The 121,896-nt window shown below is 46.8% G+C and overlaps 2 protein-coding genes across 2 annotated transcripts in view; both read left to right on the top strand.

Moving 5' to 3' along the window:
- The first annotated feature begins 1,188 nt into the window (after positions 1 to 1,188).
- Positions 1,189 to 59,972, top strand: TMEM38A (transmembrane protein 38A). Its single transcript, XM_078671306.1, has 6 exons — positions 1,189 to 1,383; positions 49,314 to 49,470; positions 51,266 to 51,450; positions 54,140 to 54,227; positions 55,323 to 55,440; positions 59,377 to 59,972. The coding sequence occupies exons 1-6, from the start codon at positions 1,257 to 1,259 to the stop codon at positions 59,611 to 59,613; spliced, it is 912 nt and encodes a 303-aa protein (XP_078527432.1). The 5' UTR covers positions 1,189 to 1,256; the 3' UTR covers positions 59,614 to 59,972.
- A 6,580-nt stretch (positions 59,973 to 66,552) lies between these two features.
- Positions 66,553 to 121,896, top strand: part of LOC144798187 (tetraspanin-33-like) — a 62,405-nt gene continuing 7,061 nt past the window's right edge. The window contains exons 1-5 of the mRNA XM_078668934.1: positions 66,553 to 67,074; positions 71,396 to 71,453; positions 75,522 to 75,646; positions 80,257 to 80,331; positions 82,528 to 82,623. Of these exons, the coding sequence (XP_078525060.1) occupies positions 67,018 to 67,074; positions 71,396 to 71,453; positions 75,522 to 75,646; positions 80,257 to 80,331; positions 82,528 to 82,623 (411 nt within the window). The 5' untranslated portion in view covers positions 66,553 to 67,017. The remainder of the gene's footprint in view (positions 67,075 to 71,395; positions 71,454 to 75,521; positions 75,647 to 80,256; positions 80,332 to 82,527; positions 82,624 to 121,896) is intronic.

The following is a 121,896-nucleotide window of genomic DNA, read 5'->3' as shown; positions in this document are numbered from 1 at the left end:
TATGCTTTCACTAGACACGTGGCTGGAGCCTCTGAGGGCGTGTCAAGGTCCGGTGGCTAAGCAGGGGTCCCCCGGGCCACAAGGCAAGGATGAACCCTGAGTCTGGGACCCCACTGTCCGGGCCCCTCACTGCAAGGGTGGGGGGTCAGTTGCCCTGTCGTCTCGGGGCAGAGAAAGGAACGGGTGGGCAGTGGGGCCGTCCTCCCAGAGGGTGGTGGGTGGAGAGGCCCTCGTGCTCTCTGTGTGTGAGGGTGTCCTAATGCAACGCATCTGGCGCTCGTGTAAAGCGCTCTGATAACTTCTCGTCAAGTTAGCGCTATATTAAAAAAAATAAAAAAAATCTGGTGGGGGGCACCTGCCCTGTCCGCTCTCGGTGCAGGAAGGGGGCAGAGTGGACAGTGGGGCGCCTGTCCCGACCTCCTGCTGCGGGGGGGGGGGCAGGAGAGGCACCTGCCCCGTCCCCTCAACCTCCAGCGCAGCGCACTGAACCCGGCTATAAATAGTCGCAGCGCTCGGCTTTATTTAGTCAGGGAAAGGACTGAGGGCTGCGGGTGAGATCGGGGGCGAGGCAGGGGTGCGTCTTGGAGAAGTTTTGACACGCCCCCAGTTTACAAAGCACACCCCCCGCCCATAGGACGCAGCCCAGGGACACAGAGTGGCGGGGGGTGGGCATAGAAGGCCGGTGGTACCGAGGGGTGGTCTCTGACAGGACAGGGACGGTGGCCCTAAGAGGACTGACTCTATTGTACAGCGCTCTGGTAATGTCGGCGCTTTATAAAAATGCACTAAATAAAATTAATTAAAATGAGAGGACGGTGTTGTGGGACCGGGCTGAGAGCGGGGGGGGGGGGGGGTACACGCTGTCCAAGGGGCGACGTGATAACTGTGCGGGGACAGGACCAGTAGGCCAGTTACGACTGGGAGCGGCACGGGGGCAGACTGATAGTGGTCTAGGGGTGGCTGGGTAGACTGGGGGCGGGTTCACTGCGGTCCAGGGCCCTCCCCCTGACCAGGGGCAGAGGCTGGCATGAGGGTAGGGGTGGGAGCAGCTCTGGGGTCTGCCCAGCTGGTCAGGGGCGGGCAGAGGGGAGGGCTGATGCCAGCTGGGGGCGGGCAGGGTGGGCCGTGCCCAGCTGCTGGGGGGCGGGCCACACTGCGGGTGCCCCGCTCCCTGGCAGGGCCGCCCCCTCCGCCCTCTCACTCGGCCGCCACTCGGGCTCAGGGGCACACGGAGCGTCAGCGGGGACAGCGGAGCCATGGAAGACGTGCTGTCCGCCCTCAGCCTGGGGGACCTGGTGGCCTCCTTCGCCAAGCTGCCCATGTTCCCCGTCTTCGATGTGGCCTATTACATCGTCTCCATCCTCTACCTCAAGTATGAGCCAGGTGAGTGCATCCCCCTCGGGGACCCCCTCTACCTCAAGTACCCCTCGGGGACCCCCTTCTACCCCAAGTACCCCCTCGGGGACCCCTCTACCTCAATTATGAGCCAGGCCAGTGCCCCCTTGGGGACCCCCCTCTACCTCAAGTATGAGCCAGGCCAGTGCCCCCCCCCTCGGGGACCCCTCTACCTCAAGTATGAGCAAGGCCAGTGCCCCCCCCCCCCTCGGGGACCCCTCTACCTAGAGTATGAGCCAGGTCAGTGCCCCCCTCGGGAACCCCTTGACCTCAAGTATAATACAGACCAGTGCCCCCTCTGGGACCCCACTACCTCATGTACCCCCCTCGGGGACCCCTCTACCCCAAGTATGAGCCAGGTCAGTGCCCCCCTTGGGGACCCCCCTCTACCTCAAGTATGAGCCAGGTCAGTGCCCCCCTTGGGGACCCCCCTCTACCTCAAGTATGAGCCAGGTCAGTGCCCCCCTTGGGGACCCCCGTACCATAAGTATGAGGTCAGTGCCCCCCTCGGGGACCCCTCTACCTCATGTACCCCCCTCGGTGGACCCCTCTACCTCAAGTATGACCAAGCTCACCGGCCCCCTCACCACCCCCTCAGGGGACCCCTTTCTCTGAAGTATGAGCCAGGTCTACACGGAGGGCACCGCAATGCCCGTCTGTGCACACTAGCACAGGAGCAGCGCCAACCCACCCAAGGAGCATGCTCGCAATGCCAGTGTATGAAGGAGTGTGCCACCCATGCCACCCTGAGCAAATCACCACAGTAACAAAGCCGCACGAGCAGTGCCAACGTATGTAAAGGACGATCATGGCACTGCCAACCTCTGTAAACAAGAACAGGGTAACAGCGCTGCCAGGCCGTGTGCGTAGACCCAACAGAGCCATGCCACCCCAGCCCAGGAGGGAAGCAGTTCCAACCCCAGGGGGCACCGGAAAGGAACTGGCCGGCCTTACCAATGGAGCCCTGTGCGTGCCCTCCAGACACCGCGTGTCTGACGACAGGTGGTTCCTGCTGTGCCAGCCCGAGGGCCTCTCCTTGGAACCTTGTCCTGGGTGGTCGCCGCTGGCATTTCATGCTAAGCCACCCTGTTCAAGAATACGGTGCACCAATGGGGCACTTTTGGAACAACAAACTATCGTGTGAAAATCTGCACACGGTGACCCTCTCAAAAGCTGAAAGGAACGCGGGTCTATTCGAGGGCAACCCCCGCTTAAAGGATTTATTTGACTCTTTTATTCGTCTGCCAACGACCACTGTGAGTCAGGCGTAGAAACAACACAGCAGGGAAGAATCGCTGACACTGCAAAGCACTACAACAAAGCGCTTGGTTACAACAGCGCACCTGCAGCGCTATATACATCCACACAGGTTAATGTAAGTCAACGTCCGATAAACTCAGGGTTGGAAAGGAGAAATACAAGGCACTGAGAAAATATACATCTTAAAACATTTAAATACATGCTTTTCCTCAGAGCTGTTCATTGCTGAATAACCATTTAAAGTACCAAACAGAAGTGTCATGTTGGTTTCATTTTGAGTCACGCTCACCAGAGGCCCAGAGAAGCCCCTTCCAGGTTTGAGACCCCTGGCTGCATTCCAAGTTCGATCATATTCAAAATAATGGACATTTGTCTAAAACTGGCACTCCCCTTGGAGCTGAGGCTCACGCCGCATGGGCACCGACCACCCTCTGCGGCCCCCTGCAGCGAAGGGGCCCATCTGATCACATTGATTTCAATAAAACGAGGCACTTTTTAATGCAAATAATAGTTTTATGAGTAAACATGCTTTGCATGGATAATGAAAATGTTGGTAAAGCCGCGTGCTGTATTTAAACGCGCCTCAGAGAGGCCTGTGTCGGGGGGGGGGGGGGGAGGGGCTGCAAGGGGCAGACCCCCTGCCCACAGGAATGCCACCACCTGTCCTGAACTAATCACCCCTCCCGCCCCCCTCTGTAACAGGAGCCCCCCCTGCACTCGACAGGTGCCGCCTCGGGTTAGAAAGAGGAAACATCCTGCCGGGGCAGCTGCCCGGTCCTTATGTGAATGTCCTGCTGGTATAAACCTGTTATTAGTGCCTAAGTTAGTCAGCTTCTAAGCGCTACACGTTTATCTCAGCTAAAGTGGAGACGCGCGGGCTTTGCCGGAGACCACAAAGTTTTATCAAGAAGGAAGATAAGAATCCAAACAAGAGTTTGCAAGTTCCACAGTCCCCACTTTTTCCAAGCTTTGTTGCTTTCCCACCCCTCTGCCCCCATGTTGCCTTCACTTCTACTGTTGCTTCTTCCCGGCTTATTACCCCCTCCCCCGTTGCTTCCTCTAACTCATTAGCTTTTAAAAAACAAACAATGGTTTTGTGCGTTTTATTTCCCCTTTAGTTACCGATCCACCTCGGATTGGAAAATATAAAGGCTTTTTTCTCGGGATGCTGAGCTGCCCGGCTGAGAACCATTGGTATAGCCAGTAGGTCCCATAAGCAAGAGCTATTGGCTTTGCCAATGCTTGTTTTTCAGGGAAGGGCTAGCCACCAAGGGTTGAGATGCGGGAGGAGTAGCAGACTTGTAGTGTTGGCCTTCCCACCTTGTGTAGACACAAGCTGCTTTTCCAACAGAGCGCTGATACTTTTAAAGAGTTGCCATAAGTTGGCAGGGTATGCCCAGACGTGGGTCCCTTGCTCACTTTGCCACTGGATTCAAGAAAGCCTGGCTGATGAGGGGTGATTAGCCAGAAACCGGTCCCAGGATGCTTGCTTCTGGTCCAGGGAAGACATGTCTTATCAGTTCGGGCTGGACTGTTCCCATGAGGCAGAGGGTCAGACTGATTTGCATATGGCCATGTCTGAACTGGGATGGCGGAGTGAGCTAAAGAATGATGATGGATTAAACCCAGATCAGTTGACTTGGGGTGAGTGCTTGCACTGTTCAACACTCCGTCCACTATTCCCTTTAGTTTTACTTTTAAAGAGGCATCCCTTGTTCTGAGCGGGATTGCTAAACTCCTAATAGAACAGAGGGGGGCTTCTGTGCTGGCCTCATGCACATTCATGGAACTGCAGTGTTTACCAATTGCTAACAATTTACCTAGGGAGGCCTTTGGGCCCGCCCCTTTCAACCATTGGCTTTCTTCCAACAGCTGTTTACAGCCATTGGTTTGAGACTTTGTCAATGACGTCTTTGCTGAAAGCAATAGAGTATTCATCTTTCCCCTAATGCTATTGGCTATAAGAATGTATCTTTCTGCCTCCTTGCATTGAACTGCAAGAGGGACGACTTCACAACTATAACCCTCTCAGCCTGTTTCTACTGGCTCCATCCTGTGCGTCTCGCTTAAGCTGCATGTGTTAGCTCATTGAGCCCAGATTGGTTGGCTTTGCTAATGCTTATCTGTAAAGTAACAGCAGTATCAGCACTTCTCTGCAGGGTGGTTACACTTTTACTAGAGCGATAGTTGCACTTCTAAGCGAGCCCGTCATGCATTTAAAGGATCAACACGTGTATTTCTTACTAGGCCTGCTTTACCTGTAAAAACCTGAGGCGGGTCGGGGACAATCGATATTTGCCCGGCGGTATTGCCTCTGTGACCCTCTAGTTATTTAATCAAATGAAGAGGCAGGCGCTGGAGACTGGAAAGCAGGAAACAAGGTTTTTTATTCTCTCCGGAGGAGAACACAACGAAACGGACAGAAGGTATCGTTCTGAGGTGCTCTAACTGCATCCCTGAGGCCTGGCCTCTTATACACAAGTTTATCTTTTTATTGCATGTAACATATTCTCGTCGACACTTTGAGGTACAGAAAGACATCCTCAGATCCCCCTTTGGGCCCGTTCCCACACACATTTACAGTTGAAGTCCCCACCCTAGTCACAACAGGTGATGAGTATCACGCAGCTGGATATTCCGCCGATTCACGGAATGTGGGGGGTTTGATCGGATCTCATGGAGTGGGGGCTTTGATCAACCCGGGGATCCTTTGATGGGGGAAGCTTTCTATTGTACGGGGAGGGGCAAGGAATGGTATCGGCAGAGCTGGGTGTCGGCCTGGGAACGGGGAAGACAAAACGGGCACACAGGGAAAAAGGGGGTTTGCATCTTAGGGCCGGAGATCATGAAAGGGAAGCAGGGAGGTGTCGCGCTGGGAACAGGATGAGGGCCTGGGGCAGAGCAGCGCCGAAGAGGGGTTTATGACTCAAGGCAGGTGCAAGCAGGGGGTGGTCAGCGTGCAGGCTTAGTGAAGGCGAAGGGCTATGTCAGGGGCCAGCAGCATGCAAAAGGGTTCGCTCTGATCGGGGCATCTTAAAAAAATGGCGGGCGCGCACGACAAAAGTGTGGCATCAGGGGAAGAGGCAAGATGGCGCAGATAATGTTCACCAAAACGTACTAATTTTCAACAGTCCTCCCTTTAACATATTCAAGACATCTTGCTGGTTCATTTTCTACTCGGTCCTATTGTGGTGGGCATGAGAAAGAAAACGGTAGGAACCCTAGAGGAAAAGAGTTGTAAACAATACATTTTAACATTTCTAGTTTTTAGGAGGTGGGCCTATTTGATAAACTTTGATCAATTTGTTTAGCAGGAAAGTCATAGGAATGCAATACAAAAACGATTCTGTAGCGAGAGCAGCAAGCATATTTCATACTGTCAGGTTATTACATATATGTCAGGTTCGGATTGGAGCATGATCAATACAATGGCGGCTGGGAGAGAAATGAGGTCTAGCAGGAACGGCGATTGGGGATGTCAAATGTTCGAAGTTTATTCTTTGTTGCCTTTCGTTGGCGCTGTTGAGCACCGGCGGTGGAGCTACAAGTCCAGCTCTGTTCTAAGTTCTGCGTTGCAGGGCACGACCCTTTCCTCGCGTTACTGGTCGGAAAGGTCCTTTTCGCCCTGTGTCCTTTGAGGTGTTTGTCAGAAAGTTCAGATGGAAGAAGAGCGTACAAAACAGTCCATAGGGTAGGTCAGAGGAAAAGGGGGATGGAGCAAGGCCAAATTAGGAACAAACTAGGGGAACGAGAGACTTCAAATAGGCGGGCGTGTGACCGAATTCAGAGAGCGGGGACTTGTCGACAGACACTGGACATCGAGCAGGGGCATCAGGTCGACCCTTTCTTCTCATGTTGTCGAAAACAGTGCCTCGTCCTGCAGCTCTTTTCTGTCGTGGTCTCGCCTTGGCTAATGTCGCAGGTGTTCCTTAGTCTGTAGTCAGGCCTCGTGCTCCCACATCCGGTCCTTCTCTCCTCCAACAGCAGTACCCTTAAACAAGTTTGAAAAGACAGTCTTTAGAGAATTTGCAGATGAAGATAATCAAAAAGTCTATTTCTCTCCCAGCTCCAGGCAAAGAATGAAAAATGCCCGTTATATTAGTGTTCACAACTGGCATATGAATGACCGGTGACGGGCCTGTTGGATTTACTATGACTTTCCTTTACAATTATTTATTACAGTCACGACAGTTCATCTGATAGTGACCCACCTTCGTGAGACGAACCTGGCAAAGATATGCCGTTCTCTAGAGTTTTACATTTACAAAGGGTACTGTGAGTCGTCAACATAGTACTACACAGGTATTTTGCTGAGAGACGAACATGGCTAAACATTTCCTTTCTATCGATGCATCCTGCCTTTCAACTACTACGGGGTTCATTTCGATGATTTCTTTACCTTGGACTAGTCTGTTAACCTTGTAAAACATCACTCTGGATCCTACGTAACCTTTTACAGCCCGATTACTTAATTAGGAGGGACAGGGGTTTTATGGGGAACAACCAGGGACATAGGAAACTTGTGGTAAGGGCATAAATCGACCCATCTCTCACAACCGGAAATGAGGGGTAGTTTCATAATTCCAGTTTTTGGGCGGCTGATACAGGGGGGGTAATAGGGGTGATCATTTTTCTGGTTTGGGTATTGCGACAATTCGGGGAGGGGAGGGTCGCGTATTCTGAGGTCCTTGTTTTATACCATAGGAGCCGTCGACATGTAGTTCCCTTATTTCGGGCCAGATTAGGGAACCTCTGTCGTCTTACCTGTCCTTTCCCTTACGGCCCAACCTCGGTTTATTGACTTCTAGCGGAAAAGGAGAGGTAATGACGCGGCCTCGGGGTGATTGTATTAAAGACAAGTTTTTGTGCAAATACTGACGGTATTTGAAGCCAATTAGGTGGTGTGCTAGGGGTGGCAATCTGCCAATTTTGGGGCTAATCACTCGGAAGAGTGGGAGTGCAAAAATAGAGGGAGAGAGAGAGAGAGAGAGAGAGAGAGAGAGAGAGAGAGAGAGAGAGAGAGAGAGAGAGTGCAACGGCAGGCTAAATAGTACACGTGCAACAGAGAGGGTGGCGGTGTATTCAAGAAAGGCTATTTAGTGCATTACACAGTAAAGGGCATTCACGGGTCTGCGTTAGAATCTTGTAATCATGCAGTTTGAGCATTAGACAGGGTAGAGGGGACGTGCCTTGAGAAAAAGGAAAGAAGTAAGGAGGTACCATTTTGTCGCACTTCTCGCATTCTCGGTCCTTCGACCAGTTGGGTCGACGCCTCAGTCACACACACACATTCCCTCACAGTTTCGCATCATACGTGACATGGGTTCATTCGTCCGGTCTGGTTTAAGGGTGATCACTTTTTATCAGGTTGTGACTAGTCTTTCGGGTTTGTTCGATACGTGAGTAGTTTGCAGGCGCGCTTAGACACCACCTTGCGGTGCTAGTCCGCTTCGTGTATTAGACATGGCAAGGCTTCAGATCTTCGCCACACCTTGGCTGTAATCTCTGATGTAACCTGCAGAGGGAGGAAAAAGGGGGTGGGGGAGACAGCATTCGCGCATATTCAAACACATGGGTTCATAAGTCCTTTACTTACCTCTTACTCGTCTTTCCTCCTCGGGGCAGGGTCCCCGGGGATATGGTTTCTGGAGTCGAGGGGGGTAGTGTGTCCATATAGGTCGTGTGCGGGGAAACGTAAAAAGGTAACCGGAGGTGCTTAGTGCGAGGTATCTAGTCAAAGGATGTATCTCACTATCGGGATCCTTAAACCTCTTTCAACGCTGTGGCGTTCTAAGGTTCTTCGGTTCTTGGGTCAGCTCCGTTCCCTGATACTTTGGAACGTTGTACTTTATCACATTTACATTATTTCATTTCACCCTCCTTTTACATTCCCTCATTTACACCGTTCGTTTTACCCATCCTTGGAAGTCAAGGTCTTCCTCTACGCGAGAGTTCATGAGTCAGTCGCGTACTTTGAAGGCGGAGTGTCGTGTTGTCAATCCGATCCGTCCTCCAGGGCTGGGCAACCATCTTCTTTTAACCTTAAAGAGAGAGCAGAGTAGGGTGCACAGAAAAGAACTTTCCCACCGATCCCACATTTTTAAAATAAAGCATGCAATACCCGTCCATAGTTTCAAAAACTTTATTTTGCAAAATTATTTCAGCATGAGGATTATGAGGGTGCGGTCGTATTTGGCCGGTCGTGGCAATGGCTAAAGTGCGTACAGTGGGGGGTGTCGTTTGCAGCAATAAAAACATCGGAAAGTTTTACTCATTCATTTGTAAGAGACTAAAACGTCTATTAATTGGCTGGGGGTTCGGGGGCATTTATTTTATACATTTCTGAAGCATAATCATAACAGTGGTAATCAGATTTCCTATATGCATACCGTACGTGTGCGTCGTAAATGAGGTTTACATCAGTTATAAAAATATAATACACTGTACATTTGGAATCAACATTTGTAACGGGGACCCTTTCATACTGTTCGTCGAGTGAGTTCTCCTTGTCTTTTCTAGCCAAGTGTACAAAGGATCATATAAAATCTTAGAACATCAAGTTTATATTAGTGCGAAGGAACACCACGAGGTGTTCGTAAGTTCCGATTGATACCAGCGCCATTTTGGGCGGGGCCGGCTCAGTCCGGAAGCAGCATCAGGGGGAAATGTTTCCCATTACTGGCAGTTTGGACCAGAGTCCTTTTCGGCAGTTCTAGAATTCATGCTAACAGAAGGAGTGGCAATGTCATGTTTGTTTCGTTGGCGATCAAGGCAGCCGTCCCTTACCGGAAGCCTGCAAAGGCCGAAGGTTCCGCCGGGGACCTTTGTAGGATCTTCAAGGCTGCGGAGATGCCGTCGGAGATGGGGGCTCGTGCTCCAGGGGGCAAATGTTCGAGTTGTATTGCTGGTCAAAGTTACTCTAGTGGCCGGGGCCCGCCTTCCAGCGGACCCAGACGCCATTTTGAGGCCCTACAGGGGCCACTCTCGTCGAGTTTGCAAGAGTGGGAGAGATCCTTCGGAGTGAAAGGAAGAGGTCCCTGTTGTGTGAAAGCGGGACGTTCAGCTGGGGTGCAGCTGTGATGCCCCCACCCGGGGGGCGAGGGAGACTCGTTCGCATCGTCTCCTTCTCCCGGTGCACTCCATGCCGCTCCTTTTCATCGCCCCACATGAAGGTCTCTCCACATCCGGTGTCTCCCAAGTCCTGTGTTCAGTGCTGTGGGAGTATGGCCACCTGTGGCGCGCATTCGGCGCTGCACGAGTATCAGTGCAGTCATGGCAGGTTCGGTGTTCCGAAAATATGGCCACCATTGCACGTTCGGTGCTGCGCAAGTACTGGGGTGCCACCATGGTGTGTTCGGTGCTGTGGAAGTATTGGCACCATCGCCTGACTGGGGGTGTTCGGCGTCGGGCCGGGGGCTGGGAAACCTCCTATCGGTGGAGGTGGGAGAGGCTCGTCCGCGTCGCCTCTCCCTCCCAGCCCAACTTGGACAAATTGTGGTGGAGGTACGTGCAGGACATCCCGCCGTCCAGAGCTGCTGCGGCTGTTACGGAAGAGAAAAGGAAAAAAGGTGCCTCGTTCTCCTCTGGACATGTGGCGGGACTACTTAAGTCTATCCAGGCCCGTTGCGGCTGGCTGAGGAGACATGTGGCGGGACTACCTACAACTGCCCGGGCTGCTGGCTCCTGCCTCTCCTCCGGCTCCCCCATACGTTAAGATTTCCTGACCAAGAGTTGGCGGCCGGGCCCGCCTTATATGGGTTGCCGTTGGTTGGGCGTAGCCGTAACCCTGCCCTACTTTGGAAGGTTCCAGAATGAGGGGGGGGGGGGGGGCGAATGTTCTGTTTGACTTTCATTTTCTACAGTTTACCGTTATTATTCCTTGTTTGTTGTGTTAAATTAAAAGTTCAAGTTCATTAATGGTCTACGGATTTTGTTTTACCATTTCTTTCTTTTCAGGTTGTTTTTATGCTAAGTTTCTGCTAACAGAGGTTGAGTAACACGGAAACACGTGTAGAGGGATGACGCAGATTTGTACATTACATACACACAAACTCAGACGGGGGGACAGTACAAGTACGACATACAAAGACCCAAGACGAATATAAAACAGTTATTGGTCATAATTATCTCTTTCCGTCTGTGAATTTGAAACGAGGCTGGGTTCCCGTCTTGACGTTGCCCGACCTAGGAAAACTTGAGCATGCCGCTGAAATTGTCCTGGCGAAATCTGTGCCATCGGGCATAATCAAACGTGGTGGTTCTGTCTGGTCTGTCTATGTAAGTCGGGTTCTTCTTTGTCTCGCGCTTTTTCTTGTACTGCCGGTCTGTCGTTCCTGTCGGCCCTTTGCCTTTACTCACGCTCAGTAGAGTCGGGCATTGGGCTTTCCAGTGTCCGACATACCTACAAAAAGCGCATTGGGCTGGCCCTAAGTCTGGTCGTCTTTTGCATAGTGTCGGGGGATAAGTTGTGGGTAGCGATGTCCTGGGGTTGTCCTGTCGGTATATTTCTCTATTTGGTTTGTCCTCGTCTTTTCTCTGTCATTGCATAGCCTCTCTGCGCCACATACCGAGACTGTCGAGCATAATTGGCGTTGTCTTATTATTTCGAAGGGCTATTTCTAACGTTTCTATTTTATCAAGGTCAAAGGATCCTGCCAGTGGCCACTGTTTGTCTTGACTATCTTCGGTATACCTGTGCCACAATTTATTATAGGCTATGGTGACTAATCCATAGTTTATGAACATGTCCTTATTAGGGGTGCCTTCTAGTGGAGCTATATGGTCCACCTCTAATACTCGGTCCGGGCTAAACAGGCTATTAATCAGTGGGGAGAAGACAGACATGACGGCTCGTAACGAGGGACTAAAAAGTCAGCACTGCCTATCTTATCACTAGGTGCAAAGACCGGACAGAATATTTCTATTCAACGTTGTTTGCAGGCAGTGAATACCTCATGGATCAAAAATAATAAAAAAGACCAATAAATAACAATGGGGAGAATGAGTAGGTCCGCAAAGATCTGCGTTACCTACCCTTTTCACTATCTGCAAAAAGGGTGGTCTCTTCCCTGTTTGCAGACAGGGAATCTCCAGGAAACAATAGTTTTGCGAACAACAGTTCAGTTTCAAGTAATTATTGAGTGGGGGAGAAAAAATAAGCACGGCTGCTGCCCTACCTATCCTCCACTGCTTGCAAAGAGAGAGCCCGTTGTTTCTCCGTTTGTAGACAGTGAATCTCCAAATAAAATAAAAAGAGCAATACTAGTATTTTTAAACAATCAAACAAACAAGCAATTATTTCGCAACTTGTCGTGATTACACGACCTTACCCGGACCATGTGGACAGTTTCTTGTCTTCCGAATCCAGCGCCCGATCGTCCTCTTTTTCTCGTATTTCTCACGGCACTCCTGATGGTCCCCAGTCAGGACCGTAGATCACTCGAGAGAGGTCTGTTCGGAACTAGTGAAGTTCGGATGATCGGCTGCCAGACGAGGGTCTATTGGGCAAGAGCTCTCCCGATCGTTGCAGTCGTTCACTCTGTCGTCGGGACCTCTCCCACTGGATCCACGAGTCGCTGATGGGCCCCACGCTTGGGACGCCAATTGTAAAAACCTGAGGCGGGTCGGGGACAATCGATATTTGCCCGGCGGTATTGCCTCTGTGACCCTCTAGTTATTTAATCAAATGAAGAGGCAGGCGCTGGAGACTGGAAAGCAGGAAACAAGGTTTTTTATTCTCTCCGGAGGAGAACACAACGAAACGGACAGGAGGTATCGTTCTGAGGTGCTCTAACTGCATCCCTGAGGCCTGGCCTCTTATACACAAGTTTATCTTTTTATTGCATGTAACATATTCTCGTCGACACTTTGAGGTACAGAAAGACATCCTCAGATCCCCCTTTGGGCCCGTTCCCACACACATTTACAGTTGAAGTCCCCACCCTAGTCACAACAGGTGATGAGTATCACGCAGCTGGATATTCCGCCGATTCACGGAATGTGGGGGGTTTGATCGGATCTCATGGAGTGGGGGCTTTGATCAACCCGGGGATCCTTTGATGGGGGAAGCTTTCTATTGTACGGGGAGGGGCAAGGAATGGTATCGGCAGAGCTGGGTGTCGGCCTGGGAACGGGGAAGACAAAACGGGCACACAGGGAAAAAGGGGGTTTGCATCTTAGGGCCGGAGATCATGAAAGGGAAGCAGGGAGGTGTCGCGCTGGGAACAGGATGAGGGCCTGGGGCAGAGCAGCGCCGAAGAGGGGTTTATGACTCAAGGCAGGTGCAAGCAGGGGGTGGTCAGCGTGCAGGCTTAGTGAAGGCGAAGGGCTATGTCAGGGGCCAGCAGCATGTAAAAGGGTTCGCTCTGATCGGGGCATCTTAAAAAAATGGCGGGCGCGCACGACAAAAGTGTGGCATCAGGGGAAGAGGCAAGATGGCGCAGATAATGTTCACCAAAACGTACTAATTTTCAACATACCTTCAATGGTCCTAATCTAATCAGAGAGCACTTCATACCCAGGCTGGTGTACTGCCAAAGCAAAAACAACAGGTGATGGACAGAATGCAGAACAATGTCATACATTCACCTCAGTACAGAGATCTGGGCCTAAATCCATCGTTTTTTTTGCACACCATGCCATTCCAGTTTGAACCCTACCATATGCAAATCAGTCTTGACCCTGTGCCCCATAGGAACAGTCCAGCCCGAACTGCCAAGCCAGGTCCTCCCTGGACTGGAAACAAGCATCCTGGGACCGGTTTCGGGCTTTCACCCCTCTTCAGCCTGGATAGCTTGACTCCAGTGGCATGGAGAGCACGGGACTCACGTCTGAGCATACCCGTCCCACTCGGGGTGACAAATGCCAAAAACAACAGGTGATGGACAGAATGCAGAACAATGTCATACCTTCACCCCAGTACAGAGATCTGGGCCTAAATCCATCGTTTTTTTGCTCCCCATGCCATTTCAGCTTGGACACAGCCATATGCAAATCAGTCTTGACCCTGCGCCCAATGGGAACAGTCCAGCCCGAACTGCCAAGCCAGGTCCTCCCTGGACTGGAAACAAGCATCCAAGGACCTGTTTTGGGGTTTCACCCCTCTTCAGCCAGGATAGCTTGAATCCAGTGGCATGGAGAGCACGGGACTCAAGTCTGAGCATACCCGCCCCACTCGGGGGTGACAAATGCAAAAACAACAGGTGATGGACAGAATGCAGAACAATGTCATACATTCACCCCAAAGGGCAGTACTGCATCTCTAGCTAGCCCAGCCCTTCTTACCTGGGCTGCAGCACTTTAATAGGACAGTACTGGTACTTTGTGGCTGAGATGCTGTACTTGAATCCGCCAGCACTGGATTGTCTCAGCGCGCCTGTTCTACGTTGAATAGGAGCCGTGCTAATGTACCCCTTTCCTTGACAGTACTGCATCCTTCTGTACTGGAACACTCCCCTTGCTGCTCGGGGGGATGCTATTCCTCTAGTGACTCAGTGCCGCTACCTCTCCGTGGGGTTTTAATACCTTTAATAAGTCAGTAGGTTTTATGTCGAAATATGGACTACAGAAACATCATCCTAGCAAACCGGTATCAGCAATGCAGTAGTTCTAGCGTTGGCTGCCAGCCTTTTTGGCTTTGTCAATGCTTGTTTTGCTTCTTCATGATATTTTGCAAAACGTTATTATTGAGAAGCTGCCGGTCCAAACCTTAACAAAAATAAAGCAACACAAACAGTTGTTTAGTCTCAGAAAGCACACATTGCCATAATAATTCCTGGCGTAAGTGAAGTGCCTTGTGATTGGTTGGGCTGCTTGTGAGAGCCATCACTCACAGTGACGTCAGCCAATGGCGATGAACGTAACATAGCGTGCTAACAGAGCGGCAAGACATAATACAACTACTTAATGTAATGTGACATAGCACGACAACATTGTATACATAACCTAACAGCATAACAACATCTCACGTGACAGCATAGCATGACATAACATTCCATAACCTAACATATCACAACCACATAACATAGCAACGTTACACTGCAATGCTGTATATAACATGCCATAACATAACATCGTGACATAAAGTAATATGCAACCATGCAGCACGACAAGTAGCATAGCATGTTAAAATACCATAACATAACAACGCAGCATAAGATAACAATCTGTAACACACTGAGGCGTAACATAACATTACAGAACGTAACACAGCATAGCAGCATGATAAAATGTGGCATGGCATACCATTTCACCATAACCGAACGTGACGTAAGGATTGAACATGACATGGCGTCACCACGTGACGTAACACAGCAGGCAACGTCACTGTTAATGTACTCTCAGTGGTGTCCCAGCATCTGCCCGCAGCAAGTGCCCAGACAAGCATCGCCAAGCTCACTTAAAGGACCTAGAAGGGAATAAATAACCTGTCTGTCTCTTCAGGACAATGTTGGGGGGGGGGGGGGGGGTACTTGAGCCCCGCCCCTCCCGTGCTTTAATGGCTTGCCATTGGCTAGTGCCTGCCTCGGAGTTTGTGTTTTTGCCTGACTTGGCCCAGAGTGCTGAGGGAACATTAAATGTCTTTATAAGGTCGGACTGCGAGGCGCTCTGCTAGAAGAGGGGGAGGGGGGGGGGGCACGGAAGATAGCGCCTTGAGGCTGGACACTTGCCCTCTGGCTGGCACGGTTGGTGAAGGCAGGGGGCTCAAAAAGCCAGCGTGCTGTATCAGGCCGCCAGTCTGCCAGACATTTCACTCTACGTGTAATTCTGGATGAACGAGGCACGTTAACTGAGGTTTTAACAGTTTGAACAGGAGGGAGGGGGCGCTAGGACCCCCCCTCCCCTGTATCCATGAACCCCACCAGCATGTGCTGAATGCCTCTTCGCACCCCTAGGAAACCTGTCAAGTTCCCCGCTCCATGCACGATTTTTATTTTATTTGTTTATAAAGTTTTATATAGAGCTAGCTAGACCCGTGGGTATCAGAGCGCTTTACATACACGAAGTAAAAGAAAATTGCATAACATCGCAGGACATGAGGCTGCATAAAGATACAAGCAAAGGCATAAATAATTATGTGTACAGTGAGGGGAGAAAGACGCAGGTGGTTGAAAGGGTCAGATACCACCATCCTTGGAGGTCCAAGTGAGGGCGGAGGCCATTAGGTTATCGGTGCCTAGGTTGGTTGGCTTGGTCGTTAAAGTAATGTTTAACCCTTTGCGTGCTGGTGACGGAACCACTCCGTCACCAGTCACGGACGCGCTGTGCTAATGACAGAGTGGTTCCGTCACGGCCCGGCTGCCGCACCTGCGCGGCATCAATTCCGCGCCTGCGCTGAGCGTTCTATTGAGCGGGCGGGGCCGTGACGGAACCACTCCGTCACAAGCACAGTGCGCCCGTGGCCCGTGAAGGAGTGGTTCCGTCATGAGCATGGCGGCTCCGCCCGGCCCGCCCCCTCCCCCCGCGGCCAAGGGGTTAAGGAGAAGGAGTTTCAGGTCCTTTTTGAAGCAAGAGAAGGAGGGGTTGCATCTGAGGTCAGTGGGGAGTGCGTTCCACCTCCTGGGTACGTTACCAGAGAAAGATCGGCATTGGGTCGTTTTCCTTTTCAGTTTCGGGGGATGAAAAGAAGTGAGCTGGTGCTTCTCAGAGTTCTGGATTTTCCTGCTTTTACCAGTTTGCTGTTTAGGTAGTTGGGGGATTGGGCATAAAGGGCCTTGTGTGTGATGCAGACCAGTTTGTAAATACATCTACCTGCAGATGAGCGATGTGCTGCTCCAATTCAGGTTTATGTTTAATGTGGGGAATTTTAGTCTTATTTATTTCACTATAAAACAGGACTAAAAGTTCCCAAAATTCAAACAAAAATCTGGACTAGACCAGCAAATCACGCATGGACCTGGGAAAGTTGTCAGCTGCGCTAACAACCCTTGCGTGTGGCAACAGGAGTCAGTTCTCACTCTGCATGCCGGGACCATGAGCCCACACGCCCAGGGCTTTAAGTGGGATGAAAAAACTAGGGGTCTCTCTAAGGGGCGTGGCCAAGGTAATTAAGAGCATGGCTTAACAATACATAAGCTAAAAATCTATGCTTAGCATAGTGTGCCACCGACTTGTATTCTGCTGTCATTGCATCTAGATATATGATACAAGAAGTAACATCATACCCACAACTAGTCAGGACTATTGGCTTTGTCAATGGTTGTTAGTTACATAAGATAAATAAGCAGCTTGTATATAATGTTGAAAAAGCTTCTACTTAAAGCCCTGGTGACACCATGACAATGTTGCTGCTCCTGAGTCTCGAGAAGGGAAATCCAGAGAGAAAATGACTCTCTTTAGTGGATTTCCCTTCCCCTACAACGCTCACCTGGCATGACGTCATGCCATAACTTCTCCACTAGTGAGAAGAGCAGTGTGAGCAAGTGCACATGATGTGCCTGCTGTCACTGCAGTCCGGGGAAAAAAACGGAGCACCTGAAAAAACTGCCAGTGCTCAGCCCCCGGTGAGACCTGGCCCACTTAAAGCCCTGCACACGTCTATAATGCTAAAAGTGAAAGTGAAACTACTATAATGCAAAGTGCAGTTGGCTAAAATGTCAGCACTGGTTGAAGGTCACAGCGGCTCGTGACCACCCATCGAAGCACAACTGAAAGCCGGACACCCCACCTAAGCGATTTCTATAATTTGAACCTCAAAACATTGCCCAAAACTTCAGAAAGAAGTTTACATCATGCATAAATAATGAAATAATATTTAATTCACAAACAAGCAATATTCAGAACTAGAAATTTTAATTTTAATGGGAAGGTTGAGCTTTTCTAAATGTAGTTTTATTTCTAAAAGACGAAGCATTACTCTAGACTCTACAATATCACTTTGTCTGTTTTCTGCTGCTAGTGCGCGCTCTCTTTTTGTTGGTGCAGCGTGTTAAAGCTAGTTTCCGTTTGCTCTACTTGCTATGTTCCCACGAATCAAGATGAGGATTACAAATACTTTTTAGTCTTCAGTTTCAAATTCCTTCACGTTTACAGAGTGTTTTAAAATTTTCAATTCTGCTTTTTTATTTATATATACTTTATTCATCTGCTAATGTTATTTCATGTTCTAAACGTGGTGGACCCCCTGAGTAGGCATTGCAAACTTCAGGTCAAGAACCATTGGCCTATCACGTGACAAGGAGTCCCTCGGCACCCCTCAGGGCCCCGCGTGGCACCGTGACAGTCTGAGCAGCAGACACATGTGTGTCTCCTGATAAAACTGTCAGTGTGTCACAGTTGGAGGTGCGGGAGGGGGAGGGGAAGTTGGCCACAGTACTGCAAGTAGTGAAGGGGGAGGGGCAAATGAGGAACACCACCCTGGCTGCCCCCGCTCCCCGCCCCACTGCTTTCACTGAAACTTGTGTCCGTCTCCTCCTGCTGCGATCACTCAGCGGCAGCACAGAAACATGCACATGTTAAGGCAGCACCAACCACCATGGGAGACAAGTGCAGCTGAGTTGAGTTTAATGGAGTCCCGTTTGCCACCAGTTAGAGCCTGGGGTATCTCCCTTGAGTTTCACAGAGTCCTGATTTCCAACAGTTAGAGACTGGACGATCTACATTGAGTTTAACAAAGTCCTGACTGCCTCCGGTTAGACCCTGGAGTATGTCTGTTGAGTTTAACAAAGTCCTGACTGCCTCTGGTTAGACCCTGGAGTATCTCCGTTGAGTTTCACAAAGTCCTGACTGCCTCCGGTTAGACCCTGGAGTATCTCCGTTGAGTTTAAGAGAGTCTTGACTGGCTCCGGTTAGACCCTGGAGCATCTCCGTTGTGTTTAACAGAGTCCTGATTTCCAACAGTTGGAGACTGGACGATCTACATTGAGTTTAACAAAGTCCTGACTGCCTCTGGTTAGACCCTGGAGTATCTCTGTTGAGTTTAACAAAGTCCTGACTGCCTCTGGTTAGACCCTGGAGTATCTCCGTTGAGTTTCACAAAGTCCTAACTGCCTCTGGTTAGACGCTGGATCATCTCCGTTGAGTTTAACAGAGTCCTGACTGCCTCCGGTTAGACCCTGAAGTATCTCCGTTGAGTTAAAAAAAGTCCTGACTGCCTCCGGTTAGACCCTGGAGTATCTCCGTTGAGTTTAACAGAGTCCTGACTGCCTCCGGTTAGACCCTGGAGTATCTACGTTGAGTTTAACAAAGTCCTAACTGCCTCCGGTTAGACGCTGGAGCATCTCCGTTGAGTTTAACAGAGTCCTGACTGCCTCCGGTTAGACCCTGGAGTATCTCCGTTGAGTTTAACAAAGTCCTGACTGCCTCTGGTTAGACCCTGGAGTATCTCCGTTGAGTTTCACAAAGTCCTAACTGCCTCCGGTTAGACGCTGGAGCATCTCCGTTGAGTTTAACAGAGTCCTGACTGCCTCCGGTTAGACCCTGGAGTATCTCCGTTGAGTTAAAAAAAGTCCTGACTGCCTCCGGTTAGACCCTGGAGTATCTCCATTGAGTTTAACAGAGTCCTGACTGCCTCCGGTTAGACCCTGGAGTATCTACGTTGAGTTTAACAAAGTCCTGACTGCCTCTGGTTAGACCCTGGAGCATCTCCGTTGAGTTTAACAGAGTCCTGACTGCCTCCGGTTAGACCCTGGAGCATCTCCGTTGAGTTTAACAGAGTCCTGACTGCCTCCGGTTAGACCCTGGAGCATCTCCGTTGAGTTTAACAGAGTCCTGACTGCCTCCGGTTAGACCCTGGAGTATCTCCATTGAGTTTAACAGAGTCCTGACTGCCTCCGGTTAGACCCTGGAGTATTTACGTTGAGTTTAACAAAGTCCTGACTGCCTCCGGTTAGACCCTGGAGTATCTCTGTTGAGTTTAACAAAGTCCTGACTGCCTCCGGTTAGACCCTGGAGCATCTCCGTTGAGTTTAACAGAGTCCTGACTGCCTCCGGTTAGACCCTGGAGCATCTCCGTTGAGTTTAACAGAGTCCTGACTGCCTCCGGTTAGAACCTGGAGCATCTCCGTTGAGTTTAACAGAGTCCTGACTGCCTCCGGTTAGACCCTGGAGTATCTCCGTTGAGTTTAAAAAACTCCTGACTGCCTCCGGTTAGACCCTGGAGTATCTCCGTTGAGTTTAACAAAGTCCTGACTGCCTCCGGTTAGACCCTGGAGTATCTCCGTTGAGTTTAACGGTGTCCTGATTTCCACCAGTTACAGCCTGGAGCAACTCCATTAATTTCAGTAGAGTGCGGACGCTACCATCAGTTAGGGGTGTTCCTTCTGAGAGCCTTGAATGGAGGATACAGGTTATACAAGTAAGAGGTAGGGTTTTGGGGTCAATGCATACATACCATACGTAAAATGTGAGAAGTGTCCAGTCTACCTAGGGTGGTGTGTAGATGCAAAAACAACAATTGATGGACGGAATGTTGCACAATGGCAAAACATTCACCCCAGTCACAGATCTGGGTTTAATCCATTGTTATTTTGCTCACCAAGCCACCCCAGTTCAGACATGGCCATATGCAAATCAGTCTTGACCCTGTGCCTCATGGGAACAGTCCAGCCCGAACTGCCCAGCCATGTCTTCCCTGGACCGGAATCAAGCATCCTAGGACCGGTTTCTTGCTATCAGCCTTCATCAGCCAGGTAGCTTGATTCCAGTGGCATGGAGAGCACGGGACACACGTCTGAGCATACCCCTCCCACTCGGAGTGACAAAAGCAAAAACAACAACTGATGGACGGAATGTTGCACAATGGCAAACCATTCACCCCCAGTCACAGATCTGGGTTTAATCCATCGTTATTTTGCTCACCAAGCCACCCCAGTTCAGACATGGCCACATGCAAATCAGTCTTGACCCTGTGCCTCAGGGGAACAGTCCAGCCCGAACTGCCAAGCCATGTCTTCCCTGGACCGGAATCAAGCATCCTAGGACCGGTTTCTGGCTATCAGCCAGGATAGCTTGATTCCAGTGGCATGGAGAGCACAGGACTCACGTCTGAGCATACCCTTTCCACTCGGGGTGACAAATGCAAAAACAACAATTGATGGACGGAATGTTGCACAATGAAAAAACATTCATCCCCCAGTCACAGATCTGGGTTTAACCGCTTCCGTGCGGCGCCGATTCCCCCCCTGTGCTGGACATTCCACAACAGGGTGCGGTCGTGACGGAACCATTCCGTCATCAGCCCAGCTCAACCGTGACTGATGACGGAAGGGTTCCGTCACAAGCATCGAAGGGGTTAATCCATCGTTATTTTTCTCACCAAGCCACCCCAGTTCAGACATGGCCATATGCAAATCAGCCTTGACCCTGTGCCTCATGGGAACAGTCCAGCCCGAACTGCCAAGCCATGTCTTCCCTGGACCGGAATCAAGCATCCTAGGACCGGTTTCTGGCTTTCAGCCCTCATCAGCCAGGATAGCTTGATTCCAGTGGCATGGAGAGCACGGACTCACATCTGAGCATACCCGTCCCACTCAGGGTGACAAATGCAAAAACAACAATTGATGGACGGAATGTTGCACAATGGGTAAACATTCACCCCCCAGTCACAGATCTGGGTTTAATCCATCATTATTTTGCTTGGGGCAATGAGCTTCTTCTAGTGGCCCATGGGTGGTTCTAAAACTTAGGGTATGAAAAGTTGGGGTTTGAGTGGAAGGGGCAACAAGCAGGTAGGAAAGCAATGAGGAAGCAAGGTCAGATATGAGGGTCAAGAATGTAACAGGGGCATGAAAGGCGGGCAAGGGCCATACTTAAAGTGCTTTGAACCACAGAAAGTGCCTGAAAATCAATGGGCCCTCCCCTCACCACAGTCTGTCCCATTCAAGCACCTTGAGTCGTCAACGACATAGAGGAAGGACTCGAAGTAGAGAATTGCCTCTGCTCAGGGAACAAGGCTCTGATTGAAATATGGACCCCCCCCGTTTCCTTAAGAGTGGATGACTGTGCCATTTCTACACCAGTGTTCATTCTGGCATGAGGCACATTACAGAGCATGAACATGAGGGAACCTCAAACCAACCCCAACAGAATATACATGCCTTCTCAATGCACATTGTTGTGAAAATCAAGAGTGTTTTCCTCACATCAATGAGCTTGGTTCACCACTTGACTCCTCCCACTCAGGAAATGCTAAGCTTCCTGTTATCACGAGCCACAGATTCAGTCTGAGCCAGTTGGTGCCTTGTTTCATTGCCCAAGTGCTTCTGTCAGTAGCGAGTAGGACCATTGGAATTATGCGGCATGGAAATGCAAATTTTGCCTCATTACGGAGTACGTCTGTAGCACTATCATCTCAGTATTTTGATATTTAGCCAATCTTGATACAAAAAAGATCTGAATTCTACAAGGAGTACAAAGGTTTCTTACAAAAGAAAACTATGAGCTTTTATCAAACCACATTCAGTGTCATTCACCAAGAATTAAAGATTTTGTCCTGCATAGAAACACAGAAACACACTTTTTATTGCCACTGTCCCATTTATCTCCCAGAGTAATATTCGTTTTTTTAATTATTCAATGTTGCATTCAGCAGAAAACAAACCTACATGTTCCCAATTCATGTTAATAAAAGGAGTGCCTCTTTTATTCTGTGCACCTCAAATATGTTTCAAAAGTGGTCTTCAGTTACGGCTTTATTCCCTGTCCACTCTGTGGGCCTGCTGAAGTACCTCTGTCTATTAAGAATCCGCTCTGTGGAATAGTATTGTGCAATTCTGGAGTATAATGAAAGCGTGGCACTAGGAGTCACTGTACAAGAGACCAGGAGTAAGAAACAGGAGTTAGGGCCATATGTATCAAAATCCTCATTTGCGATTCTCAAATAGCGATTTTTTTGCAAATCGCTATTTAATTAAGAATCGCAAAACGTTATGTATGTAGGATTTGCAATAAAATGTGTAAATCCTACATATTCCTTAATTGCGAATCTCGAATTGCGATTCACAATTAAGGAATACCTCCCCATTCATTCCTATGGGCCTAGAGGCCCATAGGAATGACTGGGGAGACATTCTCAATTTGCGATTCGCAATTAGAGAATTGCAAATTGAGAATGCAATTTCAATGGTGCCAGGGTTTAAAAAGGACAACCTGTTGCACCCCTGAAGTAAGCATGGGTGCACATGTGGTGCAAATAAATGCCCTAAGGGCATGTATGTGCTTCACATCTCACTTTGAAAAGTGCAAAAAAGTGAATTTTTTAAAGAAATAGCAGATTACCACCAACTTGAAGTTGGTGGTAATTTACGTTTTCTTAAGGCCAAATTGCACTTTTTTGGTGCTACATACATTTCATTTAAAGAATCGCAAAATTTGCGATTCGTTAAATGCAATCGCAAAATAAGGAATCGCAAATTTTGAGATTCCTTATTTTGCATGCAGCTTTGCATCATACATACCACTAAGCAAAATTGCGATCGCAAACGCCAAAATTCTGTGAATTTCGGCATTTGCGATCACAATTTTGCTTGATACATATGGCCCTTAGCTCTTTGGGATTTCTCTACATTCTGGATCCCCAGTTACAACATTTACTGCCTTGTGATGGCGTCTATGCTATGGCATTAAACTGTCCCACTAATAAAACAAACAAATAACCACTATTTCACCCTGTTGGAATGTGTTTGAATGACTGTTTAATTGGATTGACTTTTAGACAAAAGTTCTTGACCATGCCAACATTTGGGGATATTGATTCAATTTGGACACTTTCACCTCTTTTGATTTAATACATGCATGCCACAATCACCAGTTAATAGATGCTATAATAACTTGTCTGAGGTGTTTGCCCCTACGGTACATCACACGTGCACTGTTGTTTTGCTTACTTTTGACCATTTTGAGCTAAAAACATTGTTTTGCTGAAATTTGGAAATTATGCAGCAGACAGCGGATTATGTGCAAACGTGCGGCAAATTTATTACACTGAAAACGCAGCTAATTGCATAGTTTGAGCGGCCCAGCAGAGCCTTAGGACATCCCTTAATATTGTACTGTATTGTAATTGTATTTATATTGGGTTTACTACCCGTGACGAGGCATTGAAGAGCTTTTCGGTGAGTAGCAGGCTACTCCGGAACCCAAAGCATTAGTGGTGGATTAGTACAGGGAAATATAAATTGCTAATTTGAGCGGTGGACATTGAATCTGTTAGTTTCATTGAATAGGATAAAGGAGGGATAGAGGGGGGAAGAGTAGTTGTTATGCTATACCATATTTGTTGTATAGTGCATGTACACCAAAAAGGTTTCTTGGCACTAGGGTAGAGAGAAGCGAAATCTAGCCAGAATTTTAGCCATATGCTTGTCTAAATAGCCAAGTTTTCAGGAGCCTCCTGAAGCTCATATCACTTGCTGCCGATCTAATTTCAGGCGGTATTGAGTTCCAGGTATGAGGACCTACCCCTGAAGCTCTTGCCACTGCCAAACTCTTTCGCTTGAATCTCGGGACCATTAGGAGCAGGGCTTTAAGTGAGATGAAAAAAGTGAGGGGTCTCTCAAAGGGGCGTGGTCAATGTCATTAAGGGCATGGCTTACACCACGAAAGCTAAAAAATTTTACTTAGCACAGTGTAACGCTCGACCTGTATTTTGCTGTTTCTGTCATTGCATCTAGATATATGATTCAAGTAAAATTACACCTACAAGAAGTCGGGACTGTTGGCTTTGTCAATGGTTGTTAGTTGCATAGGATAAATAGGCAGCAACTATGGCTTGCATATAATATTGAAAAAGCTTCCACTTAAAGCTCTGGTGACACCACAACGATGTTGCTGCGCCTGAGTTTCAAAAAGAGAAGGGGAATCCAGAGAGAAAATGACTCTTTAAAGGATTTCCCTTCCTCTACAACACTCACCTGTCATGACGTCACGACGCAACTTCTTCACTAGTGAGAAGTGAGCAGTGTGAACAGCGCACATCAATGTGCCGCTGTCACTGCAGGACCGCCTGCGCCAGGGCGAAACACAGAGCCCGATGGAGACCCGTTTCGGTCTCAGTCCCGGCGAGACCCGGCCCACTTAAAGCCCTGATTAGGAGGTTCATGTGGGCCGATCTGAAGATCGAAGATTTAAAAATCAGGATTTTGTTATGAAGTGATAAAAAAATGATGCAGCCTGTTTTGAAGATGGTACATTGAGCTACAGGGAGAGAGTGCAGTTTCTTCATGAGAGGTTTCATATGACAGCAGTGCCTGGATTGTCTAAAAAGACCAGTCTCGCCGCTTGATTTTGCGCCATTTGAAGTCTGTGATTAAGCCCAATTGAAGTTTTGATAGTGTTAATGTCCTGTTAATAAATTCCAATATTCTAGGTGGAAAGGGCGGCAGAACCGTGCAGAGTAGAGCCCTTGCTCTCCCACAGAGGAGAGAGCAGCTGGTCTCATGGGGGGAGGGACTAGTGGGGGTGGGAGGGGCGTATGAGGTTATGCAAATCTCTGTGATGAACAGGAGGGTGCTTTGCATGACAGCTCTCTCTTGCAGCACTCCCTGCCTTGTTTACACTCACCGAGGCCCCTTCCTTCGACCCCTGTTCCCCAGATGAAGCCGTCTGTACCAGGGATGCTCTTTATTTGCAGCAACTCCAAGATGATTTAAATATGACATATTTTTTCATTTCTCTGTGCAGGAGCACACACTGTGCTGCAGGGATCTGTGTCTGAGTAAATAACAGGTTCACATTCATACGGGCATCTGATAGCGATGGTTAAAAGGGAGAGCCCAGAGTTAAAAGGATCTATATATTAAAAAAATAATGATGCCTTACCGGCATTATTGACGCATCCACTGGAATTCAGTGGCACTGAAGTTTGAAATTATGTGACATGAAAGAGTGACATGATGCACATTACGCAATAAACACAAATTAGGCGGCACATTCTGGGACATCATTACTTTGTTAATTTGTTATTTTTACTTACAGAAATATGGATCCGATGGAGAGAGGTGTGTGCTCTTTATTCTGAAGCATGTGTAATACACATAAATTTGGGTACACTGTACACTGAAATGTCCTGCACATGGCGGGTATTCGGCGGTAAGGCAGAAAGCTTAAGTTGGAGGAATCAGGAATAAAGGTGGAGGGTGCCTGGGACCAGTCGATGGGGGAGGTGCTTTTGTTTTTACATTTTTCATTCTTTTTGGGCCTGGACGGCCAAGGTGACCACAAATCTTATCGTATGCAGTGTACCTGCCCTGTAAGTAAGCAGTGTGTGCGAAGGCGCAAGTCAACATGGGTGTGAGCTGTGCAAACACGCCACACAGTGAGCAATGTGCATGTAAAGCAAGCCCTGAGTCTGGGAACCTCCCTTCACCTTGGCTGTGCACTTGGTGAGCGCTCCAGTGTTGTACCTGGTTCCTAGAGAGACTGTCCCTTTTCTGTCCCCTGCACACACCCCTGTGTGCTCCAGGGTTGGAATTCCAAGTTGGGTGGTATAGCATTAAACACCTCACCCTTTGTTAACCCTCAGCACATCAAAGGTGCTGGACTTTAACTGTTTTTACTGCACCAATTTCTGCATGTTATTCCCCGATAACTTGGACTTTGTGCTATTTATTGCACCAGATAAATTCCGCACCCTGGGGAGTCGTATTGTATCACTTGCGAGACACAGGTCCCACTCAGAATGAGGGCATTAGCAGAGTGCGCATTGTAGCAGCGAGCGGGCCCTCTGCAGAATTAATGGACCAGGCGTGCCTTATTAACCTATGTTTGTGTGCGCTATTTGTGCTGCGCAAACATAGCTAAATGTAAATGTAAATGTAATTTGCACTTGTATAGCGCCTATCACCCAGGGGTCTCTAAGCGCTGTACGAATACCGCTGTGGAACCCTTCCTGGCCTGTTCCTGTGAGGTGTCCACTCCTGGGCACCCCCAAGGTGAAGCCAGGCATCCTAGCGTTGTTAGGGCCGGGGCAAAAAGCACTGCAGGGTGTCAAAGGCAATGATGTACTCAACAAGTAATTGTGTATTGTACTGTACTGTATTTTAATTGCATTTATATAGAGCTTACTACCCCTGACGAAGCACTTTTTTAGTGAGCTTCTCCGGAACCCAAGAAGGATTAGTGTTGAATTAGTATAGTGAAATATGAAAGTAATTTGAGCGGTGGATATGTTAGTCAGTTATTTGGATTCAGAAGGATAGCGGAGGGATAGAAGAGGGAATGTAGCGGGCTCTGACAGCGAAAGCGAACTATTACTGCATCGTGATGTAGTGTTTTTTAAAGAGGTGCATCTTCAATTCTTTCCTAAATGGAGGAGGGTCGGGGTGGCAAATATTTTTTTCCTTGAGTTTGGAGTCTCTCTTGACTTGGAAGCCCAGATAACTTCCTGGTCCACCTGTGTTTATATGCTGGTTTTGACCAGAGGGGCCTCGGGGTGATCAGGGGCCCTCTGGCTGGTTAGTAGTCTCCACACAACTGGATGAGAACAAGACCCGAGTGCCCTGGGATTGTGAACAGGAGAGGAGGTGCCAGACGACGTATACGGCACATCCATATTGTTTCACAATTCACTGGTTGGTCCTAGTAGGTCGATTGGTGAAACCACCTGCCTGGCCTGAAGGTTGCAGCCCAGTGACGTATTTGTGACGACAGCGTGAAGCGCCACTAATGGAAGCACGTGCAGCCCAACAAGTGAAACAAATGCTGAACCAAGGTCACACATGAACTAGAGGCTGAAACCACACCCCAAAAGATGGCTGCATTCAGAGCCATAGTGAGAGGGGTATCAGACGTGCATTAGTGAAGGAGGTGGCTGCACAGAGTGAGTAGGAGAGGGGTCTTCACACGTGCACTAGTGTCCGAGCCTGCACCTCCTAGGAGGCTGTACACAGAACCACGAGTGTCCCTGGTACTGAAGGGAACTACTTTGTGTGTGGATGTGCTCCTTGTGAAAGGGAAGAATACCGTCACTCACAGTGAAATTAGCCAATGGCTGCAGTCGGCTGACCATGTTGCATGCTATATGCTATAGTGGGCGGAAGAAAAATGTGAATGACACAACAACAGGCCCATGGATGAAGAGGGCGGGCTGAAATCCCCCATAAATACGTATGCTGTGGGTATATAATTTAAGTAAAACAAAAGGTCTTGCTAATGCCAGACCTAAAAAGAACAGGTGTCCCCTGAACCAAAACAAAAGCAACTCCGGATTTCTGCAAAGCTTGGGACCAACCTGCATACAGGTCACACCTAGATTGACCGGATCACAGCGTGACAGGTGCCAGGCCCATCCCGGATTACTCCATGACGGTACAGGGGCGTGACATGGATTGGCCTGTCAGTCGCGGAATAATCAGATTACTCACATTAGTCACATTAGTTAGCACTTTATTAACTTCAGATTTTTAATTATTTAAATGAAAGGCTGAATGTATCCCCTAGAATTTAACAATATTATAGCTCCTCAACTCCTCTAGCTCCCTGAAGGCTGTTTTCCATCCGCTGCTCATTTGGTTTTGGGAGCAGAAAGATGCGATAATGTCGCCTCTGCATGCTTCAGGTGGCCCTGAGTCACATGGTAATACTGCACAGAGTCCCAGATCTGCCCCAGCGCTTTCAGGGCCTTGTTTCTGGCAGCCATTGGTTGCAAATACTGGAAGCCAAGACTTTCACCACTCTTGTTTTTGTGCTAGATTTGTGAACCACAACCCTCCATGATGGGGTGTTGAAGTACGTAGTGGCGTGCTTCAACACCCCACCAGGGGTAACAAGTGCTATATGAATGCAAACCTTTCTCCCCCTTTTATCCCTCCGCTATCCTTCTCACTCCAAATAACTGACTAATATCCACCACTGAGATTACTTTCATATTTCACCATATTAATTCACTACTAATCCTTTCTGGGTTCCCGGAGTAGCGTGATTCAACACCCCATCAGGGGTAACAAGCGCTATATAACTACAAAGCTTTTTTCCACCTCTATCCTTCCGAATCCAAATAACCGACTAACCTAACCACCACTTAAAATATACTTGCATGTTTCACTATACTAATTCAACACTAATCCTCTATGGGTCTCGGAGTAGCGTGCTACTCGCCGAAAAAGAGCTTTGACGCGCTATATAAATGCAATTACAATACAATACAATACAACCTTTTTCTTGCGCCCCCCCTACATCGCCCCAAATGACACCTTCCCCGCACCTACTGTACAAGAAGGCGCTGTACACCTGCTTCCTAACAAGTTTTATTAATTTGTGACTAAGGACCTTATTTAGATCTTGGGGTTTACTCTGTCACAACGGTGATGGGTAACCTGCCAAAATATAAACCCCTTAGGATATAATGAGATTTATATGTCGGCGGACAGGATATCAGTCACTGCCGTCGCGGAGTAACCTGTCCGCTGAGATCTGAATCAGACATTAAGAAAACTGTTCACCTAACTGGGTTCTCCTTTCCTATACGTTTAATTATAATTCCATGTATATTCCTTCTTCATGCAATTGCTTCCTTCTCGTTTCACCTTCTCATTTTGTATTTTAACATTTCCTTGTTTTCACATTTTGGCTTTTCTATTATTTACCCCACTAATGGACAGGTTTCCATTAGGTTTCCGGGACTGAGTGCGTTTAAAAAAAATATCAAAAAATAAATACGTCTTAAACTTGGCGTCCAAGATCTTTGTAAACAACAAGAGAGGTGGAACTGTAAGGCCTGCTTTGCTGGTCTAGGTAAAATTGGGATTTTCTTTGTCTTTCATGGAATAAGAGTCTAAAAAAGGAGCCTCCAAAAAAGTATCAAGTTGGCAGTGAAAAATAAATATCCTATCACTTTTTTGGATCAGTCTGGCCATATTACCAATTTTTTTAATGATTCACTGTGATTTACAAGGTTTCAAAGGCTGACCTTTACGACTAGGTTGTTACTTCTGTTTACATTTTAAAAAGATGCTTTCTCGTATATTTTACAGTAGAAGCAGTCAGGGCCTGGTGTGACTTAGTGAGGGAGCAGGTGGAATAGGAGCCCGCAGTGATTTCAGGGAGACGTGAGGCGCAGAAGGCTACCATGAGGTGCCGTGTTTGCCTCATGTATTCAATATTATTTGCCACTGAATGTTCCCTTCTAGGGAACCATTTTTAAAGGGAAATTCGGGTAAATTATGTCACAATCAATCCCACCCCCCCAGCTGACATCATCAAACAAAGGAACATTCTAGAACCCCCAGTGCTGGTGATTGTTAGTGAGTCTGACTGGGAGAAGCGAGATGTTTATGTCTCGAGTCCGGATGGCCCTTACAAGGAGGCAGCAAAATGTTACAAGCGATGAAGTTCAGTCTTAAATGGGCTTGCTCTGAAGAGTTCTCTTGCCTTTGTAGCCCATGCGTAAGAGTGCCCGTGGAGATGAGAGAGTTGGTGTCCCTGTTGTTACGTCCATGCTAGGACCTTAGCGCGGTCTTACATCCATGCTGAGACCTCAGCGCAGTCTTGCGTCCATGCTAAGACCTCAGCCCAGTCTTACATCTATGCTAAGACCTCCCACTGAGCGCTGAGTGTTGTCTTGCACTTGGCTGCCCTTCGTAGGTCAGAGCAGTCTTACGTTGATGCTAAGACTTCAGCACAGTCTTACCCCCATGCAAAGACCTCAGAGCAGTCATACATCCATGAAAAGACCTCAGAGCAGGCTTACATCCATGCTAAGACCGTAGCACTTTCTTACGTCCATGCTGAGATCTCAGCGCAGTCTTTCGTCCATGCTAAGACCTCAACACGTTATTACGTCCATGACCAGACCTCAGTGCAGTCTTACGTCCTTGCTAAGACCTCTTGATGAAGAAAAGGTGTAGTCTTTAAGTTTTATCCTACTTCTGGGTCATTTACGAATGCGTAAGATGCCTTTTGTGTCCCTCATACTGCACAGCCATTAGCTTTACGTACAGACCCCTTGCCGTGTAGTTTGTTGGACCTAAAGCTATTTTGCATCACCAGTTGGGTCGACCACTCTAACTGACTTCCCCGGCAGCCGCCTCGTACTCTCAATGACAAATCGTTGGCCGCAGAGGACGGTCGCGGGTAATCTGAGACGTACGGTTATTCGACATGAAAACCGCAAGCCCACACTTCCTTTTGGGGCGTGTCCTGGTTTGTGGCTGTTGGGCAATCCACTTTCTGTCTCTGCTACATACTTTTCTTAATCTGCATCACTGTTCTCAGATAGATCCCAAGGAGAGGCATTGTGGACCAAGAAGTCGATTTGTCGAAACATTTATGAGCATGGTAAATAGTACTCCAGGAGAACCCTTTTGCATACTCTTACACCCTTGTGTATCAGCCCTGAAAATGGCAACACCCTATTAATAAAAGTGCAAAGAGGGCACAGTCTTATCTGTTTATACTAATCGCATTAAAATATTTACAGAATATTGGCATTTTAGATATTTTGGGGTCAATTCACAAAGGACTGCAAGATCACTTAATCCAGTAATACAAGAGAACTAGTTTAAATACGTCAAAATACATTTGTGAATAGGCCTCCACGAGACTCGTGGGAGAGTCCTTCACGAGGAAGCAGCGGTCGAGAGGCTTCTATAGATATCTGTAGACTTAGCCGGGGTCGGTGTCCCCGTAAGGCCTGTAGGACTGGGGTAGAGGGTTGTCTGACATCCGTCTGACGTCGCCAGCTCCATGGGCCTTTGGCTTCGGTGTCTTTAGATGTCTCCAAAGTTCGCTGTTATTCATTCCCAGGCCCGGACTGTCATTTTAGCCACCGGGCATTTCCCTGGTGGGTTGGAGCCATTGGAGGCCTGTTTGAAGGCAGGGGCTGCTGCTGGCGCCTCTGTCACTTTCTACAGCTTCCCCAGGTGACTGCAGCGGGTGGGGAGTGGGTGAAGGGGGGCGGTGGGAGGAGCTTCAGGAGACAGAGAGAGAGAGAGAGGAAAGAGACAGAAGGGGAGAGAGAGAGAGATGAGAGAGTGAGGAGAAAGGAAGGACTGGTTTGGACATTTTTGCCAGGACTGCTTTTGGTTCCCAGTCCGGCCCAGTTCATTCCATCACTGGCAGAACCTCAAGGGCGTCTGACGGAGACGTTTCTATTCAATTCGACTTTTGTAAACAAGTCAGGGATGAGGAAATCCTCTCTGGCCTTGAGAAACAGGAAGTCGCTACTGTCTGGCTGAAAACTAAACATATTGGACTGTTTCCATCCAAAAGTTAAACACCTATTTCTCTGCATCTCTGTGTGTATTAAAAGCAAGACTTGTGAATATTTATTTCCACTCTGCTGCAGCGGATTTATGGATTTACCCCCAGAGTGTTCGTACGGCCAGGTATGGGGGCCTCTTCTTTTCTTTTTTAGCCCCCCCAAAACTGGAATCAGCTACCACTATATTTACGCTCCTGCGTCGATCTAACCTCTTTTAAAAAATGGTTAAAAACATGGATCTTCAATATGTAAACTTTTAACTAATTCTAACCTCATCTATGCTCGAGCGCCGAGAGACCCCTTCGGGGATGATTTGTGCGCTTAATAAATGTATGTAACATAACATAACATAACATACATGCAGTACTTGCCAGCTAATCAGACCTACTGGAATTATACACTTCTGCGGCTGTGGTGTTTTCAGCATAATTGCAACTGTTACCGCATTTGCCACATCTACCACCAGCTGTACAATTTGCACACTTCGTTCACCAAAAATAGTTTTTAGCTAAAACGGATTGAAAATCGATACCAAAAACCAAAACATGGTTCAGTGGAAAGGATCTTTGCAAAGATTAACTGACGCCCTTTAGTTGCTGATTTCTTTATTTAGGGGTTAAGATGTGCAACTTTTCCCGGACAGTAGTAACATCTGTTGAAAGAACAAAACAACAAAATAGCACTGTCACTGATTGTGTCGCCTTTTGCAGCAAAGCTTGCCATCTCTTGCCTCAATCATTTTGTCAACGCAGACTCATAATTTGACTCTCTGTTGCCACATAATTCTAGTGGCCCTGCATGCAATCCACCGTCTGCTGATTAATTTACAGATTTCAACAAAAAATATGGCTTCTAGCTCAGACGAATGAAAAGTAACCCAAAAAAGTGTAACATGTTGCAGTGCAGGGCCAAACCTCTGAACAAAAATAAAGGGATGACATTTCAGGTGCTGACGGCTCCATTCATGTGTTAACCTTCCGCTAATAAGATGGCACTTTTGAACAAACAGTATTAGCGTTTGTTAAAATAAAAAAAATGTGAAATCATGCTGACCCAGAATACGCCTCATTATGCGGCATAGCATGCATTTCTTGACGCATAATTTAGTCAGTCCTGCTGCATAGCTAAATCCTTCCCTGTCGCATAAATCCAGGGATCCTGATTCTTGGCATTGCAGGAAGACTTCTCAGTGTGACACTGATGCAAAATAAATTACGTGGCTTTACCCCTATACCACGTCACACGCTCATCTTCACTACCGGGGGAATCTCAGTGCTCTAAAGTAGCCATTGAGAGATATTTGTGCAATACCTTTTACCTATAACCAAAGCCAGGGGCGGCCTTAGGCATGTGCAAGCTGTGCACCTGCACAGGACCACCAAACCCCAGGGGCCTCCATGCCAATATAAATACTTAATATAATAATCCTCTGAGGATGGATACATATTTGTGTGGCGGCCCCTGGCAGGGATTTGGCGGCCTCCGGCTCTGTTCCACTTCCAAACACCCTGACCCCGGCCCCCCCCTCTTCACTGGCCTCCGCGCCTGCGTTCCTCCTGGTTCCTGAGCTCCGGGGGGCTCCGCCCTGCCCGGACCCCATCCTCCGGGGTCCCCTACCTACGCTCCCTGCCCAGGGCCGCCATGAGCCTAGAGCCGCCCCTGCCAAAGCTTTCAATTTTATGCTGATTCTTTTGTATTTTACACTTCTGTTTCATATTTTTGTATTTTTTTCTCAGATTGTTAATTATTTTCCGTCTATTTGTATGTATTACAAAAAGCGTTTTGGTATGTGGAAAATTTCAGTAAAAAAGGGAAAACCAGTAAGTTTCCTATAGCATAGCATAATGTGTATTTGTAATGCACGTGTCTCACCCCCCTCCTCCCGGGTATCTTGTCACTAAATAATGTTTGTTACCCAAATAGTATACTGCAATGTAATCTAACACTGAACAACCTTTCAAACACAATGCGGCTTAGCCCCAGACTGCATTTTGTGGTGTAGTACTAAAGTATTGCAACTCACATACTTAAAAATACTACTCACTCACCAGCAGCCGGAGACCTCGGCCTCCGACACTCCAGTCTTTTCTCTACGGAGATCTCTGTCACACGCGTGGAGATTTACGCACACGTATGTCAACGGTTTAGTATTAAGTATTAGAAAGACTCGGGAAGGGGGCTGGCAAATTAGAAATACTTTCACCTCAATGGGAGGAGTTTAGTGAGGGTGAAAGAAGTGGTTTAAGGAGGGACATGGAATTACAAACACCCACCCACGAAAGAGTAACTCCATTGCTATTCATAAAATATACTTCTGAAGTTACTACAGCCAAAAGGTTCCAAAAACAGTAGTAAATGAACTCCAGCTCAGCCTTGGAGTGAGTGCAGCACCGTACAAGGCCAATCATAGGTACTGTAACACACTCCATAGAAAACAATGAAGGCAGGGACTTAAAGTACCACTCTAAAGAAAATAATGTTCATTAAATCAAATATATTTTGACTTTTTAAAAGGGCCGTCGGGTGACTGAATTCACAATAAATGTCTAAACCCAAGCTGACATCATCAAACAAAGAAACACTCTAGAAGGCTTATTGTTGGTGATTGTAAGTGATGCTGGACTGGGGGAAGAGAGCTGTTTTTTGTCTCTACACTGGATGGCCCCTACAAGGAGACAGCAAACTATTTCAAGTGCCCAATGTTCACTCATAAGTGTGGCTGGCTCCTAACAGTTTTCTTTCCCTTGTATCCCATGCAAGCGACTGTCTGTAGAAATGATAGAGCTGCTTCCTACTCCGCAGACTTCGCCGCATTGATGTAAATGCGAAGCCCTCAGCGCAGTCTATAGGTAAACGCCAAGACCTTTTACAGAGTGTCATCTTGCCTGTGGTAGCCTCCTCGTAGATCAGAACAGTCTTTATGTTCATGCTAAGACCTCAGTACAGTCTTACGTCCATGCAAAGACCTCTTGCTGAAGAAAACGTGTAGTGCTGAATTGTAGGCCCACGCGTTGGTCGTTTACGACACATGGAAGATGCCTGTTTTGCCCCTCATACTGCACAGCAAGTAAGTCTGTGTTGAGAACCCTTACTTAGTAGTTTGTTGAATCTAAAGTAATTTTGCATCAATTGACCACTCCAATTGCCTTCCTTGGCAGCTGCCTCGTACTCTCAATGACAAATTGTTGGCCGCAGAGGACGGTCGTGGGAATGTGAGGCATACGGTCATTCGAAATGAAAGCAGCGTGCTCACACTTCCTTCTGGCCGGTGTCCTGGTTTGCCACCGCGTCTGTCCCCTGGTATAAAGTTCTTATTCTGCGTCCTTGTTCTCAGAGAGTTCCCAAAGAGAGGAATTGCGAACTAAGAAGTCAATTCGCCAAAACATTTATGAGTATGGTAAATAGAACTTGAGGAGTGCATGTACTACAAAATGCTATTCACAAACCTATGGTCGGAGACCTCCAACACTCCTGTCTTTCCTAGGTATACATTTGTGTAGTAAATGTGAGAGATACAAGGAGGAATGGCTGGAAAACAGGGAATACTTACTACAAGATGGCAGGAGTTTAAGGAGGGACTTGGGGTGGCATGCTAATACGAATACACACCCACAAAAGGGTAAGGCCATTGCTATTCATAAACAGCACTTCTAAAGTTACTATAGCCCTAAGCGTTTTTAGTGTTAATACATTATATATAATGACTAATTATTTTATTTTAAAATGTAAAAAGATGTCTGAATTAAAAAACGAAACAAAATGATTATAGTGTTATTAAAAAATGTAACTTAATTGAAATTAATTCAACACATAACTTTTAACAAACATTACTACAAATTAAATAAAAATAAAAAAGTAAGTGAGGGTGGGAATTTTTTCATTATTGTTTACATTGTTTTTTAAATGTACATATTTCAATTAATTATTTCATACACATTAAATTTGATTAATTACTGAGCCGTAACATGTTATTTTATTAGTCTAAGACAGGAATGACTATTTCAAATCATTTTTCATTTATATAAAATGTTACAATATTTTATATATATATTTTTAAAGAATAATAAACTTTACTAATTATCCCTATGCATTCCCATAGGGAGCTCTCCGCCACGGTGGTGGTGATCGCCCCCTATATGTTCAAAGTTATCAGTAGCAACTTTACATCAGTAAATATTGTTGAATGAGGCTCCACCTCCTGATTTGAGGGGGCGGAGGCATGTAAGCCTACACCTAGGTAAAAAGCTAAACTCAGAAATGGCTAAAAAATGTAGATTACACCTAGGTGGGGGGATTAAATATAAAAGTGAGTAGTTGTACACTTGTAGATTTACTTTTGTGTGTGAGCCTCATCATTCTCAGCATAATGTGCACCACTGTGCTCTGCCAGAGCTTTGTCAGGTGATTGGCCAGGAGAACTCTATCAATTGTGGTGCACGATCACCCAGTCGTAACACTCTAACGCACCTCCATGTGACACTGAATTATACAGATTGTGATGCTGGCAAAAGTGTGGGGATTGGCAATCTAAGTTCAAACGGGGTATGTTGGAAAAAAAAACGATTTAAATTAAATTATAAAGCAGAGGATACATGATTTATTACAAATGAATCAACTTTCTAAACTCAATGCATGGTGTTTGAGCGTTTTTTAGTGTGCTGGGTGTAGTTCAGTAGGAAAATTGTCGTATTTCCTCTGATGTTCAGTAGAGTATGGGATGTGACTCACTGTGCTAGTGTTTTCTAGAGATGGGAATTTGCCTTAGCCTGCCGGTGTTTAGTAGAAGCTGGAAAGCGACGTAAGTGCTGGAGCTTAGTAGAGCATGGGCTGTGACTTACTGTGCTGGTGTTTCTCAGAGTATAGAAAGTGACGTACTGTTCTGGTGTTTGTCGTAGTATGGAATATGACTTACTGTGCTGCTGTTTGTCAGGGTATGGAATGAGTCTTACTGTGCTGGTGTTTGTCAGGGTATGGAATGAGTCTTACTGTGCTGGTGCTTAGTAAAGTATTAAATGAGTCTTACTGTGCTGGTGTTTAGTAAAGTATTGAATGAGTCTTACTGTGCTGGTGTTTAATAAAGTATGGAATAAGTCTTACTGTGCTAGTGTTTAGTAAAGTATTGAATGAGTCTTGCTGTGTTGGTGTTTAGTAAAGTGTTGAATGAGTCTTACTGAGCTGGTGCTTAGTAAAGTATCAGCAAATCAAAAGGGAGAGAGAGGACTAGGTAAGCCAGTCCGGGTCCCCTGGTTATATGTAGAGATATCAATATAGGACTAGCTATGTTGTGTTAGAGGAAACTCAGAAGGTATATCTGTAGGCAAACCCTTAGGTTTGGTCATGAAGCCCTCACACACCAACCTAGTTGGTGTCATGCTTCATCATCGGGCCCACCACAGTGACACCGAATGTGTCCCGGGTGTGCTGCGACTCCAGATTACTGAGGAGCTGGTATTCTTACTGAGTGTGCAGTGTTGGTGAGAATGAAGATGAAAGGTTTTAAAAGCTATACAGGTGGTCCCAGTTCCCGAGGGTAAGAGGTAAATTTAATACCTGGGCCCCTGTTAGCAAGATAAAAAGGCTGTGGACGATGTGGAGTATATTAGGGGCTCCTACGTCCTTGTGGTCTACATGTTTCAGCCAGGCCTTTTGATTAAAACTGGCTTTCCTCAGGACCAAATGAGTATGTGTGGGTGAAAATAAACTATATTAAGTGAAAGTGTGTGGTAAAAAAGTGTTGCACTCGCTAAGGTGCCGTACGTGTAAGAGGGGGATTCCCTCTGCTTTACTGTACATAAAACACAAAGACAGTACAGACATACAAAAAGAGTCATTGAGAATGGTATTAACCAAAACACAACAAATAGCCGGCTTCTGGTGTGCGTGAGCGACCTAGAGCGGCAAGTAACAATGCCATGAGTGTGCCATGGCTAAGGTGAACTATGGCGGTTAAATATTAAACGCAGTGGCAGTGGTGGGCTACACAGCGAAACAGGCATAGCGTGAGGTACAGGTAAGTATGGTACATAATTCCTCACACTTGCTACTTGCTGTTAAAGCCTCATGGGTCACTTGGCAGGGAGGGAAAGAAGATCCTAAATGTTTGTAGAGGATTACAGTTAGGATAGTACCTGTGGAGAGAAATTGTTGCTTACCCAGAGCGTTGTGCAGAGATCAAGCTTACTCACGGTATTTCCGATCAGCGGTTCCTGCGACCTATCGTCCTGCTCCAGTGTCCCGAATGAGCTTTGCCAGAGTCAGGTATGGGCTTAAATAGCCGGTTTGATTGTTATCACCTGGAGAGGGGAGAGGGCGCGGTCGCGTTTCCTTTTTAGAGCGCGGGCGCTGGGAGCTAGCGGTCTGCGCGTTGCGCATGCGCGATGTGAGGTTTCCAGCGCATGCGTGGTAGAGGTGTGTGCGAGCGCTATCCATTCGCGCATGCGCCATGGTACCAGGACTAGGTTAGCATTGGTAGTGGCATGTGCGCGCGAGTGCGTGCGCAACTGGGGCAAAAAAAGGAAAAGAAGCCCGTGTGGGTCTTTTAAGGTTTAAAAAGCAACAACAGCGATTGCAAGGTATATAGGCAAAGAAGGCAATTACAGAGTAGGGACAGATCACGAGTCTGAGCGCAGACAGGGATACTGACCAATACTTTACATAGGAGTGTTTATCTCGCCAGAGCATTCCACGGGATGGAATCATTGAGCCCCTCTATATGGGTAGAAAGGCGATAAATCCAGCGTTGCTCTTTGGTGAGCAGAGTCTTCTCATCACAAGCTGAAAGTGCGAATTGTTCGATGACCGTCCAGGTGAAATCATTCGGGGTGTGATTTTGCACGATGAAGTGCTGGGTCAGTTTGCTGATGTTTTTACCACAGCGCATGGTGCTCCTGTGTTCAGTCATCCTGGTTCTAACCTTCCTGGTCGTCATGCCTATGTATCTCAAGCCACAGCGACAGGTGATTAGGTATACTAGGTTAGATGAATTACAGTTCGTGAATTGTCGTTGTGTCCAGGTTTTACCATCTTCCAACGACAATGTTTTGGAAGGGGTAGTCAGGTGGCAGACGCTACAGTTGTAACATGGTTGGTGGCCTGTTAGTTCTGGTAGGCCCCAAGTGTTTAAAATTGTATGGCCGGTTTGCTGTGTTTTTCTGGGTCTCGTGGTTACCAGCTGATCCTTCAGATTTTGTGCTCTTTTGTAAGCAAAGCGGGGGAGGTCCCAGTTCCTCGCGCCTGAATTGATGATCTTCCAATTTTTGCGAATTATGCTGGAGACCTGATTGGAGGCGGTGTTATAGGTGGTGACACACGTCATGATGGGTGTTTCTGGTGGTCTGACCACGGTCTCAAGAAGGGCCTCCCTGTTTTGGTTGCGTGCTCGTTTACAGGATTTTGTGATGATTCTGGATGGGTAGCCACGGTCTCCCAACTTGTGGACCAAGGCTTTGGACTGGTGTTTGAAGTCATGGAGGTTGCTGCAGTTCCGGCGAATGCGCAGGAACTGTCCAAATGGCAGGTTCTCTCTCAAAGGTCTGGGGTGGAAACTATCAAAGCGCAACAACGAGTTCCTGGAAGTCGGTTTGTAATGAGTCGTTGTGGTCAGACCCCCCTGATCAGCTTTTATGTTGAGGTCCAGAAACGCCAGTTCAGTAGAACTGCTAGTGCAGGTGAACTTTAGAAAGGGATCAAGGCTATTGATCCAGGTGAGAAAATCTTTCAATGTCTCCTCATTGCCTTCCCAGACAATGAGGATATCGTCAATATATCGACGCCAAATTGTTATATTTGCTGAGTAGGGGTTCGTGGGGGCTTCGATATTTGTCTGCTCAAAGTGGTGGACATATAGCCCCGCCACGCTCGGCGCAAAGACACTGCCCATCGAGGTACCATTCGTTTGTAAGAAGAATGTATCTTCGTATTGGAAATAGTTCTCTTTTAATGCCAGCGTGGCGCAATCCAAGATGAAGTGACGGGGTGTACGATGTTGCCAGTCAATCTCCATCAAGACATCATGGAGTACCTTCAGTGTGGCATCCTGAGGGAGGCTCGTATATAGGCTCTCCACGTCCAATCCCACCAGGAGGTGTTTGTCTCTATCGAAACTGACATCCTTGATGATGTTAAGGAGGTGCTTCGTGTCTTTGACGTAGGATGGAGTTTTCTGAACCAATGGGTTGAGGTAGTGATCGCAGAACCGTGATAACGGTTCTAGGAGGGACTTTATCCCTGACACTATGGGTCTGCCCGGTGGTGGGGTGACCCCTTTATGCACCTTGGGCATGATGTAAAAGTAGGGTACTTTTGCATCACGTGTGTTGAGATACTCAGCTTCTTGCTTTGAGATGTATTCTGCGTCAGAAGCCTCCTGTACTAGTTCTGTGATCTTTTTTTGTAGATCTTTGGATGGGTCTCTCAGTAATTTTCTATAGTTACGACGGCATTCGGTGTCGTAGTCGATTTTGTTCATGATGACTATCCCTCCACCTTTAAAAACCATTTCAACAATCTGTCTTTTCAAGATAGGGAGATCATCAAAAAACTCCAAAATGACCCTACCCGCATCATCAAACCAGCAGATAAAGGTGGAGGGATAGTCATCATGAACAAAATCGACTACGACACCGAATGCCGCAGACTATTAAGCGACACTCGTAACTATAGAAAATTACTGAGAGACCCATCCAAAGATCTACAAAAAAAGATCACAGAACTAGTACAGGAGGCTTCTGACGCAGAATACATCTCAAAGCAAGAAGCTGAGTATCTCAACACACGTGATGCAAAAGTACCCTACTTTTACATCATGCCCAAGGTGCATAAAGGGGTCACCCCACCACCGGGCAGACCCATAGTGTCAGGGATAAAGTCCCTCCTAGAACCGTTATCACGGTTCTGCGATCACTACCTCAACCCATTGGTTCAGAAAACTCCATCCTACGTCAAAGACACGAAGCACCTCCTTAACATCATCAAGGATGTCAGTTTCGATAGAGACAAACACCTCCTGGTGGGATTGGACGTGGAGAGCCTATATACGAGCCTCCCTCAGGATGCCACACTGAAGGTACTCCATGATGTCTTGATGGAGATTGACTGGCAACATCGTACACCCCGTCACTTCATCTTGGATTGCGCCACGCTGGCATTAAAAGAGAACTATTTCCAATACGAAGATACATTCTTCTTACAAACGAATGGTACCTCGATGGGCAGTGTCTTTGCGCCGAGCGTGGCGGGGCTATATGTCCACCACTTTGAGCAGACAAATATCGAAGCCCCCACGAACCCCTACTCAGCAAATATAACAATTTGGCGTCGATATATTGACGATATCCTCATTGTCTGGGAAGGCAATGAGGAGACATTGAAAGATTTTCTCACCTGGATCAATAGCCTTGATCCCTTTCTAAAGTTCACCTGCACTAGCAGTTCTACTGAACTGGCGTTTCTGGACCTCAACATAAAAGCTGATCAGGGGGGTCTGACCACAACGACTCATTACAAACCGACTTCCAGGAACTCGTTGTTGCGCTTTGATAGTTTCCACCCCAGACCTTTGAGAGAGAACCTGCCATTTGGACAGTTCCTGCGCATTCGCCGGAACTGCAGCAACCTCCATGACTTCAAACACCAGTCCAAAGCCTTGGTCCACAAGTTGGGAGACCGTGGCTACCCATCCAGAATCATCACAAAATCCTGTAAACGAGCACGCAACCAAAACAGGGAGGCCCTTCTTGAGACCGTGGTCAGACCACCAGAAACACCCATCATGACGTGTGTCACCACCTATAACACCGCCTCCAATCAGGTCTCCAGCATAATTCGCAAAAATTGGAAGATCATCAATTCAGGCGCGAGGAACTGGGACCTCCCCCGCTTTGCTTACAAAAGAGCACAAAATCTGAAGGATCAGCTGGTAACCACGAGACCCAGAAAAACACAGCAAACCGGCCATACAATTTTAAACACTTGGGGCCTACCAGAACTAACAGGCCACCAACCATGTTACAACTGTAGCGTCTGCCACCTGACTACCCCTTCCAAAACATTGTCGTTGGAAGATGGTAAAACCTGGACACAACGACAATTCACGAACTGTAATTCATCTAACCTAGTATACCTAATCACCTGTCGCTGTGGCTTGAGATACATAGGCATGACGACCAGGAAGGTTAGAACCAGGATGACTGAACACAGGAGCACCATGCGCTGTGGTAAAAACATCAGCAAACTGACCCAGCACTTCATCGTGCAAAATCACACCCCGAATGATTTCACCTGGACGGTCATCGAACAATTCGCACTTTCAGCTTGTGATGAGAAGACTCTGCTCACCAAAGAGCAACGCTGGATTTATCGCCTTTCTACCCATATAGAGGGGCTCAATGATTCCATCCCGTGGAATGCTCTGGCGAGATAAACACTCCTATGTAAAGTATTGGTCAGTATCCCTGTCTGCGCTCAGACTCGTGATCTGTCCCTACTCTGTAATTGCCTTCTTTGCCTATATACCTTGCAATCGCTGTTGTTGCTTTTTAAACCTTAAAAGACCCACACGGGCTTCTTTTCCTTTTTTTGCCCCAGTTGCGCACGCACTCGCGCGCACATGCCACTACCAATGCTAACCTAGTCCTGGTACCATGGCGCATGCGCGAATGGATAGCGCTCGCACACACCTCTACCACGCATGCGCTGGAAACCTCACATCGCGCATGCGCAACGCGCAGACCGCTAGCTCCCAGCGCCCGCGCTCTAAAAAGGAAACGCGACCGCGCCCTCTCCCCTCTCCAGGTGATAACAATCAAACCGGCTATTTAAGCCCATACCTGACTCTGGCAAAGCTCATTCGGGACACTGGAGCAGGACGATAGGTCGCAGGAACCGCTGATCGGAAATACCGTGAGTAAGCTTGATCTCTGCACAACGCTCTGGGTAAGCAACAATTTCTCTCCACAGGTACTATCCTAACTGTAATCCTCTACAAACATTTAGGATCTTCTTTCCCTCCCTGCCAAGTGACCCATGAGGCTTTAACAGCAAGTAGCAAGTGTGAGGAATTATGTACCATACTTACCTGTACCTCACGCTATGCCTGTTTCGCTGTGTAGCCCACCACTGCCACTGCGTTTAATATTTAACCGCCATAGTTCACCTTAGCCATGGCACACTCATGGCATTGTTACTTGCCGCTCTAGGTCGCTCACGCACACCAGAAGCCGGCTATTTGTTGTGTTTTGGTTAATACCATTCTCAATGACTCTTTTTGTATGTCTGTACTGTCTTTGTGTTTTATGTACAGTAAAGCAGAGGGAATCCCCCTCTTACACGTACGGCACCTTAGCGAGTGCAACACTTTTTTACCACACACTTTCACTTAATATAGTTTATTTTCACCCACACATACTCATTTGGTCCTGAGGAAAGCCAGTTTTAATCAAAAGGCCTGGCTGAAACATGTAGACCACAAGGACGTAGGAGCCCCTAATATACTCCACATCGTCCACAGCCTTTTTATCTTGCTAACAGGGGCCCAGGTATTAAATTTACCTCTTACCCTCGGGAACTGGGACCACCTGTATAGCTTTTAAAACCTTTCATCTTCATTCTCACCAACACTGCACACTCAGTAAGAATACCAGCTCCTCAGTAATCTGGAGTCGCAGCACACCCGGGACACATTCGGTGTCACTGTGGTGGGCCCGATGATGAAGCATGACACCAACTAGGTTGGTGTGTGAGGGCTTCATGACCAAACCTAAGGGTTTGCCTACAGATATACCTTCTGAGTTTCCTCTAACACAACATAGCTAGTCCTATATTGATATCTCTGCTTAGTAAAGTATGGCATGAGTCTTACTGTGTTGGTGTTTAGTAAAGTATTAAATGAGTCTTACTCTGCTGGTGCTTAGTAAAGTATTGAATGAGTCTTACTGTGCTGGTGTTTAGTTAAGTATTGAATGAGTCTTACTGTGCTGGTGTTTAGTAAAGTATTGAATGAGTCTTACTGTGCTGGTGTTTAGTAAAGTGTGGAATGAGACTTACTGTGCTGGTGCTTAGTAAAGTATTGAATGAGTCTTACTGTGCTGGTGCTTTGTAAGGTATTAAATGAGTCTTACTGTGCTGGTGTTTAGTAAAGTGTGGAATGAGACTTACTGTGCTGGTGCTTAGTAAAGTATTGAATGAGTCTTACTGTGCTGGTGCTTAGTAAGGTATTGAATGAGTCTTACTGTGCCGGTGTTTAGTAAAGTATGGAAGGAGTCTTACTGTGCTGGTGTGTGATAGAAGATGGAATGCGGCTTACTGTGCTGGTGTTTACTACAGTAGGGATGTGACTTCTGTGCTAGTGTTGTGATAGTGCAGTAGAACATCATTATTACTTGGTGTCTTGTAAAGTGTTAAACTTACCAAAAAGAGGGCTTCTGGGCACTAGAATACAAGCCAATGATGATTGAACTACTGAATGTAATAGAGAAATACTGTTGTTTGTCACAGAACGCCTCTACAGAGTCAATTAGCCAAATAGAGCCACATTGGCTTCTTACTCAAGTGTTATGAGTGACATAGCCAATAGTCGAGGCACCAGGTATCTGTCTTCAGCTGAAAGACGAGTGGCAACTGACAACTGGAGTAGTCAATAAGATAGCACAGTGGGTTGAGTGCCCACTGCAAAGATGAGCGTTACCTGCAAGTCAAAAGCTTCTAACTCTTAAGAGGTCGTTACATGAGAGGGCATTGAACCGGGCAATAAATACACCCATTAATTAGATGACAACATCTGTATATTTATATGTGTTTATTATTTGTTACGTGCAAAACAGTGGCATAAAATAACTACATGGCAATGGACAAACAGAATTAACCATTACTACTACGCGCATTAAAGCAGCAAGACGATACAATAGCATCACAATAAAGATAATTGATGAAGCATAAAATTGGTGCATTACCACAATATCAAAAGAAGGATATCGACTTGCAATACCATTGACCCACTACTACATTTTTAAGGCAGGTATATAAATACTGTTACTAGCTCTGCATGTACTGAATTACCAAGATAAGTGCAGGTACTTCCCTGAATATGTAGCATAGTCGATATTCTAAAAGTTGATATAACCATGGTCGCTTTTCCTCCTTTAGAAATGATGTTACAGAAACAGAAACTTGATCTAGTAAACACCGTCTCTGAGAAATGAACTGGAATAATAATATGCTTTGAATGTCCCTTGGCATAGTCTTTGCTTTTACGGTCTGTGGTGACTAGCAGGGTGTCTTGGTGTTGTAAAACTGCAACATTTAGGGTTTTGGTCATCGTGTTGTGTTAGAAGGCCTTTGATTGTCAGGAACTGGTTTCGCGAGCCTTTTCTAGAATAAAGCATTACCATACCTAATCTAACGAATCGTTTCCTAAGGCGCGGGCTCCTCTTTCCAAGGGATGGGTCGCTGTGTGGTTGAGAGTCTTTAGACATCAATGCGAGGTAGGCGTTGATGATGTAAGGCTGCTTGGACACGAGGCCTTGTCCGTGTGTCGGTCCACCAGTTGTCCATGGGGTGAGTGAAGGGAGCAGGTGGCAAGAGGTCTGCAGGTCACTAAGGGCCAATGCGGCACTGCGTAGCGGTACGTGTGGCGGGTTCCATTTTTAGACCATGACAGGGAGGATCTGTTCCTCCTCTAACCCGCGACGTCCTGAGGACCAAAAAAAAGCCGAGCTCACCATCCCCTGTCGATGCCAATCTTGGCTCACACCTGCTGGCAGAGATTAACCCTCGGCCTGTTCATATCTTCTAACCTGAGAAATTAGGAACAGGAGATCCCTTCTAAAATCAGATAATTAAATGGTACTTTACTATATGTAAATTCAAAATAAGAGCTTATCCTATAGATTGCAATAATGCAGAGTAGACTCTCAGCATATCTTCCATCTGCGGGAAATTTTAGATCTCTGTAGGGACCGTAGCAGATTTACATAGTGATATTATATAGACAGTGTTAAAATGCTAAGGACAACCAGAATATGGTAAATTCATAAAAAGGCCTGCTCGGGATTTACTGTGCTAAGAACTTATTTCCTTTACCTTTTTGCTGGTAGAATAGCTGCATTTTGCAGCACACATAGAAAGAGCAAAACACCATTGATGAATGTTTTTGTGCCCCTGTTTTTGTGCCTGAAGATGTCCCTTAATGCACAAAAACAAGCCGTGAATAATGGCGATTTGCATGGGCCCCAGGACGGGGAGCAAGATCGAGAACGCTGCGCTTACAGCCACGGCCCGTGGAGGGAGTTTCGGTGGGGCGGAGAGGCGGGGCGAGCGAGGGGCAGGGTGGGGGGTGCTAAAAACCGAAGTATGGATAATTGAAGGTAAGTAAACAATTTAATTAATAAAACGAATTTCGTAGAGCGCACTGCATCGCAAAATGTGATGCAGGGTGCGCTACGAAATTCGTTTTATTAATTAAATTGTTTACTTACCTTCAATTATGCATACTCCGGTTTTTAGCACCCCCCACCCCGCCTCTCTGCCCCACCAAAACCCCCTCCACGGGCCGCGGCTGTGCGGTTAGCAATTGGTAGTACACACCCACACACACACACACAGAACTGGCCTCACTTACTAACATATGATTCCACATTACGGAGATGCTGTCACTCGGCCCTAGCAGGGCCGTCACTCCCTCCCCTCCCCCCCTTTTTAACCCACGCGGCGCCGGGTCTCAGGGGATTACCCTATCCCTCCTTTGGTTACTTTGTCCTAATTTTGTTGTATCCCTCACTCACAGTAACGCACCGTGGCTAATATAGCTAAGATGTAATATGTCACTATGTCTGACATGGTAGTGCCGCAGTCTTTGCAAGGGCAATCCTCCAAGTACTATCACCAGCAGCTCATCCTTTAACTCACCTGTTAATAACCCGGATTGCATGCTGTTCTGCATAACTTTGTTGGTGCCGTGGAGGATGATAATGCACTGTTCATGTTGTTTGGAAATATGAAAAATACCAATAAAAAAATGTAACACCTTCAGCGCAGCGCGAATTTTCGCGCTGTGCTAAAGGTTCTAAAAAACGGGTGTGGTCACGACGGAACGGTTCCGTCATCAGCACAGCTCAACCGACGCTGATGACGGAACCGTTCCGTCATAAGCATCGAAGGGGTTAAACAATTTAAAAAAAAAAAATAATGGCAATTTGCTACTTTGATGTGTGCTGCAGAATGCTATACAGAAAAGGGGGTGGTGGTGATGAACAGAGTGTCTGAATTAAGCAGACCACTCTTACCCAGTCCAAAGATCAGGGCTTGATCCATCACCGTTATTTATCTCACTGCCCCATCCCAGCTCAGAACCTGGCTATATGCAAATTAGTCTGTCCCTGGCCCAGTGCATCATGGGAACAGGGCAGACCAAACTACCAAGCCAATTCTTCACCAGAAAGGAGACAAGCTACCGGGGACCGGTTTCTGGCATTTCAGCCTCGTCGGCCCGGCTTGCTTGAATCCTGATGGAGCAGTGAGCAAGGGACTCATGTCTGAGTATACCCTGCCACACCTATAGTGGCCAAAAACGATTCAGAAAAGGGGGTGGTGATGAACAGAGTGTCTGAATTAAGCAGACCACTCTTACCCAGTCCAAAGATCAGGGCTTGATCCATCACCGTTATTTAGCTCACTGCCCCATCCCAGCTCAGAACCTGGCTATATGCAAATTAGTCTGTCCCTGGCCCAGTGCATCATGGGAACAGGGCAGACCAAACTACCAAGCCAATTCTTCACCAGAAAGGAGACAAGCTACCGGGGACCGGTTTCTGGCATTTCAGCCTCGTCGGCCCGGCTTGCTTGAATCCTGATGGAGCAGTGAGCAAGGGACTCATGTCTGAGTATACCCTGCCACACCTATAGTGGCCAAAAACGATACAGAAAAGGGGGTGGTGCAGAATGCAGCACACATCGAAGTAGCAAATCGCTAATATTACATAGAATTAGCAAATTGCCATTATTCGTTGTTTATATGCAGGATGGGACACCTTCCTGCACATAACCAATCATTCCTGCGACACATGCACCCTTGCACTATGGCGCAAACGTGTCTGAGTTGGTGCTAGGCAGCTATTTTTAGTGGTAGCGCTAGAGAAAACACAGGGGTGCATAGTATTCTTGTAAATATGGCGTATCGCTGCATTTTGGAAATGGTGCAGCGCACTGATGCACAATTTGCCACAGTGCCGCGCTGCACAATTTCCTTGTACATATGCCCCAGTGACCGTAATTTTTCACGGCTTGATACATAGTGCTGCAATGGATTGAACAGTTAATAACTGCAAAATGTGGCACCTAGGCTGTTTCCAAAAAGCATTGGTTCCCACAAGAAGCAATATTTTTCTTTATTTTGCTTATGAGGATTTTGTCAATAAAGCGATTTTTATCATTCATTATATTTATTTCGGAATATTATATCCACAAAGCATCGTAAAGTACAGAGCAATTGTAAATAATTTTAATTGAATGTTATTAAAATACAGTACGAAACTGATAGAAGGAAAACTAAAATAGTTTTTGTGCAGCATGGCACATCTTTCAACCTCTGCAGAATTAAAAAATAAGTAAAACATCTACAGAATTAAACATTAATTGAGCAGCATACTTTGATGAGACTTAAAAAAAACAATACATTCCATGACTGAACATGGAACATTTTAAAAACACAAGGTACAAGTGAAGATTGTAGTGCAGAAAAATATGTTTCTCTGTAAAAACAAAAAATGTTGATAAGCATTTTGATCATATGCAGACCCCTGTTAAAATCTGCACATTATCTAAACCTCTGTACACGGGAGGCCCACGTGTATTATATATATATAGGTTTTCTGGGGCGTCCTGGAATGTTCATATGGGTGAAATTACTAGAACTCCAGAGGTGTGCAAGAGATATTGACACTTTACAAGAGCTTAGAAATGGATAAGGCCTCTAGGCACATAAAGGGGAGGGGCCTGTCTGTTACCCACCTACTGGTTTCTTATTGGACGTGCATTACCAGAAAATACACAGCCTTGCTTCACCTGATTATAGTACTGGGTTATTTCCGTCCGCCTCAGGAATGATTTATAGTGTTACAACTACGTCAGTGCAGGCAAAGGCCTCAAGGCCTTTTTCATAAGTACACACATTTGTATTGCCAGACTTCAGAAGTTAGGACGTTATAAGTATAGCCTGCTACCCAGGATGTGTTTCTGCATGTGTGTGAAACAACCAGCCATTGCGCCATATAGTAAAACAGCAAATTTGCTTTCTTTTACATAGGTATGTTAAGGTGTGGCTGTGTTAAACATGTTCTGCATAACTTACCTTTATGCACCATAAAGCAAAAGGTGCAATGGTCGTAGAACTATGTAATTGGAAAAATGTGAAAAACGCGGACTAGTGTAGATACTATGCATGTAAGTAGTAAAACTGGTCTCCAGGTACTTCCAGTCTATACATTCCTATGTACCTGAGAAACTCAAGCAGTTTTTCTGTTTTTTTTCCCAGGCGCAGTGGAGTTGTCCCGGCGGAGCCCGGTCGCGTCCTGGCTTTGCGCCATGCTGTACTGCTTCGGCAGTTACATCTTAGCCGACATACTGCTTGGCGAATCGCCCATTGACTACTTCAGCAACAACTCCCATGTGCTGCTGGCCTCTGCAGTCTGGTGAGTACATCTTACATCAGAAATGTTGCCTCTGGGGCTTCTCAGTGCTTCATTTGTAAAAGAATAAGTGACAGGGCTCTTATCAGGAGGCCACTGCAGCTTGCAACACACATTGCCCCCGCCAGCGCTGCCAATGACAGCCCCAACACAACTCCTAACCATCACACGCCTACAAGTGTGACAATTCGGACTATTTCAGACCCCCAAAGCAATAAGAATGGCTTGGGTGGCAGGTAATAGTCATTTTAACATATATTGAATTAATAATTAACTGTTGTTGTGGTCATCTCTAAATTAGCCAGACAGCGCCACCTTGTGGCAGACTGTCAAAAGTGCTGGTGTTGACAATTCAGTGCTAGTGACGTGCACCAGAAACCTGTGGCTCAAATTAAGCACGGATGCTGTACCATTTGGCAGATATAATGACTGATTTTGCTGAACGTGGCCCCAGTGTTTGGTTTTCATTTGGTTCTGCTTCTTGAGGTATTAGGGAAACCTCATTTCTTTAAGTGATTTAAGACATTGATATGTCACAGAACCTACAAAAAACAAATGACATGTTACAGTTTAACACTTAAAGCAGTCCGCAACCCAAATGTTGCCAGGTAACCAGTGCAGATGGCCTGCCACTGCGCGACAACATGTGCAGCATGGTTTTTATGCACTTTTGATCCATCTGAACTAAAAATACGTTTTTGTGTCAAAATATTCAAATGATGCAGCATGTGGCAAGTGCAGCAAATCCATAATTATATGGAAATTGCAGCAACCACAGAATCGCATAATTTCAGTGCTCCTGGCTATAAAGCAAGCACCTCTAGAGCTGGGCCTCCAGCAACAAAATTGGAGCTCTCATTTACAATTTATTTTGTTGAGAACATAAATGGAACTTATTTGCTCAAAAATTGAATAGTGTGTGTAAATTTCCAGCTTCTGGTTGGGCAATTAAGGATCTACAGACATTTACAACTCAGGAAACACTGATAAAACTACTTCTGTGAAAGGCAGTGGTAAGTGTTTTTCAAGGGTCCGATAGGGAAGGGAAACCCCAGTATTTCATAGGAATATAGGGGAAGGTGTTTTTCCACTGGGAAAATGGTTTGCCTGCACAAAAAGTGAAACAAAAAAACCTTGCTCAAATGCACATTACTAGCAGGTATAAACCGACAGATTGTCCGCTTCCTGGAGTAATAGGGGACACAAGGAAACACAAGACCTAAGTAGAAATCCATGCATAGTCCTAGGGATCTTTGTAAATCCCTAAAAAATAGGAAGTGCAAACTCACTGTGAAAATTCACTAAATGTGAATTTGCACCCAATATTACACATGAAGGTGTCTTCTTGAAAGGACAGTAAGTGGCCATCCGTGGCAGGGATTTAATGGAAAATGTTCTCACAAATTCAAGTGTTTGTGGGTTTTCATAAACAACTCCCCAGCTCTCTCAGAACCACATAACAATCTAAAGCCTTCTAAGATTTACTTCTGTCAATGGCAGGAATAAGTTTGTTTTCAAGGTGGGAATGGGATGAGAGGCTCCCAAAACAGGTGGGCTTGTTTGGGCAAAGGATTTCTTCTAGGGAAAAATATTTTGCTGTGGAGAAAAAAAAACACAGGGCAATAGCGCGCTATTTAAAATTAAGCGAGGTGGTAAGAGAGATAAGAAGTGTGTTTCTGCAGTGCCTTTGGGCTTGTCGCCTGAAGCCTGCACCAGCCATTCTGTGTCGTTTACGGCTCAACATTGTCACCAGGTGGACTCCTTGTGAACAGCATATGTTCTCTTCCCGCCTTTGCAGGTACCTGATTTTCTTCTGCCCCCTGAACCTCTTCTACAAGTGTGTGAGTTTCATGCCAGTGAAACTCATCTTTGTGGCCTTGAAGGAAGTGGTCCGAGTGCGCAAGATCGCTGTCGGCATTCACCATGCTCACCATCACTACCACCACGGCTGGTTCATCATGGTCCTCACCGGATGGGTCAAAGGTAACTGGGGCGCCTTTCAGGTTACGTTGCCCTTCTTGATCCCTCCCATCCAAAAGGAAGGAGGTGCGCTGTATGTTGGCCGATGAGTTTGGAAGAGGCGCTCTCTGTTGGCTCAAAATATTGTACTGGGTTTATGCAATTGATATGGGCCCGGTGATTTGGCCAGTGAGATCGCAAGATAGCGGTGTGAGTTGGCTTTTAAGATTGGGAGTGATTTTTATGCATTGGCTCATGAGTGCTGTGCAGTGGCTCATGAGATAAAGAGGTGCTATGCATTAACTCGTTACATAGGAAGATGGTACAGTCAGTCAGTATACTCAGGAAACTGGAATTAGATTCTAAGTATTGGCTAATGAGATTATAATGGGTCCATGCTTTGGTTCATGAGATTAGAACGGGTCCATGATTTGGCTCTTGAGATTTGCAGGGGTCCATGCATTGGCTCATGAGATTAGAACGGGTCCATGCATTGGCTCATGAGATTAGAACGGGTCCATGCATTAGCTCATGAGATTAGAATGGGTGCATACTTTGGTTCATGAGATTAGAGTGGGTCCATTCTTAGGCTCATGAGATTAGAACGGGTCCATGCATTGGCTCATGAGATTAGAATGGGTCCATGCATTGGCTCATGAGATTAAAATGGGTCCATGCATTGGCTCATGAGATTAGAAAGGGTCCATGCTTTGGCTCATGAGATTAAAATGGGTCCATGCATTGGCTCATGAGATTAAAATGGGTCCATGCATTGGCTCATGAAATTAGAATGGGTCCATGCATTGGCTCATGAGATTAGAAAGGGTCCATGCTTTGGCTCATGAGATTAGAACGGGTCCATGCTTTGGCTCATGAGATTAGAACGGGTCCATGCATTGGCTCATGAGATTAGAACGGGTCCATGCATTGGCTTATGATATTAAAATGGGTCCATGCATTGGCTCATGAGATTAGAAAGGGTCCATGCTTTGGCTCATGAGATTAGAACGGGTCCATGCATTGGCTCATGAGATTAGAACGGGTCCATGCATTGGCTCATGAGATTAGAACGGGTCCATGCATTGGCTCATGAGATTAGAACGGGTCCTTGCATTGGCTCATGAGATTAGAACGGGTCCATGCATTGGCTCATGAGATTAGAATGGGTCCATGCTTTGGTTCATGAGATTAGAACGGGTCCATGCATTGGCTCATGAGATTAGAATGGGTCCATGCTTTGGTTCATGAGATTAGAACGGGTCCATGCTTTGGCTCTTGAGATTTGAAGGGGTCCATGCATTGGCTCATGAGATTAGAAAGAAAGGGTCCATGCTTTGGCTCATGAGATTAGAAAGAAAGGGTCCATGCTTTGGCTCATGAGATTAGAAAGAAAGGGTCCATGCTTTGGCTCATGAGATTAGAAAGAAAGGGTCCATGCTTTGGCTCATGAGATTAGAAAGAAAGGGTCCATGCTTTGGCTCATGAGATTAGAATGGGTCCATGCATTGGCTCATGAGATTAGAACGGGTCCATGCTTTGGATCATGAGATTAGAACGGGTCCATGCTTTGGATCATGAGATTAGAAAGGGTCCATGCTTTGGCTCATGAGATTAGAACGGGTCCATGCTTTGGCTCATGAGATTAGAACGGGTCCATGCATTGGCTCATGAGATTAGAACGGGTCCATGCATTGGCTTATGATATTAAAATGGGTCCATGCATTGGCTCATGAGATTAGAAAGGGTCCATGCTTTGGCTCATGAGATTAGAACGGGTCCATGCATTGGCTCATGAGATTAGAACGGGTCCATGCATTGGCTCATGAGATTAGAACGGGTCCATGCATTGGCTCATGAGATTAGAACGGGTCCTTGCATTGGCTCATGAGATTAGAACGGGTCCATGCATTGGCTCATGAGATTAGAATGGGTCCATGCTTTGGTTCATGAGATTAGAACGGGTCCATGCATTGGCTCATGAGATTAGAATGGGTCCATGCTTTGGTTCATGAGATTAGAACGGGTCCATGCTTTGGCTCTTGAGATTTGAAGGGGTCCATGCATTGGCTCATGAGATTAGAAAGAAAGGGTCCATGCTTTGGCTCATGAGATTAGAAAGAAAGGGTCCATGCTTTGGCTCATGAGATTAGAAAGAAAGGGTCCATGTTTTGGCTCATGAGATTAGAAAGAAAGGGTCCATGCTTTGGCTCATGAGATTAGAAAGAAAGGGTCCATGCTTTGGCTCATGAGATTAGAATGGGTCCATGCATTGGCTCATGAGATTAGAACGGGTCCATGCTTTGGATCATGAGATTAGAACGGGTCCATGCTTTGGATCATGAGATTAGAACGGGTCCATGCTTTGGATCATGAGATTAGAACGGGTCCATGCATTGGCTCATGAGATTTGAAGGGGTCCATGCATTGGTAGGATGAGGCGTTTCTTTATAAAGTCGGGTGAGGCGCTGCTTGTTGACTCATGAGGTAGAATGAGGCGCTTTGCACTGGTCCATACAGTTGGATGAGGTGCTGCTTGCTGACTCGTGAGCTAGGATGAGGTGCTTTGCACTGATTCATGCAGTCGGATGCGGCGCTGCTTGTTGACTCATGAGGTAGGATCAGGCATGTGCTAGGGCTCATCTATAAGACACGTGAGGGGTGGGGGGAGCCCTTCACACTGGCCTTTAAGTCTCACTCTCTGCTTCTTTCACAGGCTCCGGCGTGGCATTGATGTCTAACTTCGAGCAGCTGATTCGGGGAGTCTGGAAACCAGAAACAAATGAAGTTATGCACATGACCTTGTAAGGAAGTTTATTAAGTATTTCATTTATGTTTTGGTGTTGTGTGCCACTAAAATTAGCTTAAGGGCATCCCAGTGCTTCATAAAGAGCACAGTAATTCAAAGAACAATTAAATCAAACAGTTTACAGAGGAATGGCCTGATTTATATCTTGGCGGTTTCGATATTCCGTCACAACGGCGACGGAGTATCCATATCGCCAAGACTGTGGTCTGTCACTTGATTTAAATGCGGGATAAGTATAGTAAACCTACCTTTACCTCTATATTCTTACCTAAAAGGTATTTTGGTAGTCAATATCCTGGGCACAATATTTTAATGCGTGATTGAAACCAAATCTTCTCATATTTAGCAATTGGTTAGGGATCTTGCTCCCGCTGGTCTAATGTTGGGTTCCTTTTTAGTTTTTTTGTATATTAAATGATCTGTAAAGCCATTTACAGTGATTCTGTGGGATGGTTCAGCATTCTGAAATATTACGCATGCAAGCAAATCAGTTGCTCAGTTTGGTCCCATTTCTCTCTAACTGCACCACATCAATTAATTTTAAAGATTGTTCAGCGCTGTGATCAAAATATTTAGAGAGATCCAAAATGTAGGACTTTGATTTGACATTTTGATTGCAGAACATGAGGAACTGGATTTGGGAACTTTAAAAGTCCTCGAAGACCCAATGTTTTTTACAATATACTGAACTGAATGTAAATTCATGATTTGTGAAAACAAAACCCGAATTTACACAAAAAAAACATTTGTGCAAATAAGATGCGTGAATTGTAAACTGGCCGATAGGAAACTTTAAATCCTGGATTGACTCAAGGTTTTGAGTATCATTTGTGGGGCAAAGCGTTATTATTTATTGTAACATGGAAGATTTATTTCACTATACTGGCTTGGGACTGGATACCGACAAGCAAGTGTCCCAGTGAATTGGCATGTTATGTGGTAGTTGCTAGCCACTTGGCTTCCACTAGCAACCTTCAAACTTAAGATCCAGTTATTCCAAGTTTTGCCATGCATTTTACTCAGCTAGCCTCCTCATGAGTCCGTTGGGTGGTATTCTACTGAAACTAACTGCAGCGCGCTTCCTTTGCAGCCCCACCAAAGCAAGTCTCTACGGAGCCATCCTCTTCACCATGCAGCAGACCCACTGGCTCCCCGTCTCCAAAGCCAACCTCATCTTCTTCTTCACACTCTTCATGGCCGCCTCCAAGGTATGTGTCGGCAGCTTCTGGTCAAGCATACTGCACAACACTACAAGACCAAAGTTTGAGACGTTTTTGCGGGTGGGCGGGGGTAGGGGGGATGTGGAAAGTTTAAGCAAGATGACAAATGCTCTTTACTTTAGAATTAATCAGTAACATTTCAGTTTTGTTGTTTCATAGGAAAATAATTACAAAGTAAATGTCTATAGTTTTATAAGAACTGAATTAAAGGAAAGTTTTATAGTTTTACTAGAACTGAATACAAAGACTTTTTTTTGTAGTTTTATTAGACCTGAATAGAATGAAGAGTTTTATATTTTATTTACAAAGAATACAAAAAAGGGATGGCGTTCTATAAGAACAGAATACAAAGAAAATCTATTGTTTTATAAGAATTAAAAAACGGTTTTAAATAGTTTTAGAAGAAGGGACTAAAAAGGAAAAATCTATAGTTTTATTAGAACTAAATACGTAGCGAAATAGTGATTTTTTTTTTAGAAATGATTTAAAAGAAGAGGTCTGTAGTGTTATTGAAACTGGGTACAACGAAAATCATTTATACCTTTGGTGTAAGTGAAGAAAAAATAAAGTTCTGACATTTTATTAGAACTGAATATAATCTACCATACAAAGCAGTTATTTCAAGATTCCTACATTAGTTTTTAATATAACCCAAAACATTCTCCACAATTTGTGATTTTTACCACTTAGTGAAGTATCTGTCTTTTGTAAGCCCAATCTTAAAATTCAAAGGAAATGCCATAACATATTGTGGTTCCAAACCATTTTCTTTTGTGGCCTCACAACGCTTACAAAATATTTTTCAAAAGCTCTCTTCATGGTACCTGATGCCACAATGTTGAATCTGTCAGGGACTGTCCGGGACTATGTGGGGAACACAGTCAGGGACTTGGGCAAGGACTGGGATCTGGGTAGAAAACGTACACAGGAAGAGGAGAACAGCGCTGCCCAGGATCATACAGGGAGTTAGAGGAGAAAAAGGGATCCAAAGGGGAAGCCTGTATAAGTGAACAAGATGGGTAAGACTCAAAAAGGAAGGGCACTCACAAGGTAATTTTAGGGTTCAGACTAACTACACCCAGGACAGACGTGCAAGACATATATATAATACAATATTAACAATAAAGGGGAATGTGGGATAAAGCACTCAGGAGCTTCACACGGTAAGACTGAAGCTCAGTAAGTTTCTCACCCACTATTGCTGTTACACATACTGACTGCAAATACCCACATATAGGATATGCATGTAAAGGCAGGGTCTGTGGAGCTTATACCTATGGTGATATTATAAATGCAACTCAAAGACAACACACACAGTGAACAAGAAACACCACCTAGGTAGTCAGCTGAGCCCACGGACCCTGGCGATCGAACAGGAACATGCAAGGCAGAAACAGCAAGGGGGTAGAACTAAACACTAGCACAATAGACAAGGAGCTAGCAAGGAGGAGTGCTTAAAAGGAAAGGAAGGAAGGAAATCACAGGGCACACTTGGCAGAAAGCAGGTAACAAACATACAAGGTAACAGAAGCAAGACAGCAGAATAGAAAGATAGCAAACTAGAACTGGAACCAAGGAAATGGGAAGAAAGGCAGGGACTGGAAAGGGATATACAGAAGGGGAGGCTACAAGGGTATACTAGAATAGTGAAGGTTAAGGAATCAAGAAAACAAAGTAGCATAGAAGGCAGTGCTGGGGCAGGAACAAGAATTGAGCTAAAGCTCAGGAGTCTAGGTAGCACTGCAGGCAGTGCCAGTACAGGAATAGGAAATTACTAAGGCTTTATGAGTCAAGGTAGCACTGCAGGCAGTGCGAGTTCAGGAACAGGGAATTAGCTACAGCTCAGGAAACAAGGAGTCAAGAGCAATGCAAATCAGGAACAAGAAATAGCTGAAGCCCAGGAACAGGAAGAATAACTATAGCTCAGGAACTCAGGAAACAAGGTAGCACTGCAAGCAGTGCTAGTTCAGGAACAAGGAAAACAGCAGCAGGTCAGGAACAAGGTATAACTAAAGCTCAGGAAACAAGAATAGCAAAAGCTCAGTTAGCACTGGAAACAAGGATCGGTCTCACCGGTAAACAGCTACAATGACCAACCTTGGCCTGAAGGGAGCTGGAGCTTAAAAGAGCTCACAGTAATCATATGCATCAGGTGTGAGGAGGCTAGCAGCAGCCAGCCACAGGTGAGCTGAATTCCTCTACCCATCCTTGGCCTGCAGGGGTGTAGACGAAGCAGAGAGCAGGGAATTCTAGGTAATAGAGTTTCCAGCATGAGCAGACTGGCTTCCACAAACCCGGCATGGATTGGGAATGGATGACAATTCTTAAATGATGTCCAAATGCCTGAGAGTCAGGATAGGCATACAGGGGAGTGTCTGGAGGCATATTAGAACACTGGAAAGCCCCACAATTTGGCCCCCTGGTGGTGGGCACAAGAGCACAGGTAGTGAATCGTGACAGAATCAATGGGACTTGATTAATGATGTCTCAGTGGCTGGCAAAGCCACAAACTATAATTACCAGAATGCATTAAGAAGAGGATTTGAAAGGCATCTCAGTTAGAATGCTGAGTAGAATCAGAGGCTGCACCTCACATATCTGGTTTCAAATAATTCAAAGTCACAAAAGATGTATCAAGCCAGGCAAAAGTTTGAGTTTAATCCACATTCTTGTTATTAATATCCTTCCCTTGGAAATACAAGAAATACAAGCAAGGGGATGCTGTAAGAGTCAGTGCAGAAAACCAAAAGACAGCCACATGATGATCGCCAGGTGATAGTAGGACGTGGAATGTGTTGAGAGGACAAGACGACCCCACTGAATTCCTTTGGTTTACTTGAAGTTCCAACCACTTAAGGGACGTTCAAGGGGAAAATCCAGGGCACTCCAATGTCTGTCTGTCTGAACGAGCACACAAGGGTACCTCTACAGACCTACTGGCCGCCATGATGGCTGAGTGGCAGGAATGCCAGATGCCACATGGCGGAAAGATGAAACATCGCCCCTGATCCACCACGGATTACGCGTAGGGGTAGGTTTGCAGGCAGAGACCGCACACCGCTTGGGTACCTGACTCATCTGTGCAGGTCCCACAGGAGCAGACTGCGGGGCACCTTAGGGATACACTTAGGGTTGCATCATTATAGGCAGGACCAGTTGGCCTGCACCACTACTGACCTTAAGACTAAAGGTTGTATTAATTTATTTTAATTCACTGTGTAGTACTGAGCACTGAGGTCCTGAGGAATTGCTTGAATTGCAAGAAACATGTCGACCTAAATAGAGGGTTGTAGATATTTCGCCGCCAACTTACGTGGCGTATATCTCCCCTCCCACCATTTTAACCAAGGGAGCGAGCCACACCATTAAAGTTCTTTGTGGACTAACCCACCTTTTTTAATTCACCACCACTTTTTCACAACTACACATTCACCTGCCCTCTCACACGCATGCACCATATGGCTGGAACAAAAGATCCCGATAAAGAGCCCCTTCGCGGGTGCCCGTCAGACATTGCAGCGCCAGTCTGACAAGGAGCAGAACCCATATGATGAAGCATGACACCTAGCTTGCTGGGTGTGTGAGGGTTTTAGTTCCCAAGAGGGAATCCCCCCTCCCTCTTGAATACCTCTCTCTACACTTTATATACACACACTCCATTTGCATAGTCCTACCGGGGAACTTTATACTTCTTTTTGCTACTTGGAAAGATGAAACATACACTGGGTAATATAATACTCTTTAAAAGTCGCCTGAAATTCCACGGCTCAGATTCTCTATTCAGTGCATAATCAGAACTTCTTCTATATGTGGGCACTCCAAGCCGAGAAGTCCCTGTCTCCATTACTGCAGTGGGGGAAATACACCCATTCATCTTTTGGTCGGCTTGTGTTTTGTGCTCACCAATTTCCCGTTTCATTTCAGATCTTCATGACAGCCACCCACTCTCACGCCTCGCCCTTCACTCCCATCGAGGCCTTCGTGTCTCCCATCATCTTCGGTTCCATTGGCTGGAGCCATGATGACCTTCACCATGACGACCATGGGTCTTCCCACGACAGCTCCCACAGCAGTGCCCACGCGCTAGCACCGCCCGCCGCCAAGTCCAAGGAGGAGCTCAACGAAAGCACCAGAAAGCGGAAGGCAAAGAAGGCCGAATGAGAAGCGACCCCAGTTGCACATGTCCACACTGGAATGAACTCCTGCACTGATGCCCCTGTGCTGCAGTCTACACATCAATGAAAGACAACATGTGTCAAAACCATAGTTTCTAATAAAATCAATGCACTGTAACTTATTTAAAAACCGAATCCCAAGTCTCTTACGCCCCTGTGAGAAGGAAGTACTTTGAGACCAGGGTGCCAGAAGGAAGCTAGTATCATATTATATTTATAAGGTGTTTTAAACATTTTTCTATATTATTTATGACACATTGGTCTTGAGGATTTTTGATGCAAAGCCTTTTTACATGGCAAGAAAGATTCAGAATTGATGACAATAAATGTTTTCTGTGAAATATTCTCTTAGACTTTGATTTGGGTTTTGCTGTTGCCAATTTCTGTTGACAGATCTATGAACATGATCAGTGCCTAGTTACATGTGGTTGGACAAGGCATTACATTGGGTTTAAATCAGAGTCTAATAAACAGCTTTAGCAAAGGAAATCAAACACTTTTTGACTACTAAGGCCCTGGTAACGTCTAACTATTCAGGTCACTACTATATCCATACCTTCTTTTCATTAATGCCTGTTACCCTCAAAAACCTTATAAAAAAGGTGCCCCCACACAAGTTTCTACATGTACCACAATATCCTGCGTGGATGCTCACATACTATTGTTCATCAATTTAACCATTGTTTTTAGCTCAATTCAGATGAGTTTCTTAAACCAATCCACTGCTTAAGATCTTATATAAACACCAAAGAAGCTGTACCTTTAATACAAATGGTATAATTCAATGTTTCCCAAACTCTGGGTCACGACCCACTGCAGGGTCACAAGCCTAGTTTTGGCAGTTCGCGAAAGTCCAAGCAATAAAATAAAGATGGGTTTAAATTCTGTATTTATCTTGCCACTTCTGCTGCACTTCAAAGACAGACATCTTCTGAGAAACTGCAACTTTTTTAAACATGAGGATTGGTGTATATGAACTCCTCTCACTTTACTGTCAGAGAAACAAAAGTAAAGTGAATTCTGTGACAATCTGTTTTTTGTAACACACAACAACATATAAATACCTGTAAATGAACTGTACACATTCAGCAGTTTGGAAAGCAACATCTGAAGCACATTTTTTGTGTAATTCTGAAATGTGATGGAAATTTTTTTTTAATAGGATCAAAACAAATCAAATTGCTTTACTTGGTGGCACAGAAACCCAATGCCCACACATTATTGTTTGTGTTTATTGTTTAGTTTTATACGCAAAACCGTATGTCTGTGCATGATTATTTCAATGGACAATGTGCTGTCTGTGAATGACAGTGCGCTACCACACAATGCTTTAGTTACATTAACAAATCGGCTTCCTCATGTCTATTAAAGCTACGTGGGTCACAAATGTTAGTTGTTCTAAAAAGTAAGTTGTGGTTCTGAACATTTTGGGAACCACTAGTGTGAACGGCAAATCATTCAAACCTATTTGATACACACAATATGGCACCTAGCATGAGACATCCGCTCTGTCCAGGTTACAGGCTGACAATTATGGTTTTGACTGTATCACTGTTACTCACAACTCATACTGGAGAGATTCAATCCAGGTAACAATATTTAATTTGAATGGATTCCTATAGACCATATGAATCATTTGAATTTAAAAAAGCCCCTTTCATAATTTTGTATGATTTTCTTATGATTAAACTTGTTTTTAGTACAGGTGCATTGGTACTTGGACCATGAACAAATTGACGCCATAAGTGACCCATTAAAATGATCATCTTCTGTATAGCACACAGAACGATAGAATGTTCCCATTTAATTACCATATTTTCTACATCCCGCATCTTACACCATTAAGACTAATGATGCCAAATTGAGAATTATTATTACAAATAGATTAAGAACCTGGAGAAACACTTATGCTAGGTACCGTAACCCAGTTTCCTATCTGTAATCAATCTAATCAATCAATTAGCATTTGTATAGCTCAGCACTGTCACCCCTAGGGGTTTCTGGGTGCTGTGGGAGTGACGTCTCTGTCGAAAAAAGGCCAGGTCTTGAGTTTCTTTCTAAAGTCCGCATGGGATGGAGCTGCTCGAAGATGGAGGGGCTGGTCGTAGCAAGTCTTGTTGACAATATAAGAGTTAGAGGGGCCCCTGCAGTGGCTGCAACAGGTGCAGGGGGTGTGCGCAAGGGCTAGTGAGGATGAGCGCAGGTGTCTTGCAGGTAGATGGCAGTTCAGTCGATGGTTGATGTGGCAGGTCCTTGTTCGTGTAGCGCTTTGTAGGCATGTGTGAGGATCTTGAACTGGCATCTTTTCTGGATGGGGAGTCAGTGGAGGTTTCAGAGGTGGGGGGTCCGTTTTGGGAGCTTCCGGATGAGTCTGGCTGCAGCATTCTGTATGGTCTGGATTCTTCTGAGGAGCTGGGTGGAAATGCCGACGTAGAGGGCGTTGCCATAGTCGAGGCAGCTGGGGACGAGAGCCTGTGTGACTGTCTTTCTGGTGTTGACTGGGATCCATCTGAAGATTCTGCAGAGCGTGCAAAGGGTGTGGAAGCATGAATGGGTGACTACATTGACTTGACGTTTCGTTGTCAATTCGCTGTTGAGGATGATGCCTAGGTTGTGTGCATAGGCTGTTGGTGTGGGTTTGAGTTCTGCTGGGCACCACCTGTGGTCCAATATGGAGGTGTTCTTCCTGATGATCAGAACTTCTGTCTTGTCAAAATAGAGTTTAAGGCAGTTGCATCTCATTTAGTTGGCTACAGTGGTCATGGTGTTGCAGGTGGTGGAGGGGTCTTTGGTGAGCAAGAGGACAAGTTGATTGTCGTCTGAGTATGAAATTATGTAAGGCCATGGGATCTGATGAAATCTGCAAGGGGGGTCATGGAGGTGTTAAACAAGGTGGGGCTGAGGGACGATCCTTGGGGTACGCCGCATATGATATCCTAACAATTCGTTTCTCTTTTATTTTCAGTTTGTTTTTTAATCATAGGAAAAAAATGATATAAAAATCATTCACAATTTCTCTTCTTTTTTAATCTCTCCTTGCACCTACATTTTAAGAATTGTTGTTCTTTTCATAACCCATCTCTTCACAATTCTACTGCCACGGAATGCAACATATTCTTTCTATGTTGATCTTTTTCTGACTTAATGACTATAGGTGAGTCTGTTCATTGGACTGAAACTTGGACAAAACAGATGTTTGTGGATAGAAATTCTCAATTGTTTATTCTTCTAATCCAGATTTGTTATCGCTAACTGAAATTATATTATTATTTGTTTGTTAATATTCACTACTTTGAAAAGGTCCTGCTGGATGGGACAAAACACATCTCGGCTATCTCCATTATTCAATAGCCTGAATAAAGGAGCTATGTAGCCTCTCTGGATGACATCATATGTTAAAACAATGGGTATTACCTCTTGCATCTTGATGATGTGGAAATATTTGTCTTAAAATAAATTAAACCACAACATCATAATAAAATTTGTAGTATGTATATTTGATTTTTACATATGAAACCTCTTTAAGAGAATGTAAACAATGTGTGTTTCTTATCAAAGGTATGCTACACAAAAACTTGGAATTATCAAGAGGACACCCTGCCGTTAGAATAATCCCAAATATATATTCCAGTCATTTAAAGATCTTATGTCATCAACTTAAGTTGCCGTCTGCTGAGACACCTGCATCATAAACAGCAATACTCTGGTTCTTCTTGGAAAGATGCTTTTAGAGGGTAATGTTTTGAACACAGACTAAAGATATAACTGAAGGCAGGTTTTATAACAAAACTGAGATGTTAGGTATACCTTTCATTACAAGAAGTCCTCAAGCTTGTTTTCTGATGAATATTACTACATATTTTACACAATTTAATGTGGGGTGTAGAAAGGATGTGTTAATAAAATGGTGTAGCTACAAGACAAAATGATTAATTGATGGTGAAAAATACTTTCAATATGATCTGCTGAATGTGTATACTTTTCTTCATTAACCAACCTATGCATTTGAGAGCCTGTGAGCACATTGGAATCAGGCTATTAATTAAATATCAAATATAGGTATGTAAGGTGCTACAATTTGCCTTTTTATTTTGATAATCAACTTTATTGAGTATATGAAAAACAAAGAAGAATTCATTAGTTGCAGCTCAGAGATCAACATATACATTGGAAGTAAATCAATAAGACATGGAGGCAGGTGCAGTCCAATCCAGCCCAGCATCCGATCTTGCATTACATTAACGGTGGAGCATATAGGATTAGACATAATAAGAATTATGGCGGGATCATGTTGAACCATTTCCCCCATATTTTGTGGAACAATTCTGGGGAGCCTCGTGATTCGAACAGGGCCTCCTCCTGGGTGCCACACCAGTCCACCCCCCTCCTCCACCCCCCCACAGTAGGAGCAGCGGCACGCGACCAGTACTTTGCTATGTCCCTTTTGGCCACAGCCACCGCTGTCCCCAGTAGGCGCCTGTCCATCCTGGAACCATCCAGGCCGTCGAAGATCCCCAGCAGCAGCCGCAACGGGTCATGAGGAACCTCCCACCCCAGGGCCCGTGTGAGCTCTCGCTCCACCACCGTCCAGAATCTCTCCAGCACCGGGCAGAGCCAGACCATACGGTAAAAATCAGCAGGGGATGAGCCACATTTCGGGCAGTCTGGGGAGGGTCGCAAACGGGCACGGAAGAGTCTCTCAGGGGTAAGGTAAACCGCATGTAGGTAGTATATCTGCACTAGGCGTAGCCTGGAAGACGTGGTTAGGGTTCTAGGTGCCATGAGGGCATCTCTCCAATCAGCCTCTTCTAGAGGGCCCACCCACTCCTCCCACCGGGCGCGCAGCTTATCTAGGGATGCAGGGCCATTATTCACTAGGGAGCAGTAGATTCGGGATACTCCACCTCTGCCCAGATTCCCCATCATCACCTGGGCTTCTAACGGACTGAACTCTGGGAGGGAAACCGGTGAGGGGAGATGAGCGTGGATGGCTTTGCGCAGCTGCAGATATCGAAAGTGCTGGGTGTGAGGGAGGGCGTGACGCTGCTGCAGATCTGCAAAGGCAAAGATATGATCCGCCACCCAGGACCGAGATGCCAATTAGATCCCAACGGCTGAATCCGTTCAAGGATGAAACCTCCCGAAGCCAGGTGCCATGCCAGAGCGGCGTCTGATGAGTGAGTTTACGGTACAACCCCTACAATTTGCCTTTAATCACATATTATGGTGCCTAATTTCTTTTCCTTGCTGTGTAAGTTTCTTTCCTTGCTACTTAATTAAGTCCACCCTGCCACGTCGTATGGTTCTCCGCTCTTGATAATCTCAATGACCGTTAGTATTCAGCAGATCTAAACAGAGAGGATTCCAGAGGGATGTGGCCATGGCTGAGAGTCACTGGAATCCTGTAGGATAAACTGAACTTTCGGTGCAGCGGATCTGAGCGAAGTTAATATGCGTAGAGCTCTGGAAGGGAGGCGCAGAGACTCAGGTACTCTTGAACCCAAAATGGAGGTTCCATGGGTTAGTCCATGCCTGGTACATTCTTTTCTATGTCATGTTTGAGCTGTGCTGGTCATGTCTAGGGTGTTTCCTTCTAATGTGTTGTTTGTGTTTGTAGTGTGGCTTCTCTGTGGTTGGTGCTGTTGACAGTGACCTGGGAGGTACCCTATGTACAGACTCATGGTAAACAATGGCAGTCAAGTGTGCTATGTTGGGCCAGGCTAGGCCAAGAGACGGTCTGGATTCTGAATAGTTCCTTCTGCGGTGACCTGACCAGGAAGAAGAGAGAACTGGACTGTGGGGTGTGGTAAGGAGAAGAACCTGACCAGATGGACACAGAGCCAGGAGCAGCTGATAGAGAGGCATCTGCCAGAAACCAGTCTTCGGATTCTGGGGCGGACTGCGGTTACTGGGCGGTATCCATGTGGAATCTGCCCCGGGGACGTATTTTGAGACTAGCTCCTCTCAAAAGTTATACCAGAAAAGGGCTGTCAGCCAGAGCCGAAGTCCAGTGGGCGATTGGCCCTTCTGCAAAGATTTGACTATAAACTCTCACATTCAACCCGACAAGGCAGTGGTGTATACAATCTCTCACACAGAACCAGAAGGGAGCCATGGATATAATCTTTCTCTAATACATACTCAGATGAGGCAGCCACTTACATATCAGACAAGTCGCTATGCTTATAATCTCTCACACAAACTCGCCCCTTCTCAGCTCGTAACCTCATTGCCAGTGCTTGGCTTTCATTAGCACCACAGTGCATTCTGGGGGATGTAGTCATCATTTGCTTTAGCCAAACCCAGTGGCCTATCACATCTGACAGCAATGATGTGTGCATGGAAAGTCCAGGACTGGACAAGAGATGCTCTGCCGAATGGAATGAACTCACTTCCTGCGAGCGTTGCAGCGGGCAGGAACCATACATGGCCAGGCCTCTTCCGAGGATGGAGGCAGCTGGATTCCTGTCAAGAAGGTATGCCGCCAGCGTGCTCCCACACGCCGAGGGTGCGCTTCCGGGTTCGTCAGGCCGCCTCCAGCCCTGCCCAGGCTCTGTCTGTACAGAAGGAACACAGAGCTGGAGCCGGGCAAGGGTGGGAAGTGTGGGCTCGGCGGTACCCCAGCAGCTCTCTGCTGTGGTACTGTCACCCCCAGCAGCTCTCTGCTGTGATAGGGTCCTCCCAGCAGCTCTCTGCTGTGATAGTGTACTTCCAGCAGCTCTCTGCTGTGGTACTGTACTGCTAGCATCTCCCTGCTGTGGTACTGAGCCCCTAGCATCTCTCTCCTGTGGTGCTGTACTGCTAGCATCTCCCTGCTGTGGTCCTGTACTGCTAGCATCTCTCTGTTGTGGTACTGAGCCCCTAGCATCTCTCTCCTGTGGTACTGTACTGCTAGCATCTCTCTTCTGTGGTACTGAGCCCCTAGCATCTCTCTCCTGTGGTGCTGTACTGGTAGCAGCTCTCTGCTGTGGTCCTGTACTGCTAGCAGCTCTCTGCTGTATGCTAGCATCTCTCTGCTATGGTACTGTACCCCCAGAAGCCTCTGATGGGATACTGCACTCCCAGAAGCACTTTGCTGTGGTGCCCTACTCCCAGACGCTCCCTTGTGTAGTTCAGACTTCCCAGCAGCTCTACGCTGTGGTACTGTTCTCTCAGTAGACCTTCTCTGTGGTCCTGTCCCCGCAGCAGGTCTCTGCTGTGGCACTGTACTTCCAGCAGCTCTCTGCTATGGTACTACAAGCAGCTCTCTTCTGTGGCACGGATCTCCCAGCAGCGCTCTGCTGTAGTACTGTAACCCAGCAGGTCTCTATACTGAAGCTGAGGAAGGGGGCTTGGACTGTACCCCTGCAGCTCTCTCCTGGACTGTCGGTGGACACCCCCTCTGAGAGCCATGAAAACCAACCAGCTGCTCAAGGCCGTGCTCTTCGCCTCCTGCTTCCTGTTCTGGGTGAGTGGCCATTTGTACTTAGCATCATTTCCCAGGGTAGATTTTCACCAAGTTTACATTTATATAGATTAACTTCTCACTCCTCAGTTGACGTGGTGGAGATCTACTTACAGGGAAGTATAGAGGAAAACATTACAGTTTCAATATGATCTGCTGTATGTGTATACTTCTCTTTATTGACCACCCTATGCATTTGAGAGCCTGTGAACACAGTGGAATCAGGCTATTAATGAAATCTCAAATATAGGTACAGTGCAAATATTATAATATGAAGCATAAATGTAAAATAACTCCAGATATTTAATATAAACCAAGAACAATCAAAATAAAATGATGCAGCAATTAAGTCCATTAAGTTAAATGTACACTAAATATTTGATCAAAATGCATTTAATATATTAAATAATATTTTATAAAGAATAATTGAAAAGAATGCCATTCACAATAAAAAAAATTGTATTTGAAAAGTGTTAAATGTTTTTAAAATGTATGTTTATTTATTTTAAATTATTTGTAATGTTTGAACACAAATGTAATATTTATATATATTTTCTCTAGGGCGTTATTTTAAGTTCCTGCTTGCATTATTTTCAATAGGAGTGTGTTGCGGAACACACGCAGTGCTTGCCTCCAAGGCAGTGCTGGAGTACATTTACTACTGTTTTGTCACCTTTAGAGTTGTAGTAACTTTAGACGTGTAGTTTGTGAATAGCGATGGGCTCTCTCTTGTGCATGGGTTTTTGTAGTTGCCTGTCTCTCTGTAAACCCTTCTTTATATTTCCGTAAACCCATCCAATTTTATAGTATGTATTCCCCATCTTCCAGCCACTACTCCCTGACCCTCCCACGTTTACTACTATAATGTAGGCGTGTGCCACCACCGTGCTCATATTTCCGCAAAGTAATGATAGTAGAGGCAGAGCTCTGTGCAAGTAGGGTAGTAGTAAACAATGGGATTCTATTAATGTGAGTGGTGACTAATTTTATATGATTTTCTCTAAACTTGTGAAAACACTATAATGTGCGGGTGGCAGAATGAGGGCACTGTGTGTTTTTAAAATACCCCTCACACACTATGAATCCCATAGTGTCATTCTCCCATCATTGGGGTCTTCCCGTCCCTCTACGGGGCGGGGCGGGCTTCAACCTACGAGTGACGCGGGAGCACTTATATTTTTTGACAATAGGCTATGTGATGTGATGAGGAAAGTGTAGTCTACTTTGTCACTGATTGACAAAGTAGACTACACTTGTAATTCTACTTACTAACCCCTTTTTAATGTTCCCAGCTTGCGAAGCCATTAAAATTAATTACTAGCCAGGGAATTTTTAACCTTTTTTTACACCACCATTCACGTAAACAGGTCCCTACACTCCCTAACACATATCACTATCCTCATCACATCACATAGCCTATTGTCAAAAAATATAAGTGCTCCCGCGTCACTCGTAGGTTGAAGCACGCCCCGCCCCGTAGAGGGACAGGAAGACCCCAATGATGGGAGAATGACACTATGGGATTCATAGTGTGTGAGGGGTATTTTAAAAACACACAGTGCCCTCATTCTGCCACCCGCAGAGAGGCCCTATTTTCACATTATAGTGTTTTCACAAGTTTAGAGAAAATCATATAAAATTAGTCACCACTTACATTGATAGAATCCCATTGTTTACTATTCCAGTTCAGGAGGATGATTATATCATCTCCTCTACACTTCCTCAATTGATTTTTTGCAAGTAGGGTAGTAAACAGCATTTTGTAGCATGTTTGTAGTTGTGTGATCGCCCGTCTCTCTTTAGCCTATAGAACTAGTGCCAAGTCAAGTCAAGTCAGGTACATTTGTATAGCGCACAAATCACATCCTGGGAGTCTCGTGCCACTCTTTAGGCTTCAGGGTTCTGTACCAAAAGCCCCACCTCTGGCCAGGTGAGAAGTACAACCCAGGGCCTGTTAGAAGGACCTCGTCTTCACTCCCAAGCTCCCTCGCCAGAGTCTAGAGGGCAGGTAGCATTGCGCCTTATGGTTAAGGCATTTATATGGTATTTTAAAACCAACCTGGGCTACCACCAGCAGGCAATGCAGTGATATTTGAGGTGGGAGACAGGGTGATCTCTCATCCGGTGGGCAGTGAGGGCTGAAACACACACGCATTTAGTGCTCTCTGCAGCCGCTCCACCAAGGTTTGGGTAGTCCAATAGGTTGTGTGCCAGAATATCTTATACAAAACTATCTCTTGGCTTTAATTGTGTGTCTTAAATATAGTTTACAAAAATATCGTCCCATTGGATGTAGATTTTCTATTATTAAATTCAGTGGGGCGACTCATTTTTCAGACTCGGGTACTGCACAAACCACAATACAAGGCATTGCAATAATCAAGCTGGAAATTAATAACAGGCTTGCTTTCTGCCGAATATGATCAGGTCTGTTTGGGAAAAATAACATCCAAGGTTGGCATTCCAACTGTATATTCAAAGGGTCAACCTAATGCATGGTCATGAGAGATTTAATGTAAACCCAGTGCTCTATGTGGGCCAGGGCTGGCATTGGTCAACGAAAAATGGACATTGAACCAGGCTTCGATAGGGCACTCTCCTTCGGTCTTTTGCCGGTTTAACCCGTTGGCTGCTGCTGTCGGCCATTGGCCGACGGCAGCACTACCTGGCTGGTGCTGCCGTCGGCCAATGGCCGACGCAACCGCGCCCGTTTTTTTAAACGGCCACAATGCTGCAAAAAAGCGGAAGCAGCCAACGGGTTAAAGCCAGAACTGCACCTGAACTGCCCTTTGGGACAGGAAGGGTGCAATGTGGCGTTTATACTGTTCGTTACCATTTCTGACCTGGGGACCAAAATACTATTTCATTCCAATTGAATAACCAAGTTAACCCCATTGTGCTGGTTAGTGAGAGCAAGCAGTCAACACGCTACTTGCTTTCAGTGTTTAATTTGTAAAAGGTACGAAGCCACTGCAGCTTGCACCACCCACTGCCCCTCCGAACGCTGCCAATGACAGTACCACCACAACTACTAATCATCGAATTACTACAAATGTGAGCACTCAGACTATCCCAGCCCGCAAAGCTATAAGAATGGCGTGGGAGCTCAGGTATTAGTCATTTTCTAATTTATATTGATTTAATCTACATTTGGTGTTGGGCTCCTCTCTATATTAGGCAAACAGCACCACCATGTGGCAGACTGTCATACATTCAGTGTTGACAATTAAGTGTCAGTGCAGAGCACTGTAAACCACCAGCTCAAATAAAGCACTGATTTCTTTTAAATATGCCTGGCAAGTAATGTATTCCTTACAGAAAAAATAACATTCCAACATAACCGTCCTTCGACTTTAGGGTTTAATGCGCCATGTTGTTCTATGGCCTGTTACATATATAGATTAAGCACATTTCATATTTATATGACATACTGGAACTATTTTTTCATGAAAACCAGTGGTTCAGAATTCGTATTTCACAAGGATGCTCCATTCCCATGCGTTATTATCCTCATTTGCAAAAAGGCATAATTCCCATGAGTTATGGATTTCAGCCAATGGCAGGCCCCGCCTCAGTCTCATCTCCCTTCTCACCAGCTAATTAGTCTCTAAGCATGACTATGCATTAGGATCGCAACTGCTCTTCGCCATTGTCTTTTATTTAATTAGAATTTTCTCACGGATCTAAGCCTGGACATTCTAGCGGCAATCGGGTTCTTTTGTTACACGAACCTTGCCGACAGGAGCTTCAAAAAAGCAAGCACTTCTACAGACAGAGTGGGCTTCTTAACTCAGCAAAACATGCCTTCCCTAAAATATCACCCTCAACAACATAGCTGAACATTGTTTATATTGCAGACACTCCAAAAGTATAGCATAGACTTCAACTGAGAGTTTTCAATGAAATATTCTTGTTTAAAGAATATATTTTTTCCAGGCTATATGGTCCACAGAAACACATACCACATACTACAAAACAAAATGTACAATAAGTAAATTATTGACAGCAACAAAGCCACTCCCACCTGCTGGAGACAGTTAGACACCACTCAAACTTCGGCTATATGATGTATTCTACCACCAGAACCCCTCAATGGCAGCACTGATCCATGATAAGGTAGCAGAGAAAGTAATTGCAATCAAGGAAGATACCAATGAAAGATAAATCAAATGTATAGAGTGATGGAGAGGGAGTTTTGGGTGGCACCGCCCACGTTTTGAAAACCCCTTAAGTCACCTGTTTTTCTATTTTTTTCTCATTATTGTATTGTTTCTTTTTTAGTAATGCTACTGAGGGATGTGTTTGTTTACTGTTCTCTTCCCAGGTGGCCAGTGGGCTGATGATTGCCGTGGGCGTGTACGCCAGGATGGCTAAAGAACCTGGTGAGTTCTTCATTAATCGATTACCAATATGTTCATTGATTCTGAAGCACATTAAATTCTGCCTGCAGCAATAAGCGGCAGCTTGGAGTCTGGTGAGGTGATGGAGGGGGGTTATGGTGAAATTACACGGGGGGTCTCTAATGATGCTATAACATTTACACTGATGAAATCACAGAAAGGTGTCAAGGGAGGTTTATTTTAAATATTCGCGATAAACCTGAGACCACTAATTCTGAGATTTGTGAGCATTTATTCTGCTTAGTTTTGATACTTCAAAAAGACATTGATAAATCAATTGGACATGTCTTTTAAAAGGAAACACCACATTAGTAAATCTCACAATTGTAACACATTGTATGCATGATTTAGAACCATTTCTTTTGTGAGACAATATATTGAACAGATGCATAATACGAAAACATTATTTGTGACAAAAATATATACAGCAAAGCAATGATCACAAGACAAACATCGATAAATTATGTGTGCCAGCCTGAAATTAAACCAGTCCTGCATTTGCACTGAAAACAGTAATGTCGGTTTCAATCAGAGGAGCGATATGACTTTCTATCTGCTGTCGCATGGCTGAAATGAAAGGAAACAGTCAGGATTATTGCAGAAGAAATTCACGGCGACGCACCCGTGAGCTCTAATTACATTTCACAAATCTCAAGATCCTGGACCATTTTTAAATCATTATCAAGAGCTTCCACACACCCATAAAATGTAAGCCTCGCTTAATACTATGAATTGAAGAACAGATAATGGACATCTGTCTGCAACACAATTGAGAGCACAAACAAAACCAAGTCTGAGTCCTGAAGAGAATCCCGTAATTGTTGGGGATTCGAAACGTGTTGGCGCTTGAGTGTGGGGGAAGGTAGAATAGGGTGTGCCACGAGGGAACTGAATAGAAATTATTTCCCCCTTTTCTAGGTTGACAACACCCTTAAGTAAGACATGCATCCCCACCCTCCCACAGGCCGGACAGTAGACATGTGTCTTTGAATGAGCAATTGTCCGACTTGTGTCTTCAGTGCAAATGTAGGACTGGTTTAATTTCTGGTTTATCGTGAAATTTCAAATAAACCTCCCTTGACACCTTTCTGTGATTTCAATATTTGGGTGGTCCAATCTGGGCAGTACAGGACCCAAGCCTTCCCTTTTTTCACTAATAACATTTAGACTGTCGCAGGGTTTGCCCAAAATAATTTTTACCATGATTTTGCACCTTTTTAACCTTTGTGAAAATAGGAACAGATCAAATGTGCAATGCCAACTTTAAAAAGTGAAAAAATGCATAAACCTCTGGGTGATAACTTTTTTTAGAACCATACGTGTTCAAATAACCTGTTTAAAATATAATTTGTTTTATTTATTTAAAGATTTTTATATAGTGCTGGCAAGACCCAAGGGTATCAGAGCACTTTAAACATGGTCAAGGCATTATCAGCCAATAACACTATAGTATAATTGTAGAGTCAAGCGTGGAACCATTCTATTGTCCTTGAGAGAAACAATCATAGAACGAGGTAGTGATTCCAGAGTGAGCTAGGCCTTATTTCCCGAAGGGTTAAGGTGCCGATTATGGAGGAATTGTTTTAATTCTCTCTTGAAAGCTCACAAAGGATGGGTTAGTTCTTATATGTACTGGGAGAGACTTTAAAAACTGGGCTTGCACTTGGCTTTCCAGGGACCTCGTAGTTGGGTAATATGACATGGATAACGAATGACATAAACAATAGGAGAGAGTTAAGGGATTTTATCCACCGAAGTGGACGGAACAATACTCCTAGTCCCCTGGGTTAGGTATCTATATTAACAAAAGTAAGGAGTACCACCAGAAAAAATGCTCAGAGAGCGATTTCTGCGGGATGGTTCACTATCAAAAGAGAAGAAAGTCCTTCTTTGTTTCTTAGTAACCCCTCACTCACCGACCTAGTCGGTGACATGCTTCATCATCGGGGCCACCTTGATGGCTGAGTGCCATCAAGGTGTGCTTCAACAATAGTAAAGAAGACAATAGTAAAATATAAGTGTCGATACAATTAAAGGTTTAGTTATTCTCCAGATACACTTGGTCATAACTAAACCTTTAATTGTATCGACACTTATATTTTACTATTGTCCAGTAGTCTTAAGAATAAAGTTTTTTCATACAAGTCATACCAGGACAATTTTTAACTCACTTACTTCTTTTTCACATTCATCACTCACATACCAGCTCCACTGTAGTTCAGGTGTTGAAGCACACCTTGATGGCACTCGGCCATCAAGGTGGCCCCGATGATGAAGCATGTCACCGACTAGGTCGGTGAGTGAGGGGTTACTAAGAAACAAAGAAGGACTTTCTTCTCTTTTGATAGTGAACCATCCCGCAGAAATCGCTCTCTGAGCATTTTTTCTGGTGGTACTCCTTACTTTTGTTAATATAGATGGATAACGAATGACCAAAATGGTAGCGAAAATAGGATTGTGTGTCCTTTCACCGCTAACGACATCTTAGGGTTGAACACTTATCCCGAACTTAGACCCCCAACCGAATCCTATTTGCTGCTGAGTTGATCCAGGAAGAGAGTCCAAACTAGAGACAGTACACATCTCTGTTGTTGCTGCCTTGAGACCTCTGAGAACCAGGGTGGCGCTCCATAACTAGCTGTCCGTAACTGTCAACGATTTTATCCGAACATGTCTCGTTCACAGTCTTAGCGCCGAGACACCTCCGGGTAGTCGTGTGATCAAATACATTTTTATAAAATGTGCTATTAAGGCCCTGATTATGAGTGGGCTGGTAAATTTCAACCCGGGCGTAATCCCCTGTTTAAACACTGGTCGGAATTACAAGGTCGATTGAATTTTACAGGAAATTCTACGGTATTTACCCTACCATCCGGATTATGGTGCTTTGCCCTCTCCTCTGCGGGTCTAATTTCCCCGCTGTGCTGGGGGCGCGCGCAGCGCCCCAGTGCTCATGATGAGCTTGGCTCGTCATGCAGCACGGTGCTCGTCATGACCACGCCCGTTCCAATGGAACGCCCAGCACAGCAGGGGAATTATCCCCCCATAGGCGAATCACTACGGTCATGACGAGCTCAGCTCGTCATGAGCACACGGCCACCGTGGCTCATGACGAGCTGAGCTCGCCATGAGCATGCAACGGGGTAAGCACCAAAATCCACGGTATTCTCCACAAACTTGTGATAAGTATTATTTATCGAACACAATAAATAAAATACCCCATGATATTGTTATCATGTGTGATAAATAACACCTAAACTTGTAATCAGGGCCCGAGTGTTCTCTACTTTTTAGTCGCCCCTCTACCACAGTCAAAGCAGTTTGAGGTCTTCACTTGCTCAAGATCAAACAGTGAGCCAAGGAAGGCCATCAGTTCCGAAATCACAGAGTCTACCTCAAGAGTGCAACTTGTCCCCTGCTGAACATATCTTGTTAAAAGTCCCACAATAGCGAGCTTTTCGGGTGTTGGACCAAAGTTGAATATTTGAACACAGAAATCATGCTTTGCAGTGTATGATGCCACTAAGTACAACGGTAGGGTGATCAGGCGTCCCGGATTTGCCCGGACGGTCCCGGGTTTTCACCAGCTGTCCCGGCAGATTTCAGGAAATTTAGGTCATGTCCCGGTTTTTAGAGAGGGTCGACTGAAAACGGCGGGAGGTGATTTTTTGTACAAAGCATGGATAGTTAGCAGTTGTTTCTAGAAAGCAAGTTAATTAACAGGCAAGCTTTTGGGTTTAAAAATTGCATTTTATATATGTTCTAACTTCCTTTTTCTGTAATTCTCTGCTGAGGAGCGCTGTCATTTTGAGCACTGCTTCAAGTAAAACTGTGTTCCTTCTTCTATTTTCCTGAAATGCCCCGGTTTTTATCTTTAGAAATCTGGCCACTCTATAGAACGGGCCAATTATAGACTGTTTTACAGCTAGAACATACTCTTTTGTGTAAGACTTGAGGCAAACTTGAAGAGTCTTTCCATCACCTGCTCCGAGCCAATCAGATTGTGCTCTCTGAGACCACGCCCCCTGAACTGTATCCTTCTTCCTACAGGCTCTGTGAATTCGCCCCTTACTGACCCGTCAATCATCCTGCTGACAGTCGGGATATTCATGTTTGTCGTCACCTTCTTCGGCTGCATGGGGGCGCTGCGGGACATGCAAATCCTGCTGAAAATTGTAAGTCTGATGGTTCATTGCTGATTACAGGGCGTGCCTTTTCTTGATTCCACCCTACACTTCATGTCTCCATGCCACTTTTCCAGGATGTTTTTCATCCCTGCCTTTTCCCTTGGTCATTGTTTTCCTATTACACATTCCAGTACCTTTAAGGGGCGTGTGCATTTCATTCATCTTCATTCAGAAACAAACCACAGAAAACTATTACAAATGCTAGGGTTTGTTGCTGAAAAACAAAAAACAAATACCCCGTACCCTAGGTGATTTTTCCCACGATGTAGGGGGAATAATTTTTTAGGTCTCGGCCTAGCGTATACTGCGCAGCCGAGATTTTATGTTTCTTAGTACGGGGGCTTGAACCCGCCTCCATTGGCTAGCTTCCTAAACGGAGGCCAGCCATTGGAGGAGAGGGGCATCACTCCGTTCAAGCCCCATCTTTTTCGGATTTGGGGGCGTGTTTTTTGCAGTTTTTAACTCCGTGACATCATCCGTCACCCAAGAGCAAAAACCACGCCCCCGAATGCGAAAATGGCGGCGCTTTTCTGACGCCATTTCTGCCCGACCGCCGCCGGAAGAAGTCGAGAAGCTGCTGAGTCCTCCGGTGAGTGCTCGCTTTTCCTGCCTATCTTCCCTGATTGTGCCCGTGTTCTTACCTCTGTCCCCTCATTGTGCGTCTGTCCCCTCTGTTGTGCGTCTGCCCCCTCGTTGTGCTTGCTCCCCTGCCCCCTCGCTGTGCTTGCCCTCCTGCCCCCCCCTCGCTAGTTGTGCTTGCTCTCCTGCCTCCCCTTGCTGGTTGTGCTTGCTCTCCTGCCCCCCCCCCCCCTCGTTGGTTGTGCTTGCTCTCCTGCCACCTCGTGCTTGCTGTCCTGCCCCCTCATTGCTTGTGCTTGCTGTCCTGCCGGAGATATATGCCGGAGCTGCGGAAAAGAGTCAGGTAACCTACAACACATGCTACTCAGCTGCTCCTTTGCCAAGAATTTCTGGTCTGAACACAGCGTTACCATCTCACAAATACTTCAGATAACTGAACCCTTGACCTTGCCTCCATTGCTTTGTAGATCTTGGCCTCCGATAAATCCTCTATACTGGGCAAATAAGAACGCATTTTGTGGGATATCCTCATCTCAACCGGTCTAAAACCCATTATATCTGAATGGAAAGACCTTTCTGGTCTAGTCTGGATACGTTCATTACCAACTCAACATCACCTTAGTTGCCAGCCCTCCCCACCCTACCCCACCTCATCCCCTCCTTCAGCTCTCACCCCAAACCCACACTCCCTATCCCTCCCTCCCCAGACCTTTCCCCACCCCATCACCCTCCTTTTTCACCCCGCCGCCTCATCTTCCATCTTTTATTTCTTCTTTGCTCGCTTGCAGTCCCTCTCCTGTGTGTATCCTCTCATCTCTCTTTCTTGCTTCAGGTCCATTCCTCAATACTACTCTTGGGTATTCTAGCTACTCTTTTCTATACCCGACCTTCATAGTATCTCTCTCTTCTCTCTCGCATAATAATCTTTAGCTACTAGGAATCAATACTACCATGTTACATGCTACAATAGATCACATCTACTCCATGACGGTACCTCTACATAGGAACTGAGGGTGTACCTTATATCAATGTAAGACCGCACTAAATGATTGCTCATCTCTGTCCTGTACTATATCTATATTTCTTGTCTTATAAAAATGTCAATAAAAAATTATATTGAAATAAAAAAGAAGTATAAAAACGTAAACCTGGACTCCTGGAATACTCTACTGTGATCAAATAGCAGCGACACCCAGTCGTCAGTGGAGTACTTCATACCTATGAATGTCTGCCACATCATGGCATGTGCAGTTGGCTTTAGGGTCGGAATGAACAGATATGATGAGGAACTCCATAGTGGGCCAAGACTAGTCCACGGAATTGATCACATAGGCGTAGGTACTAGTGGACTGGAACCCCAACGTGGAACGCATGCAATTGGACAGTTGACGGTATTGCCACACGTTGAGCACTCTAAGGCCATACACCTGCTGTTTTACTGGGAATGGTTTAAGGTTTCCCTTATCAAAGAGTTAGTCAATCCTCTGTAACCCATTATCTGCTATGTTGCCCAGGAAAATGGCTTCTCGTCAATCCTCTGTGCTGTGTTTCTCTTGTTCGGTAGTCCTGACAATATACCACTATTGTCCGAGGCTTCCCTCCGAGTGGACATTCGGAAGACTGGATGGCTGAAGCTCCATACTGCAGTCTTGTCAGCACACAGCTCGGCGATCGGTACTTCTATTTCTCAGCATTCCTGAACCAGGGAGCTTGCTGTCCTGCCCCCTCGTTGCTTATGCTTGCTGTCCTGCCCCCTCATTGCTTGTGCTTGCTGTCCTACCACCCCCTCGTTGCTTGTGCTTGCTCTCCTGCCCCCCCTTGTTGGTTGTGCTTGCTCTCCTGCCCCCCCCCCTCGTTGGTTGTGCTTGCTCTCCTGCCCCCCCCCACTCGTTGGTTGTGCTTGCTCTCCTGCCCCCCCTCATTGGTTGTTCTTGCTCTCCTGCCACCTCGTGCTTGCTGTCCTGCCCCCTCGTTGCTTGTGCTTGCTGTCCTGCCCCCTCGTTGCTTGTGCTTGCTCTCCTGCCCCCCTGGTTGGTTGTGCTTGCTCTCCAGCCCCCCTCTCGTTGGTTGTGCTTGCTCTCCTGCCCCCCCTCATTGGGTGTTCTTGCTCTCCTGCCACCTCGTGCTTGCTGTCCTGCCCCCTCGTTGCTTGTGCTTGCTGTCCTGCCCCCTCGTTGCTTGTGCTTGCTCTCCTGCCCCCCTGGTTGGTTGTGCTTGCTCTCCAGCCCCCCTCTCGTTGGTTGTGCTTGCTCTCCTACCCCCCCTCGTTGGTTGTGCTTGCTCTCCTGCCCCCCCTCGCTGGTTGTGCTGGCTCTCCTGCTTGCTCTCCTGCCCCCCCATGTTGGTTCTGCTTGCTCTCCTGCCCCCCCCCTCATTGGTTGTGCTTGCTCTCCTGCTCCCTGGTTGGTTGTGCTTGCTCTCCTGCCCCCCCTCGTTGCTTGTGCTTGTTGTCCTGCCCCCTCGTTGCTTGTGCTTGCTGTCCTTCCCCCTCATTGCTTGTGCTTGCTCTCCTGCCCCCCTGGTTGGTTGTGCTTACTCTCCTGCTCCCCCCTCGTTGGTTGTGCTTGCTCTCCTGCCCCCCCTCGTTGGTTGTGCTTGCTCTCCTGCCCCCCCTCGTTGGTTGTGCTTGCTCTCCTGCCCCCCCCTCGTTGGTTGTGCTTGCTCTCCTGCCCCCCTCGCTGGTTGTGCTGGCTCTCCTGCTTGCTCTCCTGCCCCCATGTTGGTTGTGCTTGCTCTCCTGCCCCCCCATCGCTGGTTGTGCTTGCTCTCCTGCCCCCCCCTCGTTGGTTGTGCTTGCTCTCCTGCCCCCCTCGTTGGTTGTGCTTGCTCTCCTGCCCCCCCCTCGTTGGTTGTGCTTGCTCTCCTGCCCCCCCCTCGTGGGTTGTGCTTGCTCTCCTACCCCCCCTCGTTGGTTGTGCTTGCTCTCCTGCCCCCCCTCGTTGGTTGTGCTTGCTCTCCTGCCCCCCTCATTGGTTGTGCTTGCTCTCCTGCCCCCCTCGTTGGTTGTGCTTGCTCTCCTGCCCCCCCTCGTTGCTTGTGCTTGCTGTCCTGCCCCCTCATTGCTTGTGCTTGCTCTCCTGCCCCCTAGTTGGTTGTGCTTCCTGTCCTGCCCCCTCGTTCGTTGTGCTTGCTTTCCTGCCCTGCTATTGGCATTGTAAATGACAATGACATTTATTTATGTTTTAAAAATAAAAACATAAATAAAAATAATGTCATGAGCAATGCCAATAGCTCTAACTTTAAGAATGCCGAGACCATTGCATTGTAAATGCTTGTTCTGTTCATGGCGGTGATTGACAGAAAAAAAAGGACATGTCGGCTCCAAATAGGGCGAACATTCTGACGTTCGACACCGATAGTCCCTACTCTTTCAGGCCGAATGTATGCCGGTATCCTGCAAACTGGAATCACACTGTGCCTTCACAGCACCGTCATGAGAACAAACGCGTCTTTAGAATGCATTCGTTCAGCACGCAAGTTGTTATAATGACTTGCCTGAGGGTGGCGCTGGTTATGGAATAGGTTAATTTACTATTCCAGCTCCAGTCTGCGCAACAGTAGGGAAGGTGCTGGACTTTAAATTCAACTCCATTCCACCAATGGCCCGCCTAAAGCAAGTTGTTATAAGGACTTGTAGGCTGAACGAATGCGTACTAAAGATGCATTCATTCTATTGCTGGCACTATGAAGGCACAGTGAGATTCCGGCTTCATTCTAATGGACTTTTCACGTGTTTTGCCAGAGCGGAGCAAGCCAGGGCACTATCACTGTAAAAATGACAGCCCACCAACTCAAAATAGAGCGGGTGGACCAAGGATATAGGGGATAGGGTACTTCATCAAGTTTGTGGCAGAGCACCTTTCTACCAAACTCTAAATTTAGGCCTTTTCTCTTTAATAAAATTAAAATTTTCAGTTTCTGCTTTAGGAAACTCCTCATTGAACCCTGTAGTGTTTTTCCTCCTTGTGAAAAAAGTCCAAACTGCTGACTCTGCACTTGTTTGCCTCTTCTCTCCTCAGTTTGTTGGCTTGATGCTCATCATCCTCAGCCTTCAGATCCTGGCAGCCGTGCTTGGATTCATTTTCTCCAGCAAGGTAAGCCTGTTGTCCGCTCTTCTTTTACACATAGGAGAGGCAGCGTGGTACCCATCGGGCTCCCACTCCCCCAAAATTAAGGACAATGAAACATGCCATTCCTAAGGAGTGCATCTAGACTGGGCAAATATTTTAATGTACACTGTGGCACAGTGCTTTGGTGTAAAGTTTTTCATAGGAACCTGCCGATAATGTGGTCGAATGCCGATTACTGACAGTGCCGAGTCATTATTCTACCTCACGCAATGCATCTTTCATCCAACACACAACACTTCCTGTCTCTTTTTCTCATGAATACCGAGGCTGCCTGGTCTTGATTCCACCTCATGCCTCTTTCTTCCACCCCCTACACTTCCTGTCTCTTTATCTCATGAATACCGAGGCTGCCTGGTCTTGATTCCACCCCATGCCTCTTTCTTCCACCCCTACACTTCCTGTCTCTTTATCTCATGAATCCTTAGGCTGCCTGGTCTTGATTCCACCTCATGCCTCTTTCTTCCACCCCCTACACTTCCTGTCTCTTTATCTCAGTAATACCGAGGCTGCCTAGTCTTGATTCCACCTCACGCCTCTTTCTTCTTCCCCCTGTACTTCCTGTCTTTGTACCTCATGAACTTCGAGGCACTGTGGTCTTGATTCCACCTCATGCTCTTTCTTCCTCCACCCTACACTTCCTGTCTCTTTAGCTCATTAATTCCAGGGCTGCCTACTCTTGATTCCACCTCATGCCTCTTTCTTCCACCCTCTACTCTCCCTGCCTTTTAAACTCATGAACACTTAGGCTCCCTGGTCTTGATTCCACCTCCTGCCTCTTTCTTCCACCCCCTACACTTCCAGTCTCTTTATCTCATGAATACCGAGGCTGCCTGGTCTTGATTCCACCTCATGCTTCTTTCTTCCACCGTCCTACACTTCCTGTCTCTTTATCTCATGAACACCGAGGCTGCCTGGTCTTGATTCCACCTCATGCCTCTTTCTTCCCCCACTCTACACTTCCTGTCTCTTTATCTCATGAATACCTAGGCTGCTTGGTCTTTACCACCTTGTGCCTCTTTCTTCTACCACCCTACGCTTCCTGTCTCTTTATCTCATGAACACCGAGGCTGCCTGGTCTTTACCACCTTGTGCCTCTTTCTTCCACCACCCTACGCTTCCTGTCTCTTTATCTCATGAATACCGAGGCTGCCTGGTCTTGATTCCACCTCACGCCTCTTTCTTCCACTCACTACACTTCCTGTCTCTTTATCTCATGAATACCGAGGCTGCCTGGTCTTGATTCCACCGCATGCCTCTTTCTTCCACCGTCCTACACTTCCTGTCCCTTTATCTCATGAATACCGAGGCTGCCTGGTCTTGATTCCACCTCATGCCTCTTTCTTCCACCCCCTACACTTCCTGTCTCTTTGTCTCATGAACACCGAGGCTGCCTGGTCTTGATTCCACCTCATGCCTCTTTCTTCCACCCCCTACACTTCCTGTCTCTTTGTCTCATGAATACCGAGGCTGCCTGGTCTTTACCACCTTGTGCCTCTTTCTTCCACCACCCTACGCTTCCTGTCTCTTTATCTCATGAATACTGAGGCTGCCTGGTCTTGATTCCACCTCATGCCTCTTTCTTCCACCACCTACACGTCCAGTCTCTTTATCTCATGAACACTCAGGCTTCTTAGTCTTGAATCCACCTCATGCCTCTTTCTTCAACCACCCTTCACTTACTGTCCCTTTATCTCACTCTAATGGGTTATTTTTCATCCCCTCTTTCACACTTTGTTACACTTTTGATATCTTACTCTTGCTCCTTCTTTCTCCCATGGTCACTGTTTTCTTCTCACTTACTTCTTCTTTCTCATGTTTCTGCCGTTCGCTCTTTTGCTCTGGGTTAAGGTCTGATGATGAACTATAAGTTACGGTTCCCAAAAATTAGTGATAGTGCCCACTACCTGTAACCACCCGCATAAATTAAGCATTAGCATGGCTCAACCTGTCTCTACTCCACTGCTTATCTGTAATGACATCATCAGGCAGCATTGCCAGTCGATGACATCACAAACGAGAGTGAAATCTAATAAGATAGTATTTGCGCTGGAGTTTTTTGGACTTTTTTTGCATCTAAGTTCAGCTTGAGTGTACAATCACCTTTGAGAATCTGACTTTATGTGATGATTCAGTTTGTTTAATGGTCTACACACTTATCAGGTGCTGGAGAAGACTGCGTCGGTGATGGTCAGAGCCATATCGCGGTACCGCGAGGACCTCGATCTGCAGAATTTCATCGATTATGTCCAGAAAAAGGTAGGAGGATGCAACATCACTGATTTTCTCTATGGATCTGGGTCAATGTTGCTTAAACGTGATCTTTTGCCTGTGTGATTTGTGATTAACTGCGGGCCATCAGGACAACTCAATGGTATATTTCACTTGATTTTAGGATAACGACTCCAATAAAAAGCAAAGTATTCAGAACTCTGGTAAGGCATGCATGCACCTGCAGAAAATAAAATGCTGGCTTGGATACAACTATTATTATGAGTCAGTCTGATAGTTCATTGGCTGAGCACCCAGATTGTTATGTTAAAGGGTATAGCACAGCATTTGCCAATTACATGGTTGTTTGGTGTTGTATGGGGTATTGATTGTAGATGCCATCTGCAAGAGGTGAGTGTGCCCATTAGAGCAGACCCTGGAAATGGGTGTTTTTTCTGTAGGTACGGACGGCAAATTCATGCATCACATACATTTACATACAATAAATGTCCATGAAACCAACTCACACAAGCAGTATCCATCGTAACATCTGGCACAGGTTCAACCCTTCTCGGCTAATGCTGAACATTCCAGTGTGTTGACATTAATCATCTTCTGAGTTTCTGTCTGGCCTCTGTTGGTTTGTTCAGACATTGTGTGAATTTTGCGGGTTCTTCCATTTGGGTGTTCCAAAGGGGTGCATGAAGGCAGAGAGCGTAGGCCTGATGCATGATCTCTGTATAACTCCATGAGCCTCTTTGAGCATGGCCACACACTTGCTTGCAGAAGGGGTCCCTGACATCTGATGTGTTTTTCTTTAGAAGGAGGTCTTAGAGTTGTATTGTGTGGTAACATTTGCATTGCACTTCGTAAACTGGTAGGATCCCACAGTACTCTCTTCGGCAGAAGGGTAAGGGATGAACCCACCTGCTGTATGTATCTGGGGTATTGTATGTGTGTAGTGTGACATCCAGGGGAAGCATTTGGTCTCATACGTGAGGGAGGGTTGGTGCAACAATTGTGTTGCTGCAAACCTGCCACAGAGCTTACACGTTTGTGCAGCAAAAGAGAGTAAGGTAGATAGAGCTCTGCTTGACCATAAAGAGAATAACCTTCTAGTCTCCAGGGTTGGATTCTTCTGTGTTAAAGCTGGACCTTACACACAATCATCAACTGGTCTCCAGGGTTGGATTCTTCTGTGTTAAAGCTGGACCTTACACACAATCATCTGCTGGTCTCCAGGGTGGGATTCTTCTCTGTTAAAGCTGGACCTTACACACAATCATCAGCTGGTCTCCAGGGTTGGATTCTTCACTGTTAAAGCTGGACCTTACACACAATCATCTGCTGGTCTCCAGGGTGGGATTCCTCTGTGTTAAAGCTGGGCCTTACACACAATCATCAGCTGGTCTCCAGGGTTGGATTCTTCTCTGTTAAAGCTGGACCTTAAACACAATCGTCAGCTGGTCTCCAGGTTTGGATTCTTCAGTGTTAAAGCTGGACCTTACACACAATCATCAGCTGGTCTCCAGGGTTGGATTCTTCTCTGTTAAAGCTGGACCTTAAACACAATCGTCAGCTGGTCTCCAGGGTTGGATTCTTCTGTGTTAAAGCTGGACCTTACACACAATCATCAGCTGGTCTCCAGGGTTGGATTCTTCTCTGTTAAAGCTGGACCTTAAACACAATCGTCAGCTGGTCTCCAGGTTTGGATTCTTCAGTGTTAAAGCTGGACCTTACACACAATCATCAGCTGGTCTCCAGGGTTGGATTCTTCTCTGTTAAAGCTGGACCTTAAACACAATCGTCAGCTGGTCTCCAGGTTTGGATTCTTCAGTGTTAAAGCTGGACCTTACACACAATCATCTGCTGGTCTCCAGGGTTGGATTCTTCTCTGTTAAAGCTGGACCTTAAACACAATCGTCAGCTGGTCTCCAGGGTTGGATTCTTCTGTGTTAAAGCTGGGCCTTACACACAACCATCAGCTAGTCTCTGGGGTTGGATTCTTCTCTGTTAAAGCTGGGCCTTACACACAATCATCAGCTGGTCTCCAGGGTTGGATTCTTCACTGTTAAAGCTGGACCTTACACACAATCATCAGCTGGTCTCCAGGGTTGGATTCTTCTCTGTTAAAGCTGGACCTTACACACAATCGTCAGCTGGTCTCCAGGTTTGGATTCCTCTGTGTTAAAGCTGGGCCTTACACACAATCATCAGCTGGTCTCCAGGGTTGGATTCTTCTGTGTTAAAGCTGGACCTTACACACAATCATCTGCTGGTCTCCAGGGTGGGATTCTTCTCTGTTAAAGCTGGACCTTACACACAATCATCTGCTGGTCTCCAGGTTTGGATTCCTCTGTGTTAAAGCTGGGCCTTACACACAATCATCAGCTAGTCTCCAGGGTGGGATTCCTCTGTGTTAAAGCTGGGCCTTACACACAATCATCAGCTGGTCTCCAGGGTTGGATTCTTCAGTGATAAAGCTGGGCCTTACACACAATCATCTGCTGGTCTCCAGGGTTGGATTCTTCTGTGTTAAAGCTGGACCTTACACACAATCATCAGCTGGTCTCCAGGGTTGGATTCTTCTGTGTTAAAGCTGGGCCTTACACACAATCATCTGCTGGTCTCCAGGGTTGGATTCTTCTCTGTTAAAGCTGGACCTTACACACAATCATCAGCTGGTCTCCAGGGTTGGATTCCTCTGTGTTAAAGCTGGGCCTTACACACAACCATCAGCTAGTCTCAGGGGTTGGATTCTTCTCTGTTAAAGCTGGGCCTTACACACAATCATCAGCTGGTCTCCAGGGTTGCATTCCTCTGTGTTAAAGCTGGGCCTTACACACAATCATCAGCTGGTCTCCAGGGTTGGATTCTACTCTGTTAAAGCTGGACCTTACACACAATCATCTGCTGGTCTCCAGGGTGGGATTCTTCTCTGTTAAAGCTGGACCTTACACACAATCATCAGCTGGTCTCCAGGGTTGGATTCTTCAGTGTTAAAGCTGGGCCTTACACACAATCATCAGCTGGTCTCCAGGTTTGGATTCCTCTGTGTTAAAGCTGGACCTTACACACAATCATCAGCTGGTCTCCAGGGTTGCATTCCTCTGTGTTAAAGCTGGGCCTTACCCACAATCATCAGCTGGTCTCCAGGGTTGGATTCCTCTGTGTTAAAGCTGGACCTTACACACAATCATCTGCTGGTCTCCAGGTTTGGATTCCTCTGTGTTAAAGCTGGGCCTTACACACAATCATCAACTGGTCTCCAGGGTTGGATTCCTCTGTGTTAAAGCTGGACCTTACACACAATCATCTGCTGGTCTCCAGGGTGGGATTCCTCTGTGTTAAAGCTGGACCTTACACACAATCATCTGCTGGTCTCCAGGGTGGGATTCCTCTGTGTTAAAGCTGGGCCTTACACACAACCATCAGCTAGTCTCTGGGGTTGGATTCTTCTCTGTTAAAGCTGGACCTTACACACAATCATCTGCTGGTCTCCAGGGTGGGATTCTTCTCTGTTAAAGCTGGACCTTACACACAATCATCAGCTGGTCTCCAGGGTTGGATTCTTCTCTGTTAAAGCTGGGCCTTACACACAATCATCAGCTGGTCTCCAGGGTTGGATTCCTCTGTGTTAAAGCTGGACCTTACACACAATCATCAGCTGGTCTCCAGGGTTGGATTCTTCAGTGTTAAAGCTGGGCCTTACACACAATCATCAGTTGGTCTCCAGGGTTGGATTCTTCTCTGTTAAAGCTGGGCCTTACACACAATCATCAGCTGGTCTCCAGGGTTGGATTCCTCTGTGTTAAAGCTGGACCTTACACACAATCATCAGCTGGTGTCCAGGTTTGGATTCCTCTGTGTTAAAGCTGGGCCTTACACACAATCATCAGCTGGTCTCCAGGGTTGGATTCTTCTCTGTTAAAGCTGGGCCTTACACACAATCATCAGCTGGTCTCCAGGGTTGGATTCTTCTCTGTTAAAGCTGGGCCTTACACACAATCATCTGCTGGTCTCCAAGGTTGGATTCTTCTGTGTTAAAGCTGGGCCTTACACACAATCATCTGCTGGTCTCCAGGGTGGGATTCTTCTCTGTTAAAGCTGGGCCTTACACACAATCATCAGCTGGTCTCCAGGGTTGGATTCTTCTCTGTTAAAGCTGGACCTTAAACACAATCGTCAGCTGGTCTCCAGGTTTGGATTCCTCTGTGTTAAAGCTGGACCTTACACACAATCATCTGCTGGTCTCCAGGGTGGGATTCCTCTGAGTTAAAGCTGGACCTTACACACAATCATCTGCTGGTCTCCAGGGTGGGATTCTTCTCTGTTAAAGCTGGGCCTTACACACAATCATCAGCTGGTCTCCAGGGTTGGATTCTTCACTGTTAAAGCTGGGCCTTACACACAATCATCAGCTGGTCTCCAGGGTTGGATTCTTCTGTGTTAAAGCTGGACCTTACACGCAATCATCTGCTGGTCTCCAGGGTGGGATTCTTCTCTGTTAAAGCTGGGCCTTACACACAACCATCAGCTAGTCTCTGGGGTTGGATTCTTCTCTGTTAAAGCTGGGCCTTACACACAATCATCTGCTGGTCTCCAGGTTTGGATTCCTCTGTGTTAAAGCTGGACCTTACACACAATCATCTGCTGGTCTCCAGGGTTGGATTCCTCTGTGTTAAAGCTGGGCCTTACACACAACCATCAGCTAGTCTCTGGGGTTGGATTCTTCTCTGTTAAAGCTGGGCCTTACACACAATCATCTGCTGGTCTCCAGGGTGGAATTCTTCTCTGTTAAAGCTGGACCTTACACACAATCATCAGCTGGTCTCCAGGGTTGGATTCTTCTCTGTTAAAGCTGGACCTTACACACAATCGTCAGCTGGTCTCCAGGTTTGGATTCCTCTGTGTTAAAGCTGGACCTTACACACAATCATCTGCTGGTCTCCAGGGTTGGATTCCTCTGTGTTAAAGCTGGGCCTTACACACAACCATCAGCTAGTCTCTGGGGTTGGATTCCTCTGTGTTAAAGCTGGGCCTTACACACAATCATCTGCTGGTCTCCAGGGTGGAATTCTTCTCTGTTAAAGCTGGACCTTACACACAATCATCAGCTGGTCTCCAGGGTTGGATTCTTCTCTGTTAAAGCTGGACCTTACACACAATCGTCAGCTGGTCTCCAGGTTTGGATTCCTCTGTGTTAAAGCTGGGCCTTACACACAATCGTCAGCTGGTGTCCAGGGTTGGATTCTTCTCTGTTAAAGCTGGACCTTACACACAATCATCAGCTGGTCTCCAGGGTTGCAATCCTCTGTGTTAAAGCTGGGCCTTACACACAATCATCAGCTGGTCTCCAGGGTTGCATTCCTCTGTGTTAAAGCTGGGCCTTACACACAATCATCAGCTGGTCTCCAGGGTTGGATTCTACTCTGTTAAAGCTGGACCTTACACACAATCATCTGCTGGTCTCCAGGGTGGGATTCTTCTCTGTTAAAGCTGGGCCTTACACACAATCATCAGCTGGTCTCCAGGGTTGCATTCCTCTGTGTTAAAGCTGGGCCTTACACACAATCATCAGCTGGTCTCCAGGGTTGGATTCTACTCTGTTAAAGCTGGACCTTACACACAATCATCAGCTGGTCTCCAGGTTTGGATTCCTCTGTGTTAAAGCTGGGCCTTACACACAATCATCAGCTGGTCTCCAGGGTTGGATTCCTCTGTGTTAAAGCTGGGCCTTACACACAATCATCAGCTGGTCTCCAGGGTTGGATTCTTCTGTGTTAAAGCTGGGCCTTACACACAATCATCTGCTGGTCTCCAAGGTTGGATTCTTCTGTGTTAAAGCTGGGCCTTACACACAATCATCTGCTGGTCTCCAGGGTGGGATTCTTCTCTGTTAAAGCTGGGCCTTACACACAATCATCAGCTGGTCTCCAGGGTTGGATTCTTCAGTGTTAAAGCTGGGCCTTACACACAATCATCTGCTGGTCTCCAAGGTTGGATTCTTCAGTGTTAAAGCTGGACCTTACCCACAATCATCTGCTGGTCTCCAGGGTTGGATTCTTCTCTGTTAAAGCTGGACCTTACACACAATCATCAGCTGGTCTCCAGGGTTGGATTCTTCAGTGTTAAAGCTGGGCCTTACACACAATCATCAGCTGGTCTCCAGGGTTGGATTCTTCTCTGTTAAAGCTGGGCCTTACACACAATCATCTGCTGGTCTCCAGGTTTGGATTCTTCTGTGTTAAAGCTGGGCCTTACACACAATCATCTGCTGGTCTCCAGGGTTGGATTCCTCTGTGTTAAAGCTGGGCCTTACACACAATAGTCAGCTGGTCTCCAGGGTTGGATTCCTCTGTGTTAAAGCTGGGCCTTACACACAATCATCAGCTGGTCTCCAGGTTTGGATTCCTCTGTGTTAAAGCTGGGCCTTACACACAATAGTCAGCTGGTCTCCAGGGTTGGATTCCTCTGTGTTAAAGCTGGGCCTTACACACAATCATCAGCTGGTCTCCAGGGTTGGATTCTTCTCTGTTAAAGCTGGGCCTTACACACAATCATCAGCTGGTCTCCAGGGTTGCATTCCTCTGTGTTAAAGCTGGACCTTACCCACAATCATCTGCTAGTCTCCAGGGTTGGATTCTACTCTGTTAAAGCTGGACCTTACACACAATCATCTGCTGGTCTCTGGGGTTGGATTCTACTCTGTTAAAGCTGGGCCTTACACACAATCATCTGCTGGTCTCTGGGGTTGGATTCTACTCTGTTAAAGCTGGGCCTTACACACAATCATCAGCTGGTCTCCATGTTTGGATTCCTCTGTGTTAAAGCTGGACCTTACACACAATCATCAGCTGGTCTCCATGTTTGGATTCCTCTGTGTTAAAGCTGGACCTTACACACAATCATCTGCTGGTCTCCAGGGTTGGATTCCTCTGTGTTAAAGCTGGGCCTTACACACAATCATCAGCTGGTCTCCAGGGTTGGATTCTACTCTGTTAAAGCTGGACCTTACACACAATCATCAGCTGGTCTCCAGGGTTGGATTCTACTCTGTTAAAGCTGGACCTTACACACAATCATCAGCTGGTCTCCAAGGTTGGATTCTTCTCTGTTAAAGCTGGACCTTACACACAATCATCTGCTGGTCTCTGGGGTTGGATTCTACTCTGTTAAAGCTGGGCCTTACACACAATCATCAGCTGGTCTCCATGTTTGGATTCCTCTGTGTTAAAGCTGGACCTTACACACAATCATCAGCTGGTCTCCATGTTTGGATTCCTCTGTGTTAAAGCTGGACCTTACACACAATCATCTGCTGGTCTCCAGGGTTGGATTCCTCTGTGTTAAAGCTGGGCCTTACACACAATCATCAGCTGGTCTCCAGGGTTGGATTCTACTCTGTTAAAGCTGGACCTTACACACAATCATCAGCTGGTCTCCAGGGTTGGATTCTTCTCTGTTAAAGCTGGGCCTTACACACAATCATCAGCTGGTCTCCAGGGTTGGATTCCTCTGTGTTAAAGCTGGACCTTACACACAATCATCAGCTGGTCTCCAGGGTTGGATTCTTCTCTGTTAAAGCTGGACCTTACACACAATCATCAGCTGGTCTCCAGGGTTGGATTCTACTCTGTTAAAGCTGGGCCTTACACACAATCATCTGCTGGTCTCCAAGGTTGGATTCTTCTCTGTTAAAGCTGGACCTTACACACAATCATCAGCTGGTCTCTGGGGTTGGATTCTACTCTGTTAAAGCTGGGCCTTACACACAATCATCAGCTGGTCTCCATGTTTGGATTCCTCTGTGTTAAAGCTGGACCTTACACACAATCATCTGCTGGTCTCCAGGGTGGGATTCTTCTCTGTTAAAGCTGGACCTTACACACAATCATCAGCTGGTCTCCAGGGTTGGATTCCTCTGTGTTAAAGCTGGGCCTTACACACAATCATCTGCTGGTCTCCAGGGTGGGATTCTTCTCTGTTAAAGCTGGGCCTTACACACAATCATCTGCTGGTCTCCAGGGTTGGATTCTACTCTGTTAAAGCTGGACCTTACACACAATCATCTGCTGGTCTCCAGGGTGGGATTCTTCTCTGTTAAAGCTGGGCCTTACACACAATCATCTGCTGGTCTCCAGGGTTGGATTCTTCTGTGTTAAAGCTGGACCTTACACACAATCATCAGCTGGTCTCCAGGGTTGGATTCCTCTGTGTTAAAGCTGGGCCTTACACACAATCATCTGCTGGTCTCCAGGGTGGGATTCTTCTCTGTTAAAGCTGGGCCTTACACACAATCATCAGCTGGTCTCCAGGGTTGGATTCTACTCTGTTAAAGCTGGACCTTACACACAATCATCAGCTGGTCTCCAGGGTTGGATTCCTCTGTGTTAAAGCTGGACCTTACCCACAATCATCTGCTGGTCTCCAGGGTTGGATTCCTCTGTGTTAAAGCTGGGCCTTACACACAATCATCAGCTGGTCTCCAGGGTTGGTTTCTACTCTGTTAAAGCTGGACCTTACACACAATCATCTGCTGGTCTCCAGGGTGGGATTCTTCTCTGTTAAAGCTGGACCTTACACACAATCATCAGCTGGTCTCCAGGGTTGGATTCCTCTGTGTTAAAGCTGGGCCTTACACACAATCATCAGCTGGTCTCCAGGGTTGGATTCTACTCTGTTAAAGCTGGACCTTACACACAATCATCAGCTGGTCTCCAGGGTTGGATTCTTCTCTGTTAAAGCTGGGCCTTACACACAATCATCAGCTGGTCTCCAGGGTTGGATTCCTCTGTGTTAAAGCTGGGCCTTACACACAATCATCAGCTGGTCTCCAGAGTTGGATTCTTCTGTGTTAAAGCTGGACCTTACACACAATAATCAGCTGGTCTCCAGGGTGGAATTCTTCTCTGTTAAAGCTGGACCTTACACACAATCATCAGCTGGTCTCCAGGGTTGGATTCTTCTGTGTTAAAGCTGGGCCGCACACACAATCATCAGCTGGTCTCCAGGGTTGGAGTCTTCAGTGTTAAAGTTGGGCCTTACACACTATCATCAGCTAGTCTCCAGGGTTGGAGTCTTCAGTGTTAAAGTTGGGCCTTACACACAATCATCAGTTGGTCTCCAGGGTTGGATTCTTCTGTGTTAAAGCTGGGCCTTACACACAATCGTCAGCTGGTCTCCAGGTTTGGATTCTTCTGTGTTAAAGCTGGACCTTACACACAATCATCAGCTGGTCTCCAGGGTTGGATTCTTCTCTGTTAAAGCTGGACCTTACACACAATCGTCAGCTGGTCTCCAGGTTTGGATTCCTCTGTGTTAAAGCTGGACCTTACACACAATCATCAGCTGGTCTCCAGGGTTGGATTCCTCTGTGTTAAAGCTGGACCTTACACACAATCGTCAGCTGGTCTCCAGGGTTGGATTCTTCTGTGTTAAAGCTGGACCTTACACACAATCATCAGCTGGTCTCCAGGGTTGGATTCTTCTCTGTTAAAGCTGGACCTTACACACAATCGTCAGCTGGTCTCCAGGTTTGGATTCCTCTGTGTTAAAGCTGGGCCTTACACACAATAGTCAGCTGGTCTCCAGGGTTGGATTCCTCTGTGTTAAAGCTGGGCCTTACGCACAATCATCAGCTGGTCTCCAGGGTTGGATTCTTCTCTGTTAAAGCTGGGCCTTACACACAATCATCAGCTGGTCTCCAGGGTTGGATTCCTCTGTGTTAAAGCTGGGCCTTACACACAATCATCAGCTGGTCTCCAGAGTTGGATTCTTCTGTGTTAAAGCTGGACCTTACCCACAATCATCAGCTGGTCTCCAGGGTGGGATTCTTCTCTGTTAAAGCTGGACCTTACACACAATCATCAGCTGGTCTCCAGGGTTGGATTCTTCTGTGTTAAAGCTGGACCTTACACACAATCATCTGCTGGTCTCCAGGGTTGGATTCTTCTCTGTTAAAGCTGGACCTTACACACAATCATCTGCTGGTCTCCAGGGTTGGATTCTTCTCTGTTAAAGCTGGACCTTACACACAATCATCAGCTGGTCTCCAGAGTTGGATTCTTCTGTGTTAAAGCTGGACCTTACCCACAATCATCAGCTGGTCTCCAGGGTGGGATTCTTCTCTGTTAAAGCTGGACCTTACACACAATCATCAGCTGGTCTCCAGGGTTGGATTCTTCTGTGTTAAAGCTGGACCTTACACACAATCATCTGCTGGTCTCCAGGGTTGGATTCTTCTCTGTTAAAGCTGGACCTTACACACAATCATCAGCTGGTCTCCAGGGTTGGATTCTTCTCTGTTAAAGCTGGGCCTTACACACAATCATCAGCTGGTCTCCAGGGTTGGATTCTTCTGTGTTAAAGCTGGGCCTTACACACAATCATCAGCTGGTCTCCAGGGTTGGATTCTTCTGTGTTAAAGCTGGACCTTACAGACAATCATCAGCTGGTCTCCATGGTTGGATTCTTCTCTGTTAAAGCTGGACCTTACACACAATCTTCAGCTGGTCTCCAGGGTTGGATTCTTCTGTGTTAAATCTGGGCCTTACACACAATCATCAGCTGGTCTCCGGGGTTGGATTCTTCTGTGTTAAAGCTGGGCCTTACACACAACCATCAGCTGGTCTCTGGGGTTGGATTCTTCTGTGTTAAACCTGGGCCTTACACACAATCATCATCTGGTCTCCAGGGTTGGATTCTACTCTGTTAAAGCTGGACCTTACACACAATCATCAGCTGGTCTCCAAGGTTGGATTCTTCTGTGTTAAAGCTGGGCCTTACACACAATCATCATCTGGTCTCCAGGGTTGGATTCTTCTGTGTTAAAGCTGGACCTTACCCACAATCATCAGCTGGTCTCCAGGGTTGGATTCTTCTGTGTTAAAGCTGGGCCTTACACACAACCATCAGCTAGTCTCTGGGGTTGGATTCTTCTGTGTTAAAGCTGGGCCTTACACACAACCATCAGCTGGTGTCCAGGGTTGGATTCCTCTGTGTTAAAGCTGGACCTTACACACAATCATCAGCTGGTCTCCAGGGTTGGATTCTTCTGTGTTAAAGCTGGACCTTACACACAATCATCAGCTGGTCTCCAGGGTTGGATTCCTCTGTGTTAAAGCTGGGCCTTACACACAATCATCAACTGGTCTCCAGGGTTGGATTCCTCTGTGTTAAAGCTGGGCCTTACACACAATCATCATCTGGTCTCCGGGGTTGGATTCTTCTGTGTTAAAGCTGGGCCTTACACACAATCATCAGCTGGTCTCCAAGGTTGGATTCTTCTGTGTTAAAGCTGGGCCTTACACACAATCCTCCTCTGGTCTCCAGGGTTGGATTCTTCTGTGTTAAAGCTGGACCTTACACACAATCATCATCTGGTCTCCAGGGTTGGATTCTTCTGTGTTAAAGCTGGGCCTTACACACAACCATCAGCTGGTCTCTGGGGTTGGATTCTACTCTGTTAAAGCTGGGCCTTACACACAATCATCAGCTGGTCTCCAGGGTTGGATTCTTCAGTGTTAAAGCTGGGCCTTACACACAATCATCAGCTGGTCTCCAGGGTTGGATTCTTCTGTGTTAAAGCTGGGCCTTACACACAACCATCAGCTGGTCTCCAGGGTTGGATTCTTCAGTGATAAAGCTGGGCCTTACACACAATCATCAGCTGGTCTCCAGGGTTGGATTCTTCTGTGTTAAAGCTGGACCTTACACACAATCATCTGCTGGTCTCCAGGGTGGGATTCTTCTGTGTTAAAGCTGGGCCGCACACACAATCATCAGCTGGTCTCCAGGTTTGGATTCCTCTGTGTTAAAGCTGGGCCTTACACACAATCATCAGCTGGTCTCCAGGGTTGGATTCTACTCTGTTAAAGCTGGACCTTACACACAATCATCAGCTGGTCTCCAGGGTTGGATTCTTCTCTGTTAAAGCTGGACCTTACACACAATCATCTGCTGGTCTCCTGGGTGGGATTCCTCTGTGTTAAAGCTGGGCCTTACACACAATCATCAGCTGGTCTCCAGGGTTGGATTCCTCTGTGTTAAAGCTGGGCCTTACACACAATCATCAGCTGGTCTCCAGGGTTGGATTCTTCAGTGTTAAAGCTGGGCCTTACACACAATCATCAGCTAGTCTCCAGGGTTGGATTCTACTCTGTTAAAGCTGGACCTTACACACAATCATCAGCTGGTCTCCAGGGTTGGATTCTTCAGTGTTAAAGCTGGGCCTTACACACAATCATCAGCTGGTCTCCAGGGTTGGATTCTTCTGTGTTAAAGCTGGACCTTACACACAATCATCTGCTGGTCTCCAGGGTGGGATTCTTCTCTGTTAAAGCTGGACCTTACACGCAATCATCTGCTGGTCTCCAAGGTTGGATTCTTCTGTGTTAAAGCTGGGCCTTACACACAATCATCATCTGGTCTCCAGGGTTGGATTCTTCAGTGTTAAAGCTGGGCCTTACACACAATCATCAGCTGGTCTCCAGGGTTGGATTCTTCTGTGTTAAAGCTGGGCCTTACACACAACCATCAGCTGGTCTCCAGGGTTGGATTCTTCTGTGTTAAAGCTGGGCCTTACACACAATCATCTGCTGGTCTCCAAGGTTGGATTCTTCTGTGTTAAAGCTGGGCCTTACACACAATCATCATCTGGTCTCCAGGGTTGGATTCCTCTGTGTTAAAGCTGGGCCTTACACACAATCATCAGCTGGTCTCCAGGGTTGGATTCTTCTGTGTTAAAGCTGGGCCTTACACACAATCATCTGCTGGTCTCCAAGGTTAGAGTCTTCTGTGTTAAAGCTGGGCCTTACCCACAATCATCAGCTGGTCTCCAGGGTTGCATTCCTCTGTGTTAAAGCTGGGCCTTACCCACAATCATCAGCTGGCCTCCAGGGTTGGATTCTTCAGTGTTAAAGCTGGGCCTTACACACAATCATCAGCTGGTCTCCAGGGTTGGATTCTACTCTGTTAAAGCTGGGCCTTACACACAATCGTCAGCTGGTCTCCAAGGTTGGATTCTTCTGTGTTAAACCTGGGCCTTACACACAACCATCAGCTGGTCTCTGGGGTTGGATTCTACTCCGTTAAAGCTGGGCCTTACACACAATCATCAGCTGGTCTCCAGGTTTGGATTCTTCTCTGTTAAAGCTGGACCTTACCCACAATCATCAGCTGGTCTCCAGGGTTGGATTCTTCTGTGTTAAAGCTGGGCCTTACACACAATCATCATCTGGTCTCCAGGGTTGGATTCCTCTGTGTTAAAGCTGGGCCTTACACACAATCATCAGCTGGTCTCCAGGGTTGGATTCTTCACTGTTAAAGCTGGACCTTACACACAATCATCTGCTGGTCTCCAGGGTTGGATTCTACTCTGTTAAAGCTGGGCCTTACACACAATCATCTGCTGGTCTCCAAGGTTGGATTCTTCTCTGTTAAAGCTGGACCTTACACACAATCATCAGCTGGTCTCCATGTTTGGATTCCTCTGTGTTAAAGCTGGACCTTACACACAATCACCAGCTGGTCTCCATGTTTGGATTCCTCTGTGTTAAAGCTGGACCTTACACACAATCACCAGCTGGTCTCCAGGGTTGGATTCCTCTGTGTTAAAGCTGGGCCTTACACACAATCATCAGCTGGTCTCCAGGGTTGGATTCTACTCTGTTAAAGCTGGACCTTACACACAATCATCTGCTGGTCTCCAGGGTGGGATTCTTCTCTGTTAAAGCTGGGCCTTACACACAATCATCTGCTGGTCTCCAGGGTGGGATTCTTCTCTGTTAAAGCTGGGCCTTACACACAATCATCTGCTGGTCTCCAGGGTTGGATTCTACTCTGTTAAAGCTGGACCTTACACACAATCATCAGCTGGTCTCCAGGGTTGGATTCCTCTGTGTTAAAGCTGGGCCTTACACACAATCATCAGCTAGTCTCCAGGGTTGGATTCTTCTGTGTTAAAGCTGGGCCTTACACACACAATCATCAGCTGGTCTCCAGGGTTGGATTCTTCTCTGTTAAAGCTGGGCCTTACACACAATCATCAGCTGGTCTCCAGGGTTGCATTCCTCTGTGTTAAAGCTGGGCCTTACACACAATCATCAGCTGGTCTCCAGGGTTGGATTCTACTCTGTTAAAGCTGGACCTTACACACAATCATCTGCTGGTCTCCAGGGTTGGATTCTACTCTGTTAAAGCTGGACCTTACACACAATCATCTGCTGGTCTCCAGGGTGGGATTCTTCTCTGTTAAAGCTGGGCCTTACACACAATCATCAGCTGGTCTCCAGGGTTGGATTCTTCAGTGTTAAAGCTGGGCCTTACACACAATCATCAGCTGGTCTCCAGGGTTGCATTCCTCTGTGTTAAAGCTGGGCCTTACACACAATCATCAGCTGGTCTCCAGGGTTGGATTCTTCTGTGTTAAAGCTGGACCTTACACACAATCATCTGCTGGTCTCCAGGGTTGGATTCCTCTGTGTTAAAGCTGGACCTTACACACAATCGTCAGCTGGTCTCCAGGGTTGGATTCTTCTGTGTTAAAGCTGGACCTTACACACAATCATCAGCTGGTCTCCAGGGTTGGATTCTTCTCTGTTAAAGCTGGACCTTACACACAATCGTCAGCTGGTCTCCAGGTTTGGATTCCTCTGTGTTAAAGCTGGGCCTTACACACAATAGTCAGCTGGTCTCCAGGGTTGGATTCCTCTGTGTTAAAGCTGGGCCTTACGCACAATCATCAGCTGGTCTCCAGGGTTGGATTCTTCTCTGTTAAAGCTGGGCCTTACACACAATCATCAGCTGGTCTCCAGGGTTGGATTCCTCTGTGTTAAAGCTGGGCCTTACACACAATCATCAGCTGGTCTCCAGGGTTGGATTCTTCTGTGTTAAAGCTGGACCTTACCCACAATCATCAGCTGGTCTCCAGGGTGGGATTCTTCTCTGTTAAAGCTGGACCTTACACACAATCATCAGCTGGTCTCCAGGGTTGGATTCTTCTGTGTTAAAGCTGGACCTTACACACAATCATCTGCTGGTCTCCAGGGTTGGATTCTTCTCTGTTAAAGCTGGACCTTACACACAATCATCTGCTGGTCTCCAGGGTTGGATTCTTCTCTGTTAAAGCTGGACCTTACACACAATCATCAGCTGGTCTCCAGAGTTGGATTCTTCTGTGTTAAAGCTGGACCTTACCCACAATCATCAGCTGGTCTCCAGGGTGGGATTCTTCTCTGTTAAAGCTGGACCTTACACACAATCATCAGCTGGTCTCCAGGGTTGGATTCTTCTGTGTTAAAGCTGGACCTTACACACAATCATCTGCTGGTCTCCAGGGTTGGATTCTTCTCTGTTAAAGCTGGACCTTACACACAATCATCAGCTGGTCTCCAGGGTTGGATTCTTCTCTGTTAAAGCTGGGCCTTACACACAATCATCAGCTGGTCTCCAGGGTTGGATTCTTCTGTGTTAAAGCTGGGCCTTACACACAATCATCAGCTGGTCTCCAGGGTTGGATTCTTCTGTGTTAAAGCTGGACCTTACAGACAATCATCAGCTGGTCTCCATGGTTGGATTCTTCTCTGTTAAAGCTGGACCTTACACACAATCTTCAGCTGGTCTCCAGGGTTGGATTCTTCTGTGTTAAATCTGGGCCTTACACACAATCATCAGCTGGTCTCCGGGGTTGGATTCTTCTGTGTTAAAGCTGGGCCTTACACACAATCATCAGCTGGTCTCCAGGGTTGGATTCTTCAGTGTTAAAGCTGGGCCTTACACACAATCATCAGCTGGTCTCCAGGGTTGCATTCCTCTGTGTTAAAGCTGGGCCTTACACACAATCATCAGCTGGTCTCCAGGGTTGGATTCTTCTGTGTTAAAGCTGGACCTTACACACAATCATCTGCTGGTCTCCAGGGTGGGATTCTTCTCTGTTAAAGCTGGGCCTTACACACAATCATCTGCTGGTCTCCAGGGTTGGATTCCTCTGTGTTAAAGCTGGACCTTACACACAATCATCTGCTGGTCTCCAGGGTGGGATTCTTCTCTGTTAAAGCTGGGCCTTACACACAATCATCTGCTGGTCTCCAGGGTTGGATTCTTCTGTGTTAAAGCTGGGCCTTACACACAATCATCAGCTGGTCTCCAGGGTTGCATTCCTCTGTGTTAAAGCTGGGCCTTACACACAATCATCAGCTGGTCTCCAGGGTTGGATTCTTCTGTGTTAAAGCTGGACCTTACACACAATCATCTGCTGGTCTCCAGGGTGGGATTCTTCTCTGTTAAAGCTGGGCCTTACACACAGTCATCTGCTGGTCTCCAGGGTTGGATTCCTCTGTCTTAAAGCTGGACCTTACACACAATCGTCAGCTGGTCTCCAGGGTTGGATTCTTCTCTGTTAAAGCTGGACCTTACCCACAATCATCAGCTGGTCTCCAGGGTTGGATTCTTCTGTGTTAAAGCTGGGCCGTACACACAATCATCAGCTGGTCTCCAGGGTTGGAGTCTTCAGTGTTAAAGTTGGGCCTTACACACAATCATCAGCTGGTCTCCAGGGTTGGATTCTTCTCTGTTAAAGCTGGACCTTACACACAATCATCTGCTGGTCTCCAGGGTTGGATTCCTCTGTGTTAAAGCTAGACCTTACACACAATCGTCAGCTGGTCTCCAGGTTTGGATTCTTCTGTGTTAAAGCTGGACCTTACACACAATCATCAGCTGGTCTCCAGGGTTGGATTCTTCTCTGTTAAAGCTGGACCTTACACACAATCGTCAGCTGGTCTCCATGTTTGGATTCCTCTGTGTTAAAGCTGGACCTTACACACAATCATCAGCTGGTCTCCAGGGTTGGATTCCTCTGTGTTAAAGCTGGACCTTACACACAATCATCAGCTGGTCTCCAGGGTTGGATTCTACTCTGTTAAAGCTGGGCCTTACACACAATCATCTGCTGGTCTCCAAGGTTGGATTCTTCAGTGTTAAAGCTGGACCTTACCCACAATCATCTGCTGGTCTCCAGGGTTGGATTCTACTCTGTTAAAGCTGGGCCTTACACACAATCATCTGCTGGTCTCCAAGGTTGGATTCTTCTGTGTTAAAGCTGGGCCTTACACACAATCATCAGCTGGTCTCCAGGTTTGGATTCCTCTGTGTTAAAGCTGGGCCTTACACACAATAGTCAGCTGGTCTCCAGGGTTGGATTCCGCTGTGTTAAAGCTGGGCCTTACACACAATCATCAGCTGGTCTCCAGGGTTGGATTCTTCTCTGTTAAAGCTGGGCCTTACACACAATCATCAGCTGGTCTCCAGGGTTGGATTCCTCTGTGTTAAAGCTGGGCCTTACACACAACCATCAGCTGGTCTCCAGGGTTGGATTCTTCTGTGTTAAAGCTGGGCCTTACACACAATCATCATCTGGTCTCCGGGGTTGGATTCTTCTGTGTTAAAGCTGGGCCTTACACACAATCATCAGCTGGTCTCCAAGGTTGGATTCTTCTGTGTTAAAGCTGGGCCTTACACACAATCCTCCTCTGGTCTCCAGGGTTGGATTCTTCTGTGTTAAAGCTGGACCTTACACACAATCATCATCTGGTCTCCAGGGTTGGATTCTTCTGTGTTAAAGCTGGGCCTTACACACAACCATCAGCTGGTCTCTGGGGTTGGATTCTACTCTGTTAAAGCTGGGCCTTACACACAATCATCAGCTGGTCTCCAGGGTTGGATTCTTCAGTGTTAAAGCTGGGCCTTACACACAATCATCAGCTGGTCTCCAGGGTTGGATTCTTCTGTGTTAAAGCTGGGCCTTACACACAACCATCAGCTGGTCTCCAGGGTTGGATTCTTCAGTGATAAAGCTGGGCCTTACACACAATCATCAGCTGGTCTCCAGGGTTGGATTCTTCTGTGTTAAAGCTGGACCTTACACACAATCATCTGCTGGTCTCCAGGGTGGGATTCTTCTGTGTTAAAGCTGGGCCGCACACACAATCATCAGCTGGTCTCCAGGTTTGGATTCCTCTGTGTTAAAGCTGGGCCTTACACACAATCATCAGCTGGTCTCCAGGGTTGGATTCTACTCTGTTAAAGCTGGACCGTACACACAATCATCAGCTGGTCTCCAGGGTTGGATTCTTCTCTGTTAAAGCTGGACCTTACACACAATCATCTGCTGGTCTCCTGGGTGGGATTCCTCTGTGTTAAAGCTGGGCCTTACACACAATCATCAGCTGGTCTCCAGGGTTGGATTCCTCTGTGTTAAAGCTGGGCCTTACACACAATCATCAGCTGGTCTCCAGGGTTGGATTCTTCAGTGTTAAAGCTGGGCCTTACACACAATCATCAGCTAGTCTCCAGGGTTGGATTCTACTCTGTTAAAGCTGGACCTTACACACAATCATCAGCTGGTCTCCAGGGTTGGATTCTTCAGTGTTAAAGCTGGGCCTTACACACAATCATCAGCTGGTCTCCAGGGTTGGATTCTTCTGTGTTAAAGCTGGACCTTACACACAATCATCTGCTGGTCTCCAGGGTGGGATTCTTCTCTGTTAAAGCTGGGCCGTACACACAATCATCAGCTGGTCTCCAGGGTTGGATTCTTCAGTGTTAAAGCTGGACCTTACACGCAATCATCTGCTGGTCTCCAAGGTTGGATTCTTCTGTGTTAAAGCTGGGCCTTACACACAATCATCATCTGGTCTCCAGGGTTGGATTCTTCAGTGTTAAAGCTGGGCCTTACACACAATCATCAGCTGGTCTCCAGGGTTGGATTCTTCTGTGTTAAAGCTGGGCCTTACACACAACCATCAGCTGGTCTCCAGGGTTGGATTCTTCTGTGTTAAAGCTGGGCCTTACACACAATCATCTGCTGGTCTCCAAGGTTGGATTCTTCTGTGTTAAAGCTGGGCCTTACACACAATCATCATCTGGTCTCCAGGGTTGGATTCTTCTGTGTTAAAGCTGGGCCTTACACACAATCATCAGCTGGTCTCCAGGTTTGGATTCTTCTCTGTTAAAGCTGGGCCTTACACACAATCATCTGCTGGTCTCCAGGGTGGGATTCTTCTGTGTTAAAGCTGGGCCTTACACACAATCATCTGCTGGTCTCCAAGGTTAGATTCTTCTGTGTTAAAGCTGGGCCTTACCCACAATCATCAGCTGGTCTCCAGGGTTGCATTCCTCTGTGTTAAAGCTGGGCCTTACCCACAATCATCAGCTGGCCTCCAGGGTTGGATTCTTCAGTGTTAAAGCTGGGCCTTACACACAATCATCAGCTGGTCTCCAGGGTTGGATTCTACTCTGTTAAAGCTGGGCCTTACACACAATCGTCAGCTGGTCTCCAAGGTTGGATTCTTCTGTGTTAAACCTGGGCCTTACACACAACCATCAGCTGGTCTCTGGGGTTGGATTCTACTCCGTTAAAGCTGGGCCTTACACACAATCATCAGCTGGTCTCCAGGTTTGGATTCTTCTCTGTTAAAGCTGGACCTTACCCACAATCATCAGCTGGTCTCCAGGGTTGGATTCTTCTGTGTTAAAGCTGGGCCTTACACACAATCATCATCTGGTCTCCAGGGTTGGATTCCTCTGTGTTAAAGCTGGGCCTTACACACAATCATCAGCTGGTCTCCAGGGTTGGATTCTACTCTGTTAAAGCTGGACCTTACACACAATCATCTGCTGGTCTCCAAGGTTGGATTCTTCTCTGTTAAAGCTGGACCTTACACACAATCATCTGCTGGTCTCCAGGGTTGGATTCTACTCTGTTAAAGCTGGGCCTTACACACAATCATCTGCTGGTCTCCAAGGTTGGATTCTTCTCTGTTAAAGCTGGACCTTACACACAATCATCAGCTGGTCTCCATGTTTGGATTCCTCTGTGTTAAAGCTGGACCTTACACACAATCACCAGCTGGTCTCCATGTTTGGATTCCTCTGTGTTAAAGCTGGACCTTACACACAATCACCAGCTGGTCTCCAGGGTTGGATTCCTCTGTGTTAAAGCTGGGCCTTACACACAATCATCAGCTGGTCTCCAGGGTTGGATTCTACTCTGTTAAAGCTGGACCTTACACACAATCATCTGCTGGTCTCCAGGGTGGGATTCTTCTCTGTTAAAGCTGGGCCTTACACACAATCATCTGCTGGTCTCCAGGGTGGGATTCTTCTCTGTTAAAGCTGGGCCTTACACACAATCATCAGCTGGTCTCCAGGGTTGGATTCTACTCTGTTAAAGCTGGACCTTACACACAATCATCAGCTGGTCTCCAGGGTTGGATTCCTCTGTGTTAAAGCTGGGCCTTACACACAATCATCAGCTAGTCTCCAGGGTTGGATTCTACTCTGTTAAAGCTGGACCTTACACACAATCATCAGCTGGTCTCCAGGGTTGGATTCTTCTCTGTTAAAGCTGGGCCTTACACACAATCATCAGCTGGTCTCCAGGGTTGCATTCCTCTGTGTTAAAGCTGGGCCTTACACACAATCATCAGCTGGTCTCCAGGGTTGGATTCTACTCTGTTAAAGCTGGACCTTACACACAATCATCTGCTGGTCTCCAGGGTGGGATTCTTCTCTGTTAAAGCTGGGCCTTACACACAATCATCAGCTGGTCTCCAGGGTTGGATTCTTCAGTGTTAAAGCTGGGCCTTACACACAATCATCAGCTGGTCTCCAGGGTTGCATTCCTCTGTGTTAAAGCTGGGCCTTACACACAATCATCAGCTGGTCTCCAGGGTTGGATTCTTCTGTGTTAAAGCTGGACCTTACACACAATCATCTGCTGGTCTCCAGGGTGGGATTCTTCTCTGTTAAAGCTGGGCCTTACACACAATCATCAGCTGGTCTCCAGGGTTGGATTCTTCAGTGTTAAAGCTGGGCCTTACACACAATCATCAGCTGGTCTCCAGGGTTGCATTCCTCTGTGTTAAAGCTGGGCCTTACACACAATCATCAGCTGGTCTCCAGGGTTGGATTCCTCTGTGTTAAAGCTGGGCCTTACACACAATCATCAGCTGGTCTCCAGAGTTGGATTCTTCTGTGTTAAAGCTGGACCTTACACACAATAATCAGCTGGTCTCCAGGGTGGAATTCTTCTCTGTTAAAGCTGGACCTTACACACAATCATCTGCTGGTCTCCAGGGTGGGATTCTTCTCTGTTAAAGCTGGACCTTACCCACAATCATCAGCTGGTCTCCAGGGTTGGATTCTTCTGTGTTAAAGCTGGGCCGCACACACAATCATCAGCTGGTCTCCAGGGTTGGAGTCTTCAGGGTTAAAGTTGGGCCTTACACACTATCATCAGCTGGTCTCCAGGGTTGGAGTCTTCAGTGTTAAAGTTGGGCCTTACACACAATCATCAGTTGGTCTCCAGGGTTGGATTCTTCTGTGTTAAAGCTGGGCCTTACACACAATCGTCAGCTGGTCTCCAGGTTTGGATTCTTCTGTGTTAAAGCTGGACCTTACACACAATCATCAGCTGGTCTCCAGGGTTGGATTCTTCTCTGTTAAAGCTGGACCTTACACACAATCGTCAGCTGGTCTCCAGGTTTGGATTCCTCTGTGTTAAAGCTGGACCTTACACACAATCATCAGCTGGTCTCCAGGGTTGGATTCCTCTGTGTTAAAGCTGGACCTTACACACAATCGTCAGCTGGTCTCCAGGGTTGGATTCTTCTGTGTTAAAGCTGGACCTTACACACAATCATCAGCTGGTCTCCAGGGTTGGATTCTTCTCTGTTAAAGCTGGACCTTACACACAATCGTCAGCTGGTCTCCAGGTTTGGATTCCTCTGTGTTAAAGCTGGGCCTTACACACAATAGTCAGCTGGTCTCCAGGGTTGGATTCCTCTGTGTTAAAGCTGGGCCTTACACACAATCATCAGCTGGTCTCCAGGGTTGGATTCTTCTCTGTTAAAGCTGGGCCTTACACACAATAGTCAGCTGGTCTCCAGGGTTGGATTCCTCTGTGTTAAAGCTGGGCCTTACACACAATCATCAGCTGGTCTCCAGGGTTGGATTCTTCTCTGTTAAAGCTGGGCCTTACACACAATCATCAGCTGGTCTCCAGGGTTGGATTCCTCTGTGTTAAAGCTGGGCCTTACACACAATCATCAGCTGGTCTCCAGGGTTGGATTCCTCTGTGTTAAAGCTGGGCCTTACACACAATCATCAACTGGTCTCCAGGGTTGGATTCCTCTGTGTTAAAGCTGGGCCTTACACACAATCATCATCTGGTCTCCGGGGTTGGATTCTTCTGTGTTAAAGCTGGGCCTTACACACAATCATCAGCTGGTCTCCAAGGTTGGATTCTTCTGTGTTAAAGCTGGGCCTTACACACAATCCTCCTCTGGTCTCCAGGGTTGGATTCTTCTGTGTTAAAGCTGGACCTTACACACAATCATCATCTGGTCTCCAGGGTTGGATTCTTCTGTGTTAAAGCTGGGCCTTACACACAACCATCAGCTGGTCTCTGGGGTTGGATTCTACTCTGTTAAAGCTGGGCCTTACACACAATCATCAGCTGGTCTCCAGGGTTGGATTCTTCAGTGTTAAAGCTGGGCCTTACACACAATCATCAGCTGGTCTCCAGGGTTGGATTCTTCTGTGTTAAAGCTGGGCCTTACACACAACCATCAGCTGGTCTCCAGGGTTGGATTCTTCAGTGATAAAGCTGGGCCTTACACACAATCATCAGCTGGTCTCCAGGGTTGGATTCTTCTGTGTTAAAGCTGGACCTTACACACAATCATCTGCTGGTCTCCAGGGTGGGATTCTTCTGTGTTAAAGCTGGGCCGCACACACAATCATCAGCTGGTCTCCAGGTTTGGATTCCTCTGTGTTAAAGCTGGGCCTTACACACAATCATCAGCTGGTCTCCAGGGTTGGATTCTACTCTGTTAAAGCTGGACCTTACACACAATCATCAGCTGGTCTCCAGGGTTGGATTCTTCTCTGTTAAAGCTGGACCTTACACACAATCATCTGCTGGTCTCCTGGGTGGGATTCCTCTGTGTTAAAGCTGGGCCTTACACACAATCATCAGCTGGTCTCCAGGGTTGGATTCCTCTGTGTTAAAGCTGGGCCTTACACACAATCATCAGCTGGTCTCCAGGGTTGGATTCTTCAGTGTTAAAGCTGGGCCTTACACACAATCATCAGCTAGTCTCCAGGGTTGGATTCTACTCTGTTAAAGCTGGGCCTTACACACAATCATCAGCTGGTCTCCAGGGTTGGATTCTTCTGTGTTAAAGCTGGACCTTACACACAATCATCAGCTGGTCTCCAGGGTTGGATTCTTCAGTGTTAAAGCTGGGCCTTACACACAATCATCAGCTGGTCTCCAGGGTTGGATTCTTCTGTGTTAAAGCTGGACCTTACACACAATCATCTGCTGGTCTCCAGGGTGGGATTCTTCTCTGTTAAAGCTGGACCTTACACGCAATCATCTGCTGGTCTCCAAGGTTGGATTCTTCTGTGTTAAAGCTGGGCCTTACACACAATCATCATCTGGTCTCCAGGGTTGGATTCTTCAGTGTTAAAGCTGGGCCTTACACACAATCATCAGCTGGTCTCCAGGGTTGGATTCTTCTGTGTTAAAGCTGGGCCTTACACACAACCATCAGCTGGTCTCCAGGGTTGGATTCTTCTGTGTTAAAGCTGGGCCTTACACACAATCATCTGCTGGTCTCCAAGGTTGGATTCTTCTGTGTTAAAGCTGGGCCTTACACACAATCATCATCTGGTCTCCAGGGTTGGATTCTTCTGTGTTAAAGCTGGGCCTTACACACAATCATCAGCTGGTCTCCAGGTTTGGATTCTTCTCTGTTAAAGCTGGGCCTTACACACAATCATCTGCTGGTCTCCAGGGTGGGATTCTTCTGTGTTAAAGCTGGACCTTACACACAATCATCTGCTGGTCTCCAAGGTTAGATTCTTCTGTGTTAAAGCTGGGCCTTACCCACAATCATCAGCTGGTCTCCAGGGTTGCATTCCTCTGTGTTAAAGCTGGGCCTTACCCACAATCATCAGCTGGCCTCCAGGGTTGGATTCTTCAGTGTTAAAGCTGGGCCTTACACACAATCATCAGCTGGTCTCCAGGGTTGGATTCTACTCTGTTAAAGCTGGGCCTTACACACAATCGTCAGCTGGTCTCCAAGGTTGGATTCTTCTGTGTTAAACCTGGGCCTTACACACAACCATCAGCTGGTCTCTGGGGTTGGATTCTACTCCGTTAAAGCTGGGCCTTACACACAATCATCAGCTGGTCTCCAGGTTTGGATTCTTCTCTGTTAAAGCTGGACCTTACCCACAATCATCAGCTGGTCTCCAGGGTTGGATTCTTCTGTGTTAAAGCTGGGCCTTACACACAATCATCAGCTGGTCTCCGGGTTTGGATTCTTCTCTGTTAAAGCTGGGCCTTACACACAATCATCTGCTGGTCTCCAAGGTTGGATTCTTCTGTGTTAAAGCTGGGCCTTACACACAATCATCATCTGGTCTCCAGGGTTGGATTCTTCTGTGTTAAAGCTGGGCCTTACACACAATCATCAGCTGGTCTCCAGGTTTGGATTCTTCTCTGTTAAAGCTGGGCCTTACACACAATCATCTGCTGGTCTCCAGGGTGGGATTCTTCTGTGTTAAAGCTGGACCTTACACACAATCATCTGCTGGTCTCCAAGGTTAGATTCTTCTGTGTTAAAGCTGGGCCTTACCCACAATCATCAGCTGGTCTCCAGGGTTGCATTCCTCTGTGTTAAAGCTGGGCCTTACCCACAATCATCAGCTGGCCTCCAGGGTTGGATTCTTCAGTGTTAAAGCTGGGCCTTACACACAATCATCAGCTGGTCTCCAGGGTTGGATTCTACTCTGTTAAAGCTGGGCCTTACACACAATCGTCAGCTGGTCTCCAAGGTTGGATTCTTCTGTGTTAAACCTGGGCCTTACACACAACCATCAGCTGGTCTCTGGGGTTGGATTCTACTCCGTTAAAGCTGGGCCTTACACACAATCATCAGCTGGTCTCCAGGTTTGGATTCTTCTCTGTTAAAGCTGGACCTTACCCACAATCATCAGCTGGTCTCCAGGGTTGGATTCTTCTGTGTTAAAGCTGGGCCTTACACACAATCATCAGCTGGTCTCCAGGGTTGGATTCTACTCTGTTAAAGCTGGACCTTACACACAATCATCTGCTGGTCTCCAAGGTTGGATTCTTCTCTGTTAAAGCTGGACCTTACACACAATCATCTGCTGGTCTCCAGGGTTGGATTCTACTCTGTTAAAGCTGGGCCTTACACACAATCATCTGCTGGTCTCCAAGGTTGGATTCTTCTCTGTTAAAGCTGGACCTTACACACAATCATCAGCTGGTCTCCATGTTTGGATTCCTCTGTGTTAAAGCTGGACCTTACACACAATCACCAGCTGGTCTCCATGTTTGGATTCCTCTGTGTTAAAGCTGGACCTTACACACAATCACCAGCTGGTCTCCAGGGTTGGATTCCTCTGTGTTAAAGCTGGGCCTTACACACAATCATCAGCTAGTCTCCAGGGTTGGATTCTACTCTGTTAAAGCTGGGCCTTACACACAATCATCAGCTGGTCTCCAGGGTTGGATTCTTCTCTGTTAAAGCTGGGCCTTACACACAATCATCAGCTGGTCTCCAGGGTTGCATTCCTCTGTGTTAAAGCTGGGCCTTACACACAATCATCTGCTGGTCTCCAGGGTGGGATTCTTCTCTGTTAAAGCTGGGCCTTACACACAATCATCTGCTGGTCTCCAGGGTGGGATTCTTCTCTGTTAAAGCTGGGCCTTACACACAATCATCAGCTGGTCTCCAGGGTTGGATTCTACTCTGTTAAAGCTGGACCTTACACACAATCATTAGCTGGTCTCCAGGGTTGGATTCCTCTGTGTTAAAGCTGGACCTTACACACAATCATCAGCTGGTCTCCAGGTTTGGATTCCTCTGTGTTAAAGCTGGGCCTTACACACAATCGTCAGCTGGTCTCCAGGTTTGGATTCCTCTGTGTTAAAGCTGGGCCTTACACACAATCATCAGCTAGTCTCCAGGGTTGGATTCTACTCTGTTAAAGCTGGACCTTACACACAATCATCAGCTGGTCTCCAGGGTTGGATTCTTCTCTGTTAAAGCTGGGCCTTACACACAATCATCAGCTGGTCTCCAGGGTTGCATTCCTCTGTGTTAAAGCTGGGCCTTACACACAATCATCAGCTGGTCTCCAGGGTTGGATTCTACTCTGTTAAAGCTGGACCTTACACACAATCATCTGCTGGTCTCCAGGGTGGGATTCTTCTCTGTTAAAGCTGGGCCTTACACACAATCATCAGCTGGTCTCCAGGGTTGGATTCTTCAGTGTTAAAGCTGGGCCTTACACACAATCATCAGCTGGTCTCCAGGGTTGCATTCCTCTGTGTTAAAGCTGGGCCTTACACACAATCATCAGCTGGTCTCCAGGGTTGGATTCTTCTGTGTTAAAGCTGGACCTTACACACAATCATCTGCTGGTCTCCAGGGTGGGATTCTTCTCTGTTAAAGCTGGGCCTTACACACAATCATCTGCTGGTCTCCAGGGTTGGATTCCTCTGTGTTAAAGCTGGACCTTACACACAATCATCAGCTGGTCTCCAGGGTTGGATTCTTCTGTGTTAAAGCTGGACCTTACACACAATCATCTGCTGGTCTCCAGGGTTGGATTCTTCTGTGTTAAAGCTGGGCCTTACACACAATCATCAGCTGGTCTCCAGGGTTGGATTCTTCTGTGTTAAAGCTGGACCTTACACACAATCATCTGCTGGTCTCCAGGGTGGGATTCTTCTCTGTTAAAGCTGGGCCTTACACACAATCATCTGCTGGTCTCCAGGGTTGGATTCCTCTGTCTTAAAGCTGGACCTTACACACAATCGTCAGCTGGTCTCCAGGGTTGGATTCTTCTCTGTTAAAGCTGGACCTTACCCACAATCATCAGCTGGTCTCCAGGGTTGGATTCTTCTGTGTTAAAGCTGGGCCGTACACACAATCATCAGCTGGTCTCCAGGGTTGGAGTCTTCAGTGTTAAAGTTGGGCCTTACACACAATCATCAGCTGGTCTCCAGGGTTGGATTCTTCTCTGTTAAAGCTGGACCTTTCACACAATCATCTGCTGGTCTCCAGGGTTGGATTCCTCTGTGTTAAAGCTGGGCCTTACCCACAATCATCAGCTGGTCTCCAGGGTTGGATTCTTCTCTGTTAAAGCTGGACCTTTCACACAATCATCTGCTGGTCTCCAGGGTTGGATTCCTCTGTGTTAAAGCTGGACCTTACACACAATCGTCAGCTGGTCTCCAGGTTTGGATTCTTCTGTGTTAAAGCTGGACCTTACACACAATCATCAGCTGGTCTCCAGGGTTGGATTCTTCTCTGTTAAAGCTGGACCTTACACACAATCGTCAGCTGGTCTCCATGTTTGGATTCCTCTGTGTTAAAGCTGGACCTTACACACAATCATCAGCTGGTCTCCAGGGTTGGATTCCTCTGTGTTAAAGCTGGACCTTACACACAATCGTCAGCTGGTCTCCAGGGTTGGATTCTTCTCTGTTAAAGCTGGCCCTTACACACAATCATCAGCTGGTCTCCAGGGTGGGATTCTTCTCTGTTAAAGCTGGACCTTACACACAATCATCAGCTAGTCTCCAGGGTTGGATTCTACTCTGTTAAAGCTGGGCCTTACACACAATCATCTGCTGGTCTCCAAGGTTGGATTCTTCAGTGTTAAAGCTGGACCTTACCCACAATCATCTGCTGGTCTCCAGGGTTGGATTCTACTCTGTTAAAGCTGGGCCTTACACACAATCATCTGCTGGTCTCCAAGGTTGGATTCTTCTGTGTTAAAGCTGGGCCTTACACACAATCATCAGCTGGTCTCCAGGGTTGGATTCCTCTGTGTTAAAGCTGGGCCTTACACACAATCATCAGCTGGTCTCCAGGTTTGGATTCCTCTGTGTTAAAGCTGGGCCTTACACACAATAGTCAGCTGGTCTCCAGGGTTGGATTCCTCTGTGTTAAAGCTGGGCCTTACACACAATCATCAGCTGGTCTCCAGGGTTGGATTCTTCTCTGTTAAAGCTGGGCCTTACACACAATCATCAGCTGGTCTCCAGGGTTGGATTCCTCTGTGTTAAAGCTGGGCCTTACACACAATCATCAGCTGGTCTCCAGAGTTGGATTCTTCAGTGTTAAAGCTGGACCTTACACACAATAATCAGCTGGTCTCCAGGGTGGAATTCTTCTCTGTTAAAGCTGGACCTTACACACAATCATCTGCTGGTCTCCAGGGTGGGATTCTTCTCTGTTAAAGCTGGACCTTACCCACAATCATCAGCTGGTCTCCAGGGTTGGATTCTTCTGTGTTAAAGCTGGGCCGCACACACAATCATCAGCTGGTCTCCAGGGTTGGAGTCTTCAGGGTTAAAGTTGGGCCTTACACACTATCATCAGCTGGTCTCCAGGGTTGGAGTCTTCAGTGTTAAAGTTGGGCCTTACACACAATCATCAGTTGGTCTCCAGGGTTGGATTCTTCTGTGTTAAAGCTGGGCCTTACACACAATCATCAGCTGGTCTCCAGGGTTGGATTCTTCTCTGTTAAAGCTGGGCCTTACACACAATCGTCAGCTGGTCTCCAGGTTTGGATTCTTCTGTGTTAAAGCTGGACCTTACACACAATCATCAGCTGGTCTCCAGGGTTGGATTCTTCTCTGTTAAAGCTGGACCTTACACACAATCGTCAGCTGGTCTCCAGGTTTGGATTCCTCTGTGTTAAAGCTGGACCTTACACACAATCATCAGCTGGTCTCCAGGGTTGGATTCCTCTGTGTTAAAGCTGGACCTTACACACAATCGTCAGCTGGTCTCCAGGGTTGGATTCTTCTGTGTTAAAGCTGGACCTTACACACAATCATCAGCTGGTCTCCAGGGTTGGATTCTTCTCTGTTAAAGCTGGACCTTACACACAATCGTCAGCTGGTCTCCAGGTTTGGATTCCTCTGTGTTAAAGCTGGGCCTTACACACAATAGTCAGCTGGTCTCCAGGGTTGGATTCCTCTGTGTTAAAGCTGGGCCTTACACACAATCATCAGCTGGTCTCCAGGGTTGGATTCTTCTCTGTTAAAGCTGGGCCTTACACACAATCATCAGCTGGTCTCCAGGGTTGGATTCCTCTGTGTTAAAGCTGGGCCTTACACACAATCATCAGCTGGTCTCCAGAGTTGGATTCTTCTGTGTTAAAGCTGGACCTTACCCACAATCATCAGCTGGTCTCCAGGGTGGGATTCTTCTCTGTTAAAGCTGGACCTTACACACAATCATCAGCTGGTCTCCAGGGTTGGATTCTTCTGTGTTAAAGCTGGACCTTACACACAATCATCTGCTGGTCTCCAGGGTTGGATTCTTCTCTGTTAAAGCTGGACCTTACACACAATCATCAGCTGGTCTCCAGGGTTGGATTCTTCTCTGTTAAAGCTGGGCCTTACACACAATCATCAGCTGGTCTCCAGGGTTGGATTCTTCTGTGTTAAAGCTGGGCCTTACACACAATCATCAGCTGGTCTCCAGGGTTGGATTCTTCTGTGTTAAAGCTGGACCTTACAGACAATCATCAGCTGGTCTCCAGGGTTGGATTCTTCTCTGTTAAAGCTGGACCTTACACACAATCTTCAGCTGGTCTCCAGGGTTGGATTCTTCTGTGTTAAATCTGGGCCTTACACACAATCATCAGCTGGTCTCCGGGGTTGGATTCTTCTGTGTTAAAGCTGGGCCTTACACACAACCATCAGCTGGTCTCTGGGGTTGGATTCTTCTGTGTTAAAGCTGGGCCTTACACACAATCATCATCTGGTCTCCAGGGTTGGATTCTACTCTGTTAAAGCTGGACCTTACACACAATCATCAGCTGGTCTCCAAGGTTGGATTCTTCTGTGTTAAAGCTGGGCCTTACACACAATCATCATCTGGTCTCCAGGGTTGGATTCTTCTGTGTTAAAGCTGGACCTTACCCACAATCATCAGCTGGTCTCCTCCAGGGTTGGATTCTTCTGTGTTAAAGCTGGGCCTTACACACAACCATCAGCTAGTCTCTGGGGTTGGATTCTTCTGTGTTAAAGCTGGGCCTTACACACAACCATCAGCTGGTCTCCAGGGTTGGATTCCTCTGTGTTAAAGCTGGACCTTACACACAATCATCAGCTGGTCTCCAGGGTTGGATTCTTCTGTGTTAAAGCTGGACCTTACACACAATCATCAGCTGGTCTCCAGGGTTGGATTCCTCTGTGTTAAAGCTGGGCCTTACACACAATCATCAACTGGTCTCCAGGGTTGGATTCCTCTGTGTTAAAGCTGGGCCTTACACACAATCATCATCTGGTCTCCGGGGTTGGATTCTTCTGTGTTAAAGCTGGGCCTTACACACAATCATCAGCTGGTCTCCAGGGTTGGATTCTTCTGTGTTAAAGCTGGGCCTTACACACAACCATCAGCTGGTCTCTGGGGTTGGATTCTACTCTGTTAAAGCTGGGCCTTACACACAATCATCAGCTGGTCTCCAGGGTTGGATTCTTCAGTGTTAAAGCTGGGCCTTACACACAATCATCAGCTGGTCTCCAGGGTTGGATTCTTCTGTGTTAAAGCTGGGCCTTACACACAACCATCAGCTGGTCTCCAGGGTTGGATTCTTCAGTGTTAAAGCTGGGCCTTACACACAATCATCAGCTGGTCTCCAGGGTTGGATTCTTCTGTGTTAAAGCTGGACCTTACACACAATCATCTGCTGGTCTCCAGGGTGGGATTCTTCTGTGTTAAAGCTGGGCCGCACACACAATCATCAGCTGGTCTCCAGGTTTGGATTCCTCTGTGTTAAAGCTGGGCCTTACACACAATCATCAGCTGGTCTCCAGGGTTGGATTCTACTCTGTTAAAGCTGTACCTTACACACAATCATCAGCTGGTCTCCAGGGTTGGATTCTTCTCTGTTAAAGCTGGACCTTACACACAATCATCTGCTGGTCTCCTGGGTGGGATTCCTCTGTGTTAAAGCTGGGCCTTACACACAATCATCAGCTGGTCTCCAGGGTTGGATTCCTCTGTGTTAAAGCTGGGCCTTACACACAATCATCAGCTGGTCTCCAGGGTTGGATTCTTCAGTGTTAAAGCTGGGCCTTACACACAATCATCAGCTAGTCTCCAGGGTTGGATTCTACTCTGTTAAAGCTGGACCTTACACACAATCATCAGCTGGTCTCCAGGGTTGGATTCTTCAGTGTTAAAGCTGGGCCTTACACACAATCATCAGCTGGTCTCCAGGGTTGGATTCTTCTGTGTTAAAGCTGGACCTTACACACAATCATCTGCTGGTCTCCAGGGTGGGATTCTTCTCTGTTAAAGCTGGACCTTACACACAATCATCTGCTGGTCTCCAAGGTTGGATTCTTCTGTGTGAAAGCTGGGCCTTACACACAATCATCATCTGGTCTCCAGGGTTGGATTCTTCAGTGTTAAAGCTGGGCCTTACACACAATCATCAGCTGGTCTCCAGGGTTGGATTCTTCTGTGTTAAAGCTGGGCCTTACACACAACCATCAGCTGGTCTCCAGGGTTGGATTCTTCTGTGTTAAAGCTGGGCCTTACACACAATCATCTGCTGGTCTCCAAGGTTGGATTCTTCTGTGTTAAAGCTGGGCCTTACACACAATCATCATCTGGTCTCCAGGGTTGGATTCTTCTGTGTTAAAGCTGGACCTTACACACAATCATCAGCTGGTCTCCAGGTTTGGATTCTTCTCTGTTAAAGCTGGACCTTACACACAATCATCAGCTGGTCTCCAGGGTTGGATTCTTCTGTGTTAAAGCTGGGCCTTACACACAATCATCTGCTGGTCTCCAGGGTGGGATTCTTCTCTGTTAAAGCTGGACCTTACACACAATCATCTGCTGGTCTCCAAGGTTGGATTCTTCTGTGTTAAAGCTGGGCCTTACCCACAATCATCAGCTGGCCTCCAGGGTTGGATTCTTCAGTGTTAAAGCTGGGCCTTACACACAATCATCAGCTGGTCTCCAGGGTTGGATTCTACTCTGTTAAAGCTGGGCCTTACACACAATCGTCAGCTGGTCTCCAAGGTTGGATTCTTCTGTGTTAAACCTGGGCCTTACACACAACCATCAGCTGGTCTCTGGGGTTGGATTCTACTCCGTTAAAGCTGGGCCTTACACACAATCATCAGCTGGTCTCCAGGTTTGGATTCTTCTCTGTTAAAGCTGGACCTTACCCACAATCATCAGCTGGTCTCCAGGGTTGGATTCTTCTGTGTTAAAGCTGGGCCTTACACACAATCATCATCTGGTCTCCAGGGTTGGATTCTTCTGTGTTAAAGCTGGGCCTTACACACAACCATCAGCTGGTCTCTGGGGTTGGATTCTACTCTGTTAAAGCTGGGCCTTACCCACAATCATCAGCTGGTCTCCAGGGTTGGATTCTTCTGTGTTAAAGCTGGGCCTTACACACAATCATCAGCTGGTCTCCAGGGTTGGATTCTTCTGTGTTAAAGCTGGACCTTACACACAATCATCTGCTGGTCTCCACGGTGGGATTCTTCTCTGTTAAAGCTGGACCTTACACACAATCATCTGCTGGTCTCCAAGGTTGGATTCTTCTGTGTTAAAGCTGGGCCTTACCCACAATCATCAGCTGGCCTCCAGGGTTGGATTCTTCAGTGTTAAAGCTGGGCCTTACACACAATCATCAGCTGGTCTCCAGGGTTGGATTCCTCTGTGTTAAAGCTGGGCCTTACACACAATCATCAGCTGGTCTCCAGGGTTGGATTCTTCAGTGTTAAAGCTGGGCCTTACACACAATCATCAGCTGGTCTCCAGGGTTGGATTCCACTCTGTTAAAGCTGGACCTTACACACAATCATCAGCTGGTCTCCAGGTTTGGATTCTTCAGTGTTAAAGCTGGGCCTTACACACAATCATCAGCTGGCCTCCAGGGTTGGATTCTTCAGTGTTAAAGCTGGGCCTTACACACAATCATCAGCTGGTCTCCAGGTTTGGATTCCTCTGTGTTAAAGCTGGGCCTTACACACAATCATCAGCTGGTCTCCAGGGTTGGATTCCTCTGTGTTAAAGCTGGGCCTTACCCACAATCATCAGCTGGTCTCCAGGGTTGGATTCTTCTCTGTTAAAGCTGGGCCTTACACACAATCATCAGCTGGTCTCCAGGGTTGGATTCTTCAGTGTTAAAGCTGGGCCTTACACACAATCATCAGCTGGTCTCCGGGGTTGGATTCTACTCTGTTAAAGCTGGGCCTTACACACAATCATCTGCTGGTCTCCAAGGTTGGATTCTTCTGTGTTAAAGCTGGGCCTTACACACAATCATCAGCTGGTCTCCAGGGTTGGATTCTTCTGTGTTAAAGCTGGGCCTTACACACAATCATCAGCTGGTCTCCAGGGTTGGATTCCTCTGTGTTAAAGCTGGGCCTTACACACAATCGTCAGCTGGTCTCCAGGTTTGGATTCCTCTGTGTTAAAGCTGGGCCTTACACACAATCATCAGCTGGTGTCCAGGTTTGGATTCCTCTGTGTTAAAGCTGGGCCTTACACACAATCATCTGCTGGTGTCCAGGGTGGGATTCTTGTCTGTTAAAGCTGGACCTTACCCACAATCATCAGCTGGATTCTTCTCTGTTAAAGCTGGGCCTTACACACAATCATCAGCTGGTCTCCTGGGTTGGATTCCTCTGTGTTAAAGCTGGGCCTTACACACAATCATCAGCTGGTCTCCAGGGTTGGATTCTTCAGTGTTAAAGCTGGGCCTTACACACAATCATCAGCTGGTCTCCAGGGTTGGATTCTTCTGTGTTAAAGCTGGACCTTACACACAATCATCAGCTGGTCTCCAGGTTTGGATTCCTCTGTGTTAAACCTGGGCCTTACACACAACCATCAGCTGGTCTCCAGGGTTGGATTCTTCTGTGTTAAAGCTGGACCTTACACACAATCATCAGCTGGTCTCCGGGGTTGGATTCTTCAGTGTTAAAGCTGGGCCTTACCCACAATCATCAGCTGGTCTCCAGGGTTGGATTCTTCTCTGTTAAAGCTGGGCCGTACACACAATCATCAGCTGGTCTCCGGGGTTGGATTCTTCAGTGTTAAAGCTGGACCTTACCCACAATCATCAGCTGGTCTCCAGGGCTGGATTCTTCTCTGTTAAAGCTGGGCCTTACACACAACCATCAGCTGGTCTCCAGGGTTGGATTCTTCTGTGTTAAAGTTGGGCCTTACACACAATCATCAGCTGGTCTCCAGGGTTGGATTCTTCTCTGTTAAAGCTGGACCTTACACACAATCATCAGCTGGTCTCCAGGTTTGGATTCCTCTGTGTTAAAGCTGGGCCTTACACACACAATCATCAGCTGGTCTCCAGGGTTGGATTCTTCTCTGTTAAAGCTGGGCCTTACCCACAATCATCAGCTGGTCTCCAGGTTTGGATTCCTCTGTGTTAAAGCTGGGCCTTACACACAATCATCAGCTGGTCTCCAGGGTTGGATTCTTCTCTGTTAAAGCTGGGCCTTACCCACAATCATCAGCTGGTCTCCAGGGCTGGATTCTTCTCTGTTAAAGCTGGACCTTACACACAATCATCAGCTGGTCTCCAGGTTTGGATTCCTCTGTGTTAAAGCTGGGCCTTACACACAATCATCAGCTGGTCTCCAGGGTTGGATTCTTCTCTGTTAAAGCTGGACCTTACACACAATCATCTGCTGGTCTCCAGGTTTGGATTCCTCTGTGTTAAAGCTGGACCTTACACACAATCATCAGCTGGTCTCCAGGGTTGGATTCTTCTGTGTTAAAACTGGGCCTTACACACAATAGTCAGCTGGTCTCCAGGGTTGGATTCCTCTGTGTTAAAGCTGGGCCTTACCCACAATCATCAGCTGGTCTCCAGGGTTGGATTCTTCTCTGTTAAAGCTGGGCCTTACACACAATCATCAGCTGGTCTCCAGGGTTGGATTCTTCTGTGTTAAAGCTGGACCTTACACACAATCATCAGCTGGTCTCCGGGGTTGGATTCTTCAGTGTTAAAGCTGGGCCTTACCCACAATCATCCGCTGGTCTCCAGGGTTGGATTCTTCTCTGTTAAAGCTGGGCCTTACACACAATCATCAGCTGGTCTCCGGGGTTGGATTCTTCAGTGTTAAAGCTGGGCCTTACACACAATCATCAGCTGGTCTCCAGGGTTGGATTCTTCTCTGTTAAAGCTGGACCTTACACACAATCGTCAGCTGGTCTCCAGGGTTGGATTCTTCTGTGTTAAAGCTGGACCTTACACACAATCATCAGCTGGTCTCCAAGGTTGGATTCCTCTGTGTTAAAGCTGGACCTTACCCACAATCATCAGCTGGTCTCCAGGGTTGGATTCTTCTGTGTTAAAGCTGGGCCTTACACACAACCATCAGCTAGTCTCTGGGGTTGGATTCTTCTGTGTTAAAGCTGGGCCTTACACACAACCATCAGCTGGTCTCCAGGGTTGGATTCCTCTGTGTTAAAGCTGGACCTTACACACAATCATCAGCTGGTCTCCAGGGTTGGATTCTTCTGTGTTAAAGCTGGACCTTACACACAATCATCAGCTGGTCTCCAGGGTTGGATTCCTCTGTGTTAAAGCTGGGCCTTACACACAATCATCAACTGGTCTCCAGGGTTGGATTCCTCTGTGTTAAAGCTGGGCCTTACACACAATCATCATCTGGTCTCCGGGGTTGGATTCTTCTGTGTTAAAGCTGGGCCTTACACACAATCATCAGCTGGTCTCCAGGGTTGGATTCTTCTGTGTTAAAGCTGGGCCTTACACACAACCATCAGCTGGTCTCTGGGGTTGGATTCTACTCTGTTAAAGCTGGGCCTTACACACAATCATCAGCTGGTCTCCAGGGTTGGATTCTTCAGTGTTAAAGCTGGGCCTTACACACAATCATCAGCTGGTCTCCAGGGTTGGATTCTTCTGTAATAAAGCTGGGCCTTACACACAACCATCAGCTGGTCTCCAGGGTTGGATTCTTCAGTGTTAAAGCTGGGCCTTACACACAATCATCAGCTGGTCTCCAGGGTTGGATTCTTCTGTGTTAAAGCTGGACCTTACACACAATCATCTGCTGGTCTCCAGGGTGGGATTCTTCTGTGTTAAAGCTGGGCCGCACACACAATCATCAGCTGGTCTCCAGGTTTGGATTCCTCTGTGTTAAAGCTGGGCCTTACACACAATCATCAGCTGGTCTCCAGGGTTGGATTCTACTCTGTTAAAGCTGTACCTTACACACAATCATCAGCTGGTCTCCAGGGTTGGATTCTTCTCTGTTAAAGCTGGACCTTACACACAATCATCTGCTGGTCTCCAAGGTTGGATTCTTCTGTGTGAAAGCTGGGCCTTACACACAATCATCATCTGGTCTCCAGGGTTGGATTCTTCAGTGTTAAAGCTGGGCCTTACACACAATCATCAGCTGGTCTCCAGGGTTGGATTCTTCTGTGTTAAAGCTGGGCCTTACACACAACCATCAGCTGGTCTCCAGGGTTGGATTCTTCTGTGTTAAAGCTGGGCCTTACACACAATCATCTGCTGGTCTCCAAGGTTGGATTCTTCTGTGTTAAAGCTGGGCCTTACACACAATCATCATCTGGTCTCCAGGGTTGGATTCTTCTGTGTTAAAGCTGGACCTTACACACAATCATCAGCTGGTCTCCAGGTTTGGATTCTTCTCTGTTAAAGCTGGACCTTACACACAATCATCAGCTGGTCTCCAGGGTTGGATTCTTCTGTGTTAAAGCTGGGCCTTACACACAATCATCTGCTGGTCTCCAAGGTTGGATTCTTCTGTGTTAAAGCTGGGCCTTACCCACAATCATCAGCTGGCCTCCAGGGTTGGATTCTTCAGTGTTAAAGCTGGGCCTTACACACAATCATCAGCTGGTCTCCAGGGTTGGATTCTACTCTGTTAAAGCTGGGCCTTACACACAATCGTCAGCTGGTCTCCAAGGTTGGATTCTTCTGTGTTAAACCTGGGCCTTACACACAACCATCAGCTGGTCTCTGGGGTTGGATTCTACTCCGTTAAAGCTGGGCCTTACACACAATCATCAGCTGGTCTCCAGGTTTGGATTCTTCTCTGTTAAAGCTGGACCTTACCCACAATCATCAGCTGGTCTCCAGGGTTGGATTCTTCTGTGTTAAAGCTGGGCCTTACACACAATCATCATCTGGTCTCCAGGGTTGGATTCTTCTGTGTTAAAGCTGGGCCTTACACACAACCATCAGCTGGTCTCTGGGGTTGGATTCTACTCTGTTAAAGCTGGGCCTTACCCACAATCATCAGCTGGTCTCCAGGGTTGGATTCTTCTGTGTTAAAGCTGGGCCTTACACACAATCATCAGCTGGTCTCCAGGGTTGGATTCTTCTGTGTTAAAGCTGGACCTTACACACAATCATCTGCTGGTCTCCACGGTGGGATTCTTCTCTGTTAAAGCTGGACCTTACACACAATCATCTGCTGGTCTCCAAGGTTGGATTCTTCTGTGTTAAAGCTGGGCCTTACACACAATCATCAGCTGGCCTCCAGGGTTGGATTCTTCAGTGTTAAAGCTGGGCCTTACACACAATCATCAGCTGGTCTCCAGGGTTGGATTCCTCTGTGTTAAAGCTGGGCCTTACACACAATCATCAGCTGGTCTCCAGGTTTGGATTCCTCTGTGTTAAAGCTGGGCCTTACACACACAATCATCAGCTGGTCTCCAGGGTTGGATTCTTCTCTGTTAAAGCTGGGCCTTACACACAATCATCAGCTGGTCTCCAGGGTTGGATTCTTCAGTGTTAAAGCTGGGCCTTACACACAATCATCAGCTGGTCTCCAGGGTTGGATTCCACTCTGTTAAAGCTGGACCTTACACACAATCATCAGCTGGTCTCCAGGTTTGGATTCTTCAGTGTTAAAGCTGGGCCTTACACACAATCATCAGCTGGCCTCCAGGGTTGGATTCTTCAGTGTTAAAGCTGGGCCTTACACACAATCATCAGCTGGTCTCCAGGTTTGGATTCCTCTGTGTTAAAGCTGGGCCTTACACACAATCATCAGCTGGTCTCCAGGGTTGGATTCCTCTGTGTTAAAGCTGGGCCTTACCCACAATCATCAGCTGGTCTCCAGGGTTGGATTCTTCTCTGTTAAAGCTGGGCCTTACACACAATCATCAGCTGGTCTCCAGGGTTGGATTCTTCAGTGTTAAAGCTGGGCCTTACACACAATCATCAGCTGGTCTCCGGGGTTGGATTCTACTCTGTTAAAGCTGGGCCTTACACACAATCATCTGCTGGTCTCCAAGGTTGGATTCTTCTGTGTTAAAGCTGGGCCTTACACACAATCATCAGCTGGTCTCCAGGGTTGGATTCTTCTGTGTTAAAGCTGGGCCTTACACACAATCATCAGCTGGTCTCCAGGGTTGGATTCCTCTGTGTTAAAGCTGGGCCTTACACACAATCGTCAGCTGGTCTCCAGGTTTGGATTCCTCTGTGTTAAAGCTGGGCCTTACACACAATCATCAGCTGGTGTCCAGGTTTGGATTCCTCTGTGTTAAAGCTGGGCCTTACACACAATCATCTGCTGGTGTCCAGGGTGGGATTCTTGTCTGTTAAAGCTGGACCTTACCCACAATCATCAGCTGGATTCTTCTCTGTTAAAGCTGGGCCTTACACACAATCATCAGCTGGTCTCCTGGGTTGGATTCCTCTGTGTTAAAGCTGGGCCTTACACACAATCATCAGCTGGTCTCCAGGGTTGGATTCTTCAGTGTTAAAGCTGGGCCTTACACACAATCATCAGCTGGTCTCCAGGGTTGGATTCTTCTGTGTTAAAGCTGGACCTTACACACAATCATCAGCTGGTCTCCAGGTTTGGATTCCTCTGTGTTAAACCTGGGCCTTACACACAACCATCAGCTGGTCTCCAGGGTTGGATTCTTCTGTGTTAAAGCTGGACCTTACACACAATCATCAGCTGGTCTCCGGGGTTGGATTCTTCAGTGTTAAAGCTGGGCCTTACCCACAATCATCAGCTGGTCTCCAGGGTTGGATTCTTCTCTGTTAAAGCTGGGCCGTACACACAATCATCAGCTGGTCTCCGGGGTTGGATTCTTCAGTGTTAAAGCTGGACCTTACCCACAATCATCAGCTGGTCTCCAGGGCTGGATTCTTCTCTGTTAAAGCTGGGCCTTACACACAACCATCAGC

The sequence above is a fragment of the Lissotriton helveticus genome, chromosome 12 (assembly GCF_964261635.1).
Source record: "Lissotriton helveticus chromosome 12, aLisHel1.1, whole genome shotgun sequence".
NCBI classification, from domain to species: domain Eukaryota; kingdom Metazoa; phylum Chordata; class Amphibia; order Caudata; family Salamandridae; genus Lissotriton; species Lissotriton helveticus.
Note: the sequence above shows the minus strand (reverse complement) of the source record. Positions and strands in the feature narration are given on the sequence as shown.

What these genes read in the sequence shown, in the direction of transcription:
- TMEM38A (XM_078671306.1), top strand. Translation starts at nt 1,257, where the DNA reads ATGGAAGACGTGCTGTCCGCCCTCAGCCTGGGGGACCTGGTGGCCTCC. An exon ending in CCTCACCGGATGGGTCAAAG is followed by an intron (nt 51,451 to 54,139) that starts GTAACTGGGGCG and finishes CTTCTTTCACAG; the next exon opens with GCTCCGGCGTGGCATTGATG. An exon ending in TCTTCATGGCCGCCTCCAAG is followed by an intron (nt 55,441 to 59,376) that starts GTATGTGTCGGC and finishes GTTTCATTTCAG; the next exon opens with ATCTTCATGACAGCCACCCA.